This window comes from Strix uralensis, chromosome 18 (genome assembly GCF_047716275.1).
Source record: "Strix uralensis isolate ZFMK-TIS-50842 chromosome 18, bStrUra1, whole genome shotgun sequence".
Classification (NCBI taxonomy): domain Eukaryota; kingdom Metazoa; phylum Chordata; class Aves; order Strigiformes; family Strigidae; genus Strix; species Strix uralensis.
Genome location: NC_133989.1, coordinates 13,075,004 through 13,199,447, shown reverse-complemented (window position 1 = coordinate 13,199,447; position 124,444 = coordinate 13,075,004). Strand labels below are relative to the sequence as shown.

At 44.7% G+C, this 124,444-nt stretch overlaps 4 protein-coding genes across 7 annotated transcripts; all 4 read left to right on the top strand.

Moving 5' to 3' along the window:
* Nucleotides 1-10,698: 10,698 nt before the first annotated feature.
* On the top strand, nt 10,699-75,214 carry PPP1R16B (protein phosphatase 1 regulatory subunit 16B). 3 transcript variants are annotated; one of them, XM_074888197.1, is made up of 11 exons: nt 10,699-10,840; nt 29,397-29,799; nt 58,922-58,992; nt 61,062-61,207; nt 63,420-63,523; nt 63,846-63,970; nt 65,978-66,103; nt 66,455-66,530; nt 67,582-67,711; nt 68,457-68,625; nt 69,237-75,214. In XM_074888197.1, the coding sequence occupies exons 2-11, from the start codon at nt 29,553-29,555 to the stop codon at nt 69,753-69,755; spliced, it is 1,713 nt and encodes a 570-aa protein (XP_074744298.1). In that variant the 5' UTR covers nt 10,699-10,840; nt 29,397-29,552; the 3' UTR covers nt 69,756-75,214. The 3 variants fall into 3 exon arrangements, with proteins under 3 accessions (XP_074744298.1, XP_074744299.1, XP_074744300.1); XM_074888198.1 differs by lacking the exon at nt 10,699-10,840 and adding an exon at nt 21,085-21,570; XM_074888199.1 differs by lacking the exon at nt 10,699-10,840 and adding an exon at nt 23,296-23,317.
* Nucleotides 75,215-76,099: 885 nt separating this feature from the next.
* LOC141951574 (protein FAM83D-like) lies at nt 76,100-82,041 on the top strand. The gene is made up of 4 exons (XM_074888024.1): nt 76,100-76,552; nt 79,370-79,537; nt 80,423-80,547; nt 80,903-82,041. The coding sequence occupies exons 1-4, from the start codon at nt 76,100-76,102 to the stop codon at nt 81,855-81,857; spliced, it is 1,701 nt and encodes a 566-aa protein (XP_074744125.1). The 3' UTR covers nt 81,858-82,041.
* Nucleotides 82,042-82,164: 123 nt separating this feature from the next.
* On the top strand, nt 82,165-89,886 carry LOC141951575 (protein FAM83D-B-like). Its single transcript, XM_074888025.1, has 4 exons — nt 82,165-84,908; nt 86,664-86,831; nt 87,432-87,556; nt 87,804-89,886. The coding sequence occupies exons 1-4, from the start codon at nt 84,456-84,458 to the stop codon at nt 88,192-88,194; spliced, it is 1,137 nt and encodes a 378-aa protein (XP_074744126.1). The 5' UTR covers nt 82,165-84,455; the 3' UTR covers nt 88,195-89,886.
* Nucleotides 89,887-90,907: 1,021 nt separating this feature from the next.
* On the top strand, nt 90,908-123,419 carry DHX35 (DEAH-box helicase 35). Of its 2 annotated transcripts, none has more exons than XM_074888023.1 (22): nt 90,908-90,966; nt 93,209-93,342; nt 93,704-93,796; nt 94,640-94,717; nt 96,953-97,057; nt 98,277-98,338; nt 98,975-99,044; nt 99,613-99,672; nt 101,716-101,828; nt 102,166-102,262; nt 103,348-103,506; nt 104,763-104,973; nt 106,713-106,837; nt 107,628-107,682; nt 112,623-112,718; nt 113,069-113,163; nt 113,759-113,836; nt 114,994-115,123; nt 115,844-115,925; nt 116,484-116,555; nt 118,945-119,056; nt 121,665-123,419. In XM_074888023.1, exons 1-22 carry the CDS (start codon nt 90,927-90,929, stop codon nt 121,707-121,709), a joined length of 2,112 nt encoding a protein of 703 aa, XP_074744124.1. In that variant the 5' UTR covers nt 90,908-90,926; the 3' UTR covers nt 121,710-123,419. The 2 variants fall into 2 exon arrangements, with proteins under 2 accessions (XP_074744124.1, XP_074744123.1); XM_074888022.1 differs by having other exon boundaries at nt 118,945-119,083.
* The last annotated feature ends 1,025 nt before the right edge of the window (nt 123,420-124,444 follow it).

The following is a 124,444-nucleotide window of genomic DNA, read 5'->3' as shown; positions in this document are numbered from 1 at the left end:
GGAAGGCATCGGTTGGTTGGACTTTAAGGAGGGGAACTGGATGATTCACCCAGTGGAGAAGAGGTGGAAGGGTGTTGGCTGAGCTCTCAAGGGTTAAAGCTGCTGAGGCTTCATTATGTTGTGTGCAATGTTAGAGCACTTAGAGCCTTGAATAGGAGTCTTTTTGGTTATTTTTAAATTCACAGTAAAAAGAGGATTCCTGTAGCACTTAGTTGAGATGATCAGAGGACAAATAAGGCTGTGACCCAAGGCAAGCCTGGAGCCAAGGAGGTACACATCTCCAGTGTATCTTCCTCGGGGATTTCAGCAGATTCAGCTGTGTTCCTGCAGCCCCTCCAGGCAGGGGCAGCTCTCATGCCTCTCCAGTGTTATTTCAAGAGCTCTTGGTTATCTCTAACTTGGGTGTCCCCTCGCCATAGGTGTGTGAGAGCCAAAAGAAACCACACTGACTTTTCCAAAACTGCTACATGCCTGTGTCGAGCAGAGACAGCGACAGCATCAGCTTTCCAGTAACAAGAAATTTATAGCAACCCATTAACTCCAGTTCTTGTCTTAAGAAATGAAACGAGAGCTGCATGCTTGAACTAGTAAAAAGAAGCAGAAGAGGATTTTTCTATATCCCTCCCTACACCTTATAACTGAGAACAGCACACCTGAAGGCTGCAGCCCTTGCACTCCCAGGGGAGCACGGCAACCTCTCCCCAGCTTCAGGCTGGGCTCTGTGAGGCGGCTTCCAGGGCTTTGTCCACGTGAGCCTTGATATCTGTGCCTTCAGGAGAGCTGCAAACTGTGACTTTCTTTAAAAAAAGGGAAGTCAAACCTGAAACTTCTGTTATGTTCTGTGGGTATATGTATGTTTGTTTATATATATATATATATACACACACCTGACTGAGGACTTAAAACCTACCACATATGGCAAAAAGCAAGACTTTGACCCTTGACTCATCAGAGTTGATACTTCAGGACTGGGCATTACTAGTAAGTGATGGGTCTGATAATGAGACAAGGCTACTGTTGATGTCTGTGGGAGCAGACTTAATATTAATTGCTTTTGGAAGCCTTACTTCTTACTTTGTTTCAGATTTAGATTTTTTTTTTTTACTGTTTCATGGTCAGGGATAGGAATATCTCCTTGATACAAGGTAACAATATTTTAACATCAGACTCCTGTAGTGTGGAACCACAATTATTTCTTGGGGTGTGATTTAAGGCACAGCCAAGAAAATAATTTTTACTGAGAATACTCACCACAGCTGTGAGACTTACTGGATATAAATCTGTATTTCTGGTGACTTCACTGATGCCTCCCCCTCTGTGTGCCTCTAACACACCATCACCAAGAAAATTTAAGACCTTACTGAAGAAGTTTAGCTATAGCATTTTGTGTTACATGTTATTTAGTGTCCTGAAATGCTGAGTAGGGGCTTCTGAGGAAGTGCTGGGTAGTTTAATCCACCACACCTGAAGGCTTCAGAGGCTGTTTTTTGAGAACCTTCATCCCAAGCCAGCAAACCTGGATGCAGAGGTCTGTTGGCACAAGGCAGACCAGAAGTCTCCCACTTTAACCACTGCAAGTACCCCTTGGGAATAACTTAACATGGATGCCAAAGCATCTTATCAAACCAAAGAAACACCTTGTCTACACTCCAGCCCGCTATAAGCCAGCCAGGGAGACAGCAGTCCCAAATTCTTCCTAAGCTTCAAGTAGAGAATCTGCAGAGTTGTATTTCTCTCGAGAGCGTGAAAATATTGTAACTTCTTAAGAAATTAAGACTACTCAGATTAAGCATCACAAATTCCCTCTTCTTTCCTTCCTCTCCAGAATAATCCTTCTCAAAAACCCTTAGAAAATGAGTGTTTTTAGAGTAGTTTAGTTAGGTTTGCAGAGCACTGGGGGCAACCAGGTACTGCTGCGAGCTGACCCCTTCCCTTCAGGGTGTGTTTAGTGCCACAGGTCCCCAGTTCAACTTCTACTGGTAGCCAGCACTGAGTCATTACACCATTAACTCTGCTGGGATTCTGTACTGAGCATTCAAGAGAGGACTTAATTCAAAAATCAGGGCTTTATGCTGTTGCCTGTGGGTGGAATAATAAAAAAAAAAAAAAAAAGAAATGCTAAGCAGTTATCAAAATTTAGAAGTGTCTTATGTGCTTTGTAATAACTTTACCCAATGTCCTTTTATATTTCTATAATGCCACCTTCCCTTCTACACTTCTATTTTCCTGGGAACTCCAGCAGTGTGGTAGCTCTGTTTATGTCCTTGCTAATGAGTCAACACCTCTGATGCTTTCAGAGTGAAACAGGCGTTTATGTTGCAGATGTTTATGTAATGCGAGTGGCAAAGGCTGGGTTTTGAGTTTTCATCCATACAGTCACCTTTACAGCAGCTGAATAACTGCATGGTTAAACCCTGTTATTGTTAAACAAGCAGCAGTAGTGCCCTGCAGGGAAGAGGGGATGTGGGATGTTGGTAAAAACTCGAAATGAAACCCTCTGCGATCTGCCTGATCAGAGAGCAAATCTTCTAATTGGAACCAGGAAGTAACAGTTTTATTTCTTAAGAATTGAGGAGTATGTGAACAAAAACTCATCCATGAAACAGCCATCATCTTGCTCTTTGTTCTTTTTTTTCTTAGTATTTCTTTTTCCTGTAAGTTCATCCTTGTGTCGGAACGTATTAGAAAGACAAACTCCATAAGAGAGTAATGTCTGTCATCAGACTAGCTGGTACAGCTGGGAACTGGACACTTAATAGGCACTCAAGGTCTCAGAGCAGGAAACTTCCAATTAATATGGATTAGAAACAATTTTTCTTATTGTAAATACTGTAGCACAGTGTCCATTGTCGTCAGCACTTTTCTTGTTACAGCTGTCATCTTGATTTTTGTTTACTCATCAGGATCTCAATGGAAAGATGGTCTTTCATTTATTCCATAACATTAACAAAGCCAGTTAACTGGAATACATATGAAAGCAATTAGAAAAATCTTGACCTTCAATAGATGCAGAGCCATGCCTGGACCGACTGCTGAATGCACTAAGAAAGGAGAAAACATTTATCTGCTTTGCTAAAAGCTTGGTAAAACTGGGAAAATTCTGAGATGCTGCAAAATAAAGCCCAAGTTTGTGGCTGGAGTGACTTGTGCATTCCTGTAACTGTTTACGCACAGGGTTTGTTCTGCATATGTTCTCCTGCTCTGTTAGGTTGTCTTGATATATCATTAAACCAGGTCTCAAGAGCCTCAGGGGAAAAAAGAAATCCTGGAGTTACTTTTCGTGCTGAGTTGTGTAATACTGAATATACAGTCAAGGCCAGATACCTTAACCTTGAGTCTGTATTTCTACTGTCAAGTAACTTTGTTAAAGGGCTGAACTTCTGGTGCCTCCGGATGTGTCTGTTGGTGTTGGTTAGTTCTCACTGTTCTTAACTGCTGATTATTTAAATGTTCATTTATGGATTTAAAGAGCAAAGGCATTGTACCCTCATTTGTAAATACTGTACATCTGTGACAGGCTGGACTCTGATACTGCTGAGAACAGAACCCTGGTTATCCGAGTGCTGCTGCAACAGTCTCTTGTGTCTGTGCAGTAACATCGCTATCAGGGCACCTGATTGGTAAAAGCCACCCTTCTTACGGAGGAGAAGGTCCTAAATGTGGAATAATGTGTTTAAATCCCTATAACCCAGTCCTTGACTCTCTCACAGCTGTATATCCCAGCTGTAGCTTTCCTTGCATGTAGCTGCTCAGGCCCTGAGTGCAGCCCTGCTAAAACTAACAGGGGGACTTTCATCAACTGTAGAAATTAGATATGGCCCTGAAAGGTGGACAAAGGCTTCTAACACTCCAGCTCCTGGTGAGGCTTTTATGCCTTCAGCTATCAAATGTGTACTCTGCTGAGCAGCATCGTTAAAGATGCATGAACTCTCAGGATCTCGGTTTCCGTGTGCTGCCCAGGGCTCTGAGCAGCAGCTCTAGCATTAAAAGTCTCCTTGTGCTCTTTTGCTTCACAGATGGTCAAGATCTGATGAACTCAGAGCACCTCTGAAGTCCGAGCAGCCAGGTACAGCTCTGGTGCACTGATGGAAGGACTTGCTCGGCGTCGAGGCAGGTGGTGCTGGCTGTTCATGGGCTGCTCGTTGGGGTGCTGGTCCAGGAAACCAACAGTGTGTAGTCGCTCTCAGGAGAGGAGCAGGACCTGAGTGAAATCACCAGAGCCGTGGGAACGGATGGAGAGAAACTCCCCATGAATAAACTCATCTGGAAAGCAGAAGATGAAGCTCCTCAGGCAGTAGAACTGGGGTACTGAGCAGGCTTCAAGACATAGCATGGCCGGTTCATCTCAAGGGTTACGTGATGCAAGTGCCTGCCCAAACCAAAGGCTTGGGGTTATGATTCAGGAAACTGTTTGCAGTTTCTCTGCCCCAAAGTGCTCTGAGGCCAAGTTTCTCGCTGAGCTTGGATTCAAAAATACGTTAAACAGTTGTATATCTAAAGAGAAATGCCAGGCACACCCTTAAACACTTCAGCTTGTCAAATACCTGAATGCCACAGAGGATTTTATGGCTAAATGTTCTGTGCACTTTGTGTAAATCAGATTATTGTACGATATTTGCTTAAACTGGGGAGAAAGTTCACAGCTGATGACAAAGCACTGATGAGTTTCAAGTACAGTGCACAGGAGATATTCAGTGTCCAACATAAGGTGAAAGCCCATTTAATGGGACCTGTATGTGATAGTTAGGTAGAAAATGTCATGTTTCTCCTCTGGTAGTGCTCTGATCTTCCTTCTAACCACCACAGTCCTCTGCAAAATGGCTGTTTGCTTTCAAAATCAATGTTGCTCTCTGTATTTATCACCAGACTTAATAATGCTGTTATGTTTCTGTGTTGTTTTTGAGTCTGGATTATCTCCATGCATATACTTTTTTTTAATGGATGAAAGAAGCCAGAGGTTGGAGAAATGTGTAATGTTGCAGGTGTTTCTTAGAATGGTATAGACCCCATTTTGCTGATGTACCAAACTTGCTAGCACGGCTCTGCTCTGGGTTTCTGTGCAAGTCTCTGCTTTCTCTAGGTGTAGCCTGTGTGCTGGAGAATGGGAGCATGGCAATTATTTTCCAAATTTCTACCAGCTTTGTGAAATACAGGTGAAGGATCACCCCCGTTCCACGAGTGAATTATAGGCTGGATGACTTCTTCAAGGCCAAAAACTGAGAAATTCAAGGACACTATCAGGAGTGATGGCTTATTTCAGTCAAGGGAAGGGAGTGCACATGGCTGCAAATAAAATAGCATTGTTTTATCTAAAAGCTAAACCATCCTTCAGTAAAGTGCAGTGCTAAGACGTTTTAGGAGCATCCTGCTTTGCCTAATGTGATCTTTTCTTCCTAAAAGCCTTCAGCACTCCAGAAATGCCTGTTTTCAGGTAGCCAGAGGGTTTGCTTCTGATTTGAAGTCCTTTTGGAGGGTGTTTTTTGACGTTCCCCTCCTCATGTCACTTTTAAACTCCCTAAGACAGCATACATCGCTAATATGTTAGTCCAAGGAGCTTGTGCAGGACCAGAAGTGTGCCCTGCTTTTATGTCTTGACTGTAAGTTTTATCTAGCCCTTAAAACATCTTCCCCTCAAAGCTTCTCAGAGGCACAGAGATACTGGGTTAAACCACCTTATTTCTGACCTCCAAAATTTCCAGCCAGATGCAAAGTTTGCACCTTGAGACAATCTTTCTAATTAATCTTCCCAACCTGCTGTGAAGAAGGTAAGTAACAGGCACTAACTGCCATCTGAGGATTGGAGCAAAGAAACAAGATGCAGAGCTGTGGTAACTTAAAAGGTTTTCAGCCCCCAAACCATAGGCAGAAAGAAATGCTGTGCTGTCCAGCTGGTCTTCCCCCAGAAACTGCTGGACATGGCACCTACCCCATGTTTCTCTGTTCTGCTGCAGCAGGAGGGGGGCAACAGCAGGGGATTTTATGCATTAGGGAAGATGTAGGGATTCATTGTGAGATTAAAGCCACTGTTAGCAAAGGTCTGCTGCTGCTCCGGTGGGCTCTGCTCCGCTGCAGAGTAATTCTGGCTTGTCGCCACAGCATCTGTGTGGAGCTGGGAGGAGGAAACCACCAAAGCAATCCTCCCCTTCCTTCACCCTGTCTCCAAAAGCAAGCCCCATGGGATTTCATGCCAAGCACTCCAGTGACCCTATGGGCATGCTCACCTGACACAAGGGCACTGGCAGTGCCTCTAACAAAAGCTCTTGGTACAGGTATCGGTGACGAGGTGGGGCGAGAGGTGCCCATTCCTTCAGCCAAAGGTGGAGGATGAGGAGGAGCACGCTGTTAATAACGGGAATACAGTTTCACACTCGGCGCTGGGCAGGCGGCCAGCTCCTAACCACAGGGATTTTAACTCATAAACTTGCAAGCCGTGGATCTTTGCCCACCAGTCTGTAACATTTCTTTCCTGTCAAGGCATGAAATCTTTCATAGGTCAACCTGGTCCTGGCTCTTTATGCATTTGGAGAGGTTTACTCTCCAAACCTGCTCCTGGCTTTTTTGTTTGCAAATGGGTCTTCTTCTGGGAAAGTCCTGGATGTTAACACTGCAGCACGGCTTTGGGTCAGTGCTGCTGCTGGAGCTGGTACTGAACGTTTTGAGGATGTTGGCCTTTGTGCCTGCAGGAAAGAGGAGGAATGAGTGGCAGCCTTTGATAAGGGTGAGTTGTACAAATATTGAGGGTTGATCAATTAATCTTTTTCCTTCATTTGGTATATTTACATGGTACAAAATGCTCTTGGCACCATCTTAATTTTTCTGTAGTGGTGAGGATACACTTGGATAACTGGACTGTTGGGAAGTCATTGTGCCAGTTTACTGGCTCATGCCCAGTTTGGCATAGGCTTTCCTAGTGTGGATGGAGTAACGGTCCTCAAGGTCAAGGCCCCTCCTGCCAGCCTTTGCAAAGTTGTTTTTTTGCTGATTTGATGGTCAGGAATGAAAGTTGAGTTACTTTTGACTTCTCTTGCTACAGCACTTTTTTGTTCTGCTGTACCACATTGGAGCCAGATCTGTGCACCTTCTCCTTTTGCCTCCTGGTCTATTCTTCATCTAATCTTTGATTTCCTCTCATGGCCTCCTATTGAAATCAGCATGAATATTCCAGATCTACCCCTCTATTTCTTTCAGTTCCACATTTCTGCAGCTACTTTCAGCTTTCCCTTGGTGTTCTCCTGTGTCCTCTCTTCTCTTACTGATTTCAGCACTTTCCAAGCCCTTCAATCTGTTGTTTGTTTTTCACAGAGAATAACCAATGTCAGTGGTTTTGCTCATGTGTTCTTTCTCTAAGATAGTTTCACCACTGGCAGCTCCCTGGTTTGAGCATCGTTTCCTTTTCCTGTCCCTCATTGCTTCCTTCGAGACAGTGCACACCCCACAGCTGAATCACTCCTCCCCTGTCACCACCCCATGATTCCTCTTGCTCTGCACCACCGATTTCCTCCCACTATCTCTGTTTGAAACCTCTTGTCCTCACCATTAAGTCTGCAAGATTGCCCATTTCCTTCTGTTTCCTCATCTCCATCTCTCCCACCCTCATCTCCCTCACCCTCTGCTTTCTGTGCCTCCCCTGCCCAGCTGGCTTTGCCTCCTGCGCTGGGCAAGCCCCAGTGCTCAAAGCAGCCCCTGTTCACCAACTGCGACCAACTTCTGTCTTCGCTTCTTGTCTCATGGCTTGTTTCTTCTCCCCAGCCCTTACTGTGCCGCCAGATGTTGCCCATGAGCATTGCCCAGCAGTGCTGGGACACCGGAGTGTCGGTTGCTCCTCTGCTTTGCAGAGACTCGTGCTCATTCACAGTAGGTTTAAATACAGACATTCTCTGCTTGCTTGCCCCAAGCCTTGCTTCTTAGTGGCAGCAACTCTTGGCTGGAATAAAGCACATCAGGAGACCTTGAAAGATCATGAAAAGAAAACTTTGCCAGGGAATTAAAACTGTAGAGATGGAAGTGTAAATTGAAGAGGGGAAAAATGGGGCAGCACCTTCAGGTGGTGCATGGGGCCGCTGGCACAGCTCCTCCCACGGCACTCGGCTCCCGCTGCAGCCTACCTACGCTCAGCCGGTTTCTGCTTTGACAAGCTGTCACCACGAGAGTGTACGATGAAGCAGCAATCACAAGCACACGTACTCTGGATGCCTGCAGAATGAGGATGTGATTTTTACTGTCCCCTCACTTCTACATTTTCAAACTCCCAGCACAGCCCAAGACCGGCAGCTCCTTCTGTGCGTCCGAGTTACGGGGTCTGCTCAGTGTCCTTTAATCACTGCAGCTTTCTACCTGTTTTTTTTAATCCAGAAGACTCAGTTGGTTGACAGCATCTAGTCTGACCACTGAGTAACTTATGTATTACAAAAGCACAAGAGAAAAATCCTATTCTTAAACCTGGGTGAAATCTTTCCAGCAAATAGTGAACTTGCCAAAGGAAGGAATTCAAGGGACCAAAACTACCTGTGAAATTGAATTGAACACTGGATGAGGAAGGAGACACTAGGAACTGGGTCTTTGAAAATGCTGGATGTTTTAGTCATGCTTTTGATGAATCTTTACTTTTGAAATATCTTTTTTCTTAACCTAGATCTTTGTAATCTTTTTAATTTGTACTCCCCCCCCAAATAAAAAAAAAAGAAAACTTGATGCAGTGAATTCTGACTGTATCAGGAAACAAACAAATTGTATTTCTGTTCTAGCTCCAAATCTTTGTATTGGCAACCAAGGCAAGAGCTTTGATTAGCCAGCAAAAATGAGGATGACATGGATGCCTGCGGGCTCTCCCCTATGCTCTCACCCCTCCCTCTGCCCTGAAGATCTACACCTTCTCCATTCCTGGGCTCTGGGCACCGCAAGAGCCTGCTGACGTGGTAGCTGTCCTTATCTTCCCAATCTCAATGCTCATACCCAAATTTGAACAGAAAATGAGTCTTTTTTTTTTTTTTTTTTTTTGATCCTCTAACTGTTAAGATGCATTTCAGGTCTTTACGCTGACTCACTGGTCTGGCACGGAGCCAGTTTATTTATGTGACTCCCCCCATCATTACCATACGTGCCTCAGAAAGCAGCTGTGCTTACAACACATTTTAAATAAACAGACAACTGAATTATGGACTTCAGAGACTGATCCAAAGTTGCTCGGCTCTGCAGTGCTCTGGGCTAAGGCTCCAGCTGCCAGACTCATGCTCCTCCACCCTGTGCAGCCCAGGGCTGCCAAGGTCTCTGGCTGGTGAGGATCTAAGTCTAGTCTCAGATCCATAACTAACCTTTAGCTTGGCTAAAAATTTTCCCATTCCTCCCATCCCGCACCTACATCTCTCTGGATCCAGTGAGAAGGAGGACAAGGATGTACTTTCTTCTCACCATCTTTGTTTTCCAGATTTTTGCATGTACAAATGCAGCAAAAAGACAAGTTTGTACAGTTAAGGCACATCTCCATGTGTCACTTGGTGACTCTTAAAACATGGTTCTGCCGTGTTGCAGCAGTAATACGTGAAATCTGGACAGAGCTCCCGGACATTCATCAGAGGGAATCTCCCAACTTAATCAGACCTTCACACTCGGGACGCTCTCTCACACTCATGTACAACTGCAAAGATCTGGGTTTATTACCTGTAAACACTTATCCACGTATTGTCCTGTTCAAAGGAGCAAGTCACATTTCAAACCAGAAGGCATTAGTTGAGCTAGAACGTTTCAGTGAAACCCCACAGCTCGATGGTCAGCGCTGTCTCCCCATTGATCTGTTAGGTCTGGGCGGGGGCCCTTTCCCAAGGAGAAATAAGGCCGATGGTGATTAATCCTCCAAACCTTCCGGAACCTATTTCACCCCAGAAAAGGCAACCGATCCCAGACACAATATCTGACAGCGGCATGAGGAATCCTCTGTGCTCCGCTCCTGGCCCATGCAGGATGAGTGTTGCTTTCTGGCCCAGGAGGCTTCTTGGCTTCGCTCCCAGCCCCGGTGACTGGCTTTGACTCCTGGCAAAGACTCTTATCTGCCTCTCTTTGTCTGTCTATAAAATGGGCATGAGGCATTCTTCAGGAATGGTATTTGTTTTCGGCATCAGTCACTGTACTTTAAATCCTGATGTGAATGTTACATTGTGTTGGGGGAGGGCTTTGAGTTTCTCCTAAAAAATGCTCTGGGACCCCGTCCCTAGCACTGCTCTGTGGCAAACAGGAACCTGCTGCTGGGCTTGGCTATTTGTGCTGAAAAAAGGGCCAAACAGTTTCTAACCCGGATTTCCTCCCCAGGCCTTCCAACTTCAGCGCAGGCAGCAGCATCCCCCATCCTGCGCCCAGCCAGAAGTCAGGGCAAATCCCCTCCCCAGCACCCTCGGCAGCCTCAGGAAGGCCGAGGCGTGGCTGCAACCTTCCACCAAAACTTGAAGACCTTTTTTTTTGAATATTTTATATTCCTTTTAATTACCCCACCACCACCACCACCCAGCCGGCCCCACCCGCCCAAAGGCGGACAAGCCCTGGTTTCCCAAAGGAATGGAGGGAGGAGGGACGCTCGGCACAGGCTCTCGCGGCACCCCCGAGGATGCTCCGCCGCTCCGCGCCTTCCACCTGCCGGGCCGGGCTGCGGCGCGACGGCTCCGCGCCCCCTCCGCGGCCGCGCCCCCTCCGCGGCCCCACCCCGGGGCGGAGCTGCGGCCGCAGCCGGAGCCGGAGGCGGGCGGGGGCCGGGGCTGTGCGGCGCCGCTGCCTGCCCTCCCTCCTGCCTGCCTGCCCGCCTGCCTGCCTGCCGGGGCGGCCGGGCCCGCTGCGCCGTGCGGAGCTGCCGCGGGTGAGTGCGGAGCCGGGGCCGGGGCGGGGGGCAGCGGCCGGGCGGGTGATGCTGCGGACGCGGCGCCGGGGCTCCCCGCTCGCCTCCCCCCGGGAGCGGGGTGTGTCCCCGGGCGCAGCCAGGGCCGCGGAGCGCTCCGCGGGTGCGGAGCGGGGTCCCCGCCGCGGCCGGGGCAGCGACTGCAATCACGCCGCGGAGTTTCGGTAACTCCAGCCCTGTGCAATCTTAGACCGGGCTGGCGAGAGTGGCTTAAATCAGGTAGTCCGCTGCCTTCCCCGGGTGGCACCGGGCACCCGGCTAACCCCTCGGGAAATTCGGTTGCCCTTATCTTGGACGCGTCTCCTGATGAGGACGCAATTACCCCTCTCGAGGCAGTTTTTACTCCACTGAGCGATCGGCGTTAGTGTTTAAGTGCGCGCTTGCACCGTGGGTCATCATGCGAAACCCACGGCGCTGAAGATGCGTGTTTCTTGCGTTTGTTCGTGGATGGGTTTTGCTTATTGTGTTAAGAAATCCTCTTCCTTTTGGCATGATTTGGGTGTGGAAGAAATATACTGGAGGTAGCATAAACACAAGCAACCGTAATCCCTGAAATGGCATCAAGGATTGGAAGTGCTGGTCTCTGTGTGAGGTGAAGGTCTTTCTCAGAGTCTCCTTCAGACACTGGCAGACCAGGTGAACTTCAGCCTAAACTTCACCCCCTTCTCCAGCTCCAGTGTCTGAGGTGTCAGTGGCGGTAGAGATGCTGTCAGTTGACTCTGTTGACAGGCCGACAAGTTCATGTTTGTATCTTTGCCGACTTATCGTGAAAAGATCTTTTCTGCACTGTGATAACTGCTTGAGGAGGAGGAGGATGCTTCAAGCTACGATGGAGGAGTAGAGAAAGTGGCTTCTCACAAATTGTCAAGGAAAGCAGAGGGCTCACAAACCTAGGGGAAAAAAAAAAGCTCAAACCTCTTGATTTGAGCCCTCCTGTGTTCCCTAACAAATGCTCGGGGAGCCTCGGGGGAGGCGGCTGCCTGGGCTGCCCTAGCGTTCACCTTGACCCAGCCTTCCTTGACCCGGGTGCCCTCAGCCCTGCCGTTACTGCTAAGTGCTTTTTCACAGATGGAAGGGCCAAGTGCTGTTACAGCAGAAAGCAGAAGGGCTTTTTCTGACTGGAACTGAATTTAATTTATCAGGGGATCATGTTCGTTGTGAAAGACATAATGTATTAAATCCTGAATATGAAGAATACTTTTTCATTTATGTTTTTCCCTTCCTTGTTTAATCTCTACACTATGGCTTGGGCCAAAAACTGGTGGATGATACTGAAAATATTCTTATGACATTATTTTTATGGGTTTTGCTTCATGTCCTGAGATCTCTCATGAGGTTTTTTTAAAAAAAAAAAAGTGCTTATTTTCCTTCTCAATGGAAAACATAAGTGACTATTTCATAAGAAAAATATGTTTAAAGTGTTGAACTTCAGATATCTGTGGTGGATGTGATGAAATGCTGAGATATCACGTCGTCTTTTTGCCATCAAGACCACGTGTCCAGGCTGCCCGTTTCTAACAATGTCTTGTTGTTGAGTCCGTCGTTCTAGGAAAAATGACTCTGTGTGAGTGTGCTGGTACCAATTGTACCGGCTCCTTGGTGCTTCTGCAGCCACTTTGTTGGAACCTTATTTTCCCTTGGTTTAATAATTTATAAAATGCCTGTTGCCTCTAGGCACATTTCATCCAGTAAGAAGAAAAACATCAACCAGTGTTTACTGGTTACGGAGCCTGAGGTTGACAAATAATAAAGCTTTTGTGGATGAGGGGATGTCTCGTTTTTATCTTATATAAACTCATGAAAATGCAGGGTTTGTGCTAAAAGTCTTCTGGGGATGTTGTTCCTTTCTTATCCGCATCCTTAAAAAGTTCTCTTGCCTGCTGGTGACAAAGTGGGTTTTAACTGTGACCTTCCTTAACCTGTTTTTGGGTCTGCTTCTCCTTTTTGCTTTTACCGATGTCGGACTCAAGTTTGGCAGCTCTTGGCTATTTAATGGTTGTGAATTAAGATAGCAAAATCAGGTCTTACATCTTCACAGGCTTTGTTTCTTCGGCATGAAAGAGGTCAATCTCTTTTTGGGCAATAAATTACCCTCTCAAATCCTCTGCCAGATACTTATGAACCACTATCATTAACTGCATTTTGAATCACTCATTGAGCTGGTGGGGGAAAATTGGCCTGCAGTTCATCTTGTCTCCTTTGAAACTGCTAAATGATGATTCAGTGACCTTAGTGGGCAAATTATATCACCAGCTAATTGGCCTAAGAAGAAAAACTTGCCTGATATCAAACAAACTGACTGCTACTGTTCTTCACTCTGAAACCCTCTGCTGCCCCAGGTGATACCTCCAGTTTCAAATACTTGTGGGGTTTTGTTGAGGCACTGGAAAGGGGACATAGTCAATTCTTTCTGTTAGCCATAGCTATGCATGGTCCATTCCACTTCCAGCAGGTTTTGAAGGTATCGTCCCTTAAAGTATAAATATCTTAACATTTCAAGCTTGCCTTCCCCTGTGGATAGCCCTCTCCTCTTCCTCCTCAGAGGGTGAAACTGCTCACTAGGGTGTAATGTTTTTGGAGGACTTGGCTCTGCCGGGGATCCCAGCAGAGCTGAATTTAGGAAGGAGGTGAAAACATGACACAGGGATCCTGCTCGTCACCTTGCTGTCCCCATCTCTGCTTTGGCAAAGACCTTTTCAGGAGTGATGTGCCTTGCCCCCCCCAGATGTGCCTCCCCCCCCTCCAGGTGTGCCTGGCAGCTGCATGGCCCAGTGTGGGTCAGGATTAGCCCCGGCATAGGCAACAAAATGTGCTGTACAGCTGGTCAGGGCTGGGGAGAGGGGGATGGTGAGCTCTGCTGACGCTAACGGTCAGCCCGACCTCGCTGCTTGTTTGCTTGTTGAAACTAATTCAGGGCTGGTGGCTTCTCTGCAAGGAGGGCTGTAATTGCAGGTGAGTGCCGGTGTAGAAGCATTCACGCTCCACACGTTCAGCCTTCCTTGCTTAAAGAGCTGCAGGAGTGAGCCGGGATGTGTGAAAGGGGTCAGCTGTTGGCTTTTTGCAAGGCTGTTAGTCGAGTTACACCACCTCCTAGGATGGCCTTGCCAGCTGGCTCATCCTTTAGGGAAGTTTAAAGAGGCTTATCACAATCTTACTAGAAATCTGTCGTCTTCTATTAATCTACTTGTCTCTCCATCTCCTTTCCATGTGCTCCCTTGCTCATTCATCTCAATGGCACTGTTCTGCCTGCTCTGCTGCTGGTTGACACCAGCTGTGCCACTTGCCAAAGCCTTGTTTAGGGCGTGTTCATTTGGAGATTGTCACTTTGCTGTCCAGCATGTTTTTTCTTTATATATGTATACATACACCATATTTAAAAAAATTTTTTTTGAAGATGACACTCTTGAAAGGACAGCAGAGCCTGGGTGCTTTGCTGGCTGGGGTGGGGGTGCAGGAGAATCACGGTACCCAAGAGCAGTCAGACTCCAGCTCTGAGTAAGCCAAAGCCCCCTCCTACGCCAGGTCCTGCCCGGCAGTGGGCTCAGCATGGAGCACAGCTTGCCTTGCTGCTGGCAGCAGCATAAGGGACTGGTAATTGTGGATGTGAATCACTGTCTGCGCCTTCCCCTCTGAAATCAAGATAGTTCCCACTTCGGGGGGTAATGCTGCACTTGGCGTGAGAAAAGAGCACAGATGAAGGGCAGCAGGAAAAACTGCCAAACTTTGAGAGGTGAGAGGAATGAATGCTACAGGCCAAGTCTCATGGCAAAGCGGGCAAGGGCTCATCAGTGAGAACTGGTGATACTGGACTGAGTCTGAACTCAGTGGTGCTCCTGGGCACCTCCGCTAGCTGGGACAAATGTTACTTTCAGAGTAATGGGGTTCTTAATGGACCTTTTCCTTGCAGGTCTCACAGAAGCGTGTCAATACTGGGGTTAACAGCCACGTAGGCACCAAGGAAAAAAAAAGAATAGCTTGAGGAAGGCTAAGCCTTAATACCCATACAAAGCAAACAAATGGTATATCATTTGACATGGATTAGGTGAGCTGTGAGATGCCTGGCTCTAGAGGCCTGGGTAGGGAATGCAAAGCCTTTGACAAAGGTGGCTTGGCCATCCCTGCTTCCAGAGACAGATCCACCTGCTGATGCAGGTACTGGTGCTGCCAGGAGCCGTGTATCTCCTCGACTTTCACAGGGATGCGCTTTCTCCTGTACAGCACGTTGTTTGCTATCCTTGAGTGTTGCTGGCTGGCAGGGAAAGTGATCAGTGTGTTTTTTTCCAGAATAGTCAGCTGATTTCATCCCATGGGAAGTGGTTGAAAAGCAGGAGACAGGTGGGTTGGCATTCCTGCTTTGTAGCCTTCCGTAATTCCAGCAGGAGAAGGATAAACGGAGAAGTGCAGTTGCTGGGTACTTTTCTATGTTTGCATTTGAAAGAGCTTGATAGGCTGTGATTAATGAGGCTAAATGGAAGCTTGATAAATGGTAAATTCAAATGAACCTCAAACAAAAATGGCTTTATAAGGCTTTTGGTTGTGTGCAAAGTGCAGATTGTGGGTTTCATCTAGTGCTGTTTGGTTTGTGGTTGGCAGAGCGCGGTCGTCGCATGGACTGTGCCGGTGCCAAGGTGTGTCCCCGTGTGCCTGCTGCAGGGGTAGCTGCCGTGCAGCGGGTCCTGCCCAAGCCCTGTCTGTGCAGACCCTCCGGCAGGCGGTTGTTTCTTTCCTGGTTTAGGTTAATATAATGTTTCCAAATTTGGACTATGACATCTGCATCCCGGAGCCCCTCATGTCCCCATATCCAGGCTCTAATTAAGGATGCTCTAAAAGCAGCAGGCCAGCTACCATGGCCTTGCAGATCAGAACCATTGGCCTAATCTATTTTTAAAGTGAATTAAACTAGAAAAAGGTACTGCCACTCTAGAATAAGAAGGCACCTGGGGAGTTAACCCAGAATAGTTGTTCTGCTTTGAATTCACACCCTATCTCACTTCAAGATAACTTTCCTTTCCAGATATGCAAGCTCTGTAAGCACAGAATACGGGGCATCACTTAAGCAAGATCACCCAACAGAGCTAGGAAAATTTTCCAGAGGTCTTCTCTGCATCATCTCCCAGTGATCTGCACACACTCCTTAAGTTAAGCATCGTTTTCTGTAATAGATTGGCCCTGTTTCTTGCTCTATCTTCTGCAGAGATTTGCACTCTTTTCCCACCCCCACCTCTGTGGTTTGCTGTAGCACCCTGACTGCCAGCTCCCTGCAACCTCTGCTCTCCTCCCCTGTCCTCTGTCCGGCTTTTGTGTTGGTCGAAGGTGGTGAAATGAGCATCCTGAGTGCTCATCTCCCCAGAGGTCCACGGCAAGATTGTGCAAAGATCTTTTCTTAGGCTGGATGGGACCTTATCACCTTTCTCAGTGAGTCAGTGTGAGCACTAGGTAAGAGGCAGCATCAGGTGCCTTTTTCTGAGCTGGGGCTGATAACCCGAGCTGGGCAGAGGTGGCAGGCGTAAATTATTTGCAACAGCTGACCTAGGCGCTGCTCTCGTGCTGCTCTCGTCTTGCGTTGGCTGGGAGGAGGAGGAGGAGTGGGGATATTTGCATGATGTTTTCAGTTGTGCTGAGACACTCTGCTGTTACATTGCTCCTTCAGATTTGTCAAGCTCAAGTTAAATGTATATAATTTTAACATCTCATGATTCTTTGGGGGCTGACTCATGTTTTTTTGGCCTGAATGAATCATAGCTCTTGAACTCCATTGCTAAATTCATTATGCAACAATTACAGGGTTGGAAATGCCACCCTAAGTGCACACAAACAAGCTGGCAGCAATTTTCCCCTCCTTTCCTCTCACCCTGTGTTGCCAAGAGACCTCCCTTGTGAATTTGCTCATTAGCTCTGGCCTCCGCTCTGTAGGTAAGGGACTGGTCGGCACGCTACGGTCTTGATGCTTTGCCCTTGAGCTGGAAGGGGCAGGAGTTGCAGGTTGGGTTTTTCTGGAAGAGAAGAGAGGCAACAGCCTAGGAGGGAAGGCTGGAGATGTGCAGCTTTGCTCATTGGTGCCAGTTGCCTTAATTTTGTCCCAACTGCTCCACGTGACGTTATGGCATAGTCATGGCATCTCTTATGATCCGAATGGGAAAACCCCAAGTATGAGGCATTGCTCTACAGTGACTCCATGTGGCAATAGTGGATGTTGGCAGCATTTCACAGGCACAAATTCTTCTTGGTTACCTGCTCAGCAGCTCAAAGGTCAAATACACATCTGAGGAGAAAGACTAAGGAAGGCATGAGCCCCATGCTGGCTGTGAAGTAATACCCACCATCATTTTCTCTACTTTGTGGTGCTAAGCTGAGATTTGGGGATTTGTGTAGGACTTGGTTTTTTTATTACTGAGGTCTTGAGCAGGAGTTCATCTGGTATGTGAAATTAAGAGGGGCTTTGTACTGGGTGGGCTTTGCTTGCTGACTTGCTTAACCCACCAAAGCAGCTGGTGGGAGCTGTGCTGTAGATCTGTCAGCGGGATGCGGAAGGGCCATCTCTGCCATCTGCAGGATCAGATCAGATTTCTGGCTTTAAGATGCCCATGCTACCGGAATTTGACTTTCACTACCAGAACACTGATTCTTCTGGCCATCCAAATAAAGCTGCTTCTCAGAACAAGTATTCAGCTGAGGTACATACCGAATGGCAGGGTGGGTATCTGTGCCCAGGAAGACTTTCAGAAAGTCTGCCTTAAGAGCAGCTATTCTTCCCAGCTGAGTTCTGGCCCTTAAATCTCAATATCTTTGGGAAGAGTCTCTCCCCTGGGCAGGTCTGGCTATTTGCACATCCAGGCACGGCTGCACATTGAGGCCGCAGGGAAGGATGTCTAAACCTTGTGATTATGGGTGGATGAGGTTCTCCTTGGCCTGTGGCAGCAGAGCCTTAGTACTTGTCCCAGAAATGGCAGAAGCAAAGTAAGAACTAGGTTGATGAGGAGGAGAACAGTACCAGCAATTCTGGTACCATGTTCATAGTCAAGTTAACCTAAAGTATCCAAAATCATATTTTCAAACTAAGAAGTGGTAAATATTTGATGAAACTGAATGTCAGAGCAACTGTGTTGTCAGAGCAGCAAGTCAAGCCAATGTACCATCTCTGAGTGTGGCCAAGAGTAGATGCAGAAAACATAGAAAGTAGGGCATGTATGGTGACGTGCGGGTTGATAACTGCGCCTAAAAATAAGGTACTTTAGAAACATAAAATCTGCCTCGCAAGCAAGGCAGTGGCAAGCTGCTCTGAGTGTCTGATTTAAGACCGAAACTGGTGATGTTGGCACTGCAGAAAGCTGTGCTAACGTTTTGTTAGCATTTTGCTAGCAAAACATTTTGTTTCAGTCTGATGGTTTGCATCTAAGATAAGGCAAGTTATTCTGGAGCTGTGCTTGGGCAGAGGTGGAAGGGGGAGGCAGTGGTGGGGCTGTTGGCGGAGATGCTTTTCCTCAGCCAAGGCCCGCCGGCAGCAGCTTGCCTCGCGTGCAGGGTTTCTGCTGATCTGCGTTTTAAGGAGCCTTTGTCCCCTCGAAGTATTATGGTTTAAACTTTCTAGAAGATGCACTTATAATATTCCTGCAGGCTTCAAGGGAAAACAGTCTTGATTGCTGTGTGGAAACAGTACCTGGTGGTGCTGATCTTTGCTGCTGCTGTGAATGGGCTGATACCGGAACCCTATAGCACCCATACGGTGCTACCTGTCAGCATGCTGCAGGGAGGCCTGGCTGTTAGTGTTGGACCAGCAGCCTCAGGGCCCCCTTCTTGCATCCTGATGGCTGACCTTGACCTGCAGAGGCTAGGTGGACAGGAGGATGAATTTTTTGTGAGTGGTGGAATGTGTGCGGTTTAGCTTTGAAATAAGTAAGTCATTGTGGAGTTCACCAAGGTATGAGGGCCGTGCCTTAGACAACAAATCCAGATGTTTGAGCCGTGTGGAGCAAAGCACCCCACACTGTAGCGTGGATAATTAATTTTTCCTGAAGTCTCACTTCTTTACTCTCCCAGCAGAGCCTGCAGGCACCCCACTGTTCCCTGCGCAGCAGAGGCAGGTGGACAATGCCACCTTGGGTAGCCGTACGGGCTCCCTGATGGATGCAGGATGGGTCAGAGGGCACCTTTTTGTGTTATTTGGTTAAGATCTTTCGAGGATTATTGGAATGGTTATAGATAGGCTCAATAGTGTCTGTAAACATTAGAGTTGAAAGCATTTTGTTAGCAATAATTAAATACAACAGCTATTTAAAAAGGATAAATCAGATTGTTGGGAAGAGCAACCTCTCTTAAATCTCCCACAAAATCAATATTCCTCCTGTCAGGTGTGTAGCAAACACTTTCAAATCTTGCCAGTCGTTTCCAAGCCCACCACATCATCCTGACAGCAGCGCTTCTTGCCAGTCTCTCAAAACCTCTCTCCATGCTGCAGCGGGCTGTTTGACGTGGTTGGCTCTGGCACCTGGGTGCTCTCAGCTGGGTGGTGGTTGTGCCCAGTGGGTGACATCTGTCCCATGGCTGGGGGGTGGAGAATGCCTGGTGCTAGTGGGCTGCATGGTATTTGCTCCTGTGGTCTGGTAGTCTGGGGACTCTCCTACCTTCTGCAGGAGCTGATGCATTCCTCTGGAGCTGACCTTGGATCACTGTGTGCTATGTCTAGGTGTCCAGCTTGGAAGTAGTTATTATCTATTGGTGTTAATGTTGGTATAGAAAACTCCAGTATGGATGAGCAGGGACAAGTCTTCTCTTGCACACCAGCATCATCTCACAGCATGAATCCAACATGTGATGTCCACTCCTCCTATCTGATTGTTGTTGTGGTGGCTTTGTTGGCCACTGACATTGTCACCACGGTGCCACAAAGCTGGCAGAATCAGGTCTTTGCCTCAGAGAAGAACGAGGCAGGACTGTCTTTTAGTGGCAAAGAAACCAGAAAAAAAATTTAAAATAGAGGAATGTAGTCCCATCGGATGGTAACTCCTTGGGGGGATACTGTGTCCCCCAGCCTGCTGTGGAAAGGCACAGCCACGGGGGCTGTGTAGCTGTGTGGGGGCAGGTGGGATGCCCGCTCTCGCTGTCACCTCTGGTGCATCGCACAGAGGTGACGATGAGAGCGGGTGTCCCCTGGGAAAGGCACATCCCTGTCAATAGCTGAGAGCCTGCAAAAGCCCTGCCGCTGAAACATCCCGTGTTGGCACGGCTTGAGCTGCTTAGGAGCTGTATATGGAAAATCCAGGCACTTATCTAGCTTGTTGCTGTGCCAGAATAGGGCTGTTCCCAGGATTATTTTTTTTTTTTTTTGTTCCATGGGCCAAAATGTGTGTAAGTGGCTTTAAACAATGGAAGGATTTCTGTTAAAAAGGTTGGGGTGCAGGCAAATAGGGCTTTAATTTGTATCTTAAGGGAAGGGTGTGGGCTCTTGCAATAGTGTTTTTGAGATTATGTTGGAAATTAGCTTTGGTTTTTTTCCCATTTTAAAGCCTTTTGGGGAAAAAATTGTTGTCATTTTTCAAATTACACATGTCTAAAATGTAGTTTAAAATGTCAGGAAGGGGGATGCAGTTTTGGAAGCCTCCATGCATCTGTCTGTTGCAGGGCTGATAAAAAATGGAAGCTTTAACCAGAAAAACAAATAAAAGGAGGTAATATCACTGTCACAGATGGATCGGGCTGCTTTCCCTGCAGGTGTCTGCATTGCAACACACTCTGACATGTAATGTGCTGTGGAAAAAATAAACGGAGAGCCGAATCGGAGACTTATGCCCTCAATTAATTTTTGTTCCACATAATCGGAGCTTCTGCATGCCTTTCCTTCAATATTTAACTGCCTAGCTCAGAAGATGGGGCTGCTCTTGTGTGAGGGAAGTTGGGATTCTGTTCATGTTTGCACAGAAATCCCATTCTGATCTTTCTTTTTTTGCCTAAGGGCAGGGATCCTGCTGCTCCTCTGATGCTAGAGATAAATTTTGTTAGCAGATACTTTTCTTTGGGAGAGCAAAGGGGAGAGGGAGTGGTGTGTAATGAATTCTTGAAGGAATAAAATTTCCTTGTCTTCAGCCATCGTCTTCTCTGGAGTCCTGTGTGCTGCCTCCAGCCTGTGTCTGCGCTGCCTTGGGTACAGTCCGTGGGGAGCAGAGGGGGGAGCTTTGCAGTCTCTTGTACAGTCCTCATCTGAGGAAAAAAAATGAATTGGTACAATTAGTGCGTGCTCTCTGTGGATTTACAGGCTGTTGAATAGTTTTCTCTTTTTGCACTAGGTTAAAAGGAGACAACTTGTTTTGGTGTGTAGTTTGAAATTGAGCCCCGAACTTAGTTTCTGATTTTTTTTAACTCCATTCAAAATCATGGTTAGATTTTCAAGTACAAACTAACTGAAATATCCCTCTCCCTTCTCTGCGTGGCACGCTGATGGCCAAGAGCCCAGAGCATCTGTTTTTACTGATTCACCAGTCGACCTGAAAGCAGGAGGCAAACCCAAGGTTTCACCTTAGAAAGCAAAAGGGATCTGAGTGGTTTCTGCAGCTCCAAGGTACCCTCGAAGGTGCACCCAGCACCTGGTCTGGAGCTACACCTCAACCCGGGGGCTGGAAGAGCCCACACTGCCCATGGATGTGGAGGGACGGCCAGCGAGAGCGGAGCTCGGCTGCCGCGCCTCGGGAGCCTGCTTGGTGAGTAGGATGCTAGGGAATTAAAACGGAGAGGGGAGGAAAAACCCCAGACTTCTGTGTGGATAATTTTTATGTTCGCTACAAGTTCTGGATTTGAAAATCTACCCAGGCAAGGACGGTTTAATGTAGAAAAGTTGGCAGCCTTGAGAGAGCTGTGTGGAGCAGACATAGAAAAGAGCATTTGCTCTACGGAGCTTCTAGATTAAAGTTTTCTAAAACGCCCCCAAGTCCTGCTGCCTTGCACTGGGAATTGGGCTTAAGGATCAGCTTTGCTCCTTGTGGAGGGAAGCACTGAGTCGGTCTAGCTTTAATGCTCTGGCTTGCTCCTACATCATGTGTGTAAGCTGTGCTTGGGCTTGTGTCGTACTAAAGCAAAGCCCTCCGTGGCTGTGGCCGCGTCCAGTGAACCCAAAGACGCAGCTCTCCAGCTCTTGATAAGAGCTTAATGGCCAGTGTGTATATGTCTGGGGACCACCACCAGGTTTCCTTTGCTTGTCACTGAGGTGCCACTAGAAAGAGCAGCGTGTTTCCAAGCATGCTGATGTGGGGGAGGACTGCTTGGCACAGAAGGTCCTTTTTTTAAGGAAGCCCACGTTGAAATATTGATAGGAAAAAGAATGTATATTGTGCTGTGTTGAGTGTTTACAGGAAATATATAGTGAAAATACTGAGGGGTTTTGCTCAAACAACTGCCAATATTGTTAGGAGTGGAACAGTTGGGAGGAGAAAAGAATGAATCACTTAAAATTTTCTATTACCAGCACTGGCTCCGAAGAGATCTTTTGACTTGCTGTTTTTGCTTTTTTCTTCTTGGTTGTATTTCATTCCCACTGCTAGGAAAGAGCTCGTTGAAGAGGGAGAGATTATCTGGAACTAGAGATTAAGCGGTCAAACCAAAACGTTTTTAATTCTCTGGGGAAGAATTTGGCTTTAAATTTTGAGCTTTCCATTAAGCTAGAAAAATAACTTACACTGATGCACCTTCACCACCCAACTTACCTTTGCATCAAGCAGCAATGAAACTTCCTTTGCTGCAGACGAGTAAAACAGTATCTTCACTTTAAGAAGGTAATTGGGGCACAGATTAAGTTACTTACTTTGCATACAAGAAACCTGCGGGAAAGCCAAGAATCTCTCCCGAAACTCCCAATTTCTGATGAGATCTCTCACCCAGAAGACTTCTGTACCTGTTCTTCCTCACCAGCAGTCCAGGGCAGACTGTAGGAGTTGTGTTCCCTAAGGGATCTTGGCTGAAAGAAATACCTTTTTTTTTTTTTTAAAGTGATGTTTCCTGCCACTTTCCTCTTCATTCCTTCAGGAGGAACCATTCGTCTGGTAGTGCTGAGCATTTGCTGCTTAAAATGCAGCAGAAGCCCCAAGTGAGGAAAGGAGCTGTTTGCTTCAGAGATACCAGCGAAATTAAATCATGCATCAACAATTCTCATAATTTTCACTCCTCTATGTGGTTAACCTGCGGGTGCTGTGGGGCTCACAGCACGGTACAGGGAGAATCACATGGTGCACGCAAGAAGAATTTGCTACCAGAAGCAATAGCCAGAGCTGTTGGAGTAGCACCGAGGGACGAGTAGGGTTTCACCAGTGCCTCACAGCTGGAGCACAGGACTAGAAATAACAATCCTGAGGTGTGGTGTAGCTCTTGCAGTGCGTTTGATGCCTGAAGTCAAGCAAGTGACCTTGTTCTGTATTCATCTGTTCATCAGTGGATGCTCTTGACCTCTGGAGAAGGGTTTGTTGCATATTATTTTGAAAGTACTGGCTTAGGTGTATGTCAAGCTGTTGTTTAATGTGCTGCCTTGGGCTGCGTTCAGGGTTTGTGTGTTACCAGGGCCAGGTTTCTGACTTCATCTTTGCTATCATCCCTGACGTGGTGGTCAGTGCCCACTTGCATCGCAGGTGTTGCACAGAGATCCAGACAAGGGAGATGGTACAACCTGTCTGGCAAGGTGTGATGATACTAGAGAAAAAAATATTTCAGTTTCAGAGAAGAAATGAAACCCTTCAGGAGGCTGGAAATGCTGCGTTTTGGATTGCTTACCACCGCAGCCTTTCACCTCGGGCATTCTCTCCTCCTCCACTGGGCTTTGTAGGAAACGTGTCTGTCTTGTAGCATTGCAGGCGAAAACAGGTGTTTTGGGGCTGTGGTTCCTCGGAGGGGCAGGCATGTCTCTTGTGATTTGAATTCCCCTTCCCATTTTGCTGTATGGTCGCTGTTGGTGTCTGACCCTCTGTCTGTCTTCATTTGGAAGACCCAGTGGCTGAGTCCCGTTATAGGTGTGTAAGGCTACAATGGTTTGGGTAGTTGGGTGGTAGGGATTGATGCAGTGTCCTTGTTGATGATGCTCTAATGAAATTTTTTTCCGAAAGGCAGGAGGCAAGAGGAGCAGTTATAATAAGGAAAGAAACCCTGGTTCTAGGCTATGCTTGTCTTAGCACAAAAGACCCTCTTGTCTTGATGCACCCTGTACTAATTTAAAAATAACCCAAAACTGTACAAACCCCAAGAGCTCTTGATCCAGAACAGGGCTTGCTGTTCCCATCAGCAAGCCAGAAGAGGGGTTTAGTTTCCCATCTTGCCGGAGGTATTGCAGATTGCTGCAGGGAGCAGCTTGCGTGACGGTGGTGGGGTGGGGAGCTCCTTGGCAGAGCCGGCACGGTTACGTGCTCGGGAGTGACACAGTTTAGGAAATGACTTGGAGCGAGTTCCTCTGGGGAGGGCGGGAGGGGGACGCTGCTGCCCTTCTCACCCCCGGTCTGGGCTGCGGGGAGGGAGGGAATGGACCTCGGCTCTCTGTGTATGGTCAGCCTCATGGTACATCCATGCTTTGGGCAGCCCCGCTGTGTCCCCCGCCTTATCGTCCCTTGGGGGCAGTTGTGCCTTTCTTTCCCTACTGCTTCTGCCTGTCCCGCCATCTGTCACCTCCTTCTCTCGGTGGCTTTCTGGCTGTCTCTGGATGGTGTTACTGCTGCTGGGCTGCCAGTGAGCTCTTCCCCTCATTGGCGAGGAAGTGATGAAGAGCTGCTTTGCTGCTTCCTCCAGACCTTGGGGAGATCCTGGCCAACAGCAGAAACAACAATACAGCACACACATCTTTGGCCGCTTTGTATCAGCAAGCAGTGACAATCCTGAAGGTGATGCCTGAAAGAGAAGCCTGTGAATTCTTCACTGGTGCTCATTGCCAGAGGACGGGCTCAGCAAAGGGGCTGCGATGGGCTGGTTATCTGGCATTTTGTGGGGCACGAATAGCACAGATTGGCCTTGGCCCTTGTATAAAGGCAGAAGGGGTAAATTTGGCAATTCCTCACCTTGCCATGGTGCAGGAGTTGACTCTTAGTGAAATAAATAAATCAGCCACCTCTTCTGCAGGCTGCCTATGTGCTTAGATCCCTGCTGTAGGCTTTCATGCTTAGCTTCCAATTCCAGCTGCGAGAAGATTAGCTTGGGGTGGGGAGGAGAGGGCTATTTCTGTCACTCTTCGTGCCACTGACTTGACTTTATGCTGCAAACGCAGACGCTTCGCCGAATCGGCTGGGCCCAATCCTGCAGGTGCCTCCTCACAAGCAATCCAGTGAATGAGAGTGATCTCCTTGACTTCAGAAGCAGCTGCTCATGTGCCTGGGTCTTGAGTTTTACCTTTGCTTGAAAGATGTACAGCTTAGTTCAGCAACTAGAGAATTCTTCTATTTCAAGGTGTCCCATTCAAGGGTTGCTCTTCCATGGTTTGTGTTTATTTTTTTTAAGTGCAATAAAACCGACGTCAGTTGATGACACTTAAGTGAAGGGCTCTTGTGTTTATGTTCTGCTTCAGTGCCGTGCTGTGCTTTAAGTAGTGCCTTGGGGAGATGTGATGGAGGTTTTGCAGGTCTTAGCTCCAGCTTCATTGTCTGGTGGGGAGAGGAGGAGGCTCTTCAGCATCACTCAGCAGTGTGGCTGTTTTAATGGATCCAGCTCCAACCTCAGCAGCATTATGGCAAAGTGTCTGCAAGTTGAATCCATTGTAGGAAGGTTGAGGGGGGCAGCTCTGAGAGTGTACTGGAACAAGAAAATAAGTGCACTCGGTTTTCTCCTTTGCAGGATGCGAGTGCCAACCTCTAAATGTGAAATGGGAAGAAGGGGAAGGACCCCTCCAGGCAGGGTTGGTGGTACGGGGTAGGCAGCTTGTTGCAGCCACTGACTCAGTAAACTCTCACTTCACAGAATCGCTGTCTCTTGTTGTATTGCAAGTGAGTAACCAGTGCCCTGAAAGTCCTTTTGAGCTTAGTGAGATGAGTATTGTACTGAGGTGAGACAAAATGTACAGGAAATGCAAACTTTTTAAAAAAAGGTTGTGTTTGCCAACACTCGCGTGCCCTTTGTAGGGACTGATCTTTGACACAGCTCAGCAGGTCTTTCTCTGCCACAGCACTGAGAGGACAGCGATGGCACAAGTGCAATACAATAGCGAGCGTCTCGTCTTCCTTTTGGCCCCTGAAATAGTCGACTGTTGTCCCTGTGGGGCTGTGGGCTGCGTGTGTCTGGCAGGATGTGCTCGGCACGGCAGCAGGCAGATCTGCTGAGCTCATGGAAACTCAGCTCGGTCGAACACAAGGAACGGCACTTTTTTTTCCTTCTTTAAATAAAACAGAAACCAAAATGTGATGCCTTGCAAACCACGGCGCCCACACAGCCAGCTTCTGTGTCGCTTTGCAGGTAAACAAATGCTGGGGCCTGAGACTGTGCTATAGTTAGACTGACCAGTTTGTGCAATGAGAAGTCAATGTGCCATTTTCTTGGTACAGGGAAGAAACTAGGTCATCAGAAAACAGGCAGCCAGAGTGATGGAACCAAAGTCTGAGGCTCTGGAGTCTGTGCAGGGTGCTAGGGGCCTTGTACCTAAGTCTGGGAGAAGTTGAGCTGTCACCCTTTCAGGAAGACCTCTCAGGGATTCCCCTCTGCTCCTTTAGAGGTTCATTTGCTGCTCAGTTTGAGGAGATGCTGGTGTCTGGTAGTTGTAGAAGATGTCTCTTGGTGTTTGTGGATCTCCCCTCTCTGTTTCATTCCTCTCTGTAGGCCACTCAATTCTCCCTTTTGTTCTATTGCGAGAGAAGCTGCTGGAGGTCAAGGTGCATGCAGGAAAGCTGAAACATGGGCAAGCAGAGCAAGCGATGTTTTTGCTCTCCGTATAAATCAAATGTCCTGTTGCTTTTTCCAAGGTGCAGTCCTAATACCACCAAGAGAGCTTCCATTTTTTTTTGGATAAACAGGGAAACACTGAAATAAGGTTTCTTTACACTGATAAACCTGCAGAGTTAGGTCCTCATTTCTACTTCAGGTGTGTTTTGGAAAAATATTTGTTCATCTTTCAGCGAACAATGGCAGAAGTGGCCTGGAAAAGGATCAGGGTGGGAGTGCCGCGTGTGGTATGCCGAGAGGCATTTCCTGCCCTTATCTCCCCTCCTTCGAGGTATTGTAAATGGGGCTTCAGATCTGCAGCCTGTGTTACTGGAGTGGAGATCGCCAAAAAAGATACCTTCCCGTGGATGCCTGCAAGGGGCAGGAGCCCTGCCGAGTTCACGAGAGGTGGTGAAGAGCTTTCCAGCTAAGTGCCTGTGCTTGGAAAATGTGTCTGCCCCAGAATAAAAGCTTTTTGGAAAGTGGGCTGCATTTACACTGCCGTGTTGTCAGCAGAGTTTCTGGGGGCCATGGTGAGTCCTGGCTCGTGGGGGCTGCAGGCAGGGGTCAGGGAGAGCTGTGCTGAGCTCTTATGCTGTGACACACTTCCCTTGCTTTCCAGTGGCATGCTAAAGTTATGAGTTGATATTTTCCATCTCAGGCAAGTGTTTGAATTTCTAGGTAGTATCTCTCATGAAAAACTTTGCAAGGATTTGGGTTTGCCCCTATGAGGAACTAAAGCTTTTTTTTTTTTTCCCCACTCTTAAGTTCTTATGGGATGGAACAGGGGTTTTTTGTTCAGGTCTATCCTGAAAGCCTCAAAATAAGGTTTGCAGGTGCTGCTGAAGCTGCCCTTGGCCTTCTGTTGGCCACTGGGTAAAGCAACTGCCCAGGACCCACCTGCGTGCTCTGGCTGAGTTTGTTTGCTTTCAGTTCTCAAACCAATTATCTTGCGGAGGAAATGGTGTGCCTCGCTGTCAGTCTGCTGAGATATTTATAGGTAAGGTCAAACCCCTGTGGAAGGTCTGTAGCAATGTTTGGAAGGAGTGGATGTATCAACCTTGCAAAATTCACTGGGGTGTGGAGGATGTGCTGCGTGGCATGGATGTTTCCCTGCAGCTCCTCAGAGTAATGCCTCCCCGATTGGGCTGCTTTGCCCTCTGAAGAGGGATGAATGGTTTCCTGGCTTGGCTGGATGGGTAAGGTTTGGTATCCTCACCACATCTTTCACCTGGGTCTAGCTACCTCTCTTCTGCTGCTATTTTTCCCATAGATGCTTTACATCCATTACTTACAAGACTGTTGCTTCCTCTCTTTTGGGCAGGAGAGTTGAGCAAGGAATGGTTTCAGCTGCCTTGCTGGGGCTTTCTCAGGTACTTGTGACTACGTAAGCTCTCCACAGTCTCCCTTCCCCATCAACTCTTTTTATTTCTTCCCCCCCCGGCTGTTTGAACCATAAAAGCTCTCGTTTCGTACGTGGTTATTTGCAGCTTACCTCGATTTGGCATGCTCACCTTGATGTGCTTGGCATGGATCTGTTTGGAAAAGACTCATTCAATTTGCTCGTGACATTGGCTTTATTTCAAATGCACTTTTCCCTGTTGGACTGCTCCTTAAATCTGGGACATATTTCCTCCTCCTGTGCAGCAGATGATTGGGTGGCTGCCCATGGGTCCTCCGGCTGATCGCTCTGTGGGTAGCGCTGCTCAGAGGTCTCTGGTGTCATGGTCACACCGAGAGTCTGGGGCTGTGATTTAACTGCTCTCGTCATTGTGCTTGTGGAACCTGTACAGCAAAACCGGGATGAGCTAGTGTGTGGTGAAGAAAAACCTGAAAAAACACAGAAATTAACACAACCCCCCATGTTTTTAAGTAGATGAGGCAGTTTAAGTGTTAGTAATACCTCTCTGGGAGCCACGTCCTATCTCTCTGCCCTCGGCTAGGACTGGGGTGAGAAGGGGCCAATGGATGAGGTAGAAGAGCACAGATGATGCTCCTGGTGGGTAGAGCTCCTCTGGGAAAACCTGCCTGGCCTTGGGGTGCCGGATGGGTAGCCCCATGCATCTCCAGCCTCTGGCTTCTGGGTTATTTGTGCTGGGATGGCCTCATCTGGTGTCTGTGGCTGCCCTGGGCCCTGCCACTGCAGTCTTGGTCCCCTCTGCCCTGTGTTTTTGCTACTCAGACTGAAATGCTTCAGGGAGGTGGCTGCTGGTGTGTATCAGTGCAGCACAGTCCTGGCTGCGGTGTTGAGGACACCTGTAACGAGGGGTGATAGTTATGCTGGAAGGAGCCAGCTGGAGGGAGGGATGTGTCAGTCCTTGAATCTCTCCTGAGTTGTCTGAGGAATGATATGAAATACTGTGAAAGATCTTTGCTCATTAAGACTTTCTTCTGCTCATGAGAGGGCTATCCTGAACCATAGACATGAATGGATTGCACACTAAAACTACTGCTTAATCAAGAGGGTTTTGCTTGGGTGTTTGGAGTGAGTGAAGGGCGAAATCACAAAGGCCAGTGAGAACAACCAAGCAATTAAAGTGAGCTGCCTTTTGAGATGGTAGGTGCTGTCTGTCATGTTTTCCAATGGGCTGGTCTTAGTTGCTTGTCTGCATGGGATGATGAGACTTGATCCCTGACACTTTCCTCCTCATTTCAGGTTTCTACCATATTCTCATCAGAAGCTGGAATGGGCCCTTCCCAGCTCGGCCTCAAGATGCTGGTATAGCAGCAGGCAGCTGTGAGCCAGAGGACCTGCGGTGGGACGTGGTTTCCCGCTGGGACATCCTTCACCCCCTCTCTCACGGCAGAAGCGATGGATGCCCACGTGGACCTCCTGACGGAGCTGCAGCTGCTGGATAAGGTGCCCACGCTGGAGAGGCTGCGGGCAGCCCAGAAGCGGAGGGCTCAGCAACTGAAGAAATGGGCACAGTATGAGAAGGAGATGCAGCACAAGAAGCGGAAACATGAAAAGAAGAGAAATGCTGTTAACCGAAAGAAAGTGTCTTTTGAAGCCAGTGTTGCTCTGCTGGAGGCTTCTCTGAGGAACGACTTAGAGGAAGGTACAGCGTTTTTATCTGGCAGTTTCTTTGGCTGGCTGCGTGTGAGGTCTATGTAGTGCTGTGGTGTGCAGAGGCATCTGTGTTGACATCCATGGACTGGACTACCCTTGATGTGGAGTTGGTCTCTAGAGTGTTGCCATCTCTGATATAGCTGTGGGGTTCTCCAAGCACTGTGTGACACCAGTGTTACCTAGATTGACATCAGGAGTGGGCACACGAATGCCAGGATAGGGCAGGAGTTATGACTGAGATTTAGGGAAAGGTAGGCGGCTGTCATCTCTTTCCTTTTCACACTTTCTACTTCCAGAAGGTGTGATACACTTCTTTGCCTTCTGGATGTGCCTCTTAGTGGTTTTACAGAAGTCTGTCGCAGGGATTTACATGTCAGTGTAAATCTCTTCAGTTTCCCTGCTTGGGGGGATGGATTGAGAGCTACATGGATGTATGAATTTTTTCCCTATTCAGAATACTGAAAAGCATGGCTTTGCTTAATGCTTCCTATAGAAGAGAACTGAAAATTGTTCAGAAATTGGTTTAATTGCACCATTTCAAAGTGGATCAAAGTGCTTTGCTTTTGCTTCAAAATCTGAAGGGAGGGAAGAAAAAAAAAAAGTCTAAAACTCAATCCCCATTAGCCTCAGCACAGCACGGGGGAAAACTGTAAACTCTGGAGAGCCAGAGCTTACTTCTCTGCAGAGAAGTAAAAACATTTCTTGGAGAAGACCTGGAGCAGCCTTTGAGGTTGCTGCTCTGCCAGGTAGCAAAATCGGTGTGATCCTTCTGATCCCTTGGCATGGCAGAGACAAGGGAGGTGCTTAGGAAAGCTGGCCAGTTGAGTTGCATCTCTGCTGGTTTCCAGCATCTTTTGCAAGAAGCAGTATATACTTCCCTGGTATGTGGGTGGAAGGCAAGGACCTCATCTTGTCTTGTGAGGAATCTCCCCAAGGTGGTTCCCTGTTTCTGAGAACACCTTTTGAGCGCTGTAACTTGTCCTCGTGCACGTGTTTTGAACCTGTTGGGAAACGGAGCACTTTGGTGGTGGACAGTGGTGCCTGCCTGGGCGGTGTGTTACAAGAGTTTGCCAAGCCCTGCTGTGAGTCTCTAGTTTTTGTGTGTATTTGTAGCCTCTCTCTGGGAGAGCAGACCTGTGATAATGCCCTGGAAACTGCAGGCTTTTATTTGTTTCTTCCTTGCTTTAAAGGTTTAACAGTTGCTTCCAGCTCTTTGCTTCAGTGAATGTGTTTCTCACTTAGAACCATTGTAGTGTTCTAGGAGAGCCCCAGCAGTGAAGCCAACTAGAGCCCTGCTGTGAAATTGTGTCTATTGGCATTGCCTGAGATGACAGATTTATGACTTGTATCACCTCTGCCTGTGCTGGCAGATACTTGGCAGGGCATGGCTTTGGGTTTTGTACCCAGCTGTCCACCTGTGACAGTGACAGCGCTGGGGTGGATAACGAGCGTTTCATTGTCCTCCTCTTCATGCGGCAGCAGCACCTCTGCTCAGTGCTTGGGCTGGAGGGTGCCATGGGGCTAACGGGTCTGCAAGAGGCCCAACCTTATAGTTTTGCTTTCTGCATTTCTGGCTTTGGATCTGGGCAGTTTGAAAGGAGGAAAGCTCCTTCACTGTCTGCCTTACAAATATTTTCTTATTTTGTGAGAGATGCCCAAATGACAGAGGCGTTTGCAGACGTGGCACTGGCAGAGGGTAGTTGTGCACCCTGACAGCGGTGAGCAGGCAGGGCTGGCGAGTGCTGGCTGCGGCACTGACACTCGTGTCAGAGGTCCTGTGGATGTCTTGTGCCGCATGTGGGCATGGATACTTTGCTGCTGGGGGTGCAGGAATTGAGCTTTCAGCTCACAGCTTCGCTCTTTTCCTGCTGTAAGGGAAAACCCATGGCTGCAGGTCTCTTTTGGTACTATAATCGTGTTGACCTGTTTCCATAGGCGAGCCCAGGTAGTGGGCTTTAACCATCGGTCGCTCTTTCCGATGAGATTTACACCAAACGTGATAAAGGCACTTCCCTGCTTGGTGGAAAATCCACCTCTCCACCCACCAGAGAGGGCAGGGGCAGTGTCCCTGATGCCACAGGTGCTTCCCCTCTGTATCTGGATTTTTCAGATGCCTCAAGTGTTTAAATTCCATTTGTTTTGTGGTCAATTAGTTTAAGTCCTAAAAATAGTGTGTGGGCACGTTCTGCCCTCTCTGTGCTGTGGGGGACCAGTATGAAGGGGAGGAGGGAACAGAGTCAAACCCAGATGCCAAACTGGGAAAATTCCTTATCAAGTTCCCTAGACCAAAGTGAGGGAATTCGTGGGCTTTTGGAGGTCCCAGGTGATTATTTTGGTGTGTGAATCATCTTTTGTTTCCATGTGGGAGGTGGAGGGGGAGGTGAAATATAAATGATTAAGAACTTGAGAAGTTAGCATGAGGGAGGTTAGAGAGCCGGGGGTGCAGCTGGCACGTGTCACCTCTAAGCTACCTCTGAGCAGGGTGCCATTTCCATTCTTTGTTACTTCTCTGTACTTTTGTATTTATTTTTAACATTATCACTCCTGAAGTGGAAGAGGGGATGGTAGTAGGCACTGTGCAATGAAATCTGGGAAAAGAAAGCAGAGTTGGATAGTGAGTTGGCTCTTTGTCCAGAAGGTGTCTTGTGCTGTGGCGTAACCTCCTGATCAAGGCAGTATGTCAAGCCCTGTAGGATGGAGTCAGTGGGTGAAAAACCCTGCCCTGCTCTTCAGGGAGCAGCCCCGTGTCCCTGAGGCCCTGGACATGCTGACTTCACTGTCTGCCTCCACCTTGCCCAGGTGTAATTGAAAGAGCAGCGCTCATTTTGCCGGGCTCCCGTGCGCCCACGGGTATCTGCAGCACCTTCCCTTGTCCCTGTTTCCTTCTGCCATCAACGTCACGGCCACTGGGCTGAGCCACCCCAGCTTCCCACCTAACCTGTGACCTCTCTGGCTCTGCAAATGTGACAGCCTTGGAGAAGAGGACTTCTTTCCCCTGTAAGAAATCCAGGTTTGTCTATGGCTGATGAGTCCACGGGTGACCGGGCGTGTTGCAGAATCGCTGTATCTCAGGGTGGTGGCGAAGCAGGACTGAAGGCAAGGGCTCCTAGGGATCCTCAGCCCTGGTGTGGGCAGGAGCTGCAAAGGGGTGACTGCTCTTGCCTGCTTGTTCCTTGCATCTTCTGTGACAGATCTGTCAAAGTATGCCAGGTTTATCAAACAAGCTGCTATTAAAAGCTCCTTTGGATCAGATCTCTGCTGACAGAACCAGGGTAGGGAGCGCACCACAAACATGCTGGTGGCAGATGTGAGTGGACAGTTGCACTGGGGAGAAGTAGGTGATGGGTAGCAACCCCAGACTGAGGGCAGCAGTCCCCCTGGGCTGCAGCATGCTGGCTGGGATTTTCGGTTTGGAAAGCTGAAGCATCTACAGACAGGTCATGGGTGAGCTCTGAGGTGACAGCAGAGCGCTCCCAGTTGCCACACTGGACCCACTTCGCTCTCCCCCGCGGAGGAGCTGGGGAGGGCATGATGTGGAAGGGCATCACACACAATCACCGTTTTAAGTGGAAATGTGTTCAAGCCCTCACCCAGCTCTAGGCATCATCTGAGCAGGTGACAGGGGGACGGTGCCATAGAGAGCTTACAGGGAGCAGCAGTGTGTATACCACCTCTGCGCTGTTGTAACGGCTGCGAAGGAGAGTTGCTTTATAATGCAGTAAAGCAATGCTTCATAAGCTACTGTACTAATTGCAAAGAAGTTGTGAGGGCTGCTGAAGGCTGTGGCCCTTCGAGGCCATCTGGCAAGGTGATGGACTAAAACCATGGGGAGGATGCTGGTCCTGCCATTCCCAGGCGTGGCACCTCATCCCCGAAAACAGCCCCAGATGCTGCAGGGCTGTCGTGTCCAGCTGAGTGATAGATGTGTCTTTGTGCATCACTGAGCTCCTATAAAAGCAGCCCCAGAGCACAGGGAGAGGAGCTCGTGTTCTGTAAAGCAAAAAAAGATCCCAGGGGTGGGTATATTGGCTGCCTGTACAGACGTGTGGCATTTGCTGCCTGGAAGTCCCTTTGCACACCCAGCCCTCGAATGACAGAAGCTGGAGGTGTTTGTGTTAGCGGGGGGGTGAACTGTGTTCCCTTCAGAGAACCAACGCAGAAATAAAGCCCCCGAAGGGCCGACTCACCTTCCAGCAGTGCTGGAGGTGCCCTGGTTTCTCCTGCTCTGGGGACAAGAGCTGCTCCCCCGCGGGTGCCCGCTGCCCCCCGGCCGTGGCTCAGGGAAGCTGCAAAGTCCTTCAGCTCCCACCTTCTGGCATCTCATCCTGCAAGCAAAACTTTGTCAGAGTCAGTGTGTTGCATAAACTAGCGTTTCTGCAGAAGTTTAACCATGCGGATCCTTACAGCTGGTGAGCCAGAAAGTGAATGAAAACTCGGGTTTGATGACCTTGGACTTGGCGTCCAGGAAGACAGTTCCAGTTAGCAGAGCAGTGGGCGCAAGCTTGGGGCTCACAGATCCTGCACCAGCATGGAGAAGATTTCCCTGGGGAGGGTAACAGTATTGTATGGCTGGCTTGTATAAATACATCCCCCATGTTTCCCTTAATGACGACCCTTAAATCTCCTGTAAATGTGTGGCAATGACAAGTGTGACAAACCCTTTCGGGAGCCATCCCCAGGCAGCTCCTACTGCGCTCCCTTTGCACCTTTCTGGAATAAAACCAACCTTGTCATTTGCAAAGACACTTTAAAAAGAGGCCCTAATTAGTGTCTATAAATTGCTTTCTTTAACCTTTCCAAGTTGATGTGAACTGTTCCCTTGTTACTAAAAACCTTTTATGAGGTGCCTTAATTTTCCACCCACATTATTAGTCTCCTAAAGCTTTTTACATGGGGTTCCTGTGTCCATATCTATGAGCAAGTGCATTTATCTGTCTGAGAAGATTTTTCTCCTGGGTTTCATGCCCTTTGAAGGGCTCTGAAAAAAAAAAGATCTCTTTTATCGCCAGCAGTGAGTGTATATCTGGGTATTTGGGGAATGACTCAAGTCAGAAATGAAAAGTTTCTGTTCAATAACAAAGGTGCTTCTTGAGTTTTAAACTCCATGGGTCTGGAAATGAAAGCTGTCCTCTTTGGGAAGCTGCACGTAGGAGACCTTGGCAATGACGGATTTTGTTAATTTTGTTAATGGTGGTTGGTATGTCTTCCAAAAGCAGATTCACGTATTTGCCCACATTTAACTTGGCTTTTTCATTCAATCTGGATGTGATGCCAATGCAGGGTGGCTTGCATATGGCAGCTAACTAGATGGCATCTGGGAGCACAAGCAATATTGAATATACAACTTTCTCTGTTGTCATAACAAGTAAATAATCTTTTTCTTTCTGACTTCCTGGAATTTCAATCAAGTGGAAAAATTATTTCCATTTTCATAAGAGCTTGAAATGCCAACTTTTCTGTTTGGAAATTAATGCTGAAAGTCCATCTCAGGTTTTCCCGGGATGAGGCCCTCTTCCCTACCCAAATCTGGAGTCAACTTGAACATTTTGTTTCAAGCCCTTTCTTTAAACAAAAAAGTTTGCTCAGAAATACTTTTTAAATTTTTTTAAATAACAAAATGAGATATTTCCTTAACTTCAGAATGTGTTTTCTAAAATGTGACACCAGCTGTTGTAGAAGAGCTTTGGTTTCAGTGGGTCAAGCCTCCTCTTAATCCCTTTCAGAAGGATTGGGGTGTCTGTTCTTGGGGCGCTGGCAGTTGCATGCACTGAGCATTGCTGCTTGCTGCTGCAAGATGTGCGAGTTGGGAAACAGATTCTTTCCATACCAAGAGACCAGAAATTCTGCATCGACTGTGTTTCTTGATTCACAGCAAGGCTCATAGCACAAGCAGTCTCCCTCCTGCACCCCACACAGTGAGCAATTGTGTTTCTTGACTAAAACAAGAACTGGAAACCTGCACGCAAATGTGCTCTGACTGTCCTTGCTAAGAAAAAGTGATGTAGGGATCCCAGCTGGAATTTTTTTCTTTCAAAATTTAAACATACCCCCCACCCCCCCCAATCTCTTGCAGGCCTGGCTGCCCACCCCCCCTTCCGTGGGCACATCTTTCCACTTACACCACATTTCAGCAGAGCGCATGTTCTCGGCTTGCGTGATGGGCGGGTTGGTTTCACGTCGCTTCAGTTTCTGGCTTTTACATGTGTGCCAGCTTCCACCATTTCTGATACCACTGAACGTATTTCTTATGTATCTTGCAACAGTATTACAAGATAATAAACACTGGATTCAAACTACTTGTCCCTCCAGTAAGGACGGTCTGTTTAGATTCAAGGTGTTTTAAGTCGAACAGGGATTGGCCAATGACTGTTGCCCATCCCAGATTTTGTTTCTTACTAGAAGTGGCTTAATTCACTTAATTGGCTTCTAAAATTTGGCTGCAGTGTGTTTTGGAGGAGAAACTTGGAACCAGTGTCTCCTTGGTTGAGTGTAGCACTAAATGCAAATTGGGCGTTTCTTTATTAGTATTGTCGATGGTTTCTTCTTAATGCAACCATGAGTAAGGAGTATTCCCTTTCGAAAGGGGATCTGGGCAGTGGGGAGTAAAGACTGAAACTCTTTGGGTTGTGCATGCAAGGTGCAGTAGGTAGGATATGTAAGGTCACCATCTGCTCTGCAAACCCTGCTTGGCCAAATCACAGCAGGGAGAGCTCAGGATGCAACGGCCGCCTTCACGGGGAACGTCAGGAGTCCTGTCAGCTGAAGGCAGATTATTGATGGGACCTTAATTCAACCAGGTGCCTGGGGATGTTCATGCATACAACCAAGTGCTAAATCCCTGGCGTTTAACCTTTCCCTTCCCTGTTCTGGCTGCTCTGCTTCCAGTGACGTGGAAACAAGCATCGAAGCCTGAACTTCCCAATATCTGCTGATAGATCAGTGACTTTTTCTAGCCAGTAGCTTCCCAGCTTGGTTGTCCTTGTGATTTTCCCGGGGATATCAGTGGCTGCTGCCCACAGGAGGGGAACCAGGCATGCGAAGTGCAGCAATGGCTCTGGATTTGGGTCGGATCAAGCACTGAAAGCAGCATGCCTGGCTGCCTGCTCAGTGGGATAACGGTGTGGAAGGGCTGACGCTACAGCCCAGCCAGCTCCTTGCTCCAGGGGCTTCTTGCAGGCAACGTGTTTCTTACTTGCCTGGCTGCCTTCCAGGTGTGTGCTGTTTCCTATGCTCCGATTAACTGTGTGTTTTGTCCCACTCCAATAATGAGAAACCAGAGAGCATAAATAGCAGCTCAGTGGGGGACCTGTGGTATCTTCTGCGTAATAAGCTGCAGCAACCCGGAGTGAACTATCGTCTGTCTTCCCACCTTGGCCATGACCTCTGAGAGCCAAGGCTCTGTCTCACTGTGGTGCTGTGTTGTGATATCTAATCCAATTCTGACAAAAGGACGTAAGACACTAGCCTGATCATCCTGAGAGCTCGCTGGTACCTGGCATTTTGCAGCATCATTCTGTTTTCAAGTGTATTTTGTAAAAAAAAAAACAAAACAAACAAACCAACAAACCCACAGCTCTGCAGCCAAGTTACTAACTCTTCTTTGCAAATGAATACTGATGGAGAAAGTAATATTTTTGGAGGTGAAGCCTTCTTGCAGGGCTAAACCTCACGTGGCTGCTTTACCCTAATGCAGTTGAAAACGCAGTACTTGGATATAGTTTCTAGACAGGAAGAACCTGGCTGTAAGCTGTGGCTGCGGGGTCTGCTTTCTGCCCCTTCTCCTGGTCAAGGAGAACATTAAAAGTGGATTAAATCTATTTTTTTTTTCCAGATTTAAATTCCTGCCTTTCTGGATTCAGACCAGCTCAGCTCCGCTGGTGTAGATTTCTTCCTCCTAGAATCATGGAAAATAGAGGTTGAGAGGCCCTCAGGAGGTCATGTAATCCACCTCCTGCCCCAAGGCAGGATCAACTATATCTAAAATGCTTGCTAATGAGGTTGGAGTTAGGTGTCTTAGTGTATTTATAGGCATCTCCACAACACAAGAGCATATATACCTGTGCAAGTGGCACTGCTTCTCATTCAGTTCTGCATGTTTTTCCTAATTGCTTATATTTATCCTCCTTTATTTTGCTTTGCATCCCATCCTCATGCTTATTGACTGCGAGTTTTCCTACTTCCGTGAAGAATGCTCTAATTCTTTCTTTAATAGCAGTTGCTATGGCAGCTGGTTCAGGCAGTGCCTTATAACCTAATGCAGAGCTGCTTTTACATACACTTTCACTGCTTGTTTTTTCCTCTGGAGCCTGGCCAGATCTTTGGGAAACCTTATCACCTGCTGCAAATGTCTTGACAAAAAATTAAAGAAAAAAAAAAAGTCAGATTCTGGCACAACTGTTAAAAATGTCTCATAAGCCTTGCCTACCCTCTAACCCATCACCCAGAGGATGCTAAATAGGCCAGGAAGTGAACTGTTTAATTCTGTGTGCTGATGCCTTTGTAATCAAGAGCCAAGATGCAATCAAGCACCCTGCACTCCTTTTAATTCGGGGAACAAGAGCCCATGTGCAGCTACTAGCAAGCGGATGCAGTTTCCACTGAGGTCCCTGCAATTTGCAACTGCTTATTGCAGAATTTGGCCTCTGAATTCCCTAGATAGCATGAGGTAAACTGACTGGAAATGTTACTCATGTAGGAAACTGGCTTTAGTTGCTCTGTGTTTCTCATGCTCCATATACATTTTATAACAGTTTGCAGCATCTGTCAGTTTGGCCAAGGATTTCAAGCTCGATCTCAATTCCCTTTTTCCTGGTGGTCTCGTCTTCTCTGCCTGGCTTTGCTTTCAAAGTGGCACAGGGGAGTGGTCCCTGCCTTGAGTATAAGACCACCAAGCTCTGAATATCAACAGGAAACTTCTAAAGTCTCATTTATTTTTTTGTGCCTTTGCCTGGGCTGACAAGAGAAATCCTATTAGTTAAAAAAAGAAACCAAACAACCAACACCACCACTACCCACTCATTTCCCCCCTCAACAAAAAAACCCCACTTTTTTTTCTCCTAAGGGCTACTGCTATAGTGTTCACCTCGAAAAAGCAGAGACTAGACCAGGAATTAACCTGAAAGTCACTCTCACACCGTTCTCATTGGTTGCACCAGCCCTGTTTTAACTCGGTTGGCAGCTCATGGTTTCCGCAGTAGGGAAGAGTTGTCTGCACACAGCTTGTATTTTACCCTGTGTTACACCTACATCTGACTGGAAACATCCATGTTTTGAGTGGGTGGGGGAGATTCTGGCACCTTCAAAGTATTTCCGCTCTGGTCTGATTCAGAGCAGCAAAGGTTGGAGATCAAGTGCTGATACTTGCACGATTCCAGTTGAAATGACTGTAGTGAGACACAATGGCTTGATGTATTCAAAGTCTCTCAAATTATCCAATCTGAAGGATTCTCTGTGTCAAAACCATCTATTTCAATAAAAGCAAAATTTTACCAGCAGAATATTATTGAATGAAAACCATGAAGTCCTCGCACAGGAATGGAGCAGCTCTGCTGCATCAAGATTTCATTGGTGCAGGACATCTATGGTCTGCCCAACAGCCTGGGACAAGGAAGTCACCTGGAAATCCATGTGAGTTCTCAGCCTCTTGGAGTTGGAAAGAAGCAATGAATCTGCAGTAAAGAACAGCCATTTCACTCGTGTTAAGGACATGGAGAGAAGAGCACTTTCAGCATCTGTCTGACAGCATTGGGTTCAATTCTCATGTGTTGTCAGAGGAGACAGGCGAGATCCAAACTGGGGTGCCGTGATTATCCCTTTGGAGAGTCCATCAGCTCTACCGAGACCAGGACCTAACTGAGAAACATGGGGCTGGACGACACACGGTGCTCCCATGGAGAGTGAGTTTCAACCTACTTAGGAGCTCAGACTTTTCGTGACTCTCAAACTTTTCAGACCTGGTTTATTTTTTCACTTCAGATCCTGCCGGTTTGTCTTTAATTAGCAAGGCTAGAGCAGGGCTCCTCGGGAACTTAAATGGGACTATTCTTTTAATTAAAATTTTGGTTTGGTAGCCTGAAATAGCAGGCATCAGAAAGAGCGAGAGCTCCAGCAAAGGAGGACAGTCCCTGTGGATCTGCAGTGACATCCTCCTGATTGTCAGGCAGTTGATCACAGGGTTTTCTTTCCTCCTAAAGCTGATGCTGTCAAAACAATGATGGAAGTCCTGAATGTGATATGAAGCTCCAGTCCAGGCTGTAACTAGTCAACTTCCAACCTGCTGTTGGATGCTGTGCCAAAAACACTACGTATCTGGATTGGTAGCTGACAGTGGGATGTGGAGGGATGCTGGAAGTCCATTTTCTTTTATTAGAAGGGCCAGTGAGTTTAAAATTTCATCTTAAAGAGCATCTAAGCAGGATTTCTTGTGTGCTTTCATAGTAAATTTATTCTTCCATAACTTCAATCATGCAGTTGTGAAATAGCTGTGAGCAAGCTGCTATTCTGCCCCCTGACCCAAATTATTCTCATCTGTGGCAATCTTCCATCGCTCTTCAGAGCAAAGAAAATTGTCATTTGAGTACTGATCACCACTGAATCTGTAGCGTGGATTCAAGATTTGGGTTATCATTGCATTGTATCACTCAGTGCTCTGAGATTTCCCATGTGTTTAGCAGCAGGAATGTTTGCAGCATTGATCTGTCCAGTTATCCTAAGGGGAATAAGAGAACAGGAAATATTTCTTGCTTCACTTAGATTCAAAGACTTGCCTTCTAGCTGAGGGACAATATTTGTTGACTGATTTCCTCCTGTGAAGTGGGATTGACAGCTTGAATTGCAGCTAGAGGTGGAAGGATCTGTGCCCAGAGCAGTGCAAGGGTGATGAGACAGAGGTCTGGCCATCTGGCTTTGCTTGATCATTCTCTTGGGTTTAAAAGCTTCCAGAAACATGTTGCTTATTTATCCTTCCTGGACCAAGCTCTGATAGGAACACATTCAGCTAGCACTAACTGTGGGGGCTTCTGGTGGATCCCTGGGCATTTTGGCACAGATCTCTAAAGGTATTTGGATATTGTAACTTTTGCTGAAGTCAGTTTGGTTTGGTCACATAATGCATTTGTGGTCCTTAAGAAAACAGAGTCCATCTGAAAAATGCTCAGCTCTTTTCTGTTGGGTGCTGGTGTAAAGACCACCCAGTTGAGCACTCGAGCCCCATAGTATTAAAATATACTGACATGACATTTTGTCCCCCTTGGGGACTGCCATGATCAGCACCAGGAGTTCCCAGCAGCAGTGGTAACATCTCGCCTCTTTGCTGTGGGCAGGAGTGGTTCCCTGGGGCACCCATTACCACGTTCTGGAAACCGACCCCCGGTTCTGTGGGCTCCCCACCCTCCTCCTTCCCTTCCCACAGGAAGGGGCTGTGGGTTTTCCAGCCATGGAACAGGGAAGATACTGGGGATCCTGTTTACCTACCCACTGAGCTGCTCACATCTGTTTAAAACTCTTCCTCACAACATGCAGCTTATCGCTGTGGCACCTGGTTTGCCAGCTGTCCTGTCTCTGCTGTGCCCTCTGGAAGGAGCTCCTCCATGGAGCATCGTGTGTGGAGGTCCTGAGATGCCACGGATGGGACGCTGGTGAGGGCTTCAAAACCCAGCAGGCTGATTCGAGGGGGTAAGACACCAGCGCTGGCTGCTGTGTAACTGGGAGATGAAAATAACAGCTTGGTCACCCCCAGACCATGCAGTCTTGGGACTGGGGAGCAAGAGGATATTTATTCACACTGCAGTGGGCCAAGTTGCTCTTGCAGTTTTGCACTGTCTCAAAGCACTTTCTGTGTTAGACCCTAATAACATCCCACTCAATATCAGCTCCTTGGGAGGTGTCAGATAGTGTCTGACCTGAGCATGAGCACGGAGGTTTGGTGAGACTCATGCAAAGCCTTGGCCACATTTATCATCTCTCACTAAAATATGAGAGAACACAGGGCACTGGCTGTTTTGTTGTGGACATCCCTTTGCTCTTGTTGGGAAGTCTCTGAGCTCTCCACAGCTGCAGCAGAAGCCTGCAGCGTGGCAGACCTGCTGCGTGGGAGGCCGCCTTCCCGCAGTGGAGAGGAGATGGCTTCAAAGTAGGAGAACCAGGCATTCCTCCGAGGGCTGTGCTTCTGCTTGGGAGCCGTTTGCCTCATCGTTACAGCTCTGGGGGCTGTTAGCAAAGGCAAGCAGGGAGACTGAGCTGTGACTGGAGAGGGTTTGCTGGTGGAAATGCTTGTGGGGTAGGTGAAGGCTGGAGGTCTCCCTGCCAGAGCAGGATGGACACAATGCAGGAGCAGGGCGAGCGGTGCAGCTCTGGAACAGCCTCCTGGAGCGAGGGAAACCTCATTAGATTTGGCACAACTTGTAGTGTACAGAGTGATCATGTAGAATGCTGACTTGTGGGCTTGGGCATTTAGCCTGAGCAAAAGGGTCATGGGCTGGGAGGGGGTCTGCTGCGGAAAGAAAATGTGTACTTGTGCTTGTGCATCCCCTGGGATGTGCACAACTCCAGAAAGCAGCGGGACTGGCAGGAGCGCGCAGGGACATGGCCAGGGCAGCCCTCCCCGAGCCTGCTGGTCCGGAAGCCTTTGGCACTGTCGTCACCCCGCGGGAGTGAGTCGTTCCCGTGGGGTTTGGGGAGAGCAGGTGCGTGAGGGGCTCCGTGGGGCTTTTTCCCCTGCCAGCCTGGCTGCATCCCGCTGCAGAGGTGATTGCACCAGCCGGCCCTGGTGTTAATGAGAAGCCTGGTAGCTGTGCTGTGCGTGCCAGAAGGTTTTCAGGTAGCGGTTAACGAGTGACTGGTGGAGCAGGAGCCCAGGCACCCAGCAAGTCACTGAGTGGCCCCATTTAACTAAAATTAGCCCCTTGTAAGCAGTGGTGGTGGCTGTGCATAACAGTGAGCTAATCTCCACGGGGAGAGGATTTGCTGGAGGAAGCGATGGCTCCCAGGTGCCCAGGTCCAGGTACCGGGATCCTGGATCTCTGTTGGGCTTCCTTTTGGAAGCCAGGCAGGATGCTCCTGGGGGGTGTGTTCAAGATTCAGCACTGCGAGCATCCCTGGAGGGCACTGACATGCCCTGGCTTAGTCCGAATGCTGGCTTGTATTGGGGAATACATAACCACTTCGGCGTGCATCCTCGGGGTGGGATGCCTGGGGACCCACGCATGGGCACAGCCAGTGCTTGAATCAAGTTCATCCTGCGTGGCTCTTCCCGCTGGCTGAAATGGGCTGCACCAAGAGCCTTGGTCTGACAACGCAGCACCAACCTGCCCGTAATCAGGATAAGCTGCCCAGTGCGGGGAGAATGGTACTGCCAACAGGCAACGAGCATCACTTACTCTATTTAATTAAATTGGGGGGGGCTTTTTTTAATGGTCTATTTCTTTTTGGACAGCTGCTTAACTGGGAAAGTAAGCTGGGGGAGGGAAGATGTCCTTATTTAAAAGGGTCTACCCTTAGCCCATAAATCTGGGCCAGATCCGCTGGTACATGCTGGCTGCTTTGTGCGACCCTGCTAAGGAAAGCAGCCATAAATGTCGCTTTAGAGCTGTTCTGTTTTGCTCAATGAATCTGGATCAGTGTCTCCCTCCTAATCAGGTTAGTTTTCTTTTGTCTACCCCTGTTAGGGGAAACCTAAACTGATTTAGCTATTCTCATCCATTTTCCATTTGCCTGATGGCTCTTTTTGCACAGGTTGGCTGTACCTTAATTACTGTTGAGTTGTTTGATGCTGTAGCAGGTGACGCTCTAGTGTATAACTTTGTAAATCTTAGCCAATATTCACTGGGAATTTTTTGCCAGATGTTTTGTTTCATTTTTGGACAGATTAGTTTTAAATTGGCAAATGCACTACATTTCAAGAGAAGACAATTGCTACTAGCTGTCAAAAAGAAAACACTAATTATCAATCATGTTTTATTGAGCCTCTGTTGAACTGATTTGCTGTAGAAAACATAATTTTCTCGGTACTCTATCTTCAGGAAATCTGATTTTTGTGAGTTCTGCTCTCTCGATAATGGTGATGTATGCTAGAACATAGAAGAGAGGAAAAATTAGCTCAAGATTAAAATCTGTGACACCCTGGAATTTAAATCACCTGTTTTTAGGAGCACAAAACCATTATCTGTGCTGGTGTGCCATAAAATCATTGCAGATGTGCGTTCCTTGTCGCTTCTGCATGTAAACCCTGTCCCTGCACATGATTTACAGTGCTTTCCCGGACGCAGCAGGGTTTAGTGAATGCGGTGGCTTGTTTGTTTGCTCTGAATAGGCCCCAGTTTTGAAAATGAGCCTTGAGTTGCTGTGAGACAAGATAAGAATAGTTGGGGGAAATTTCAGTGTTCCTGCCTCGCTCCGGGGCTTGGCTGCAGCGCTGCACTTCCCGTGACTCAGAGCAGCAGCAAGGCACCGGCTTCCTCTGAAATCACCCGTGTTTTGCAAAGCTGCTGGTACGGTCATTAAGTAAATCGGGTTTTAAGTGAGTTATTCTCCACTGCAGTTGCGTGTGATGTCTAAAATATATCTCTCTGTGCTCCTGTTTTCTTTAATGCACTCGAAGTGACTGCCTGGAAGGGTGGGTGGAGGCAGAGGGGCATCTTCCAAAGAGGCTCACGTAGCCCTTTCCTGACTCCAAACTGGTTTTATTTTTCTCTTGTGATAAGTCAAACGGGGGTCAGCAGTTTTCACCAAGCTATTTTTCTTGCGAAAGGGAAGTGTTATCTGTGAGGGGAGGTATGGTATACCCTGTGTGACATGGATATGTGGGAGCTGATCCATAAATGTGGCCAAATAGGACCTGTCAGTGGGTCAGCATAGCCTGGCCCCTGTCTCTCACTGCTGCTTTAGTCCTGGGGGATATGCTTCATCAACAGCAAACTTCTCCTTCGGGAATACCAGAAAGGAAGGGATTTCCAGCCAAGAAGTTGGGGAAGCCTTTAGTCCCTATTTGAAGGAACTCCTTGATTTAAATACTCTGGGGTGGAGGAAGGAGGGACCAGGTGGTTGCAAAGCATCACAAAACTGCTGACAATGTAAGGACCTCTTTATAAGAGCTCCTGCTTCTCCCACAGTTCCTTGAAGAACCTCTTTCTGAGGAGGGGTTGCATATCTTGCCCAGCTGCTCTGGGGCTCAGGTCTATGTGAATTCCCATCTGACCAGGGCTCTTGATGCTGATGGGCTGGTGCTGGTGGGCTGGTGCTGGGGTGGAGGAGATGGCTTTGCCTTACATCTTCTTCCCTTCCCTTGGTGACTCTGCAGATCACAGCTGCCGTGATTTGTTCCTCTCCACCTGCAGTGGGGATGGCCTTGCCTGAACCTCACCTGCGTGTGCTGAGTGTTCATCTCTGCTTTTATTTACTAGAAATCCCTGGTGCGTATGTTCTCCTTTTTAATCTCTTTGATGCTGTCGTGCATTACAGGCACAAAACACCTGAAACCAATTTGGTTTATTGGGTCTGTCTAGAGAAACAACCCTCTTGAGGTCAGCCCAGCTGGGGAGCAAGGCTTCAGCAGTGAAGAGGTTAATGTGATCTGTCCCGAAAGCTATCTGTGCCTCATGCCAAGCCTGATTGTCATCTTGCTCCTTTTAGCCCCTGCAGTTGTTCTGTCCCCAGAGCACTGTATGTGGCCATTTGATCTATGAGGGATGCATGTTTGTTGGGAAACTGTCCCTCGCTTCAGCGCTCCCAGCTCCCTGTTCGGTGGCAGAGGCAGCGCCAGGGCCTGCTGCTCCGTCTTGTGTCCTTCAGCTGAACGTATGTGGCGAGGCGTGGAGATCTCGGCCAGCAAAACGTGCTCCGTCCCCTCGTGATAGGTTGCACAGATGATGCAACTCATGCAACCAGGGCTCATTTTAACTCACATTGTGCTGGTGATCCCCTTCTTCCCAGGTGTGCCAGGTGGAGGAAGTGTAATGGTCCTGTCGGGGCATGGAGCCAAGCCAGAGGTTACAGCTGTAAGAGCTGGCAGCAGCCAGGGCAGAAGCATGCAGCCTTCACACGCTCCCTTTGCAACGGGGCATAGACAGAATTTAGTTCAAGGTTTGTAGGTCAGGTTTCCATTATACAACTGTACTTGTTGCAGCTGCTTGTGTGAGATCCAGACCTTGTTGAATGCTCCTGGTCTGGTGGGCTCCTTTGCCTAGGAATTATTCTTTATGATGAGATGTACAGAAAGAAACAGGATTTCTCTGTGGTAGCACTAACTGGGATGGTAATGGAGGCTTGGAGTTGGATTTGCTTCAGTCTGGGACATGTGGGAAACATCTCAAGAAGCATTTGTTACAAACAACTGCTTGGAAAGAAATCAATTTTTTTAAGACTATGTTTTTTGCAGGCAAAGGTAGGACCAAAAACAGTTAAGGAGAGATCTTATAATTCATCACAGATCAAGTGAAGAGGATCAGATCTCCTGCATTCCCCAAACAGGTACAAGTGCTCTTGGCACAAGTCACACTGAGCATGTGGATCTCTGCCCATAGTTGAAGGACAGGACTGATTGTGTGAGGAAGGTTATACCCCTGGTTTAGTGAGAGTACAACCCTCCTATTTCATCTCACAAGGAGAAAAATGGTCTGTGGTGTCTTCAGGAACCACAGCACCTTGATTCCTGTCCTCACAATGGTCTGTAAGGGCCCTGTCACCCTGGCTAGCCAGCCCCACTCCTGTTCTGGAAGGACTTGCTCTTGAGGATGTTGAGTAAGACACTACGGGCCTCTTCTGCTGGATGTTGGTCAGCAGAAAAATGCATGTTCTTTCACCAGAAGCTGCCAAAGTTGCTTGGTTATACTTAGTGCTGGAGATACTGAATTTTGGTTTTAGTAGCAGCAGAAAGTAGGGGAGTGCTGGATCCGGTCCGAGCGGTTGCACGGGACTGCATGTCCTCCCAGTACTGTGGATGAGCCTTGAACTGACTCCTGGTTCCCTGCGCTGTCACTGCGATCCACCTCTGCAACCTGTAATTAGTGCTGTCAGCAGAACAGTGTAAGCAGCCACTTAAGCATTAATTACTTTAATGAACTTACTAAGGTGGGTTTAGCTACTAAAGCATTTTGGTTTTGTTACAACTTTTTAAGTCAAAATATTAGACTGTGGAATCGATGGGAGATGACACAAAGCTCAAGCCTGGCTTTCCTGTTGTCTTAATGTTCAAAGTGTGGGGTTTTTTAGGTAATTTAATCATGCAGTCTTTTCTCCTCCACTGCACAGAAGCAGCTGTGGCCGGCAGCGTGGCAGGAAGGCGTAAGGAGGCTCTCTCCCCTTTGTTCACAGGCAGGTGTAAGGGATGCAGTGAGTGCAGGGCAATCTGCCATTCAAGCCCAGAAGATGGATGTCACCTTTCTTGCATTGTGACAGCTAAAAGGTGGCCCATGATGCTTGGGCTTTTGTAGTGTTAAATATGTAATGAAAAACTCCCTGATGTGAGGGATCTGCTGGTGAGGGAGCTCTCTTATAAGCAAACAGGATGGAATAAAATGGTTCATTAACAAAACTGGTTTAATACAGAAGTAGGCAGAGTTTTCACCACTGTGGAGGGGAGAATGGTCCTGCCATTGCTAATGGCAAAACTTAATGGGGAATTTTAATGACTGCTAATTATTTTGAAACCTGCAGTTTTCTTGGGAAATGTGATATACTTTGGCAAACAGAAACTTTTCGTCACTGTTGCGGAAGGGAAAACTGACTTCTCTGAGCTGACTCTTGCTGAAGGGGGTATGGGAGGCATTTGACTTGCACTACTAATGTGGAGAGTTGGACAGGGTCTTTCATCTGAGGACAGGAGGCCTCCTGAAGGGACAAAGAGGGAGAAGTGGGATATATTGCGCTCTGCTCCCTGCTGTTGCCTGCAATTCCTTGTTCCCAGCATCAGGGAGTCACGTCTTTAGTGTTCAGAGATACTGCTCTGATAAATGGGATGCTTTAAACCTGCATAAGAGCTGTAGGAATTATGTATTTTTTTAATTTGGTGGTTTAAACTATGTGTTTTGTTAGTACTAATAAGCTCAGATGGAAACACAAAGTGAAATAAATAAAATTTTAAAAATCACCATAGGCACTGAGAATGAAGCGCTCATCTCAGAAGCAGGATGAAATGTCAGTGACCTGGTCTGACGCACTAAGGCAAAGCACTTTCCGGAGGAGAATTTCAGCTTTTTTCCTCTTTACATTAAGTAAAAGACTCCTAGACTGACCCCGAAGGCTGTTAGAGCAGTCCCGTAGGTGTTGGGAGTCCTGAGCTCACCTCCCCGGTGTGTTGTGTCTGTGGGTTTGGACCCCAGACCTCCCCATCCTCGTTCCTCTGCCACCAGGTACACAACTCCCCAGCAGTTTGTGACAGCGAGCTGGTTTTCTCTCTCCACCCAGCTCTGATCTGAAGGGGTTTTCCAAATTCAAGCCGTGTTCTGCAGATTAAAGTTTTAAGCTGTCTGAGATGGCTTGTGAAAGTGAAGGAACCACTCACTAAAAACGAAAGTGCTCCTGACCCCGTGTGTGGTTTCTTTCTTTACTGCATCAAAGTGCAGGAAGCTTAGGAGAGGAGAGCTGGCAGCAAAAGCACTCTTGTTTTGAGTTCGCATGAGGCTGACACTTTGGTGTCTGCAGATACAGCAGGGATGGGTGAAGGCAACAAGTTGGACTTTTTTTATTTTTCATTCTGAAAAGTGCGAATGACCTGTCAAGCTCCCAGGCTGCTTTCCCCTGGGCTAACCTGGTCATGAAGCTATATTGCATCATCTGGCCTGGGAACACTCATCTGCTACTTCTTGAGGTGGTGGGAAGCAGAAATCACATAGAACTTGTGACAGAAGAAGTTTGAGAGAGTTTTCAACTTGTCTGATGGAGCACGTGAAATAACTATTAAAACAAGGTGGTCTGTAAGCAAAGCACTTGGCAGTCAGGTTATAGACCAACCCAGGTTGTATTGCTGCATTCCCGTTTGTTTTGACCTAATTTAAAGGTTCTTTGTGCAGTCTCTGAAGAGTCATGGAAGGTGATTTCAAACCTTCTTCAATGAAATTAGGAAATGTTAAGAAAACTAACCTTTTGTCCACTATTCTTTTTTTTTTAATTTATTTTTTTTAATGTGGATGCTCAAGATAATGGGTCTTAAATTTGGATGCATGACTAGCAACCTGCAGCAAGTTTATACTGTGATCTTTATTGAGCAGACCATCCTCAACTGGATCAGACCCAGGGCCCATGAAATGGATGGTGTCCAGCTTCGGCCCCTGCCTGAGGGGACTAGTGTCCTCTGTGCACAGCAGCCATCACACAGATTTCATTATATACCTTTTGTCAGGCCTGTCTCATTGATTATAATTATTACTGTAGCTGTGAAACCCTGCATTTCTGCCAAGCTCAGGTGCTAACTTGTAATTCAACTCTGAAGTGTATGAAGTGGTTTACATGCAGTGCTGAATACCTTTGATGATGATGTTCATGGATAAACTCTCTTTGACTTCTCTGACAAGGGTCTGTTGGTTGCTGAGGGCTGGGAGAACAGTCCCTGTGGCTCTCTAATCTATTTGGTTATGCTGAAAACAAATCTGCAATGGAGAGTTGGGGAGCACAGGTATTTCTTGGAAGTGCCCCTGCTTGGTATGCAGTGGTACAAGGAACACCCCACCTCCAGTCCAGGTCCCACTAAGGGGCATTCTGCCACTGGCTGTGGGACTTTGTGTGGTTGCCTGGTGGCCCGTGACAGTTGCCTGTGGCTCCTCTGCCCCGCACCGGTGTTGGGCTGTCATGGGCACTGGGAGGCAGCAGCTGCGTGGGGGTGACGCTCGACATTGGGGGTTGCTTTGGGATTGGAGGTGTTTGACCTGGAGAGCAAACTGAATGCGCTTTTTTGTTAATGCAGAAAAGTAGTTCTGGACTGATTTGTCTGTGTGTCGTAGGTGCTGAAATGAAGATTGAAAGACAAGTTCGAAACTCTGGGGGAATGCTGGGATTTGATCAGCCTCAAAAACTTGCAGACTTCTGGGACTTGGGCTTGTGAGAGGGGAGACAAAAAAGAGGTTTTTCTGGCTGGGTTGCTGGTGAAGATCAGGGATGGTTGTCAAATATAGGCTTGGTGACCAAACATGCTCCATTCTCCACCTCTGTGATGGCGTCATTCCTGATTTGTAATTAAATGAAGCGTGCTGCCATACTGCAAGCCCTCCAGATGAACTTGCTCCCCCACCTCTTGTGACTCGCTCTCCTGGCCCAGCCCAGGTCCTCGATGTGGTCATCAAAGAGGTGCGAGCTGAGTGGTGGAGACCTTCCCGAGGGAGAGATACCAGCTGAGAGCTGCTGCTGAGCCACAGCTTTGGTTTCTCTTTTTAAAATACCCATGGACACAGTTAACAAACTCTGTCAAATACAAGGTTCACCTTGGGGTCTGGGGCTGTCAAAGCTACTGAGACTTCAGCTGCTTTGCCCGGTTCCTCTTGGCTGAACAACCCAGAGGACAGGGGAGAGGAAAGGAGAGTTTTCTTGTGCTTAAAGGGTGGAGCTGGACCTGGGACTCAAGGGCACTGTCACAGCTGTGCCATGGACTGTCACTGTGACCTTGGCAAAGAAACCTGAGCCTTCAGAGTCTTGCTCTAACTCGGGCTGAGATGTCACATCTGTGAAATGAGGCAAATACTGATTGTAAAATCCCGGGAGACAGCCTGGAGCTCTTGGAGATCTCTGGATGAAAGGCTCTGTTGAAATTCAAATCTCTGAATCATGTAAAATTTGCTGCTGAATAATTACAGCTTGCAAAAACAGAAGGGCTGCTAAGGATCAGCCAGTGCTTCTCTGGTAAAGTTGAGGTAGCTGCTAAACTTACGTGAAAGTTTTCTTTCTGTAGTGTTTGCTTTGTAAAAGGAAACGACGATCTTTCTTTATTTGACAAAAAAAAAAAAAAAGGGGGGGGGGGGGAGGGGAGGACTTTCTGCTTTTGTAGACATTTCCCCTCCAGCACTGCATGGCAATGCAGCATTGCCCGTAAGAAATAGTGCTGTTGAGCAGGGGGTGGTGTTTTAACAGATTACACTTTTACTCCTGGCGTGCTCCCTGCGTTCTCCTGTGTGGGGTAATGATGTGAGACACATCTGGGCTGAGTGTGACCTGGGGGCTGGCATCAGCTCCTGCTGCTGCCATGTCACACAAAGCTGCTTTGGAGAGGGCTGCATTGTGGAGCGTGTCCCGGCACAGCACGCTTCTGCCTTGTGCAGGTGTTCAGACCTTGGCTACGTGGCACCCTGTTTGATGAATGCATGAATCCGTGTGATCCATGGGATGTGACTCGGTCCTGTATCTCTTAAAGATCTTCATCCCCAATACACTCATCCTAAACTAAAGGGAGACAAAGTTGAAAGGAAAAAAAGAAAAACCAAAATGTGCTAATTGAGGTCAGAGTGGGTGCTGCTGAAGGTGGAGAAGGTACTGAAACAGCGAGAGCAGCTGGAGCTTCTCTAAAGACCAGGACAAGGTTAGAGATGCACAACAGAGAAAAAGGGTCTCTGAAGTGGGGCAGGCTGAGGAGCAGAGAAGGGGGAGGGCCTGATCTGCTGGTGAGCTTCTGGACTGTGGGGAATCCTTTGGTATTAATTCAGGGCAGCTTGAAGAGCAGATACGTATTTCCCCACCCCACCACCAAAACCTCTTTTCCATTACTTTAAATAGAAAGTTTCCTGTTTTATAATTGAGACTCTTAAAAACATTCATGTGATTCAGGTCAACGTACAGCTGCTTAGCTGAGGCCATAGGATGCCTGAAATATGAGCTGGGGCAGAGGCTGTTGACTCTGGAACCTAATAACGCTTTCAAATGGCAATATGAACTATTTCCTGCTACACAGAGCATATTAGAGTATCCTCTTGCAAATACTGGCAGACTGGCTCTGCGTGGAGCTCGGGGAGGTATTGCCATTCTGCTCCTCAGATCACCTGTTATGTTATTGTGTTAATGTAACTGGGGAAGCTCTTCATGTACTCAGACAGCTGCAAAAGCTTACCTCCTGACACCATTGCTCCCTTTTATCTAAATACTTCTTAAGCTGTAATTTCTATTAAAACCAATTAATTTTTTTGCTGCATTTCCTTTTGGGTGCCCTGAAAGATTTATTTTTCTAATAACTTTAGTATAGACATCACAGGTGATGACTGCTGTGTGTCTCAGTAGATAGGTTTTGGTTCAATACATCAAAAGTAGTTTCTGACCAGGTATATAAGTGGGATCCTCTGTGCTACTCAGATAAAAGGCTTTGATGTTGCGTTGTCTGAATGGATTTGCACGTCATGACTTCCAAGAAGAGTTTTTTGTAGGAAGAAAGCTGGAAGTAGCCAGAGCAGTAGAACAGGAGCTGTTGGTCGAACATTTACTTACTCTGTAGGTGCCCTTTGTCTAACTCTGCCTGAAACACAAAGGGAAGTAAGATGTGTTGCTTGCCTGCTTGTACCCACTAAACCTGACATTTTAGGTGGGAACTCAAGAGATGGGGGATGCAGGTTCCTATCGAGCTGCTGCTGGAGGACATGGCTGTCCTTCATCCCTTACCTTCTGTTGGTGTTCCCTGCTCAGGCCACTGGCTCGTGTGGCTCTGACCACAGCGGAACAATTCCTTCTGTGCGCTGTCAGTGCCTTCCGCTGAGCACCACTGCACCCTAAAAGCCAGCATTGCTCTGCTCTTCACTGCAGCTTCTTGAGTCATCCTTGGGAAATTTGGCCTTGATCATCTTGATCCATACCTCCATAAGTCTGACTTAATTTTTTTTTTTTTTTAAATACTCTTTAAGTCGGCACCATTCAAATACGTACTCCAGAATGTCTCTCTTTAAGAGAGAAGAGGCTCTTTGGCAGCCCAGGTGTCACTGTTGCAGTGGCATTGGGGAACCTGCTTTTCTGGCTTCCTGCCCACAGAAATCCTGCTGGAAGGCACCTGAGCCCAGAGGTTATATAAAACACTCATCCCTTTAAAAGCCCATCATCTGTTTAAAAACCGTACCAAAATGATTTATTTATTTTTCCACTGACAGATGAGGAATGGGAAACTGAGAAATAATCTCTGACTTTAGTTTTGCTTTATGTATTTGGTATCTCCTGTGTGGACCAATTTCACTGTTAGTCTGAGCAAGAGGAGAGGATGAGGATGCTTTTGAACATGACTCTGCATCCTTAGAAAGCTTTGTCAGATGGCAGCACCCTCTGATTTTTATTTTCCCTGTTGAAATGAATTTCGCTTTGTTTCTGCTGTGTCCTTTGAGCATTGCTGGTTGCAGATGAGTAACTTGCACACTTATCTGAGTAATCCCAAGTGGATGGCAGCCATTAAAGAAAGATGCTTTAGCATCACTAGCACTAAGTGGATTATCAGAGCTTGAAGTCCTGTAGATGTAGAACAAGAAAAATATGGGATACAGTAGAGTTTGGGCTGTGGCCCATTTATCTGAGATGCAGCTGTAGCTGTCTGTCCCCTTACAGTATTCTTCTGAGTGCTCTAGTACTGCAATGATGGGTAGGGTTCAAAGCATAAAGCAAAGATTGATTGATGTAGACACAAAGATGGGGAGAAAGACTTGGACCCTACGCATTAAATAAATGTATGGGTTGTTGACAACTCTTACTTGCTGTCAGAATAAAACTTGCGTATGAACTGGGCCCCAAGCTCTGCAGGAAGAGCCTGCCACGTGAAGCAAGGCTCCTTGAGACTAAGGAAGGGTATGCCCTCTTAAGCAAGAAGCATCAAAATCAGAAATAGATTTTCCTTGAGACAAGCAGCACCTGGGCTGAGTGTAACCGCATGAAATGTCCCTGCCCGTGTGAATATGGCACGAAGCAGATGGGGCTCTGCTGGTCTCTTACCAAACTTCCCAGATTTTGTGGGTATATTAGAAAGAATGTGTGTGCCCAGCTATAAACTAGGTGGGAAGTGTCTTAACAGGCTTTGAACCTCCCTGAGAAAGCTTGCTGATCAATCATGACAGGATGTATCAGTTGCTAGCTCACCAGGCAAATGGGAGCGTATTTATTTTTAGGTGTACTAAATGTTTGAAGCGGTCTGAGTGTGGACTGTTGTTTTCTGTGGGGTTTTTTGTCTTTCAAAAAGCTTTAGGGAGCTGCAGAGTTTATCAGTGGACCAGGATGGGCTATCAGTTGTACGTTGCAGGGAATGGAGGATAAGGCTGAGTAAATTCATCCTGTTACTGCTCAGGGTTTAGATATGCTCTTAAATACGAGTATCATAGTATGCTGTGTTAGGAAGCTGGATGCTTTGCTGGCAGAGCGCTCATAGCTTCAATGCTGTTTTCCTGGCAATGTTTCTCCTGTGTAATAAATATCCCTGCAAAACCATAGCAGTAAAAATGCAGCTTTGAAGTAGCTGAGCCCACCCGTAGGAGCATGCCTGGCAGGCTGGGGATCAGTCTTTCTAGACCTTTGCCAACACACCTATGTGGCACAGACACCACCAGTATCTCACTACGGGTAATGCTGGCAAGAGTTTCTTCCGCTACGCTGAGTTTTTGACTAAAGCTACGTTTGGGTGGAAGTGACTGCTAGCAATGTGTAAAAGCGTGCATCTTAATCCAAGTGAAACTTCTCTTCATTTTATTCAGTGAAATCGGGTATAAACATACAAGACTTCTACTGCCATAAACACCTCAGTGCAATAATAACCTTTTAAAGGTGACCCGAGGACCAGAAAGTGAATTAGAAGAGTTTAAATATTTTCAAAAAGAAATCATTGGGTGCAAAGGATCAAGATAAACCTGGATTTTTAAAAATAATGTCCTGTGTGTATGTAAACTTGGAGCACACAGGTCAGCCTGTTTGCCAGTATGGGCAGTTTGCCACTATATATTTTTGGGAGGAATCAGGACCTCCTACCAGAAAGGTGTTTGGGTTTTTACCCACCCTGGTATTCATATCAGTTGCAGTTGGCTTTTTTTCTCTTATGAGTTATTAATACTTGAGGTATGCAAATGCTGGGTATAGATGGGAGTGTAACAGTATCCAGAATTTTATGGTGTAGCTTATTGACCTAGGGGGAAGTGCACTGACAAAGGCATTTTTTCTCCATGGACAAGTCTTCATCTTCATTTAGGAACTTTTCTGGAAAAGCTGTTTCTAGTATAAACTCAGTGGGATGTAACATCAGTGAAAAATGCTGGTGCTGTAGTATCTCTTCAGGTGAGAGAGCGGATTACTCCACACTGAATTTTCCTTAGGGCCTTTGCAGTGTTTGTTTTTTTGTCTTCCCCCTGATTTATAGGTTTTGGGGAGAATAAGCGAGGCTTTGACATGCTTGGGAGGAGAGGGAGCTCCTGAGAAGTGGGTTTGTTGTGTTTGGGGAGGAGAATCTGCCTGAGGCTGCCCCAGGACATGTGATGGAGAGTGACTTAAAACCTAGGATGTATTTTCACAGCTGTTAAGGGAGCTTTTTCCATTTAACACAGCACAGATGTGAATGATAAAATATAAATTGAAGATTAATGTACACCATCTTGGCGTGTGAGAGGTTCAATTATAGGCAGAGCAAGCAGAATAATGGAAAATACATTTGAGTGATTGTTCAGTTAATATAATTTCCAATGAATTATTCACAATTTGTTCACCCAGCTCTTATTGTAATCATTTTCGTTCCTTCATTTGCTATGCATTTGGAACTGCTTCCCACAACTTGTGCTTGACATGTAAGAAAGTATATCCACGCATCCAGTCCCTTCTCCCCACCTGCCCCCCGCCTACACAAAGGACAGATTTTAAAGAGCTCAGCGTTTGAGGCACTGAGCTCTAAGAAGTTAATCGTAAGTGTTAAAGTGGAGGCTGCTGCCTGCTGAACCCGCTGATGTGACCCATAAAAGCCCATTTTCTTGGGCTTGGAGTGACCTGAGCTCACAGAGGGGCTCGCAGAGCGCCCATTTCCACGCTATATCTTGTGCATATGGGGGGGATCTTCCTTCCATGAGTGGTGTGCTGAGGCTTGAGCTGGCAGAAGGCGATCAGCTGGCGTCGAGTGATTAGTCTGCGTCCTTGCAAGCTGAAGCGTATGCTTCCTACCTGTATGGCAGCATTCGTGCCTAGGGGTGGGAGGAGGTGTTGGGCTTTGCAGCGAGGCGTGTGGCACCAGCAGGCTTGAAGAGGAGCACTTTGCTTGCTCAGGTCCCTGTCCCTTATGTTGTGCATTAAGCAGCAGAGTGGGTTGGAGGCAGTGCCACAGCCCTGGAGCTGAGGGTCTGGCTTCCAGCACTGCAAAGCATCACAGTTGTGCCCTCCTTTCCTATTCTTAAGGCACTGGAAAACCCACAAATGCACATTTCTCCTGAAGTTTATCAGAAAGGAGGACTCGTTCTTCCCGGCTATGTGGGAGGGACTGTTCCTGGGTAGTGGGAATGGGGAAGATATCCATGTCCTCCCTCCACACCCTTCTGCAGGTCTGCCTGCAGGGAGCAGGGCATGATGAAGCTGCTCTTTGCCACCCCCTGCCCTGCTGCTGGGGATGGTGGGTAGGAATTGGGGCTGTGTTCTGCTACGAGCTTGGTGGGACAGTGGGTAAATCCCCTTACTTGTAAAAAGGGGCATATGTAATAGGAAATGGCAGTTGTCGAAGCCTTCTGCGTAGTTGTTGGGATGTGTTGTTTGGAGCATGGGGAATACTGGAGACAACATCCCTCTGGCTGTAGAGAAAAGATCCAGGACTCGTTGCTGCCCAGCCCTGTGCTTCCACTGCCAAACCCCGAGATTCAAACTTCAGCTTAGGACCAGTTGGAAAGGAGTTTGATCTCTCCTTCAAGCCATGTTTGCCTGGACTCATTGCTACCATATCCATACCTAACTTCCTTACCTGACTTTTCTGTGCTCTTTTCTGGTGTCTTGTCGTTGTCAGTCTTCAGTGTGTTGGGAGATACTGGGAAATGTTTTGAGGGCTGTGGTGAGCCGGGCTGAGGGCCGATGGGAGCCAAGGGGAGGTGCACTGCAAACATGAGGGCTGCTGCAGGGGTTAGTGGAGAATTCAAAGCTGCTTTAGGGTAAGATAAATCCTTCTCTGAACCTTAACCCTTCAAGGACTCTAACAAGCTCTGTCAAGCCATGATGGCAAAGCCTTCAACACAAAGCGTCATACTCCATAGCAAGCTGGGATTTATGCTGCTGCTTCTTGCCATGGAGGGACAGCACTTGTAAAGTTAATCTGCCAGCATCTACTTGTCCAAGTCTCCGTAATCAGGAAAACATGATTATGGAGATGCATGTCATTGTACACAATGGCTCTTAAATGACTGAGATTGAATTAAAACCCTAATGGCAGAGCATCCAAAGTAAATAAGATACAACCAGATCCACTCATGAATGACTCACGTATCACTCAGCTTGGATTAGGAGAGCAAGAGCTTGGGGCTGGCCAGAAACAGTAGAAGCATAGTCTTTAAATTGGATATATTGGCTGGGGTTCAGCGCTCTTATTACTGTCAAGCATGCAAGTGTTGGGGGGTGTGAGCTGAGTGTAGGCGTGGGCTTCCTGCACTGGCCTTTGAGCTGGAAAAAACTCAGACTCTTTGGACTCGCCGCGGTGGGGGATGAGTTTTATTCTTTGTTGTATTCTGCTTTTTTGTATCAGTTTCTTCAAGCAAGTGTCAATGCCTTGAAATTATTTCCAGCAAATGTAAATTCCAGCATTCGTTTTGAGTTGGGTGAAGCAATCCTGTGATATGAAGTGTTTGATTTCACTTCTGTCTGGTTTTGCCTTCCTTTCTGATAACGTCAGACCGGTGGCTTCCAAACAAAACTTCGCTTTGGTTTTGATTTGCCTTTCTTGCAAGTGCCTTTTCCAGATCTTTTAAACAAAGCTTCATAAATCAACATTGATGTCATTGTGGACATGTTTTCCATGTTCTGCTTTGGACGCCAGCAGTGCTCTGTCCCCAGGGGCAGCCCTGGGGCTGTGTTGGGGGAAGAGCTCCCTCTAACAGCAGGACAGCCACTGGGCAAAAGCAGCCGAAGCAGGGGCTGCGGGGTGCTTCGGGAGTGAGCAGCCTTGCAGTCATGTTGATTGCCAGCTCTGAAGATGGTTGTTGTCCTTTTAGCTTTGTTAGTGTTCCTTATTTTGCACTTAATGGTTGCATCCCTGACATCAAATAAGATGGGACTTGAATATCTGTTGCTACCCTGGCCCCAGGGAGATGATTATGAACTCGTGTCTGTGCCGTCAGTGACGTTTGAGGTGGGAAAAGCATTAGGTAGTGAAATCTCTGGAGAAAAAGTAGGGAATGAACAAGTAAACAACAGAAGATGGGTACAGATCATCAAGATCTGTCAGCAGTGTTGAATTTGAAGAATTCCTGGTGTTGCTATTAATTTACATCCTCTGCCAGGCTTATTGCTATTATCCTGTGCAAGATTTGTACCTCAGAGCAAACTTTATTTTCACCTAGGGGCTACCAACTTTCCATGTGTTTCAGAAATTTGCATTTTAATGGAATAAATCTTATCCTTTCCCCCCAAAGCAGCAATTAAAATAATAAAGCCTCTGGGAAGCTTTCTTCAAATACCCAACAGCTCATGTGAAGTGTCCAGAGCAACCCTGGTGTATTTAGATGTGGCAGGCCCCTGAACATATTAAGCTTCTCATCCCAGATTGACAACTTCTTGAGGCAAGACCTCATCCCTCCCACAGTGAGATCTCCCTTACGTTTGTAACTGAGGACCCAGAAATACTGATTGCCTTTGAGCTCTCCGAGGCTTTGAGCAGAGGCTGCACTCAGATGTCGCAAGGTGCAAGATAAAAATGTAGACTGTTCCAGCACAACCATATGAAAACGATAGCTGTAATAGCAGTCTCCTTTAGAAGGAAGTTGGGAGAAAATTGTATGCTGGTGCTCTCTGCTGGATAAAATCAAGAAAGCTTTTTTCCTCGCCGGCACTGCGGCGGCTGCGGGTTCACACCAGCGTTGGGCTCTTGGCCGCGAGGTCTCCTGCAGCTCTACCCACACTGGAACAGCCCAGTGGTGCGGGTTGCCTTTGTCTTGAACTGGCCAGGGCTAGCTGAGAGCAAGAGATGTGTTAGGATTGCTGATCTGACTCTCCTTTCCTCCTGTCTCCCTCCCTTACAGTGTGTTACTTGCTGAAGAGCAACATCAGCCCAGACCTGTGCAATGAAGATGGATTAACTGCACTGCATCAGGTGAGGCGTGGGAGGAGGTCACAGCTCTCTGCTGCTCCTCACTGTCGTGTCTTCCCACTGCCCTTGAGCAGACCTGTCAGGGTAAACAGAGAGAGTTCTTCTATTTCATTTTTTTGCTCAGCTAAAGCAGTGAAACTTTACCATGTTGTGCTAGCGATCCTGTTTCTTGGGGAGCAAACTGAGATCAAACCCTTCTCTTGTATCCCAGATTTTGCTCAGTGATAATAAGAGCTCAGGAATCAGGGCTGGATTTCAGACATGAACATCATTTCTCCCACACTTTAATCTTTGCAGGGCTGGGCTATAAACTCTTAAAGCAGATTAACTCAAACTTAGAGACTTTGGCAACCCAAGAGTTTTGAAACTGGTTTAAATAAATGATGCACAGGATGCTTGGAGAGCCTGCTGCTGCTCTCTGAGACTCAGGGATTTCTGAAAGTCTGTATGAGATGGCAACAGCTCATTGCCACTAAAATAGAGACTTGCTATAGTGGTGTGTAGGTCTGTGTCCTTCCACAGAGCCTCTGCACTGATCCCGTAAGGTTTTTTCTATTCTTCTTCCTAAGGGCCCCATCCCCACCCCTCCTCGCGAGTCCTGATTTTCAGTGCAGAAGCACCAGGAGAGTCAGCCTGCAGCAGGCCCGTGGGACTCGCCGTGCCTGGCAGCTGCCGCCTCCGCTGCCGTGAAAAACAGTGGTGCAGTTGTCACTCGTTCCGAGGGCGGAATGGGGACTCATGGTTTTCTTGCCATTAGTCCCTGCTATAAATGTTCCCACTGACGTGGGATTTTGGATTCTTCTGCAAGTTGCTTGCTCTCCTCAAAGCTGGATGGGTATTTGCTTAAATGCAAACTGGCTTCTAGAAGAATACAAGGTCCCCCCCACCACCACCTCTTCAAAGAGAGGTCATTCTGTGCACAGAGAAGTGCTGACAGCCTTGTTGCTTTCCCCACTAGGTACTGAAGCCGTGGAGAATCCCCCCTTGCCCACTGAAGGATCAGTTATTGTAAAGGTGCATTTGGGAGTTGCGGTGGGAACTTTGCATTCACTAGAATTAGTTGAATCCCTGAGCAGAGAGAAGCTCCTAAGTGAGTGCTGTTGCCCATTAGCAGTGGCTTCCAGTGAAGGATGCAGTTACGCTTTTGTGATAACTTGGCTGGTGACAGCCGTGATTTTAACCTCACTTCCATATACAAATAGTAAACAGAAATAGAAATACATAAACTGTCCTTGTCACTCAGCTGCTGAAATGCTGCTTGTGGGTTGTAATTCAGCCCCGTTACAAGCCCATACTGCCGTGCTGAGCTGTGAGTCTCCTCTGTGGGTCTGCAGTAATGTGTAGACCACGCATAGGCTTCTTGCACAAGAATGAATCTTATTTTAGTGTCTTTATGATACGCACATTCATGTCAAGAAGTGAGCACGAGGTGGATCAAAGACCAAATTCCACTTTCCCCAAAGGAAAGCAGTTGAGGCCCTTCTTGCAGTCTGCCTCTGGAACTGTGGGGTAAATGCATCGAGGCTGCTGATTTTTTTCAGGAAATGAAAGGTGCCCTGTGAAGTACCTCATAATTCTGGGAATCTAACTTGCATCTCTTCAGATAACTGTGGTAGGTAACGTGAGCTGCTGAGAAGACTTACGCTCATCACATGCCACTGTGTGGGATTTTCCCTAAGAAAAGGGAATGTCAGCTTGTCAGCTCATCCCTTGGTATGTGGTTATACTGGTTACATTGAATTTCTGCTATGTTTGCTCTTGAATATGGAAGACCACAGAACAGAAGCTGTGCACGTATTTGCTATTATTCCCTGCTGGTTCTGCCCCCAAACCATAACGCCCGGTAAAACACCAGTGACCTTCAGTCTTTCCAGCGTAGGTGTTCTGCATGGTGCCTTTTTGACCTGCTTGTGCTCAATTTGGTGTTTAACTCTGTTGGAGAAGCTTGTTGCCAAACACTGCAGGATAAAGTAGGTCTCCATGTCCAGGTACCCTGGTACAACTGAGCCAGGTATGAGCCCTAATCTTCCCCCAAAGTTTAAAACAATCTGTCTGCATCTCTTCCTCACTAGTGCTGCATAGACAACTATGAAGAGATAGTCAAGCTTCTCCTCAACCATGGGGCCAATGTCAACGCGAAGGACAATGAGCTGTGGACTCCGTTGCATGCAGCGGCTACGTGTGGTCATATCAACCTGGTGAAGATTCTCATCCAGCAGTAAGTGGCTTTTGTGTCTGTCCCCTTCTGCAGATCTGATTCTACCCACAGCTTCTGTGGATGGAAACCGAGACCGCTTAGTAACTTGTGAGATTGCAGTGGTGGTGATTATTCCCTGCTTTCAGGCTACTCATGGGACTCCTTCCTGCTTGGGGGAGAATGGGGTGGAGAAGGAAGAGCAGAAAGGCTGAGGAGATAACACTAGGTGACTTGACTCAGTTTCATGAAGCTGCTGGAGACTGGGCGAAAATTTGCCACTTTTTGCCTGTGCTCTGGTGTGTACGTGTCTGTGTGCTTGTTGAACCATGCTCGCTGGATAGGTAGAAATAGGAGCAGCCAGCAGGATCCACCCTCAAGCTCTTAAACATGACCAGGTCTTCCAGCCACAGAGAGACACTGATGGTAGGAGGACAGCAGCATGTCTGTGTAGCTCAAATACATAGGGGAACTTTGTGACCTGTCTTACTGGCTCCTAATTAGTAACCAGTTAGCTTCTTGTAATACATTTGTTCCCCAGTGGTGTGACACACGTTGCTTGCACTGGACCTCCCACTTGACTTTACCAAGACCCTAAAGCTCAAATCCTTTCTAGCAAGCAAGATGCCAGCAAGGAGGAGGAAGCCAGATGTGTTTTGAGCTGTACCATGTGCAGCATTTAGTGAGCACCTGCTGTGAATCCTGACTGGAGCAGATAGTCCTGACTCTGTAGAGCCCTCTCCTCCATTTCATGGGGTGATGGTGTAGGGAGCCGAGTGTGCTTTGTGAGCGTTAACATGCTGCCTGGCACAGCCGTGCCTACTGCTTCTCCCTCGAGGAGGGAGACTTCTCCCTGGGATGCTGTCATTTGGGAGACAAGCATTGAAAATTTGGCCCCCCTTCTTTGGCTGTGTAGTGAAGGGAGCGGAGCAGAGGACGCAAAGAACCCTTGGAGGACGGGGATTAGAAAATTTTTGGATGGGGGGCATAAAAATGGAGCTAACAAATGTGGAACAATATAGTGCATTCCTGACTCTTAATTGAAGATGGGATGGGTGGCAAGGTGAGGAACTGGAGTTTATGGCCCTAGTTGTCATAGACTGCCCTGTGTTGAGTAGCTGCCAGCAAATTTGGACTCTGATAGCCTAATGTCATGATCCCATGGTCAGAAACAGTTTTCCCCCAGACTTTTAAGGAATGGGGTGATTTAATTTGTTTGCTACAATCAAAGTTGTCCTTTACAGGAGGTGTCACATATCAAATTACTGGTTAAACACTGCCTTTGAGGGCAATGTTACTGGTGATAGGACCTGAACCCTTAGAGACCATCAAAGGGAGTAGCCCACAAAAGCTGTCCAGTTCCTTGCTTGTTTTATTTGCTGATTAAACTAATGCTGGTACTTTGCAAATGTGAATTTCAATGTAGTTTGCTCTGCTCAGGCAAAGGGGGAAAAAGTAAAGAAACAGGAATCTAAATGCAAGTGGACACTGTCTGCTGTCCTTCCGTGGCTGGTAACTGTCAAGGTAGATCAGAATTCAGCTGAAACTATTTCACAGGTAGCTAAAATGGCACAGTTCAAAAGGTGTCGGAAACTTTCTACTATGTGGGAATATGGGGACAGTGATCAATTTAGCTGGCAATTTTACTTCCAAATAGTGACCTCCAGGAGGTCACTTAAACACTTAGAGAAGTGCTTTTGAATAATCAGATGCAAAAATCCACCAGTTGACAGGATATTTTTTCATTACTATTTTTTGCAAACATGCCCTTGACTAGATGGGAGGCTCCCCCCACCATTCAGCCCCTATCTTTCCCAACTTTTCTAGTCCTTGCGAAGTTTTCATTTAAGGACAGCCGGGTGCCCAGATAACAAGCACCTGGTAATTGCTTGGCATTGTTATCCAGAAATTCAGCAAATAAATTGCTTCTATCACTGAGAAGCTGCTAGTCTGTCCAGTGCCAGGATTAGGAGAGAACAGCAACAGCTCAGTGGCTCATGTGCCCCACAGCCCAAAAGAAGGCATAGCGTGCTGCCTTTCATCTACTTCTGGAATTTATCTTCCTCGTTCATAGCTCCATGGCTTTGCTTCAAGTCTTCCTTCTCTCACAGAAATCTTGGTGACATTTGGGCAACTATTAAAACACAGTTAGTTTTTGCTGAGCATTTGTCCCAGCACTTGGCACTGCCCTAGGTGTCTAAGGCCCTTCTTGTGTAACACCACTCTCCCCTCACAGCGGAGCAGACTTGTTGGCAGTGAATGCAGATGGCAACATGCCGTATGACCTCTGTGAAGATGAGCCAACTCTGGATGTCATTGAGACTTGCATGGCCTATCAGGGTAAGGAGACTGAGTTTGTGTAAAATACAAAAATGGGTCAACGTAGTACTAAAAATTACCTTGTTTCTCAGCTCTTGATTTGCCTCTGGAGAAAAGCAGAGAGCTGCTGCCTAGCATCATTTCTTGGAACCTGACTCTGTCTAGTTTCTCTGATTCCTAAGTAATGATGAGGGTGAAGGACAGCTGTCAGTCCCCTCAGCCCCACAGCCTCTGAAAAGAATGTGAGGTTGGATCAACCGGGAATTATTAAGTCTAACTTTACTCAACCAGTGGAGACAAAGACACTTTCCAACTCTTCTCTCACTAACTGGAATTTTAACAGGAATTACACAGGAAAGGATCAATGAGATGCGGGCTGCTCCAGAGCAGGTCATGATCTGTGACATTCATGACATACTTGCGACTGGACAAGACCTGAACAGGACTGATGCCCAAGGTGCTACGCTGGTGAGTGAAACTGCGGCAGCTTCGGTTTTGCCTTCCTTCAGCCGTAGGTTACGAAACCTGCCCTGTGGCAGGAGTTATACAAAATCAACACACACAAGTTACTGAGAGGAGTGAGGAAGCTATTTTGATCTTTTTCCCTGTTTTAGTTTATTGTCACGTAGGAACAGGCTCTGTCCTTGAGTACAGCTGACATAACTTAGTGTCCTAACCCTGCACTTTGTGAAGCGAATCCCTTGTTCGTGTGAGCTCGGTTGGTTGTCCTGCAGCAAGGCTGCTGAGCTCCTGGGTCCTGTCTGACAGTGGCTGGTACCAGCAGCTTCCAAAGAAAGATGCAAGAAATCCCACAATGAGGAGCTGCAGAACATAGCACTTCTGCTGACCCCTGGGGAAATGGGACTGACAAGACTTCCCACTAACCTCTTGAGCTCGCTAGTCTCGTGGTCCGATCTGACTCCTACAGAGGAGACGTGAGAGTCCTCTGGTTTTCATGGGAGCAGGATCTGGTGTTGGGCACTCTGGAGACTTTCTGCCTTCTTTCTGCTTTGCATAGCATCTGGCTCACACAGAGTCAATGGAGTGCCGTGTTCATTCACATAGGATGGCATCTGCCCCTGGGCAGAGGAGAGCACCTAGGACAAGTGTACAGCACAAAGCAAGCTGGCGTCTGATTTGACTGGACAGGGACCAAGAAGGCTGAACAATCCTAGTCCCGTTCCCTTCTTTGTCACTGCAAACATGTCTCTTAAATCCTTGCTTACAGCAGTCCCCACTTAGGGAAAGGTCAGTAATGCTGTCATAAATGTTGGGACTTTCATACAACCGCGGTCATTTTGATGCTTGGGTGCAGACATAACTGATTACAGGCCACTTGGTGTCATTTGTTTGATGGCCAGACCATGGCAGTGTATTCAGGTTTCTTAATCTAAGTTGTTGCCTATAGCATATACCAGAAGCATAAGGGGAGGGCAGACTTCCTCCAAGATAAACTTGGATGACTGAAGCTTTTATTGCAGCTTATTTTTTTAACATGTTTTTCCCTATAACAAGGATTATATACATTTAAGCAGACCTCTTGATTTCCTTTTTTATATCATCCCCAAGTGATTCCTTGTTAATTCATATGGCCTCTAGAGGGTATGACCCAGTGTCATAACATTTATGTAAAAATTAATTGAATTGCCAGAAAGCCTCAGAATTTATTTCCAGATGAAGGTTTAACTTTATGTGGTGGAATCCAAGCTTTCATCCTTCTCTTCAGCACAGTTGAAATAGAATGAGCTCTGAGTGGAGTTCATACCTTCAGAGTAGTGCATAGGTCAGTGTTTTGCTCAGAGATGCAACAGCAGACTGCAATTATGAAAACCTTCAGAGACACAAAGTGGGGGACTAAAGGAGACTATTATTGATGTCTCCAAAGTGGTGGTTGTAGTGGAAGCCAATATCTGAAAAATCATATTACCTTAACTAAAAGTAGCCAAGGATTAAAACGTTTTTGATTTCCAAACGGTGAAAATAATTACAGTGTGAGTGGAAGTGCAATTGCACAAAGGGAGTCCTGACTAAAGCAGGCTGAAAATTTGATCAAAAAAATCATATCCACAGCACTTAAGTGGGAAAGATGAGACATTCTTTTGGCATGAGGAATGCAGCATTTAGTGGATGATGTTCTCCATTGCAGGCTTGTGTTTTGATGGTGCTGTTTCCCTACAGATTGGGAAGCACTTAAGAGCCCTTAATTTTAAAAGTAAAAACATTATTTTTCTTACCTATATATGTAAGTTATTTTAAGAACTGTTAAGCAGTTTCCTCTCCAAACAGAATTACATGCAGGTAATACTGAGTTTTAATAACAACCTGCTTTTGACCTGATGGCATCTGCCAAATGTGAAATGTGCTGCCTGTCCAGATCTAGCCTCAGATGTTATTCAAGAAAGTCCACTGAAACTTGGTGTATAAAACCATTCATAGCCCTTGCAGGTGGTTCATGCTCTGTTCCTTATCTCCTAGTTGCATATAGCTGCAGCCAATGGTTATCTGCATGCAGCTGAAGTCCTTCTTGACCAGGGGGCAAGCCTGGATGTTAAGGACTGGGATGGCTGGGAACCTCTTCATGCTGCTGCTTTCTGGGGACAGGTAATGATTTTGTTGCAAATGTCATGTATGAGGATGACATTTCTTTCTCCCTGGACAAATTGTGGAGTACTCTGCAAATGGAAGAAATCTGTACTAGGGCTAGACTCTCTGGACAGCACCAGATGGAGTCCCTGGGGCTCCAAAAAGAATCTGTTGCTGAAAGTTCAGGGAGAGTGTGTCTGTGCAGTTGAATGGTAGGAACAATGTTTAACATCACACACATACCAGAATAATTTGAGGTGAGCATGCACGCCATTGCTTTTTATCTTATTCCAACTTTTCAGCTTTGAGGAGGAAAGTGATTTTGCCTAAAATGCCTCTATCAACTCGGCTTTCTTTCCCTTTCTTTAGATGCAGATGGCTGAGTTGCTTGTGTCCCATGGCGCTAGTTTGAGTGCCAGGACATCTTTGGATGAGATGCCAATAGGTGAGTTTACTAAGCTTAAAAAAAAGGAATTGCTAAGAAAAGCTTTTCCCCCTAAGCATGCTGGACTCTTCACACGATGCTTTCAGAAGCATTAATGTAATTTTTCAGGTGCCTTTAGATTCAAAGTTGCAGTTACTTTAACTGGGACTGAAGTTTTAAAGTGCCTACTTTGTTACTTCTGAAAACACTTCCCCCTGCTCATAAAAACAAGGGAGAAGGAATTTCTCAAGCACCCAGTCTTTCTCCTGTGTGTTTCCATTGTTACCCCTCTGTACCTGTACCTGGGAGTCTCCCTGCTGTTATGTTGTAGTCTTGAACCTGAGCAGCTGTTAAATGCAGCCCTAAGACTTGGGTATCTAACTTTTGCTTTGATTCAATGAAGTAAGCTATAGGGGTCGGAGGGGAAAGGGAAAGCATACACAAGTCTTGGAACAGATTGGAAGTAAAAATGCTAGTATCTGACCATGTGTGTTATAACCTTATGCCACATTTTCTTTTGGCGAAAGGTTTCCTGAGCCTTAATTGAAAAATCATTGCATCCTCATTTTGAAGGTTGAAAGTTCTTGTCTTCTGATCTGGTCTGGTTTTGTCTGCACCTTTTTTCTTTTTTTTTTTTTTTTTTTTTTTTGGATGTGTAAGTAAGAATGCTGTCTTCAGGGTAGCTGCAGTCTGGTAATTACAGAAATTTCTTTTCCTTCCATCTTGAAGCATTGATATAGTGGTCAGTATATCTCTCACCCTTTCATGGGTAAAGGCACAGCATGCTGCAGAGATGGGACAAAACCGAGCTCGATAGCTGGGTCATGGCAAAGCTGAGTCCCCGTCACAATCAGCAGCTCTGGTTTTCTGCTCCTGTTTAGGCGTCCAAACTATTCTGCCTCCCCTAATTTGTTTAGAGATTAATGTGCCTAAGCATATTCTGCTTAAATTTCCCTTCTCTTCCTCGTAGCGTTTGTAGTTGTATATACAAGGAAGGCACAGTTAGTAAGATGGTGTTAATGGTACCACATTTGAACTGTCTGATTAATGGCTTGGTTTGTGTGTGCCATAGATCTGTGTGAAGAGGAGGAATTCAAAGTATTACTTCTGGAGTTGAAACACAAACATGATGTGATCATGAAGTCTCAGCTGAGGCATAAATCCTCCCTGAGTCGAAGGACCTCCAGCACTGGCAGCCGCGGGTAAGTGTGTTGTTCCCTGCAGGTCACCCGATGCCAGAGCTTGGCCACCCAGATGTAGTTGCAGAGCACCCTGTGGTCGGTGTGCAGAGAACAACCCGCCTGTCCTTTCCGAACGACCTCTGAAAGGCAGAAGCTGACTTTTGCTTGCTGAAAGCAGATCTCCGCTGAAGAGTGGTTCTTTCGCTAGAAAGACGCATTGTTTCTTGGGGAGAAAATGGCTTTGTGCTGTTGTGGTTTAAGAACTGCTCCGAGCAGAGGACCAAGTGGTGAGAGTTCACCCTGATAAACCACTGATACTGGTGTTGGAGAATCAGTGCTTCAAGTGGATTAACTTCAGCTTCTCAATAATGTGTCTCATGGCCAGGATACTGTCCTCAGACAGAGTTTGCACAGGTCTTTATAAGATGTTTATTAGGCTCCAAAGCAGACAACAAAACTCCCTAAGCAGCCCATGGGCCATTTCCCTCTATATTTACTCCACTGGTTGCAGAGTAGCTGCATTAGGTGAGCTGTATAAGATCTAACGCAGATTTGCAGCACTGCTTTAAGACTCCTTAAAATTCCTCCCACCTTTTAATATCCACACTAGTGCCTTTGCTTTGCGTGGGTGCCAGGAAGCTAAATTCACGTTCCATTCCAGTGGGAGAGGCTGTGAAACGCAAGGAGGAGGTGAGAATAGCTACAGGGTAAGAGGAAATGTCATGTCATGCTCACAGTGTCGATGCCCCTTCTCCCTGTCCCACAGGAAGGTGGTGAGGAGGGCCAGCCTTTCGGACCGAACAAACCTTTACAGGAAGGAGTGTGAGAAAGAGGCCATTGTCTGGCAGCAGCTGGGGGCGGCAGAAGAAGGAAGAAACTCAGGTCTCATTGGAGAAATTGGGGAGACTCGGTCTGACCAGGAGAATACAGACCCTGTAAGGCATTTTTTCTCTATTATGGGAGTCACCGAAGAGGGCTGGTAGCACAGGTTCAATAGCAGTGGGTGCCCTGGGATGGAAGGTGGCTGAAAAATTTGTAAACCTCCTCCATCAGATGTAAGCAACAGACCAAATTCTCATTTGGCATAAACTGGGATATCCCACTCAAGTGGAAAGACTGTTTTGGATTTACAGCTGCATAAATAGTTTTGAGATACGGCCCTAGTGAACCAGGAAGTTCAGAAAAAACAGGGTGTGCATTTCTCTTTACAGGTAACAGACTAGTAATCACAAAAGAAATGTAATCTTGCTTTGCAATTACCTGTTTTTAATTCAGTTATTGTCATGTTATATGCTTATCTATCTAATTATTTTTTTTGTAAGTGAGCTCTTCTAAGTTAACGTTCCACATTCCTGGTTGGGAACCAGCTCCTGGTTGGGGCTCACAGCATTATAGGGTCCTGTTAGTGGGTGAATTCAATGTTTGTGCTGCAGCACCTGTCTGGTGGAAAGGCCGAGTGTCAGCAGGCTTAGGAACTTGTCACAGGGATGAACTATGCTGTGGGGAACGGTGGAAGATGCTCTTCTTTCATGTCTTCTTGTTACAGAATTCAGTGTTGGAGAACTCTTCCCTCCTTCCGGAGTTAGCAAACAAAAGCACCCAGTGCGACTCTGAAATCCCGCTCCAGAATGGACTCATGGCATCTGCCAGCCCTTACCAGTACACCTTTTCCAACGGGGACATTTGGAGTATGCACGCTGAGCCTGACAGTAACCCAGGCCACATGGTGCCCTACGGCAACCCCGGCCTCCCTGACAGACAGGAGTTCTGGGGTGCCTACAAGGAGCATAACCATACACTCTCCGAACTTAAGCGGCAGCGGGCTGCAGCCAAACTCCTCAATCACCCTTTCCTCAGCACCCACTTTGGCAGTGGCATGGGAGGAGTTGCTGAGAATGGGGGTGAGGCCAAGTCGCACCTAATCGGATCCAGGACTTCTCCCTACAGCTCCAATGGGACCTCAGTGTATTACACAGTGTCCAGTGGTGATCCACCCCTCTTGAAATTCAAAGCTCCCATGGAGGAAATGGAAGAGAAAGTGCATGGGTGCTGCAGAATTTCCTAGTCTCATCTGCTTCTCACACCAGAAGAAACAAGACGTGGGTGGGCTGGTTGTATCTATCACAGCGGCCAGGTTGTCTGCATTCCAAAGGGAGAATTTGGTTATGGACATCCTGACTGTGGTGGCCTCATTCATCTTGAATTGTACTTTACCCTGCCAATTACTTCCACTGCAGTTGAATGAGTAAGGCAGGTGGAGCAAGGCTCTTATGAGAGGAAGGGATGTGCATCAATATAATGTAAAAAAGAGTTGCCCGAGTCTTGCTCCCTGGGGAAGAAGGAAGGTATGGTGCACTGCCTCCCTGTCCTTAGGAAGTCATGAGATGCCTTGGAACAAAGAAGGGATCTGAATTAAAACCTTTGCATCTGAGCCTCTTGCTGTAAGTCACCAAGCTTCTGGAAGGTGACAGTTTTTTTCACTCTTGGGTAATGCATATATCCTGGAGGGGAGACCAACCCCCACACAGGGTTTGCAAGAGTGGACGGAGCTGTTTTCCATACAGCTGGATCCAGCACTCACAGGGCCTGAGCAACAAGCAAGCGTAGATGCGGCGCTTGCTGTAGGAAGTTTGCAAGGTGTTATCTCCTTGCAGTGACAGCTCACCATCAAAAACTGTGCACTGGCTGGGTCCTGTTCTGCTCATGTAAACTCGTCACTGCAGACTGCCATCAGGTTTGAAGCAGAACTTTTTCTGGAACAGGCTTCACTCAATAGGCTTTAAAACTGATGTTGCAATAAGGGGCCCTGGCAATAGAATTTTACTGCAATAAAATACTGACAAAGGTCTATATTGGGATAAGTAATTTAAAAAACTTATTTGTACTATTTAGACTCTTAATTTGTTAAAACTGAAAAGACTTTTGCTGATCTCTTTCCTATTGATTCTGTTTGTTTACTCTCTATGCTCAACACAGATACTAAGGGCAGTATGCTTTGCATTCAGATTTTTTCTAGTTTTCCAGAACCACAGGGCTCAGGAGGGATGAGGAGGAAAGGCTTGCTGACACTAATCTAGAAATTCCATGAAAGCATTTCTCATCTCCCTAGATGTTACAACACCTGCATTAACCTGCAGTCTTTGGCTGATAAATAACTGTTAAATCATTGCTTTGGTACTTGAGCATTGCAGCAGGGCAGGAGAATTTTTTTGTCTGTTTTCCAGTTCCCATGCTGAAGTCGTCAGCAGTGGTTAGTAGCTGTCAGAGGAGGTCTTAAAATGCCTCTATGTACAAGGGAGCTGCCTAGCACTGTGCAGTACTTGGCAAAGCCGCTCTGCTGTAGGGCAGTTGGCACACCAACACCAGTGTTTGACTGTAGTTCATGTTAACTCTGACAGACTACCTGAGAAACACTAGCACAGTATAACCTGGGGCTTTGGCACTGGCTCTCAGCAAGTTAAGGCTTTGCATACCTGGGGGAGGTGAAAGGAGAGTGCCCCATGGGAGACAGCGCTGAGAAACTGGCCACGGTTGAGTTAACAGGTTGTATCTACAGAAGTAACTGTAAATCTTCAACCCTTTTCCTGCACAGAGGGGCTGTTGCACATGTAACTTGTTGCCTGCATGAATTTGTGTCGTCTTGGGCAGTTTAAATTCCAGACTCTGAAAACCTGTTTGGGTCTCTGTAAGCCATCAGTGGATTAAATCCACCGCACATAGTTGTTCTTCAGCCAAGCAACAGCAAATGCAGCTTCCACCCATCTTCCGTTTGGCTGGCGGCTGTTAGACATCGATATTACACTTCACATGTATGCTTCCCCTGTGGGAATCCTCACAGCCTTTTCTTTTTTCTGGGCTATAAAAAGTTGACTTAGGCTGCCAGTGACTGTTAAGTGCTCCCCATCAAATCTAGCCCAACACTGGGGTGATATATTATGATACAGGGCTCTGGGGTCTTCGTTCAGGGCTCCTCGAGGCAGCAGAGGTGGCTGTGTCACCACCACAACCACACTGTGCAGGAAACACTTTTGAACCTGTGAGGTTACTACCAGGCTGACAGTTTACTCTTTTGAACTCTTGAAGATACAATTCTCTTCCCTCACCAGTTTTAGGAACAAATTAGAAAATGGTAGCAGTTGATCTGATTTTTTTAAAACCTCACTTCAGTTAAAGGCAGGGGGTTTCTTTGTATGTTTGGAAACATTCAGAGAAGTTGCGCTTCCTCCATTATTGAAACGCATATGCTAAATATAAGACTAGGAAATACTTCTTGTGCTTGACTTAACTTTAAGGGATTTTAAAAGTCTTGCTCTAGTAGAAAGAAGATGATCTGGTAACTGTACAGACTTTACCCCATCTGTGTGTGATTAACAGTGGGTCTTCTGACTACCTGGAGAAAATTCTGGGATAACGCCACGTGTAGTCTGGCTGTTACTGAACAGGGGGAGATGATTTTTCAGGTGCGTCTTCTCCCACGGTGGTGACGATTGTCTCTCCACATCCATCCTAATGAGAATTCTGGACTCAGTGTAACAAATATTGGTGCCTCTATCCACTAGGTTGTAAGTGGTGTAAAATTTGGGCCCTGCTGATGCCTTCCCTCCCAGGGAAGGAGGAGTTGGGCCCTTTTCCTTCTCAGAGCAATTTTGTGCTATCGAGTGTATTGAATCCTACCTAACCAACAGGACACTGCTGAATGCAATAGCGTGAAGTAGTTTAAGGCTTGCTTTCACTGAAAGCTGTTCATGCATTAAAACTGTAGGAAGCCAGTCCGGTTTAGACAAACAGCTTTTAGTCCATTGGTATGTCACTCTGTTTATATGTAAAACTCCAGGAACTCATCACTCTAGCTGTGATCTTGAACAAGCCAACAATTAATTTGCTATCAGGCAAAAGATATTACAGGTTCTGGATTACAAAACATCCCCCTCATTGGAGTTGTATTGTAACTGTAAAATTGACTGTAATACAGCTCTTCTGGCTTTATCACTGTAAGGTAACATGCTCACTGAAGTCTAGTGGTGTCTGATCAAATGTAATCAATTCTTATTCAGACGGGAATCAGTAGTCGATAAATCTTCCAGGATATGTTTCACAGCCATGCCAAGTATTTATCTACCACTGGCTTTGGGTTGAAGTTGCATCAGTGTAGGACTTGCAAAGGCTGATGAAGAGTGACCTAGAATGGATTCATGCTTATGTGTTGGTGACATGTGGGATAGAATGGTCACTGCCTGTGGGGCGCTGGCAGATACGCTCAGGGAAGGAGCTGGCAGTTCTTGCTGCATGCAGAGCGGTTGGTTGTAGGTCTGGGATGAGCAGTTCTGTAAAGTGGATATTTAACCTGCTTCTGGTAAACTATTTTGCAGAGACAAACAGGCTTTTGGGGCAATAACAAACACATAGATACTCTTATATGTGCATTGTAGGAGCCAACCTCTAGGAATAGAGCTTTTTATTATAAAGTTTAGCAGTGTTACAACAATAGTGGTTTTTATATCTATGTGTTTTAAAGGCCATCCCAGTGGAAAGCTCTGAGGTACACAGCAGAGGGCACTTGGCTATTTCATTGGATCTTAAGATTCCTAAAAAGCTGTAGAAATTAGAAATCATATTGTGACTGGCATATCTAACACTTGGCTTATTAGAGGAAGATTTGGGGGTTTTTATGCTATACTCGGTGTTTTTAGGCTCAATAAACATCTAAGTACAGATTCAAGGTCTGATTAGAGTCCCACTTTTGTTAGCAGTAAGCCAAAGGTTGTGGTTGTTCATACAGACTACGCAAAGATTTGAGAACATGGATATATTGATGGGTCTATTGTAGGCACAGCCGCACATGAGAATTAACCTTTCTGCTTGCAAAATCTTCCTGTATGCTGAAGTCATACTGTTTCTAGCAAACTTAACTGATTCATAAGAGCAGCTTTACTTTCCATGTTGAAAGACTTTTTTCAGATGGAAAAAGAGTTGTCTCTCAAACAGCGTCTCCACTTTACTGAGCTCAACCAAGAAAGTCCCAGCACTGAAATGTTAGATAAGGGCTTAAGTCCCATTGCTGGGACCTGTTTGATGTCAGACCTGGATCTGTATTTCATGTACCAAGTGATGCGATTTTAGCCCACTTAGTCTCACTTCTGTGGCACTCCAGAACCTTAAAACCCTCCCAACTTTGGGAAGAACTGAGTCTAGCTGATGTGATTCTGTACCATCTTGGAGGTGTAGTTGAAAAACCACGTGGATGAGGAACCCCTGGTAGGGAAGGAGAAGAGCATGGCAGGGCAATAGCAATAATGAATTGGTGCAATACTCAGTGGAGGCAGTGAATTCTCTAGTTTATTGAACAGGGTCTTATTTCATGGGGTTGAAAGCACCTACAAGCTCCCAAATGGCATTGCAACGTCTATTTAGTGTCCTTTTGCTTTAGTCTTGGAGCTCTGTTTACCCAAATCATCTCTGCTGAAACTAAATCGGCAATACCATGAAATAGGAATATCTTAAACTGAGAAAGCAATAGCACTGGTCTCCAGTGAGCCACAGATGAACAGTTATCTGTCTGCTGGAAGGTGTTCTCCTTACGTCTGGATATTTCTGTGCCTTATCATACTTGCTAAAGGTAACTCAGTAACTAGTCTCTGGAAGGTTTGCAGTGACTATACAGTGCTGTTTTTTAACTTGGAGACTGTTTTGCAGATTTTTGAGTTTTTAATTTCTTTCAGTTTCTCTCATGAGCACCAGTTCTCTTCCTAAATACACAGAAAAGAAATGGACAGGGTCTTCATTCTGATTTTACAGATCACATTGACCTGCTTTGTTATATCAGTTCTCTACAGGCAGAGTCCAGAACACGCTTGTAGCCTCTTGCTACAGAACATGGCTAATATTTACATTTTTTGTTTTGTTTTGCCTGTGTCTGTACAACAGACTTTATTGTCTCCGATTGTTCTTCAGCTTTATTCTGCTGTTTTCATGTTGGCCAAACTGGTAATGGACTTCTCAATTCCCCCACACAATTTGAGTACCACTGGGTTTTGCAGGCAACACCTGCCATGGCACAATTACGACCTAGAATATTTTGCTGTATTTCAACTGCAGAAGCTGTAGTAGAGGAGATTCTGTTTGAGATAGCTGTTCCCAAACCTACACCAATGCAATATCTCCACCCCCAGCTGGAGGGAATATACGGATTTTTAAACAGTGCAGATGCAGCCTTAGTATTGCCACCTCTACATCTTTGCAGTGTGAGGATGGACTGTAGGATGTCGGTAACCCAGGTACAGCTCGGCGTGACTGCTGCATGTACAGGACATTAACAAATGATGGCAAGCCTTCTGCAATAACTCGTAATTCCATCCATCAGTAGTAAGCGATGTACAAATAAAACTTGATGAGATGTATTTTATGTGAAAAAAGTAATGTAAGAACTGTATATTGTATTAGCAGCTTTGTGTATAAAATGGCATTTTGGCAATCAGAGTCTAATATATTTAAAACTTTTTTTAATAAAGGATATTTGATATTGTATGGAATTGACTTTATTGCTACTGTAAGTATGAAAAGATGGTTTCTTAACATGTTGAAGCAATGCATCAAATCTTAAAATTGTATGTAAAACTCATGCCAAAAGGGTATGTCTGACAGTATTAGCACCTGACTCAGTGTCTTTAATAGAGAGATTGAATTTTTTAATTTAAAAATTATATTAAATTTCTTTTAATAATACAAAAATGCCCTTGAGTTTTATTTAATCGGTTTACATGTTGGGATTCAGCCCAAATGTCTCTGCCTCTGTCTCGGCCAGGAGAGGCCTAGGCAGAGGGTAGGTGGAACTTTCTGTAATTTGGGACGGGATGAGCAGGAAGGGCAAAGCCCGAACGGCCCTTCCCGGATTTCGCCACGTCCGAGGCAGTAGGAGCGCGTTTCTCCGAGGGGGTGGTTGGGCCGAAGGCGAAAGCCCCCTCGCCCTCCCAGCCCCGCCTGGCGGGACTGCGGGACACGGCGGGGGAGGGACGGGGCCTACGGCAGCCGGGACCGAGGCCTCGGGCGGGACCGGCCGCGGGGCCGCTCTGGGTCAGGCCCTGAGGCCGCACGAAGGGGCTCGGCCTGCAGCCCGGGCAGCGTGAAATGGCCGCCTCAGCCCGGGCACCTGCGGGGCCTGAGCCGGGCCGGGTCGGGCCGGGCCCGGGCACTAAAGGGGCTGTGCGGTGCGGTGCCGTACCGTGCCGTGCCCCGCCCCAGCAGGGCCGCGGTCGGCTCCGCCCGCCCCGCTTCTTCCCCGGGGCCGGGCGCTCCGCCGCAGCCAACCGGGGCGCGGGGCGGGACGCGGCTGCCCCACTGGCGGCGGGAGCGCGGCGCCGTTGGGATTCAAAGCCGCTATAAAGGCTCCGCCGGGGCCGGGCCGGGCGCGCCATGGCCAACCCGTCGCAGTGCCTGGAGGAGGGCGCCGGGCGCTGGCCGCCGCGGCCGCCCGGGCCGTACAGCGAGGCGCAGCGGCTGGCGCTGGAGGAGCTGGTGGCGGGCGGCCCCGAGGCGCTGCGGGCCTTCCTGCGGCGGGAGCAGCTGCCGCCGTTCCTGTCGGAGCCCGAGGTGCAGGCCATCGCGCGGGGCGCCCTGCCGCCCGCCGCGGCCCCGGAGCCGGCGGGCGAGCCCTCGGCCGGCGCCTCCCTCGACGCCTCCTCGCTCACCTACTTCCCCGAGCGCTCGGACCTGGAGCCGCCGGCGCTGGAGCTGGGCTGGCCGGGCTTCGCCAGCGGCGCCTTCCGCGGGCTGACGCGGGTGGAGGCTCACTTCCAGCCGGGCTGCGGGGACAGCATCTACGGCTGCAAGGAGGCGGTGCGGCGGCAGATCCGCTCCGCCCGGCAGGTCGGTGACTGCGCTCCGCGGCCGCGGGGGGGGCCGGGGGTGCGGGCTCTGCCGCGGCGCCCCCCGAAAGCAGCGCCCGGCCCGGGGCCCTTCTCCAGCGGGGCTGCGAACCGGAGCAGAAATCAGCGTCGGTATCGACGAGCATCTTCTTCACGGGGCGCTCGGCACGGCCGAGAGGCTTTAAACCCCCCCGCCGAGCCGAGAAAGGCCCGTCCGGAGGGCAAAGCTCGTGAGCGCGCAGCGGGCAGTGCTCGTCCTGACACCGCGCATCTCCCGCGCAGTCTCCGTTTCCCGGTTACGGCGCTCCAGGGGCGGTGGCCAAGAGTTCCCCGCCGCCGCATGCGGCCCCGCCGCCGCCGTCCCTGCCCAAACCACCCGCTGGTCTCGAGCCGATCTTGCTCTTACTCAAAGCAGAAGGATTTCTATTCCAGGTTCCCAACTGATGTGCTCAGCGAGCCAGATCTGCTCGCAGAAACCTCCTACTCTCCTTTAAAGGACGTGACACAAAAAAGGTGTCTCTTATAAAGCAAGGTTATCTACAGAGATGACCCTATGATTATGCATCCCTTCTTCACCTCATTAGTTGTCCCTAAGTGATGTGCAGACCTGCTCCTAGCAGGATTTCCCTCCTACAGGAGTGGGTGGTTTTGATCCGATACAGACAATGGCTTAAAAATCATGCGGCATCGTAACTTCTAACTGTTCTCTGTAATTCATTATGTTACCTGAGTTTATAGCCTCTGACTGTAATCCCCAGGAGGGAACCGCCCTTCTCGTTAGCAGCCATTCAATTGGCTTAGCTAAAATTTAAATGTATAGCTTCCTCTTCAGGTGGCCAGGTGAAGCAATCCCTGGCTCTGTGTAACATGTGCTCGCACATGGCACACCCTGAATCAGCCACTGAGCTTAGTCCCTGCCTGCTGGTGAGTGCAGGAGCTTAAGGTGTGTGTGAGGCTGACACGAACGGTGGGCTTCTGGCCAGAAACGGTCCCAGAGGAAGCTCTGTTCTCAAAGGATCCTTATCAGATAGATGACACCGGCCTGGTGATTTGAGTAAACTCCGTGAAAACATGTTTCTCTAAAACGCTACTTGTTTGTAATGTTCTTGCTTGTAGCATCTTGCCAAACGCTTTCCCTTGCAGCGAGCCAAGAGCCAGGCAAGCTGTTCGTGCCGAGTACATGCCTGATCCAGGGAGTGTTTTTGTGGACACGGAATGGAGAGAAATTTTGACCCCCTATAATTTACTGAATATCAGATGCTGTGCGATACCGCTCAATCATGTCTGAGTTCTTCGGGTTAATGTGAGGAATGGGAAAACTTCAGATGCTCTATAGTTTCTTCTCAGCTTGCTCAAATGGGGTTAGCTCAAGTGACTAACGGGGACACTGTTGCTATCTTGCCTCTGTTATCCCGAATGGATGAATGTAGAGAAAAGGGTTTTCTCTCTCTCCTCTAAACACAACTACATTTGCTCATTTTGAGTAGAAGTGTATTTTTCAGCTGCTAATTCTGGAATTAGAACTTAAAGTGCTGTTAATTGAGTAGTCATTTGAAGGCACCAGTGTTTCTAAGGGATTTAGTGTGAATTGTTCTGTTTTCAGGGGTTATTTTCTTACTCATCTGTCTTGTCAAAAGCATCTTATTTGGTGGGTGGACAAAAGCACAGGTGACACATAAGAAGCATAAGCATAAACTAACTTTATCTGGAAATATCAATGTGCCTGTGCGTGTTATACCTAAGAATTCATCTATACAGAGCCAATGCCTTAGGGAGCAGGGCACAGGTGGGAATGCAAAGCTTAGCCTGTTCTTGTGGGAAATGTTTCCCCTGAGTACAGGCAATGCCACACACAGAGCCGCTGTGTTGCATGCACATGCCCTGGGTGTGTTGCAGCAGTGAGCGGATGCCTTCTCTGTCAGGTAAGGACAGGTGCCAAGTACCTGCAGTGGCTGTATAATGGTTGTCCTTGATGCTGGTCTAATAGCGTAGAAAAGTAAATCATGAAGCCAAATCCTTTACGCCTTTGTGTTCCTGGTTTTGAAGGGTGAGAATTCTAGCACTGAAACAGTGTGCAGTGTGGTTCTGAATTAGCTGGAGAGATTGTTCATAAATTAACTGTCGCCTTGTCTTTGGCCCATTGAGACAAAATTTTCCCGTCTTAGGACTTGCCTTCTGTAAAGAACTGTTGAGTGTGTGGAAGGTTTTCTTGTCAAAGTATGGAATGGAAACTCAGAATATATCTAGTAAGAGTCTGGAAATTGTGTATTCAGTTTATATCTTGTCACAGAACTAGTTTATCTCTTGGTAACTTGTGTAGGGACAGCATTTCCTTCCTACCACACAAAGAACAATCAGTTGGGGTTTGTGAGATGTTCAGCTGTGACAGTGAAGAGGCCATTCAGGCTAATTCTCCTGAAGGCAGTGGCTATCTGTGGCAGGTATGCCAGCCTGGGAGAACAGGAGTGGAGATCCAGGTCTGGATTCCAGGTTCTGCTGTGATAGCTTCCCCAGTGTTATCAAAAGGGCAGATCATGGGAGATTATGTAGGAAAGCAGGCTGTGAAAAGTGTACAAAAGCAGCAGCAGACATGAGGAAAAACCTCTTCAGGCATATGCTTTCCACTCCAGGGCAGAATGAATTTACAGAAACATTGTGGGAACATAGAAATCTTGTACAACTTGCCAGAGCCTGCGCAGCAGGGCAAAGAAATGTGCGTTCTGGCCTTGATAGCAGCAGGAGAAAATGTCTGGGGAGGCAGTGATTAGACCTTGTGTAAAATAAAGACCCTGAACAAGTGTTGTCACTTTTCTTGTAGGTGATTGCCCTTGTGATGGATTCCTTCACGGATATTGATATCTTTGGTGACCTTCAGGATGCCTATAACAACCGCAACGTCCCTGTCTATATCCTTCTTGACCAGGACTTTCTACCCCATTTCTTGGAAATGTGCAAGAATTTGGGGGTTTGTCCTGAGCAGGAAAGTGTAAGTACTAAATGTGGTGGGTGTGGTTTGTTTTTATATCTTGTGGTACATTTTATGGTTATGGCTATCAAAGATACCCTTCTGTAAAACATCAGACTCCCTTGAAAGACTAAAGCATCCTGTAGTTTGATAACTGATATAAAAGGGGATTTTCTGAAATGTTTCTCAGCTCCTGAAGATCAAGGCTCAATATCACATGGTTTCAGTACAGTATCTAATCCAACATGTGAAACTGCTCACAAACTCAGCAAAAACCGTGCAGAAAAGGCACATCTACTACCCTACGCTACCCGTATGTAGGAGCTACAGCCATGCTATGCAACAGCCCGGTGTGCTGGGCAGAGTGTGCACTGTGAGACCCGTCCTGAGGAAGCAACAATTCTCAAGCATTTAATTTTGCGAGATCTAAGTAGCTTTATTCTTTGGCTCAAGGAACTGCTTGCTAAGGAGAACAGAAACACAGGAAGCTCAAGGGTGGTATAGCTCTGGTAACATCTAATTTCTTTCCTAATACATAGTTCCTCCCTTTTAAAAGGGTTTGGGTGATGTGACCCAGGCGATTTACTTAATTTCTCTGAACATAAGCTGACATGTCTTGGGCAGGCTTATGTTCACCCCAGTGAGAGTTTCTCTGGATGGGGAAACAATCCTAGCTTCATGGTCGTAATTAATTAGAACTGACTGTTCTCTCTACAGACTCTCCTAATCTAACAGAAGTTTAGCACTGTGTAACTAGTAACACTCAAACGCAGGCAATGTATGGAAGTTCATTTCATTCCTGTCTTCCATAGCGTGCGTAGCTTCTTTTCGGTAGAATTGCTAATCAAAACTTTTTGGAAGTTAATGCAAATCTAATGTTACTTTTTCCCTTCTTTTCTGAAACAGCTGATGAGAGTTCGAACTCTCACGGGGAACACATACTACATGAGGTCAGGTGCCAAAATTGTTGGGAAAGTCCATGAGAAGTTCATGTTAATTGATGGCATTAGAGTGACAACAGGCTCCTACAGGCAAGTATTGGGGTCTGCTGGTCCTGATGAAGCTAAGGGGGAGTTTCTGCAAGAAGGATGTATTAACTTTGCTGTTTGCCTGGTATTAATGAATGCCAATGGCACGGGGACTAGCTGAGTCTGAGTGGGACTAACGCAAAACTGGAAACAGCTTTGGAAAACTGGTTTGCCCAACTTGTTGCTAATAAAGCACTTGGCCATGGCTAAATAGAGCTATTCCTGAAGAAGAGTGAATTGTATATTGACTTTCTACCTTCCTTATGCACAGCACTTCTAAGGTGAGTCTTGCTCTCTGTAATGGTATGTGCTGAAATGCACTGAAGATTAACTGTGAATCTTGGTTTGTTTTCAATAGTTTCACATGGTCCGATGGGAAGCTGAACAGCAGTAACTTGCTGCTATTGTCAGGTCAAGTGGTTGAACACTTTGACCTCCAGTTCAGGATTCTTTATGCCCAGTCGATGCCCATCAGCCCTAAATGGCCGTCCAGCTGCAGGAACAGTGGGATATTTGATCATCTGACGAACAGAATAGAGTCCCCCAAAGAATATACTGTGGAAGGCAACTTGAGAGCAGAATTTGCCAGGTTGTCTAGTACTCCAAAGAAACCCTTGAAAGAACTAGATCTGGCTGAAGATACTCCTGGAGGCAAAGCTTGTAAGCTGGGGCATTCTTGCCTCTGTGAAGAGGAGTGGTTCAGTGATCAAGTGGCCATAGTGGAACGGAAAAGCACATCGACTCAGACTGGCCCATGGGAAGAGAAGCCTGTAGTGACGGTGTGTAATGCTGCCATGCAGGCCGCTGCTGTAACGGCAGAAGCTGGCACTCAGACGTCTGTCGCTGCTAGAATGACGGGCACCCAGACTGCAGTTTTGCTGAAGGCTGCAGTGACACAGACAAAGGAAGATGAGTACACAGAAACACCCCTGCTTCACAGAAAGCTGTCAAAAGAAGGATTTTCTCTGTCTGGAAAGGCTGTATCAAGTTCCAGTCTGCGATCACTGTCTTCGTCATCATCCCAGTGCTCTCTTGCAAGCTCTACCGGCTCACTGTCTTCTCTCCGGTCCTTTGAATATTCTAGCAGTTACAGGGCAGAATATTTCCAAAAACTGCATAAAGAGAGGCAATTCCACTATTCTACTATCAGGTCGAAGCTTAGCCACATGGTGGATATCCTATCCCGGAGGGGACGCGCGCCTGACAACTACATGACCCAATACACTGGAAGATGCAATCTAAAACAGAGGCGTGACATCAGTGCCAGCCTGCGCAGCCTCCGGGACGTTTCACTCTTTTCTTTGCGTAAATGATTGCTGCACTGAATGCAGAACACAAAAGCTCCAGTCTTGAATTGCAGTCACTTCATACCTGATGATTCTTCCACTTCCTTCCAGCACTTTTTCTTTTTGAATACGTGTGTACATCACTCTCCAGCACTTTGTTTTATACTATGCAATTTAAGCAATAAAAATAGAGGGGTTTGTTTATATTGTAGCTACTTGCATGTTCCTTTTATATTCATTAGCAGTGAAGGTTCATTTTAATTCTGGATGTTTAACATGAAAAGTAAGCTTGTTACTGCTTTCAAGGGTTGATGATGGTCTGGCTTTAACTTATGTAAACTTGGAAGAATCTGAGTCAGGCTGATCTTGCTCAGAGTGGTTTTGGAGATTTAGCTTACATCAAGGTATACTAAATTTTTTTCTTTCTTATTAATATTGGCTTTTATTTCTACTTTGGCATGAGGGAAAACAACTTTTATAAGGAGCCATAAAGCTAATTTTGTTCAAAGTCTGACTTCAGTGATATGTACATTACTCTTCCACTAAAGTTGTGAAGGGTCTGTTGGAGCAGTTGCAGGTTTTTATCTTCAACTGTATCCTTTTTTCATTAAGCCTTCTGAAATGGACTGAGCTAACTAGCCCTTCAGTTTGATCATCCTCTCATGCCTTTGTGTAGATACACATGTATAAAAAAGTGTGTGTATATATACACATCCTCAGAAAAGCATCTCTTTAAAAGCAAGACCTGGAAGTGGCAGCTTAGCACTCCAAGATAGCTGTACCCATTTTAGGTACAGCCCGGATGGAAATGTTTCTAGTATTCAGAACTAAAAGCTAGATACATCGAACCTGTAAGATCTGGGAATGTATTGCTGAAGTGTTGGGTTTTTGTGCTTGTGAGTGGGAGATGAGGTGATATCTGGCGTTCAGTGTCGTGCTGCAGCACATCTGTTGTACTTCTTTTGGGATGACTTCAAAGAGCTTTGTCTTTTGTGCAACTTGTTACACAGAATTAGGACTCTTAGTCTTAGCTCTGTGAAATGAGCTTCCAGTTCTGGTTGGGCCTAGGAATGTCTAAACCGTCTTGCTTCCATTAAGAGACCTGTAAACACGTTCCTTTTTGGAATGAACTTAGGTGAGACAGTCACTGAGGGCATGTGACAAAGCCCCTGTTCAAAAGTAAACTGACAAATGCACTACGAAATGTTATGGGTTATGTTTGTTAATATTATAGTACGAGAGTGAAAAAAAATATTTTTCTCCTTAGGCTGTCCTATCTGAAATAGTCTGTTTCCTGCTCTATTTATCCTTTATCTACTACTAACTTGGTTTGAGGAGCTGAAGTGCCACTCTTGCTTTTGAAAATACTCTACTTTCAATATTAAATGGATCTTAGGTTAAGTTGCTTTGCAGAGACGTTATCCGAATATTTGTTAGCAATATGCTGTGCAAGTGTGCTCATGTCTGTGCTTGCTGGATCGCTTATCTGAGCAGTGTGTGGATTCTCTCAGCTCTAACCTGTACTGTTTTTCTTTAGACCTGCATCCTAGGACTTTAGTGACCAACCAGGCTGAATTCTGCCCACTCGAATCAGTCTGGGCTACGTATTTTCTTATTTTTGGGCCCGTGTGTCCAGTAGATGGCACATTTCAGCTGTTGTCTTGAATATTCTCCTAAACAGTAATGAATGGGTGAATGAACAGAAAAATATCCAAACTCAAAAAGGCTGCAACTTCAGTGCAGAGAGCAACTAACTTTAGCAGGTCTATCTCTGGAATTTATCTGGACAAAAAGGCTTAGCTACTTTCATTGTTGGATTTCAAAGCAGCCGTGCCTTCCCTAAAGCTGTAAGGCAGATGTATGAAGAGGTGCAGGTGGGGAAAAAAAATTCTGCCTGCACTTGTTTAAAAAGATGGGATGCTTTTTTGCCCGATCCCTGGAGCTGGAACACCAGGAGTGAAGCAAGTTGTAGAGAGGGAGCCACGATGTGCCTTCAAAGCCATTCTCGAGTTGTATTTTTAAGAGCTCATGTTCAGCAGTGCTTGAATGTATGTAAGTACCCGATGAATACATACATGAATGTATGTAAAATCAACCTCTCTGCTCGATGTGCTTTTTAACTTTATTACACGGTGCAGCTGTTACGGTACTCTCTGAGCAACGAGAAGCAGTTTACAAATAAACTCCTTTTGCCGCGGGGGTTTTCACCCGATCCTGGCCGAGCTTTGTGTTCCCTTTGTTTGGCATTTCGAGCCTGGGTGACTAAGGCGGCGCTGCCCCTGTCGCCGGTGCCCTCCTGCCGCTCGGGGCGGGCTGAGCCCCGGGCCCTCCGACCCGCGGAGCCTTTTGATGCGGGCCGGGAGCCGGCCGAGGGCTGCGCGGCCTCTCGCTGCTTAATTCGAGGCTCGCGTCGGCTGGGGCTTCCCTGGGCGGGGGGAGGCACCCGGCGCTGCCGCCCCAGACCGCCCCGCGGGCGACGCTGCTCCGGCGCCGTTCCCGTCCCGCTGCCGGCTCCTCTCTCCCCCGCGGGGCTCCCGGCGGGAGGCGGGGACGGGCGCTCCCGCGCGTGGGGCCGGCCCCGCCGAGCCGCTATAAAGGCTCCGCCGGGGCCGGGCCGGGCGCGCCATGGCCAACCCGTCGCAGTGCCTGGAGGAGGGCGCCGGGCGCTGGCCGCCGCGGCCGCCCGGGCCGTACAGCGAGGCGCAGCGGCTGGCGCTGGAGGAGCTGGTGGCGGGCGGCCCCGAGGCGCTGCGGGCCTTCCTGCGGCGGGAGCAGCTGCCGCCGTTCCTGTCGGAGCCCGAGGTGCAGGCCATCGCGCGGGGCGCCCTGCCGCCCGCCGCGGCCCCGGAGCCGGCGGGCGAGCCCTCGGCCGGCGCCTCCCTCGACGCCTCCTCGCTCACCTACTTCCCCGAGCGCTCGGACCTGGAGCCGCCGGCGCTGGAGCTGGGCTGGCCGGGCTTCGCCAGCGGCGCCTTCCGCGGGCTGACGCGGGTGGAGGCTCACTTCCAGCCGGGCTGCGGGGACAGCATCTACGGCTGCAAGGAGGCGGTGCGGCGGCAGATCCGCTCCGCCCGGCAGGTCGGTGACTGCGCTCCGCGGCCAGACCCCGCGCCCCGCTCCCGCCTCGTCCTTCCCCCCGCACTGTCTTCTACAGAAGCCCCCGGGTTTACTCTGCTACTTTGTTACTGCTTTGGGGGTTTCCTGCCACCTTTGTATTTATTTTTTTAATAGGTTCGTTAATCGCAGCCGTTTTTGCCCCGCACTGATGCAAACCGAGCCCGCGCTGTCCCGGCCTCGCTCAGCTCGGCACCGGCGGGCGATGCGCCCGCAGCGCGCCCGTCCCCAGCCCCTCGAACTCGCCGTTGCTTCCCCGTGGTGCGGCGGGGACACCTCGGCTCGGCCCGCGGGACAGACCTGCGAGGGCAGGAGCTGGCTCCCGGGGGAGGTTTCACTCGAGGAGCTTGGGCGAGTACTCAGATCTTGGCATAAAATAGCGTGAGAATCTGAATAACTTGAAGACAAACTTCATTTGTATCTTAAGTGGGGAGGTGAGATACCAAGAACAGTCAGACACTGGTGAATTTTTTTACTGTTTCTTTTCATATTTGAGAATTTTGAAAGACTCTGGAAATAAGCTCACCTTTTTCTTCCGGCAATGCTTTTGAGGAAAACACATCTGTCCTCACAAAAACCCCCTCTTGCCTAGGAATCGGAGACCAAATTTGTCTAACACAGAACTAGACCCCTGTTTTGGCCGTATCTCAGGGCGAGGAGGAAATCTGAAGCGATACGTTTATTTTACCACTGTTCTGTTCTTCCCAGATATTTTCGGCACCACCAAACACCTCCACGATCAGCAAGGTGCTCCTGTTACACCAAAAGTTACTGATGTAGCTGCCGAGGCTGACAGCAATGTCTTTCTTTTCTGATGCAAAACACTTTTTTTACCATCTCGCTTCAGTTTTTGGAGAGGTGTCAAGTCTTCTGCTGCCTTATAGGTCTTGGCACTGCTCTAGAGGTGGAGGAAAGGAGAAAATGCTCAGATTTCCATAATTTCTTCTTGAAAGTGAAGTTATGTGGTTAAAAAGGGAAAACTTTTGTACAACCTTAATTAAAAACCATGAACAACATGCTACTGAACAGATGCAGGGGCTATCGATGCTGCTAACTAGTGATGAACTCTGATTTTTAAATAGAGGAAAGGTGTCTTTCTACAACAGGCTTTCAGGCTGGGTTGTTCATACCTATTGAACAAAAAAAAGATGCAGATCCTGGCAAAAGAAGCTTCAATGCCTGCTGCTGAAATTATAGTAAAAAGTGGAATTCTACAATGCAGTAATAAAAATCTTAAATGATGTTATCTGCTATAAATCAGTCAAGTGACCACAAATTGGGGCAAATAATCTTTAACAACAATTTCTGTCCATAAATTCCATACATATTTTTTTATATTTAACTACACAGGGACATGAGTAAGTGATCATAGTGAAGAGGCAATGTATGTTGTGTCTCCTGTACCTCAGTGTGCTGTACTCAGTAATCACCTTTACCAAAATACCATTGTCTTCACAGAACTTTATTCTAATTAGTTTTTTTTCCTTTCTCTTCTCTTTCCTATATGCCTGTTAAATGTTTCAGCAGTCCTGTGAACAACAGAAGAATACACCATATCACAGAAGACTGTACCATGTTCCATTACCACCAGGAAAAAAAAAACCAAACAAAAAGAGGGAGGGGTGGGAATATTTAATTTGGAAGTCAAATTCCTCATATGCCATCTCCCTTGGGATGCTGTGGAAACAGCCTAATGATCTCTTCTGAAACTTGTTGCAGATGATTGCCCTGGTTATGGATTCCTTCACTGATACCGATATCTTCAAAGACCTCTTGGAAGCTTGTAGCCAGCGGCAAGTAAAAGCATATATCCTTCTAGATCAGTCTTCATTTTCCCACTTTCTAAAAATGTGCAAGGATCTGGGAGTTGACCTCGAACAGGAAAAGGTGAGCCTTGTTGTATTTATAGGGATAGAGAGTCGATCCTCTTATGACTGTAGTCTTTGAGCTATCAGAAGAGGAAATTATTATGCCTGCTGCCATAAAATGGGGTTTATGTAGCTCTAGTTCTTTCTTGGAAGATTTAACAGTTCTTACATAAGAAGGCAATTAATAGAAAAACCAAAATCTTTACAAGTGGATGTTACAGGTGCTTTCTGAGCACAAATATTAATTGGCTATTCAAGGAAAGGCAGGAGGAATGTCCAGTTGCTAAAGCATGACTGGAGTTGCTCAGGCTCGCCGAGACCTTGAAGGCTGGTGGAGAAGCAGGTTCTGTCACAGAAGAGTCTGTGGAGTTTGGGTCCCTCCAACAGGAGTTTTTACAGTCACATTCTGCACAATCAGCGTATAGGTTTGCCCCTTAATGCCACCTCTTTGCCTACTGAAACAAGACAAAATTCTCATTTGGTTCCTAGAGGCTGAAGCTTATGGCACTGTGCAGCAACCTTTGCTAGTTCCTCAGTGATCGTTATTCTTGCGCGTTACTCCTTTACATGCAATCATTTAACTTTGAAATCCACGTCACGCTTGCCGTATCTTTAACAGCTGATGAGAATTCGAAATATCACTGGGAAAACATACTACACGAGGTCTGGTGCCAAAATTGTTGGTAAAGTCCGTGAAAAGTTCATGTTAATTGATGGCATTAGAGTGACAACGGGCTCCTACAGGCAAGTGCCAATTTCTTTCTGTTGCTTAACACGGTTTCTTTACATGGAAAGGAAAACCAGCCATGTTGCAAAACTGCTTTCCTTATCAGAGTGTTTGTGTAATGTTTGTCCTAAAAAGAGCACACTGCTCATCATTTGCATTGTAAGAACAATTTAACTAAATGTGATGAAAGAGAATTTTCAGTTAATACTTTGTTTACTATTTATTTTTAATTAACTCAGAGTTTTCTCATTCTTCCTTTGCTAGTTTCACGTGGATGGATGGGAAGCTGAACAGCAGTAACATTTTGATTCTGTCAGGCCCCGCGGTTGCACACTTTGACCTGGAATTTCGGATTCTTTATGCACGGTCAAAGCCTATCAACCTCAAAGAGTTATCCAGCTGCAAGAGGAACAGGGTGTTGGACCAGCTGGTCAGGATAACAGTGGCTTCCAGAGACTCGACCAGGGAAAACTTCCTAGGAATGGAGTTTTTGTATCTTAGAGCATTTGTAGGAAATCTAAAAAGGAAGCGAAGCTGGCTGCATGCCTCAAGGGAGGCAGTCTACATGTCAAATAATGCAATGCATGCCTCTCCGCCACTGACTAAGAGGAATGGCTCTCTAGTTATGAGGCCACACTGGATCGTAGAGAGATGAATTGCACATTCACTCGGTGCGAGAAGCAGAACCTCAGGAAGCACGTCCAGCCGTCCATGTCCAGTACTGTCTTACTGTATGTTTGTGAGAGCAGCTGGGAAACAAACCTCGAACTGAGAGAAAGCGATACTGGAATTGTGGTTTTGTTTGAAGACCACTGTAATGCAGAGCAACAGATACAGTTATAGCATTGTCTTAGGCTCAGATGTGTTTTAAAAAAAATACTCTAACACCTAGAAAGCAGTTACTGACTTCTAGTATTCTGTCAGATTTTCATTTTTCAACCTATTCTTTACATGTTTTAAGCTGATGGGTTAGCAGTGTCTTAGCTCAGTAGCTCAAACCTTTTTGTAAGGAATCCAGGTATAGCAAATAATACTACTTAAAACTCTTCCAAAGATGAATATCAGGACTGCTGTATGGCTCTGAAATCAGTCTAAGTTTAGTCTTGTGTTGCATGAACTCTCCACAAACTGTTTCATGACACAGAACCGGAGTAATCATAATCTAGAAACTAGTAGACCAGTACCATGCTGCTAGTCCTCAAATGTCACATTTTCTTTACATGAAGCTGTGCTGCTAGGCAGAATGAGCTAACATGTCAGGCAAACAAGGCTTTCACAATGATTGAACTTCAAATTACCTTTTCTTTACAATTATAAGAATACTTGGATTGTTGGACATCATGCAATAAATGTATGCAAGGGATAGTGTTCCTAAGAACTTACTATGTTTGTAGCAGAGCCAAATGAGACCATTTTCTTGGCATTACTATATATTACTATACATACTTTTTGTTTTCTTTATGGTTGCTACTGCTGTCTGATCTTATGGGAAAAGCTGAGTAGATCTGAAATCTGTGAAGCTGCTGCTACTGCTCGAAAGCCTTACTTTTACCAGCCATGAAATAACATGGAAGTCAGAAATAGAACCGTTTATTTTTAAGGTTTCATGCAAGCTAGATTTTTAAAAATAAAAATCCATCCATTTCTGGAGAAAAACAAAAAAACCCAAATGAATAAACTGTCCTCCCAAACAGTTGTAAAGAGGCACTGAAGTTCCAGCAGCCTGCCAGTGCAGAAACTCTCAGCCCAACCACGGCAGCTGTGGCCAAAGCAAAGGTTCACCATTTCTCGAGTTGTTCTCGAGGCTCTTGGTCGGATATATGCGTGTGTAAGTGTCTTGTGGGTTCTGGGCTTCAAGGGGGAAGGTTAAAACTTAGCTGGGGAATTTCATCTGGGTCCATGCTCAACATCTGCAGGACAGCATTAAATTGGACATGTGGAGCTTACAAACATGACCTTTATGGACAGTGCAATAATGTACTGATTAGGATAGAACTAATCTGCGCCCTTTTGCTTCTGCGCTTACAGTCATGGAAATGTAATAGTTTTGACTGTCCTAATCTGTAAATATTCAGTAGTTTAATCTTTTATCCAGATGTAAAGAAGTTTGAAATAGAAACTTTTATTCTCAACTATATTTTCCATACACATAAAACATACGGTGTTTTAGTCTATGCAAAATATTGTTTATGCAATCTTATTTTCACAATGATATCTGTATATGTTTTCTCAAATATAAGTTTTTAACTTTATTATTCATCTCATTACTTTAATAGGCAACTCTTTCCATGTGCCATCAATAGGGTTTTTTCTCAACAGTTGCTAATATACTGATGATACAAAATAATGTGATGAGTCGTGTTTATTTTGAGAGTGGACTTAATCTGAAAAGTACATTGAAATAAATAACCAGAACTTTAAGAATGTCTTTAATTATAACTGAATAACCTCTTTTTCAAGTGGTTACCTACTTAGCATACGAAATGACCGTGGAGGGACAGCGTTGTGAAGTGCAGTCTGTGTGAATCACCACAACAGCGCTGCCAGTGTATTGTTATTCATGGAGAATGATTAGTAAGAATATAAAGTGATTAGATTTTTTTTTTCATAAGCATGATTTTTTGACAGCATTGCTATAGTTATTAGAAGCTGGTTTTTTGTTTGGTTTTTTTTGTTTGTTTTTTTTTTTCATTCCAGACTATACTTAGTTACTCAAAGTCTACACTGGGTTTGATTCAATAATAACTTCCCTAGGCTGTAATGAGCCTGTGGTAGGGCACCGCTGCATCTATTAACTATTACTGTAATTGTTTTCTTTCTAGTCCTTCAGCTGCCCGAGTGCAACAGCTGTGGTGCACGTAGTGTGGAGGCATCCTCTGTGTGCGATTAGCTCTACTTATGAGACAAGGACTTTTTGGAGGCGATCTTTCAACCCCGTTAAATCCTAGGTTTTCCCCCAGGTTTTACACTTCATTTTAGTACCCGTAGTTCCTGGCAGGCTTGGCTCACGCGTTATCGGTATTTCACTCTCCTCCCCCGGCTCGGAGGTGAAGGCTGCGTCTGTCACACCCGGGTTTCCTCAGCAACACCGCTTCTGCGGGGCTGACTGACCGCACGGGGCTCCCACGGGCTGTCACCCACCGGCAGCCGCTCGTGCCGTTAAGATACGGAAACGCCGAAGCTGCAGCACTTCATGCTTAGCGCCGGTAACGGACGGGGCCCTGGGCCGCCCCTGGAGAAGCGGGGGCAGTGCTCGGCCGGGAGGCGCCTTCCCTCGGCGGGAGCAGCCGGCGAGGCCTCCTCAGGCCCGGCCCGGGCCCCCGCGGCTACGGACGGCGCGTCACGTGGGCCCCGCCCCGCCGCTTCCGGTTGCCCTCTCACCCCAAGATGGCGGCGCCCGTGGGACCGGTGAAGTTTTGGAAGCCGGGTGAGGGGGCGCGGGCGGTGCGGGAGTGGCGGTCCCGGGGCGGTGGGGGTGCGTGTCAGAGAGTGCCTTCCCGCGCTGTCTGTGGCGAGGGCCCCGGCAGCCGCCGGCTGTTGGGGGTCGCCCGGATTTTAGACGCCGAGGACAGAGGAGAAACGCGCTGTCCCTGCGCCGCCGGGGCCTGGCGGGCGGCGAGGTCGCTGCGACTCCAGCTGGGAGCTGCCCAGTGCTGGGGGCGGCAGGGGAGGGGACGGAGTCCGCCCTCAGTCCTCTGGGGTGGGGGTGGACGACTCGCCGGGTGGGTGTGCCCCCCCCTCGTGTGGGGCTCGGCTGGCTGGAGAAACGCGCTGGGGAACCTGAAGAAGTTTATTAAAGGGAGGTGCGAAGTCCTGCCCCTGAGGGGGAGTAACCCCAGGTGCCGCACAGCGGGGAGAGCAGCTCAGCAGAGCAGAGGGGACCTCGGGCTACAAGCTGAGCGTGAGCTGTTGGTGAGCCCTGGCAGCAAAGAAGGTCACCCACACCCCCGGCTGCGTGAGGAAGAGCGCTGCTCTTAGGCTGAGGGAGGTGATCCTTCCTCTCAGCGCCATATCGGGGTGCTCTGTGGGCTCCCCAGCACCAGAAAGATATGGGCTTACTGAAGTAGGTCCACAAAGTGACAGACCAAAAAGCCAGTTGAGAGATGGGAGCATGCAACATGCAAGGGGGGGCTGAGAGAGCTGGGACTGCGCAGCCTGGAGAAGAGGAGTCTCAGGAGGATCTTTTTGTTGTATATAAATACTTGATAGGGGGGTGTAAAGAAGAGGGAGTCAGACTCTTCTTGGTAGCGCCTACTGACAGTACAAGAGGCAATGGGCACAAGCTGAAACATGAGAAAGTCAGCTTAAACATGAGAAAAACCTTTTCTACTCTGTGGGTGACGAGGTTCTAGAACAAACAGTCAGGTGGGTTGTGGGGTCTCCAACCCATCTGAACGAGGACCTGTTGTAAGTGACCCTGTAGTAAGCAGGGTGATGGTCTAGAAGGTCTCCAGAGGTGCCTCCCAGCTCTGCTGTGGCTCTGTGATTGTTCCCTCGGGGTATGGGCAGTTGTATACCTTCTCATTCACTTATCCCAAAGGGGAGCTTAGTGGGACTGGGTTTGGTAAATTTTTAAAAATTGGTCACTGTGTTGTGGTATGCCATGGCTTGCAAAGCTATTCCACAGCCAAGATTAGTTTAGCAAACAGCTTCTTAATAATTTGAATATTATAATAATATGTGCATATATACAATATGTATATATGTAGTAATATGTTGACAGTTGTGTATTAAAAAAAGCACAGAAAATGCTGTGAAAGAAAATCTGTGGGTGGTGAGAAGCAATATCTGTTAACTTCATTGATTTGTCAAGATCCAGATATTCAAGTCCCTGGTTCTTAACTTCCCCATCTGTCCTGGGTACTGAATAGTTATTGGAATCATTGCTAATCACTCTTAAAATTGGATCAAATTGCCATAAAAGTTGCTTGGCAGCTTTGAATAGGGACTGTTTTTAAACAGTGGAGAAAGTGGAAAAAGCCCAAACAAGCAAATCCTCCAAACAGGGAAATCCTTCTCTTTGCTCTCAGACTTTTCCAGTTGAATCTGCATCTGGAGATGACACATTTTGTTACTGAGATGAGTTTTTGTTTCTAGTTCACTTGCATGATTCAGCATTTTCAGTTGTCAGTAGTTTTATAGTAACCTGCAGCAGGAATAAATGAAGTTTCAGTTACTGAGGTAAATTCAGATCTGAACCAAGTGGCATATCTCATGAGCAGGCGAGGTTGAATGTTTATACAGTTGAGGTTAGTCAGGGAAGTTCTGTTGCATGTCTGACTGGCTGGCTTAAAATCCATGGATGTACTTCTGAGAAGGATACTGAAGATATATCTGAACTGTTGCACGGAAAAAGAAGCTCCCAAGAGCTCGCTGTATATTTTTCACATGTTCTTTTTTTCCTCCTTTATCTTCTTTTAAGAATTCAAATACTTATTCACATTAGATTTGCTTTTTTTTTTAACCAGCAGGGGACACATATTTTATTTGAAAGAATTTCTGCGTGTTTACTGTTAGCTAATATTTTGATTATCGTCACAGAAAAGTTAGCTTTGATATATGCTGCTACTCATGATTCCTCCTTTTAAGGAACATGTTTATTTTGGTTGTATTGTGATACACTAGGCAGAAGTGTGCTCTTCTAGTTAAAATTCACTTTCCTCATCTAGGCACAGAAGGTCCTGGTGTCAGTGTCTCAGAGGAGAGGCAGAGTCCTGCTGAGAGTAGTGGCATAACCATCATCTATAATCCTTATGCTTCCCTTTCTATTGAACAACAAAGACAAAAGCTGCCTGTTTTTAAGGTACGGAAGTTCTTTTTGGTATATTAAATCTATTGTATGATGTTTGGCTCATGTCTTTTCTTAAAAGAGAAGGAGAGAACCGCTTTACAATATAAAGTAATAATTTTATGACCTTGCTCTCTTCATTTGTTGGAATTGATTGTCCTGTTTGACAACTGTTACTGACAGTTTTACAGGCTTTGACATTTATGTTATTTACTATATGTTGTACATATCATTTATAGATTTCAAAGAACTGTTTAGCTTTTGGCAGCAAACTCCATGTAAAATGGGTTTACTATGTCTGTTAGATATGTAAATTTAAATTATTTTCTTATTTTTGTACATGTTTTTGATACTTAAATGTCATCTTCTCTTTCAGCTAAGAAATCACATACTTTATCTAGTGGAGAACTATCAAACTCTAGTGATTGTTGGGGAAACAGGTTGTGGGAAATCAACACAGATTCCACAAGTAAGTGTCTGTTAAAGTTGGTGAAATCAGGTATTCCCTTGTGGGATTTTACATGAAACCTTAAACCTGCAACCCAGAACTGCAGTGTGAGAATGGAATTCACCTGTGCTCGTGTGTGTGACCAAAAGGAGAGAAATATAAGGAGAAAATAGCGGGAGCTGGTATATCTGTAATATAAAACCTCCTTCCACTACAGTAAAGGACCATATTCAACAAATAAGTTTATGCTGGTACAAATACTAGTCACTGTGCTATAGTGGGTGTTTATTACTCTATCAGAATCATGTTTAAAATTTTGTTGAGGATATGTTTTTAAGAAGGAAAAAAGGTACGATTTTCTTACAAACTTTCCTCTTGGAAATTTTTGGAATGTTGTATTTTTTCTGGTTTTGTAAAACATTCTCTTTTGTGACAGGAATGAAAAAAGTCTGATAATGTTTCAATGTTAGTTCTTGATTTTAACTCAAAAAATTGCAGACTAATGATGAATGCCACCTGCCTCACTGTGAGCACAGGACTTGTGCTGCTTAGCTTTTTTTCTTAAAGGGATTATAAAATAAAGGAAAGAAGAGAAGAAGATGAAGTAGTTAAAAAATACTTGAGACCCAAAGAACTGCTCTTAGATGCTTTCTGAAAGCACGTGTGCTTAGGAAGTAGGTATTGTACTGTATTACTTCCAATGGTGAGATTAATAATGCACAAAATCTCTAAGTGACTAATTTGCCTAAGGTCACGCATCAGTTGGTGTCAGAACCAGGAAAAAGCACATAGTGTGGAGAGCTAACACCTTGCTGTAATCACAGCACAACCAATTAATTTCTTATCCTCGATATTTGTTTGCAGTACCTAGCAGAAGCTGGCTGGACAGCTGAAGGAAGAGTTGTTGGAGTGACGCAGCCTCGTCGGGTTGCTGCTGTTTCAGTGAGTTTCTCCACTGTGTCCAAATTTTCCCAGTTTGTTGTCATAATAACCTCCAATTTATTAGCAGGCTTTGCTGAATAGCAGGAATCACAACTGTGTGAGCTCCTGAATGAATAGATGTTTCCGCTTATCTTCCTCACAGGATGGCTGGTACTATACACTGAATTCAACCTGATTAGTAGGTCTTGCCAGAGATTCTGAGTCCAGAATCGCAGATGTGGAAGCTTTGAATTAAAATTGAGTGGCATCAGCAGAACTGTGTATAGAAGTTAGGGCTGTGCAGGTTTGAGCTATGATTGACTGCACTAGAACTGTGCTTGTGTGACCCTTAACTTCTTTCACAGAGTAAAGTAGTGATATAAATCAGTGTACATTAACATAGCCAGTAGAAGGAGGAGGAGGGTGTGTACCCCTTTCTAGCAACTCATACGTAGTGTTTTTTTAATTTTTTTTTTTGTTCTTGTGGGATTTTTTTTTTTGTTTCTTCCTGTAAGAGTGTCAGGGAAAAGAGGAAACAATTTTATTGTGAGAAATCTTTTTATATACGTAATATGTCTAGGAGAGCATAATGTCAACTGCATGTACTAGGAGAGGAAGAAGACAAGATGCTGAGGGCAATAACCTGTAGTCTCTGTTAATACTCTGCACAGAAAGCATCCAGTGTTCCCTGACTTCATAACTGAAGCCAAACACTGACTTGGTGGGGTGAAGTTTCTGCTGCAGCATTCTTTTTGTACAGAAGACTGAGATGCCATTTTGTAACCCTCATTGTGCCTGTTCTTTATAATGTATTAAACTGTACCTGCAACAAATCAGCTTATGCCTCTGCTCAAAATGTCGTAGACTGAGCAGCTGTACAGCTTGCTGTTTCATCTCATCCAGTGGTCTTTGACCAGATCCAACGTGGTTAAGCAAACAGTCTCTAGCAGTGAATCTGCATCCTGTGCTTCGGGCAGTCTGCCTGCAGTGCCCTCCCTTTTCTCCTTCATAGGACATCCAGCTGACAGTGCGTGGTTCTACAGGAGATACTGTGTATACTGCAATGATTTCTCACGTGACAGACTTACTTCTCTTTTCTCTTTCATGTCTTAACGCATTTTTAAGCCTAAAATAAAAAGCTTACTCAGTTAGGGCTTAGTATATAGACGCAGTAGGATTTTTCTTCAAGAATGTCATTGCAAACTGTGTGGACTGTGTGGCTGTTGCAGGGACGTGAGAGATATGGTTGATGATTTACTGCTTTGTCTTGAACTGAAAGCAATCTTTTAAGAGGTGTGCTTATCTGCGTTCCCATCTAGAGTGTGGGGGTTGTCAGAAGTAAAGATAAGTAGTTTCAGAGGCATAAAGCACAGTTTAGAAATTCCTGAACTTCTGTTTGCATTACCCAGACTGACAATTATCCTGAATGCTTGGGCTGAAAGTGATTCAGTGATAAGATTCCATGTGAAATCATGAATTTGCTGCCTGCTGGTATAGTTTAGAATGTCACTCAAATGATTGAGAGTAGCTTGCTTTTGGAATTCTACTAGGACTAATGTATGTATTGTGGAGTTTTATTGTGTCTTTAATAAATGTCTTTCCAGCTTGCTGAAACCATGGCCTGATAATACCTAATATTCTGTAGAGTAAGTCCAAATAACTCGGGATTTTTAGCTAAAGGAGCTCTTGGCTTAAAACTGGTCCAGGTAGTACTGTTCCAAAAACTGTTGCTTATTTTAATTATTCTGCCAGTTCTCTGTCTGTTTTCTGCATAGAAGATTATGTATTTCAAAAAGTACAGTAGCATCTTTATTTAAAAAAAAAAAAAGGACAGATTAGGTTAACTGGTAACTTTTTTCTGCATGCCATATACCTGTACTCTTTCCCTTTTCACATGCCAACTGTGTTCTTAAATTGAATTCCTGCAATTGCTGGTAGGTGGTCCTTCCCCAACCTTGTGACTGGTTGAGTGGCTGCCTTTGTAGGTCTGTCAGAGGACTTATCACAGAAAGGTACCTCCGTAGCATTCCTGAGTAGAAGCAGTGTGAAACAGATTTATTAAGTTACACTAAAACACTTTAAAAGTATTTACCACTTGTATGTGCTGTTACATCAAACAGAATTTTGAATGAGAACAAATAATTCTTTGGAAGCATTAGCTCTGTTCCTGTTTTGATGCCAGTCCTCTATGGACAAAATGAATACAATGAAGTGTGTTGTGAGCTGTCTCTTGTTTATAAGAATCTCTTTCCTCAGGTTGCAGGACGAGTTGCTGATGAAAGAGGAGCAGTGTTGGGGCATGAAGTTGGATACTGTATTCGGTTTGATGACTGCACAGATCCACAGGCTACAAGAATTAAGGTGAAACATGAACAGTATGTGGTTACTCTGAAACTCTTCAAGTACTTTTGCAAAATTAATGAGAACCTTGTGATGCCCCGTAAAGAGTGCCCCAAAAGTGTGCTTGAAATGGCCGTGGCTATCCAAACCTTAATAAAACGAGTACGTGTTCAATTCTGCTAGTCTGGCAGCTACCATTTTAAACCTAAAGGAGGTTTTCAAGGTAGATATGGCCAGATGTTGGTACAGTGCTAGTGTGATCTGATAAGTCACTCAAAGTCAGTGAAAGACTGCAGTGAATCACAGCTAAAGATCCTCACCACCCTAAAAATAGATTTTGATTAAAAGCGCAGATAAAACATAAAATGAGTAGGCTAACTGGGAGTAATTTGATGTGGATTAAATAGCAAGCTTTGCAGCTGTTCTTTAGTGCTGTAAGCAATATTAGTGTTGCTTGTGTTGTGTACAGACGAGAATTTGCTTTAGTTATGCTGGAATAGCAATGATGATCAATGAGACAATTTACTCTGATTTTTTTTCTGAGGCTAGTAGCCCTTTTAAAGTGAAAGAAATGGAGATGTTTGTTCATTAAATGCAGCTGAAATAATCTTTTTTTTTTTTGAGTGTGATGATTAATCACTTGGGGTTGGAAATTTGAAGGTTTTTACCTTGCATACCAGTTATTGCCCAGTTCAAGGCCACCGTTGGAGTCCCAAACTACTGTTTTGATGGCTACACAAAGCTGGTGGGTTTCCACTAGTTAGTATGAAGAAAGTATTAAATTAAAATGTTGTGTTTTCTTGAAATGTTAAGGTTTGTGTTCTGGTCAGAATTGTGTAATAGATATTAAGTAGCCTACTTTGAGAGGGTCAAGTCTGGTTTGGCACACAGGATGTTATTGGTAGAGCAGATTTAGCCATGTTACAGACAAGAGTGAAGACACTTCTATTGCCATGCTCCAGTGCTGCCAATCTGTTATTTTATTTCAATACAAAAATAACTAATTTTTAAAAATTCAATACTGATTAAAAAGCAGTCACACTGCTTATCTCTGGATTAACACTCAAATATATATTTGGCTTCTGTAGCTGAAAATAGATCAATTTAATAGATCATTAGAAAATTAAAGGCAAGGAAAAATTTAAGCAAAAACCTAGAAAATCATCTTTAACAATCACATGAGTAATCAAGACTGCCTGTTAGGATATTTTTTTACATTTTTCCTTGCATTCACTTTTAGTTTCTAACTGATGGTATGCTGGTGAGGGAGATGATGGCTGATCCTTTATTAACAAGATACAGGTAAGGAAATATGGTATGAATACTTGCTGAAGTGTGATTTGCTAAAAAAACTGCATTTTTTTTAGACATGGTTATTATAAATTAAATACTAAAAGATGTGAAAATTATTTTAGCAGTTTGACTTCTTTATGTTGTAAAGACTGTTAGAAAATCAATTGATCATTGCAGCAACAAAGCCAGGAGGATTTGGTGCTGTGATTTTGTAACAAAAGTTAAATGGGCCTCATGGAGTCTGAATGTGTTCATTTACTAGTTTTAAATTCAATTTTTCTTTCTGGTGCTAATCAAATTAAAAAAAAAAAAAAACCACAACAAAAAACCCAACAACAAACACAGGCTATGCTGGTATCCAGAAAACCCATGCAATACAGTAAAGATAGACCTTTTTTCTCCTTCCCCTTTCCAAAAGCTAGCCTGAGTAAAGAACAGTATGTATGTGCCACATGATGTTATCTACATTTTCCTCCCTACTTTGTCACTGTGCTTTTTTTAACTTCCACAATTTTCTAAGCGGATGTAAACAGTAATAGTCCAGCAGCAGATTTCAAATAATGATATTTCTAGAAGACAGGAAGACACTGATTCTAGTGTCAATCAAACCACTTCTGAAATCTTGTCTTTCTGCTTTATTCACAGTGTGCTCATGCTGGATGAAGCCCATGAAAGAACTCTTTATACAGATATTGCCATTGGCTTACTAAAAAAGGTTTGGTTTTTTTTAATGTTCTCTGTAACTGTTTTCATTTTCATCCTTTTCATTAAACCTCTGATCCTGATGGCTGTAGTGAACCCATTTCAGAGAGGGTGGTTTCTAGTTCCTCATTCATCCTGCAGCTTATTGTACATACCCAGCTATTTACTTTAGACATCTGACACTCAGGATCCTCTATTTCCTTCCCTTGATTGTGAAATGTCTCCTTAGATTATATTAGCAAAAAGGTAGTCTTCATTCTGCTGCTGATGATCATGTGAAGTGATCTGATAGGGGGTTGTTGCTGACTTCAAGCTACTAAAGATCTGACTCCCACCAGAAATTAAGAGTAAACTATAATGATTACAGACTGAATGCCCTTAAAATGAATGTATAAAACTCCAAACAGTCATCAGGTTGTTAGATCTATGGGGTGACATGGGTGCTTCAGTTCATTGGCTGTCTTGTAGTTTTAAAGTATTTTTAAAGAAGTTATTGGTAATCTGGATGCTCTAAAACTTGGTTCTAGTCTTATATCTCAGAAAATAGTTTTTACTCTGGATGTTCTTGATCTCTGTCCTAGGTTCAAAAGAAGCGTGGGGATCTTCGACTGATTGTGGCTTCAGCCACCTTGGATGCAGAGGTATAGCTCACAGATTTGGTTTGAAACTAAGTGACCTTAAGTGACAGCTCCAGTTCTATTTATATACAGCTTATCCTCTGTGCTGTTTGCTTCTTGTGAAGCATTACTGCTGTTTGAGTGGTGGAGAAGAGAGGAAGGAGTGCAGGAAAAAAATCTGCTGTAGTTAAGTTGCTGTGTTTGGCTTTCATTTTTATTAGCAAACTTTTTCAGAAGTGAATTTAAATACGAATCTGCTTTTCATATATTGATGCCTTTTGTCCTTTTATTGGCATTGTTATATAAAAAGATGTTCTCTTGGCTTAATGTAGCCTGGTAAGAGACATTGGTTTAGCTCTGTTTTGCTGATAGCAATAATTTGAGACAACCACAGACCAGTAAAAATAAGTGATTAAAAAGTAGATTTAATTTCAGTGAGATTTTACTATTTCCCTGATTGACTTCGGCCTTGGAAACTTATGTAATGTGACTAAAAATGTTGTTAATTTAATTTTGAGTAGGAACAGAAGAAAAGCTCTCCTAGCCCAGAGCAGCGTTTCATCCAGCCTGGTGTTCTGTCTGTAGCAGCAGCAGCCATAGGAGATGCTGTTTAGGGAGAGCATATGAGCCTGTCCACCTGCTGTGGGTCTGTTCTCTGTGAGCTGCCTCAGCATCCGCAGTGGTTGTAATAAAAGATACTAGACAGTACTTCCTGCTGGTTCCTTCTTGTGTGTGTTTATGGACCTGCTGTTTGTTAATTTGTCTTTGAATCTGCTTGAGGAAGCTGTAAGTCTCCAGGACATCATGTGAGAGGCAATTTTCATAAGTTTGCCACCTACTATATAATGAAGTACTCTGTTTAATTTCTTTTAAACCTGCTAGTTTCATCAAGGACCTCCTAGTTCTAGTAGTGTAGGATTCTTTTTTTAAAACAAAACCAAAACAACAACCAAACCAAAAACTGCACCGGTTTTACATTTACTTTTTCTGGTACCTTTGATTCTGTAAACCTCAGCTGTGTGTCTTCTTAACCTTCTTCTCCCCAAGCAGAGCCCCAGCCTTTTCAGTGTCTCTTCATAAGGCAGCTACTCCATAGTCCATCACGTTCATTGCTTTTCTCTGTACTTTTTCTAACTCCAGTGTCCTTCATGAGATGTGGTGGTGAGAGCTTGCATGTAGCACTGAAGGTGGAGGTGTACTGAGATTTCCTTTAGTGGCAAATATATGCCATAAATCTTGATAGTGTGCTGAGCTTTGGTAGTACTTACACTACTGTGTATTCTGTATTATATTAGATAACACTTCAATACTTTGCCTTTGCAAAATTTTATCTGCCAGAAATAACACATTTCAAATAGCTTACAGTTAATGTGAAAATACGTTAATACAAGCCAAATGTTTAGTATGACTATGTATACATTTGTTTAAATACAGAAAATTTATGATATCGGTCATAAAAGTTAAGATTCATTATTTGGGTTCTTAATGTTTATTCTTTTGCTGTTATGTATTTAAAATACTTCATGGCAATAAATCTAAATTTCCAAAGATGTCTCGCAACACATAAATCAAAAACATACATCAGTCAGTCTGACCCTGCTTTTATAAAGTGAGATCTTGGTGTTCAGTGAGAGCTGTACAATTTATTTACTCATCCAAAAATGGATGAGAATATGGAAGCTGTACCCAAAACTTCTAGGACCAATTATTTCTATCTTCTTCTTAGGTTTGAGTTTGCTACTGTTATACACCCAATAAAAAGTTTATACATCTACTTTTTCCAGTTGTATCAGCTGATTTAATTAATTTTACTACCCCTTTTTGATCTTTGCTTCTGAAAGTAATAAAGATGCAATACAGTGTATTTGTGCTAAATGCCTGAATCCCAGACAGAATAGAAGGCAACAAAATCAAACTTTAAAATGTTTAAATTGGAACTTTATCAAAATACTGTCAAATTTATGACAAAAACATCCAAGCAGTAGTAATTGAACTTCGTGTCTTTAGGTTTCTCCCGCAATTCTTTGAAGTATCAAACTGAAAGTGTTTGTTTTTATTTTAATGTAGAAATTCAGGGATTTCTTTAATCAAAATGAGAGCGGTGACCCCAGCAAAGATACCAGTGTGATCCTTACTGTTGAGGGGAGGACGTTTCCAGTGGACATCTTTTACATCCAGAGGTGTGTTCCTGTTTGATCTGGTCAGTGGTGATTAGGAGAGTGTACAACTGGTGTTGTTTTGTCTAGGCTGGAGCTCAGAAATTCCAGACCAATGGTAAGGAGGTGTAACATTCAATTTGGGAAACATTTGGATATTGCTTACAGCAACAGAAGTGTTTTTAAGCTTACTGTAGTGTAAAGGAAACAAATTAATTGCTGAAGACTGATTCCCAAGGATGCATCGTGGACTAAATGTGGTATGGCTGATACAAAGCTAGCGCTCTATTTGTTCTGTATGGAAGTGAGGAGTCTGGACCTATTTTTCTGCTAATGTCTCTGCTATTTTCTCTCCCCGTAGTCCTGTTCCAGACTATATAAAATCAACTGTGGAAACTGCAATGAAAATTCACCAGATGGAGAATGATGGTGATATATTGGCATTTTTAACTGGCCAGGTATAGACATAAGATTTTTTTTTTTTTTTTTGCTTTACAGTGCTGTATGTGGGGACTTTGTGAAGCCACCTCAGTCCCTTGCTTTCCTTAGCTGTGCTTACTTTAATCTCATTAAAGATGACAAATATTTCTGCATTGGTGGGAGCAGAATTAGGCCAGTCCGAAAGACTTTTAGAAAAAGTAATTGTGGTCTGGATTTATCAAAGCTAGTGATAGATGATAGTTTTTCTCATTTAATGCTGTATGCTTTTGGCCTTGTTAATAACTGGAACAGTATGTGGGTTTTTTGGTGCTAGTCACACCTATGAAGCTGACAGTGAGTCATCATTATTAGCTAAGGCAAATGGAATTTACATTTATTATGCTTAACATCTGAAGTCTTTGACAGAAAAGCAAATTGCTGTGGGATAAAAATTTACTTGTCCCTTGTGCTGTATTTATGCCTGTCAGCTCACTTTGCAGCCAAGAAGAGTAAATGGGAAGTAACTTACAATTTTTCCACTGAGGAGTTACCTTGAAAAGCTTCAATAACATCTTGCATATTTTCAGAATAAATTCTTCATCCCCGTTATTGATTTGACTTTGAAGGAGTGAATTGTGTATCTGCATCTGAACATTTTGTTGCCTGTGTTTTTTAAGAGTGAGATGCCACAGCTGATATCTGAGATTAAATGTGAAGTTGAGCAATAGATGTTAATACTGTGTCAATCCTGATCAAGACCTACAGCATTCTACAGTCAAAATAGATTGGCCTCCCATTTTGCACTCACAAGTTGAGATACACAGGAAGGTACACCTGCTTCCTCCTGAACTTTGTTCAGTCCTTCCCTTGTGATTTTTCTCATCTATTTGTGACATTGTCTTAAGTAACAATGAATATAAATATTTACATATATATTTAGTATGAATAGTGATTTCTGTAAGAATATTACAGAACTGAGGGAGCTAGTCAAAAGATCCCGGAGTTTGAACAACTAAAATTATATGTGGGTTAATTTGATGCATTTTTTTGTATATAAGTAACAGCTATGTGATATTGAAGTGAAACCTCTCTCACTCGATCCTTTCTCTTGCTCTGGCTCTAGGAAGAAGTCGAGACTGTTGTTTCTATGCTCATAGAACAGGCTCGGGCCCTGTCTCGCACTGGAATGAAAAAGCACCTCCGTGTTCTCCCCATGTATGCTGGGCTGCCTTCTCCTGAGCAAATGAAAGTGTTTGAGAGAGTTTCTCGCAGCGTCAGGAAGGTAAGGCAACATGTTGCCTATGTCTCAATTTCTACCACCCAGAAGGGTGTCTGCATTACACAGATTGTATGTATTGAGTTCACATCACGAGACTATTGCAGACACTTACCACCTCCTAACGCTGCCTGTCAGTTTTCAGACTGTGAACCAAGAACATGTTTTCTGGCTTCCCTTTTCATCTTTGATCAGTCCTAGACATGTCAGTTCTAACTCTCCTGTTTACCTCATCGACTTCTCAATTTTTAAGTCTTCATACAGCCTTGTATTTGTCTATGTGCAGTTATAGTTCCTTACACTCCGAAGTGCTCTACTTTTACCTGGTTTTATTTTTCTTTTTGTGGTCTAAAGGTCTATGGCTGGTTTCCACCAATAATGGAAAAATTAGTGACAGACTGGGAAAGTGCTGTATCTTCACCTAAGAAAGAAGTTAAAGCTTGCTTGATTTTAGTAGAAAAAAAAAATCTTTGTTTTGACTTCTGCAAGTCTTGTTCTGTGACATTAAATAGCTGAACTATATAATTGGTCATGATTAGCGCTTTCTGTGTAGGCAGAGCCTGTGTTGGAGCTGAGATAAGCTGACAGAATTATGCAGGGATGACTTGTTATAATTCTTGTGCCTGCTAGAGTCTTAACAAGTAAAATCGTTCATCTGGTGTTGGAGAATGCTGAGTGTAAATACTTCTTTTCTCTCCAGGATATGACATTAGTCAATTAACTTCCAAGATTTACTTTTTTAATTTCAGGTGAAATAAGGATTAAATTTCCCTCTGTAGTCTAGGAACAATTATTTTTTAACATTTTAGGACACACATATATCTCTGCAGGAATAGTGAATGAAGAACACCTAATCAACTCTGCTTCTCTGCTATCCCCTGCCCCATTCCAGTGTTACAAGTAACAGTTCAGTATAACTGAGAAGCAGAAAGAAAATATTTTCACTTCACTACGTAAGAACATTTGATTTACAGTCAGTTAATGTTTTTCTCTGCCGAGTTCTACTTTTATGAAGAGAGAATAAATTTGAATAAGAAAATGACTGTGAAACTGTAAAAACTGGGCTTGTTTTAAGCTGACAAGCTCTTTCTGCTGCATGTACTGCATCCTTTTGTACTCTAGTAGAGTGTGTTTACTGGAACTGTCATATCTGAGATCTTTCAAGTGGCTTGTGTTGGAGTCCTGGTGCACTGATGCTAGGGTTTGATAGTGTAACTGAGATGGAAGAGTTCACAGTATCCTCACTGTGTCTGTATCTATAGGTGATAGTAGCCACCAACATTGCTGAGACCTCCATCACAATTCACGGAATTGCATTCGTAATCGATTGTGGTTTTGTGAAGCTTCGGGCCTATAACCCCAAAACAGCCATCGAATGCCTTGTGGTGGTACCAGTATCTAAAGCTTCGGCTAATCAGAGAGCAGGGCGTGCAGGACGGAACCGCTCTGGAAAATGTTACAGACTTTATACAGGTCAGTAATTTGATGTGTAGGGAAGGTGAACTTGCTGGGGTGACTTGCATTTTGTTTTACAGTGGTTTTAGTATTAGATAAAGAACAAAAGACCTGTATATTTTTCCTCTCAGTGAGAGAGAGAAATTTCCCTTCATTATTCCTCTGGCTTATTTTATTTACATTGTTCATATGTGCTAAGCATTGGACACTGCAGCCTTTTATGAAACAGAAACACAAACTGAGCAGGGTAGGTGCTACAAGATTGTCAGCAATTGCAAACCTGTAATGTTAATGCAGTTCTGGTGAGTCTACTACGAAGTTTTATGATCTTGGTTTCTGAGCAGTTGCTTCAATTTAATACTTACCTATGATGATCTCTTCTGTGACAAGTCTCCTTTAGACCGTGCATCTAACAAAGGACTCTGGAAATCCTTTAGATAACTGAGGGAAAACTTCTTTGTGTCCCCTTTTTCAGAGGAATAGATGCCAACCCCAAATGCTTCTCTTGAATCAATGACCTTGGCACTGTACAAAAATTACTGTTACAAATAAATCTGATGGCCACCTAGCAGTGTTCAGAAAGCCACAATCCAACTGTCTCTGCTCTCATCTATTTAATGAGGAAAGGCATTGCAGTTGAGCACTGCCATTCCTGATGTGTCTCAGGTTCCCACTAGTTTTACTGGAGCTTTGAGACTTGGAGAGATGAAGCATATTCTTTTAAAATGTGTGTGTGCTTGCCAGCAGTTGCCATGTTAAACAAAGACATGATTTATTATCTAAATTTCTGTGTTCAGTAAGAATCAGGAGTGAATGTCTCCTGCTTAATATATCAAGCTTACATTGCTTTTTAAGTATTTTACTGGAGAAACCATGACTACACTGAGGTATTTTTGTACGCTCAGGAGCTGGCCTAATGAGTTCTTTAAGAAACATTTTAAAGGAGAAAAAAAAGAGAAGAAAAAAGTGTACTGAGTGGACAAAAGTAGAGAAAATGTACGCTATCTTTGTCTTGGGGAAGGTCTGAGATAGACCAGAGATAGAAGAGGGTTCTGTCTAGAAATGAAAATAATTCAGGTGAAAATAATGTATTTCTTGTCTTGATTTGGAGTTTTAGACCAACATAGGGATGTGTGTGCCTTTTTCTTTACTACAGAAGTGTTGGTTAATGGAAGGTGCAGGAATTTTGTCCTTATATGAAGTATTTTTCCAGACTTAGACTTTATAGCGAGCATGCTTTTAAAAAGGCATTGTTAAATAAATTGTTTATCAGTCCTTAGTGTTTATTTTAAATGCACTTTTTAAACTTCCTTTTGTTTGAGTAGCTACTAAAAATAGTGTTCTTAAACTGAAAGCATGATGGTTTTGAACTTTTCCATGTCCCTTCTTTAAAAAAATGGCTTTTTTTGTAGTGTTGCATCCTGCCTTTTATTTTCTGATTAAAAATATTAAAGAGAAGAGAAATAAAGCATTTCCAGATTTCTGTGAATAATTTATAACATTTCAAATTGAAATGTGGGTGGGTCAACTACAGAATCAGCAGTGTAGCTACAAACATTGAATCTTCTATTTAAATGAAAGTATCTTAAAATACAGTAGTTGGAGAAAGATCGTCTTTGACTTAGAGTTCTTTTAACACCTGTTAAGTATTCATACTTGATCATTTTAAGTTGAAATGGGTGTGATTCTATAATGTTGACTGCGTAGAGTGGGAGTTGAAACTCAGTCCCAAATTGCTTTGTTTTCTCCTACAACAGAGGAGGACTTTGAGAAGTTGCCGAAGTCCACTGTTCCCGAGATGCAGCGCAGTAACCTTGCCCCTGTCATCTTGCAGCTGAAGGCTTTGGGAATTGACAATGTGCTTAGGTTCCCCTTTCTTTCGGTGAGTCCTAGGCTGTAAAGTCTGTTATCTTTCCTTAGTGTGAAGAAAGGTCAGTAGATGACATGTTGATAACCCACAGAACCATTAACCAGTAACCATCGCCCTGTTAATTTGGAAAGCTCCTTGTCCACTGTCAGGCAGCAAAGTATGTTTTTGGGAATCAACTAGTGCAAGTAGTGTGTGACACCTTAGAAACAATGACTTTCTAATAACAGCATTCTAGAGTTTGCTGTTAGAAGTGTTGAGAATTCAAGAAAGGCCTAGAAAGACAAACTCTGAAATTCTGCAAAACTGTAACTGTAGTCCCTTTGTATTGAATTTTTGAAGAAAAAAGGAAAAAAAAAATTGATATCTACAGAACTAAACCTGTGCTTGTCTGTCTTGTTAAAAAGAGCAGTGCCAATTTTTAGATTTTGCTTTCTGTAAGGTTTCTACCTACTCTTGTATTGATGTGAAAAACTAATGGTGGCGTTAGAAGAGGAAGTTAAGTAATTGTTCTGATCACCGCTGGCATCACTGTTGGACAAAGCAAGTGCGTCTGTTCTAGCTCGAATCTTGAGAGCATCTAGTGATGATGCTGAGCCCGTTGAGATGGTTTTGACTTGCAGTCCTGGTGGTCAGTGGAAGGGTGATAGGAAGAGTCTGAGAGCTTTTTCTTCATTTTGCATTAATAGAAAGGTAGGTAGTTAGAGTTTAAGGATTTTGCAAAAGAGGAACATCTATGAATTTTTATAAAAACTTGTGTGTTTTATGATGATAACTTTAAACAATGCACATTTTTTCTTCACAGCCACCTCCTGCACAGTCAATGGTGCAAGCTTTAGAATTGCTGTATGCTTTAGGAGGTGAGAATATTATGCTTTGCTTTATTTATAGCTACGTTACGGGAGTTATGAAAAAAAATGTTAATTTGGATTTGCTGATTGGATGGATGTTAATCAAACTTGCATTTGAGAACTGTGCTTTGAGAAGGAGAAAATGCAGCCTTGACTGGTAGAAGCTTTTTGTTGGTGTGTTTTTAAGGTGTAACTCGGTCTCCTCTGAATTTACTTCCTTTTCCTCTGGTTATTTTAGACAGGTAAGCAAGCAAAAGGCAGCAATAGCTTTCTGGGAGGAACTAGAAATCTATTGCATAGAGTATAAAGTAGAATTTAACTGTATAGATTGGGCAAATGTGTATTCTATAGCTGTCTGCTGTGTATTTCCTTGCACCTTCATGGGAGGAACAAGCTGTTTGTCCTTGCTAGGAACAGGGCTCTGAGCTGATGAGGGTGTTGGCTTGATTCTCTCAGGCAGATCCTCTGTTTGTGTTTCTTCAGTCCTTACAGAGTGGTATGACAGTACAAATGAAGTTCAGATGCTAATTAGACCAGTACATGAGTTAGACACTAAATTTACCAGCATCTAATTAGATAAGTTGTTAGATACCCAAGCTTTTAGTGTGGTGATCTTTCATTTTGTGTTACTGTGCCAGTTGCTGGAATCATGTAAAATTGAAAGTAAAGGCTTGACATCTCTTTCACAATCAGACTGATTGTAATAACCTAGAATTTAGCAACCTTAATATAATTGCTGCTTCATTTATTCCTTGGTCAGACTTTAAAGAGCATAGTGTATGTATTTTAAATTTTTCTGTTAGCGTGTTACATTCATTATCTGATCTTGACGTGTGTGCAGGAACTCTGCCTAAACACTGTGAGTAAAATCTGATGCTTGAATCTGGGAGAGGCCAGTCACTGGATGCTAGAATTAAACCCAACAGAGAGCGTCCTTCCCGATGGCTTAGCAAAGCAAGTGTCACACATTAGTTTTCACATTGATAAGATTTTGAAGGTATGACTGACAAAAGTTATTAAGAGCTAATCTACATATAATTTTAAAAATGAGATCTGGTCTGTGTCTCTGCTCTGAATGTAGTATGGCCTATGAGTAAAAGACTGCACCTTAAGTAGTGCAGTGCTGTTAAAGTAGTGTTGGGCCAGCAGTTGGGACAAAGTTCAAACCTGTAGCAAGTCAAATTGTTCTGATTCTGTTAGCTGTGAATACATGATGCAACCACTAAAAAAACCACCCCTGATCATTCCTAAAGGCAGCACATTTCCTCCTGGATGAATTGGAACTATGTTTCTCACACTCGGTGTCTGTGTTTCAGTGCACAGCCTGCTGGCTTTTCATGCTTTTAAATGCATAGGAGCTCATTTGCATGCAGCTCGCAAAGAGAGTCTGCTCTAGTTTCAGTCTTGAACTTTTTGATTATGGACAAAGGAACAGAAACACACAAACTTCTAATGAAAAGAAGAAAAAGCTAGTCTAACAGACCCTGAGAAAAAGCTAGTCTAACAGATCACATCATTCAAAGTACTTTTCTACTACTTAGCTACTTAATAGAATATCTTTTTCTATTATGTTCTCTGAATTACTAATCACAGCTTGTTCTCAAATTCAGTAGAGAGTCTGACCAACACTCAGTCATATGGTTCAGTTTTAGGTAGTCCTGCAAGGAGCAGGGAGTTGGACCCACTGATCCTTATGGGTGGGTCCCTTCTAACTTGAGATATTCGATGATTATAGGATTCTAAATGTGTTCGTTTTGGCTTTATTCGTTAGCCGCTGTTGGATACCTTTAACACTCAAATCACACTGTAGTAATGTTTTTATACATAGTTTTCAATTTCTTTTTATTGTGGTGAGTGGAATGTATGCTGTCTAATTTTGTTTATAGGAAGAACTGTTATATTGTTGGTCTTTTTGACAGCTATTTAATCCTTTTGAATGCAGCAAACTTAAACAAAGCAGAAACTTGACACAAGAACATGTAATCAAAAATCTTCTTATTCTCATGGAGCTGTAAGTCTGGCCACAATTTTGCTCTGTGCTGATTCTGTTCCATCTTGTAAAGGAGGGTTTCACTTGAGGCACTTGGTTCTTGGCAAGCTTTTCAAGCTTGGAACAAGGACCTTCACAGTGGCTCAGAAGCATGTTGCAAGGATGAATTCACAGCCAAAACCACCTTAGGGAAATGGAGAGGAAAGGTCAATAAACTCACTGATTAGCTGTTTGATGTTTTGGCAAAAGTGTTATGCTCGTGGTAGATTCACAGAAAAGTACAGAGCTGTTACTCTCTTGGCTGCCCAGCTTTTGTAGCAAAGCAGAGAAGTGCTGACGTTGGTGTTTAAGGTAGAAAGAAATGTGTGCATGTGTGTGATATACGGATTCGCTCTTCAATTTTTGCTGGTTTAAGGTTTTAGGTGTTTTTTTTAATGGAGATTTCATATAAGTTGCAGAGGTGAAGCTGCCCAAGCATTTGCAAGTGCAGTAAGGATTAAATTTTTCTCATGCAAGTATGAACATGTATTTCATCATTTGCATTGTAATAGCATGCAAATGTGCAGTTTAGGGTCAGGACCCTATTGTGCCAGTGCGGTGCCAACAGAGAAACTTGTGCAGAGCAGACACTCTTAAGGTTGAGATAGTTCTGTTGAATAAACACATCACTGGTTTTAGACTGATTATTTTTACAGTGACGCAAACTGATTACATCAGGAGTATCCCTTCTCAGCCTTCTCTTTCAATGCCCCTTTGGAAGTCTGAGTTGTCAGTTCGAGTTTATTGTTCTTAAGCATAATTTAGGAGGTAAATAAGCAGGTAAAAAGTGGCTTTATTTTTAGCTTTATTTCAGATCCAGATTTTGTTGAAGATTTGTTGGTTGTCACCTATCAGAAACCACTGCTCTACCTAAATTTGAAATAGTCTTTTAATCCCTCAGCCCATCACATACAAGTGGTTGTTACTTGAAACTTTTTAGTGCCAACAGTACTTGAATAAACTCTCGTGAGCATGTTTAATAAAAATCTTTGTAATATCTTTTTCTAAGATCTCCAATTTCCTATAAGTATATATAGATACAGTGATTGCTTCCAAGATTATTTCAAGGAAATTTTTACCTATTCCAAATTAGTATCCATTGCAGGCCTTTTGGGATATATTCAGGCTTACTGCTACAAAGACATCTGTGAACAAGCTGTGTGTGTATATATATATATATGTGTGCAAAATTGCATTAAGATTTCTAGGATTCAGCAGAAGCTAAAGGATTTTTGGCTTGATGCACCTGTAGAAAGTTAAAAAGGTGGTAATTTCCCCTTTTTCCTACTTAGGAATGCAGTTATCTTTCTAGAGATGAAAGTGTATTCTAAGCTATTAATTGTGGTGGCACTTAAACTTTTCAAATTGCACTGGTCAAATGAAAGCTATCATACCTTAATTTTGCAGTTTCTGTGACTTTATGTTTAAATATATTCTTTCATTTTTTCACATAAGCTGCCTTTTTTACGCATTTCTGAGGAAAATATTGTGACATTCCGTGAAATGCCTGTTAAGTTTTGTTGAACGGTGTAGGGGTGTGGTGAGTATTCACTCACCATTGTCGTAGTAAGTGAGATCATAACAAATCATAAAGGAAAGTAAACACTTGATAGAGGTATCTGTGGTTTTAGATATGCTGACATGAGTTATAGGAGATCTCATTCCTTGCCTTGATTTGCGGTTTTGCTTTTCTCTGTGAAATATGGATGAAATACAACTGTGGTTTTTGGCCACCACACAGTTTGACAAATAATATGTTTATATAATGCGTGGGCTGCAGTTGTATTTCCTCAGTCCACTCTGCTGTGGTTATTCATGCAATCTACAGCTCCCCAAAGTCCTATTATTGGGCTCTTGTTAGTCCCTTGTTGTGTAGCTTGTCTCTTGTGCTCTGCCTCCTTGTCGTACCTCATACAACTTGGCTCACTTGCAGTTTTCTCTTTCAATTCTCACTCTTTGCTGCTTTTCTTAGCAAGCTCTTTTCTTCTTATTGTTTCCTGTGTCTGTATTCTTTTTTTTATTATTATTATTATACTTCCTATGTCCTCTTGCAAAGGAAATGCTTTTCCATTTAAATCGTTCCCTGAAATTTCCGCGTAGTGCTCTGGATTAGAATATGGCCTGGTGGTTTGCATGGGTAAACCTTACTGCAGGTGTTTGACTGTAGGCAGCCATACAACTAAACTGGTAAATGTGCAGGGTTGCTCAGTGATAACTGGGAATTGAAAAGCAAGCTGTCGTGCCTACCTCCTGTACAATCTCCAGTAAAAACGTTACCGCTGGAACGTGGCTGACAGTTCAGTTATTGATGCATGAGGCAGACTAAACCGTAAAGAATCATCAGCTGTACATCTCTAGTTTAGATTATATTAAAGTTAAATTATTTTTCTCTGTGACCTAAGGAGATGTGACTCAGAATAATTACACCCTAGCCCCCCCCACCCAGCAGTGCTTCCTGTTTCTACAGTTATGCCTGTTCCATAATTATGCCCTTTTTAATTCTCATCGGGACTCCTTCTGCTTCCGGCCCCCATGAACAAAGATGTTGCTAAATATTTAAAAAGGAGATTCATAAGTCTAACAGCTAATAGACACTCTGGCCATTGCATTGACACTGACTGCAGGTTTTCTAAATCGTTGGCACTAGCAATGAAACTTGGTCAAAATGAAGAAACTTGTGTGTTCAAGTATGTTTGGGGGAAAAAAAACCCAACAAACCGGTGACTGGTGGGAGAGTAAATGGATATTAAGGAGTGCCTTTAAGCTTAGTTTCATATACATTCAGCAACTCTCTTTAGCAACTATAGCATTTGCTATATTTTAGCTCATAATTCTGCTCTTTAGTACACATTAAATTCTTAATGAAGACTTGCTGTGCTATTTTTCCTGTATCACAGCTACATTTATTAATATGCTGCAGGTTTGGATATGCACTGCCGTTTAACAGAGCCTCTTGGAATGAGAATAGCAGAGTTTCCTTTGAATCCTATGTTTGCAAAGATGCTTCTGGAATCAGGTAGGAGAAAAAAAAAAAATCAGATTTTCTGTATAGTCTTGTGATGAGGACACTGCCTCTTGTAGTGTAGTATAAAATATTTGCTAAACTTGAAACCAATTGTATGCTTCATCTTGGTATGGTGTTTAGTGAAAAGAATTGGTTAAACTCATGGACCTCTCTAAGTCTAATGCATTTGTCTTAAGTTTTCTAGTAAAAACATTTACTGTTATACTAAAAAAATTCAGGAGTTTCAGTATTTTGGTTTTATATACTATAAAAATATATTCTGCTTCTTTCCCTTTTTATTCTATATGGTGATAAGTTGAATGGAAGATTTCCTTTACTGAATTTCTCTATTTACTCCTCAGGAAATTTTGGCTGCTCCCAGGAGATTTTGACAATTGCTGCCATGATGCAGATTCAAAACATTTTTGTGATCCCTCCAAATCAAAAAGCTCAGGCTGTAAGTTCAATCGTGTCTCATTTTCTTTTTGTTAGTTCCACATTTCTGGATTTCTGCCAACTTTTTTAGAGATACCCACTACAGACTGCAAGTTTGTATGAAAATGGAGCAAGGTATTGAACTGTACTTATTGGTTATAGGTAAAAGAAGAAACAGTAACGGTGGGAATCTTAGAGTCCTTTACTAGTGTTAAAAGCCTCCTTCTGAGGACCAGAAACATGGAAGGTTATAAACCAAGAGTAAGAGTTTGCCAGATAAACCAAACCTCCCCGAACACCACTTCCTTTCAAGAGGAACAAAAAAGAAAGTATTGGGATGTAGCAAATTCTTAATAGGTAGCAGGAGCCTAATTTTAATACATCCCATTCTTGGATTTGGGGGGTTCATTTTAAGTTCATTTTTCTGATTTCAGTTTTAGAAGTGGTCCTGAATATAGTTGGGCTAGTAAAATATTGCTGTTGCCTAGAGGAACTACCCTGTATGGTAAGAACTTTGATAGTCACCAGGAAATATGGAGATGATGGGAACTGAGTGTATTGGACATGATTTTTGCAAAAATCAGTCTGCCTATAAAAATATATTTCTTCTTCTCCAGGCCAGGCAACACAGAAAGTTTGCTGTGGAAGAAGGTGATCATCTTACTATGCTTAATGTTTATGAAGCCTTTGTCAAAGTAAGTCAGTTCAAGTGTATGTGGATTTGCAGGAATGGGAAACACTGAGGTCCTCAGTTCTGACTTTGGAAGTTCTGGATATAGCATCCTCAAAGCTGAGGACTTACCAAGTCTATTAAGTGATAGATCTGCTTTAAAATATTTTCTGGTCATATTTTGCCACAGACCTTCTGTAGTTTTTCTGAACAGGGAATAGAAAGAATTTGGTTTGGGCACAGCATGGAAGTCTTACGGGTGGACAGCTGTATTTTCAAGGAGACTGGGATTTTTGAAAGGGCCTAGGAAAAATAGGAATCTGAAATTAATATTCTCTCATCTTTTCTATAGATGTATCAGTTTCACTGTTTATAAACTGCATCTAAATCTAGCAGTCTTTTTTAAAAATTGCCTCATTGATCATCATATCCTCTTTTTCAGTGACCTTACATATTTACCCTAAGGTTTAACACCGATCTTAATACTCTGTAAGCTGAGGTTTTACTTAATTGTTTTGAAGTGCTGTACCTATTTGGGAGAAGTATATTTTGCTGGTATAAAGCACTTCTGTAATAATATATTTGCAGCAGTGTTGAGTTGAAGCAGTATAACCACTCCAGTGTTTAAAAGACGACTTCCCTCTCCCCAACACCAAAGCAATCAGTCAGGTACCAACTGAAATTTTGCTGTTTAAATTTTATATCCACCTAATTCTTATAGAAAGAGCCAAATGCAGAGGCTCTTGGAGTAAGTGCTGGCTTCTGGTGGAATAGTTCTTTGCATAGAGAAGACGAGTGAAAACAGTGTACAGAAAAAGTTGTTTACATTTTGAGATTGAAAACAGACTAGTTTATGATATGGTGCTCTTGTGTGTGAAAATGGAACGACTGATGCTATTCTCTTTCACCACATATGAAGAAATGAAGCACATATCTATGAAAATATCCCATGGCATTTGTTCTACTGCTATTTAAATGTTGTTTGAAACATGTCTTGTAGTTGCTGGTGTTACATACCCTTGTTAGTTGCTATGTAAATAGGTAATTTTCAGGGAAAACCACAATAAATATGTTGTAGGAGACAGAAGAAAAACAGAACAAGGCTATGTGATCCAAGAGACTGGGTTTTGTTTTGCTGATGGTATTTCATTGTAATTTTTTTCTATTCTTCTCACTGTACAGCACAGCAAGAGCTCTCAGTGGTGTCAGGAACACTTTCTGAACTACAAAGGGCTTGTCAGAGCTTCTGTTGTAAGAGAGCAGCTGAAAAAGCTTCTCGTCCGCTTTAAAGTGCCAAAGAAGTCCAGTGAAGGTGAAATTATATTTTTTTTTAATGTGTTTTCCAATACATATTAAAGGTAGTCTCCAAATTGTCAGTCTGCTTCCTGCATTTCTTGAAGCCTTTGAAGTATTTTCTCCCTGGCCTAAAAATAATGTTAATTAAAACCATTTTTTTCTTTTTCCTAAAAATGACTGTGGAAGAGCATTTTAGCCCGTTTTTGAAATTAACATTTAGTCCAGTCTTCATTAGTTAAGTTTTCTAGTACGAGATTATCACCACTGATTTTATATATTTAATGGACAGACTTACAAAGAAAGTCATAAATAGGTCACCTTGTTCCTCTTTTGATTCTTCAAAAAGCTGTTTTTCTAGTATGTTCAAAATGATGTACAGTCATTGGGATCTGATTTCCGGCTGTGCTGTGTGTGCATGGATGCCGTGACTGCTTCTCAGCACTTGTCTCTAACTGCTCTGAAAAATCAGACTTCCGTGCTTAGCTGTCACACAAGGTTGCTTTAAGGACTGTGAAACTATCTTCATGGAGACACCAGTGGCAACAGTAGTTTCTTACACGGTAATTTTGATTTGCTGTGAAATTGAAGTCAAAATAGATTGCAGGGTTTGTCTGCCTTCAAGCCTTTGCTATCAAAGCCTGATGCAGTGTGAAAAGTTGTCTGAAATGATTAAGTGGTATTTTAGGGATTTTTACCATTTCGTTGACTCATTTTACATAAAAATTATTTTCTTCAGGTGATCCGGATCCCGTTTTGAGATGCATAGTTTCTGGATTCTTTGCTAATGCAGCTAAATTCCACTCTACTGGAGCTTACAGGTAAATGTATATAGCTTCATTACAACCCTTGCTTAGTTTAAAAGCTCCTTTGACTGGATACGTCTATCTAAGTATAATCAACAAACAGATGCTTCTCTAGACACCTGCAATAAGAAACACATAATGTTTGATTTACTAAATATTTGAATTTTTGTATCTTCAGACTGCATCAATGTTCATCTCTTCTCTTTGGCAAATATAAATAATCAGAGTTATTGATAGTAGGAAGCTGTTACTAATAGCAATTACCTTGTGTTAATAGAAACAAGTACAGAGTCTGTGTTGTAGCACTCCCAGTGCGCTGAATAAAAGCCTGAAACACTACTTTTTCATTTAATGTAGATAGAACTCGTTTAGGACGTTAAATTATCATTTCTTCCTTTGGCCAAGATTTAAGTCTGGTTTCATCTGAAAGCCTGTTCATTAAATGCGAATTTTTTTAATTTGCTCCAGCTCTTTCATTGTTGCCTTTTATTAAATATTCTTACTGGGGATGGAAAGATCCAAATGTTAAGCAATAAATAGACGCATGGTCTGAAATAGTATCTTGCTTTCAAGGACTATCCGTGATGACCATGAACTTCATATCCACCCCACTTCAGTGTTGTATGCAGAGAAACCTCCACGCTGGTAAGTTAAAGCTGCTTTCACTTGCTTTGTGATTTTACAAGACATCCTCAGTATCCAGACATTTTCATGAATGACTTTTCTCCATCCGTGGAGGAATAGATGTAAAAGGTCATGGTTCCCTCAGAATTCAATTGGTATTTCCTTTGCATCTCTTTGTAGGCAGTATCCAAATACATCAAGGAAATAGAGTGATGTTTAACTGTCAAAAATCCTGCAGAAGTTAGAAAGCAGAGTCAGGTGATCCTTTTTTAATAGGCACCATATTTTGCACTTCAAATTGCTCTTTGAGTGGTCTCTGTACCTAGATAGAACTAGGATTAATTTAATTTTATTACACCTATTAAATAAATGTCCTGTCAAATAGGTGCTGCAGTAATTGCAAATGGTTTGCTAGGAGAGGGCATACATGTCAAATCCATGATGCAGAAAGTTTGAGAGAAATTATGCCTGTCTAGCAGATAGAGGAAAGAAGTTGTTGTACTTTGGAATTAGCTGGGATATTACAATTCCCTTTGTGTGCCAAAGATGCTCAGATAACAATTAGAAATGTGTTTCTAATTACCAGGTCAGCATGATCAACCTGAAGTATTTGGACTCTTGTCCTTCTTTGCCTGTTGCTGCTGACACTTCAAAGGATAAAGTTGACTGGTGTCATCTGTTATATTTGAATTTGGGCTCCTACCCTGTTGTGTAGGGTCTGCAGGAGTGTAACTGATTGGAACTTGGCCATCAATTACATTGGCTCACAAAATAAAAATGAGTGCAGCATGCTTGCTCTAAACTGTACCAGTTCTTCAGGGCTGAGTTGAGCAGAGTGTAGCTAAAGTAATTTTAACCACTGAAACAAGTCTGATTTGCTGCTGTTTTGCCAGGTTTTTTAACCTTCTGTCACTGCTATTAAAAATAAAACACATTTTTTTTGAAATGGTAAAGGAATACTTTGCAGATATATTTCTGAAATTTTCTAGCTTACAGTAGGTAACATCCTGAAGGAGGTTGGGTTATGGGAGAGTGACAGACAGTAAGAAGAATAAATTGAGAAGAAATTAATCCAGAAAGAAAGTCTAGTGCTTGGAGAGTACTGGAAGAATTCTTTACTCCAGGACTCACCTCCTCCAGGGCTCAACTTTTAGATGACGAGTCCTCAGCGTGGAACTTAGATCCCAGGCTTGGGCACTTCCAGACATACAGAAAAGCAGACCTGTAGAGGCTAGCTGGAAGTCTTAACTGGCAAAGCCTTAAGACTGTGCCTTGCTTCACAGCCTGTTTTGCTGTTGGTGGCAGCATTATTGCTCGAGTTTTTAGGAATACTGATTCTGGGCTTAAATCTCTTTTTGGACCCCTGTGTGGCAGAACAGGCACAGAGCTGTCTTCCAAGGCCACGTGGTATTGTCACCGCCAGCCTAAAGATGCTGCTGACTCATGGCATCCTGTAAGACAGGCGTTAAGAACTTACTCAGCAACCCTAGTTTCAGTGCTACTGCTGCATGGGCACCCATCCTATATTGTGAGCTTCAATTCTCTGTTACAGGTGTATATAAAATGTGTTCTCATTCTTTTCCTCAGATTTCTCTTTAGGGGTATTAGTTGATATGTCTTGGGCTGCATTTGGCAGAGGAGAGAATTTTGGACTCTTCCCTCTTTAATTGGTATTTTGCTCTCAAAAGCAATGAGAGACCACAAACCTTGTGGGTTTGCAACTCTACTGTGTATAGAAGGCAGATAATGACTTATGGTTTTGGTGACTAACCCTTCAGCGCGTGGGTTTGCGCTGCTTTGGTAAAAATTACTTTCCATACTGAAGGGTGACTTCAGAAATAGGTTACCCATGCTGGCAACCTGTTCATGCTGGCAGCAGGGATTGAGTCCACATGGCCGGCTGTTTCTAAAGCTCTTAGCAGGAGATGTTCTGGCAGTAGTTAGAGCTGATTTCTTCCTCTAATCTTTACCTTGCTTGTCTGCAGACAGGCACCAGGGATAGTCAATGCTGTGATTTGTGCCCTACTTGTTATGGGTCCGGGGTTTCGGTGCTTTTGACATGCTTCCTCATGATACCACGGAGTAACTAATATTCTGTCTTCCAAAGCATCTGTTATGAGTCCCCCTTGGCCCTATTATAAGAAATATTCTTTCTTTTATACCTTGCATCCATATGTCCTGGTAGTATGTGAAGGTGTTTTTAATGGCAGTCTAAAGGCTGTCTTAATGCAGCGTGCTCTGAACAACCATCAGGAAAGAGGTAAGAGACTATTGTAACTTAAAGACTCTCTTGTCACTCAGTAAATACTACCTCTGGCAGCATGTATGGGAAACTGTCTAAATGTGCTGTTAATCATCTCTCTCCCTGATTGCTTGATAGCAAACACTTTTATTTTTTTCCTTCTCCTAGGGTAGTCTACAATGAAGTCATACAGACCACTAAATACTACATGAGAGATGTGACTGCTGTTGAATCTGCATGGCTCTTGGAACTGGCACCTCATTTTTACCAGCAAGGAACGGTACGGAATCGGCATAAAGCCCAAACGGTACCATTGCTGTATTAGCAGCTCTTGTATCTGAACTTTTTAAGTGTTTATGTTTTGGTGTTGTTTACTTAATGGTACAAAATTGAATTTGGTTTTGTTAATTCTCTGCCTTTTTTTCTAACGCATTTGGCAAAGGCAGTAACGACCCCTGCAGAGTAGATCCCTGAGTCTTTAGTGGTTTTAATATAAAGAAAGAGGATAATAAATTGATGCATGAAAGCTTTTTCCCTGTTATCCAGCCAACAGACATGATCTCAAAGTTACTAAATAGTGTACCACTCTGGTAAATGAAGCCTTCAACCATTTTACACTTGAATATAGGCACTTGGTAGCACTTCTCTGAGCAACAGTATGGCTAGGCAGTGGTCATACTTTGCACAATAATTTTAGAGGAGTCTTTGCATGCTTTGCAAATGCTTGTGCAAGTCCTGAGCCTTTTTTAGAGCATTAATTATGTTTACTGAAAAAAAATCAGCTCTGATCTGTTCAAACTTGAAATGGCAAAGAACAGCTGCTATTTGTTCAAACCTTTATTGCAAGTGCTGTTGTGTGTGATACACACACCTTTTCTTTACAAGTGTCTTTTAATAGTTGTCACAATCCTTTATCAACCATGTCCCATGTGAATCTGTCAATCTAGACCTATTCACTGGTCATTCTGAGAACTGGATTGGTATTAAATATTATCTAAATGTTAGTTATGCTGGAGCTGTTGATACCACGTTGCATGTAAATACTGTACAGGCAAGATTGCCAAATTGATCTTGCATGTGAATTTCCCATGGGAGATTAATAACTACTGAGCTTTATATTCTAAATTTGTGAAGTATTTCCAAAATACTGAGTGAAAAAATGCACTTGCATATCAGACCTATGCAAAACAGGAGATATGTTCACGTGTATGAGCAGCCGTGTTGCAAAAATGGCTGTTTCCAATTCACGCATCTGTTATGTTATTTGACTTTTCTGAAAATCTGATGTTTGTTTTCTTTCACTTCCTGGGGCTTTTGGAAAAAAGAAAAACACTGAGGTGCATGGAGCACCTTAGAACATACCTCTGTGGTTACAGTGTACAGCAGCATTGGCATCTGTCCATGTCATTGATTTGAAAGGGTTGGGTTTTTTAATGTTGAGCTTGGATAATTCATCTCAGTTATCCAGACACTTACCATCTATAAATACACTTACTAAGTAACTGAATATTTTCTGCCTTTTTGTCTATAACACATTTGACAAAGGCAGTAATGACCCCTGCAGGGTAGACCCCTGAGTCTTTAGCTGCTGTTAGACATTCTGCAGGTATGATGTAAAAAGGAGATGAGCCAATATTCCAGTTGTATCAAAGCTGCTCCTGGAATAATTTGCCCTTGTGACTCACATATGTACATGCTGTAACATCCCATACACAACACAACATCCCATTAGGATATGACCTCTCCATGGGCTTAGTTTTGGGGCGAGGTAGGTGGGGAACGTGTCTTAATGATTTGTTCAGGCAAACTTGCTTTTTGTAAGTGAAGAAGGCTTGTCTTGAATACTACCACCTACCCGACTGAGCGAACTTGTTTTTCAAGGTGGTACTACTACTGTTGTAGATATTCTATGAAATTACATCAGAACCCAATTTTTACCATTGCCATCCTTTTAATTTTATAGAGATGAACTCATTTTGCTGCATGACCTAAGCATTGCTTTCATCCTAAAATAAATGGAAGCTCTGGAGGATAGTGCTGGTTTTGAGGAAAATTATCTTTTCCAGCTTGGTCAGTTATCCTTATCAGCCAGAAGGCTTGGGTGTCTTTATAAAATGTTTAAAAATTAGAAATATTCCTGTTGTTTAAAGCTTTGAATTATACATGCAAATTTTGAATAAGCAAGTCATTGCAAGACACACAAATTTATGCTAATTTGTAGACATTCAGACCCTTTTTCTACTGAAGGATACATCTTTGTGCTAATAAGAGATTCCTGAAATATGAGAATTTTTATTCCTGTATCAAGTTAAAAACGAATTTCAACTGAATAGGATTCTGTATGAAAATATTTTCTTCCACAGCTTGATCATGGTCTCGGTCAGTTATGTCTCATTCCAAATTTTGCAGGACTTCCTTCATGTTTTCATTCCACATTTTTGTAGGCCTTTTTCTTTAAGAGCATAGAGGTTCAAAGGTCCAGTGCAACTAGTGCTGCTGTGTTAATACATTAGTTAAAATCTTGTCCTTCATGTACTTACTCCTAGCATTTATGCATATGTTGTTGGGAACACATGTCATTTTGGGTGCATTTTTACAAGCTGGCAGCTTGCTTCCAGGGGGAAATTGTTCCTATGCTTGCAGTTAGGACAGAAGTACTAGAAGATGGTATTTTGCACCAAGTCAGCATATCGCTTTGGGATGCATGTGGTTTTTTGATTTCATAGATTTATTTTAGCTATATCAGTAACAAGCAGCGCTTCGGAAGGGTGGTCTTTGATATCTGTCTAAGAATTTAATTAATTTAGAATTAAAGACTGAAAGCATTCTAGTTGAACATTTTTCTAATTGTGTATATGCTAAGCAATTTTTGTTTTCTTTTCTTGCAGCATCTTTCCTTGAAAGCAAAAAGGGTTAAAGTAGATGACCACTGATTTGACATGACTTAAGTCTTGTGACATCAGACGCAGAACCTACCAGTGATTTCAAGCTGGCTACAGTCCATTCAGCAGTCAGTTCATTAGCAATTTGATCTTACATCAACTTAAATGTTTAAATGCCTGCCAGGATCTGTAGGGGTTTATGCATGACCAGCACATTGTAAACCTATGTAGAGCTTGCATTGTGGACATTTTATTCTTTGCCTACTTGACCACTGTTGTTAATCTGGGCATGTTGCTCCTTTTAAATAGGTAGAAAAACAATTTAAAAAGTAAGAGGACATACAGGACCACAAAAAACTGAAACCTTCAAGAAGAAAACTGATTTCCTGGAGTGGTACGGCTGCCTTATGAGAGTGGGGAATAGGGTACCCTGCCTTCTATTACCTAGAGCACTGTGACTACTACCGGCCAAACTGAGACTGACTCCTGACAGTGGGAGCTCAGGGCAATCAACTAGCCCTTGAAATGCAAGGGGCTGCCATGGAAACATTGATTTCATGTTGGACCATCCCAGACTGGTGCAGCTTGTGCTCCCAAGCAGTAAAAGTCTCCTGCCTGAGGCCGAGCTGCCCTGGCTCCCTGTGCTGTACCAGTCCTTCTGTAGGCAGCATTGTGTTCAAATGTCTTGTTTCCGTACATAGGAGTTGCTGTTTGGGGAGGGGGAGGAAGAGTAGCTCAGTATTTTTAAGAAGGATTAATTTTTTGCTCAATCAGGGGACTATACACACATGTTCATAAACAATCAAATTCACAGATGGGACTTTTTTTTTCCTAACGACAGAAAAGATGTTAGCCTCTCACTGCTTGGAAATACCAGAAAATTTCAGCAGGGGTATATCATGGAACACCGTTTTTTAGCCTCTGTCATTCAGCAAAGATGAAAATGCTCTATACTTTCCTGTAAGGAACACAGTCCCATATATTTCTTCTGTTAAGAATCTGAAGATGCTTAGGACGCGTCTTCATGTGTTACTGTAAGAGAAGTGCTTTAATCGGGACTCCATGGCTACTTTTCAGTAAGGAACTGTACCTTTTTGTGTTTTAACAAGATAGCTTGGATACATGTATTTATTTTTTCCAACCCTATTGGTATTTATTTTAGAAATACATTGTTTGAAAATTTTATTTTTGTAAGGTAACTGATTTGATGAATAAGTTTTTGGCATGTTAACTATGATTTTATTTTCTTTTTTAAAAAAAAAAAAGAAAGTATGTAAATAGGCAAAAATTTCTATATAGAACAAATGCCTTCCTTGTCACAGGACTGCCTTGAAAACTTTCTTGAGAGCTTCTTCTTTACCTTCTCCCTTCCAAACACCTGCAGAGAGAACATGTTGTGTCATGTGCAATGTGTGGTCTATTCAGCGTCTACGTACTGACTGCCAGCACAAAAGGATGTACCAGACTCCATGTATGGCACCAGCAGCATGACAAACTGTGTCACCTTCCTTGTTGTTTTCCCTGTTAACTCACCTTTGTATTACTCCCTCCCTTAGTGTGGAAGCTCTTTGGGGCAGGGACTATCTCCTACCCAGACCCGAGAGCAGTGTTGGCACTTACTAAAAAGATTCAACGTGCAGGTTGGTTTTTTTTCTCTTAAAGGATCGGAGAAAGAACTGAATATGAAGACTTGTAAAATGTCTGTGTCTCTCTGTCCTCTGGAAGTATTCTTAAGAAAAATAAAACCATTGAATCAAGGAAGCTTGCGAATGCGTCCCTTCAGCCTGAGTAGCAGGTGATTTCCCAGCGCGCTGGGCAGTCGTACTGTGCCGGTCTGAGTTGTGGTGGGCTGTCAGTGGATGGCCACTTCATTTGCCAGTTCTGAGAATTTCGGATGGTTTTGGAGAACTCTCTTCCCCAGATGTTCTTTTACCTGGCAAAATTTTCACTTGGAATGGTTGTGACTCCTGCTGAGTTCAGAACCCAGGGATGTACAAGCTTTTTAACATGATGCAAGCAACTGTGCTTTTATACAAATGAGTGCAATAGGTCTTTGTAAACAAAAACAGAAATTGAGGCTTGTCTTTTTAGCAGTTTTACAAACTGTTGAGGTATTGCTGGAGGTGCAGAGGAACAGGCAGACTTTATACTAGAGGTGCTGGCTAAGAATAAGTGGTTTTCATATCCAGATTGAGGTTACCTTTAGCAAAAAAGCACTGCTTGCATCAGAAATGTGGACCCTTTGAAGATGTTTGAAGACAGAGACCCAAAACTTAAAACACCTGAAAATCTCTTTACTTTGTAAAATTTTGGCCTACAGCTCTGTGCTAGATTTGTACATAACATTATGCTTTAAATAACTTTGATTATGGAGATGGGTAACAGTGCCTTGTTGTTGGCTGTTTGCTGCATAAACAATCTCAGTGCTGTTGTGGGGGAGGTTGGAGTCATTTGAAGATGGTTGTCAGGAGTTTATGAAACAGTTTAAGGATTTTAAACCTAGTTTTTAGAGAATGAGGTTAAAATATTAGGCTCTTGAATCGAAATGCTCCTTGAAATAGAAGTCATGCCACAGCTGGCAAGGAGACAGATTTTTTTTTTAAAAAAATAAATTTACAATCCATTAATGTCAAATTACTATGGGGAAAAAAAAGAAGCTATACTCCTCAAGTCGATCAGAAAGTGCTCTCAGTGTTTCTACTCGTGACTTCAGTATTGTCAGTTATAGAATAAAATGAAGCTAAATTGGAATAAAAATTCAGCCAAGACAATATTAATTGAAATAT

Coding starts and splice junctions, on each gene's coding strand:
- PPP1R16B (XM_074888197.1), top strand. CDS start 29,553: ATGGATGCCCACGTGGACCTCCTGACGGAGCTGCAGCTGCTGGATAAG. Junction 63,524..63,845: donor GACTTGCATGGCCTATCAGG/GTAAGGAGACTG, acceptor GAATTTTAACAG/GAATTACACAGGAAAGGATC. Junction 66,531..67,581: donor TTTGGATGAGATGCCAATAG/GTGAGTTTACTA, acceptor TGTGTGCCATAG/ATCTGTGTGAAGAGGAGGAA.
- LOC141951574 (XM_074888024.1), top strand. CDS start 76,100: ATGGCCAACCCGTCGCAGTGCCTGGAGGAGGGCGCCGGGCGCTGGCCG. Junction 79,538..80,422: donor TTTGTCCTGAGCAGGAAAGT/GTAAGTACTAAA, acceptor TTTCTGAAACAG/CTGATGAGAGTTCGAACTCT. Junction 80,548..80,902: donor GTGACAACAGGCTCCTACAG/GCAAGTATTGGG, acceptor TGTTTTCAATAG/TTTCACATGGTCCGATGGGA.
- LOC141951575 (XM_074888025.1), top strand. CDS start 84,456: ATGGCCAACCCGTCGCAGTGCCTGGAGGAGGGCGCCGGGCGCTGGCCG. Junction 86,832..87,431: donor TTGACCTCGAACAGGAAAAG/GTGAGCCTTGTT, acceptor TATCTTTAACAG/CTGATGAGAATTCGAAATAT. Junction 87,557..87,803: donor GTGACAACGGGCTCCTACAG/GCAAGTGCCAAT, acceptor TTCCTTTGCTAG/TTTCACGTGGATGGATGGGA.
- DHX35 (XM_074888022.1), top strand. CDS start 90,927: ATGGCGGCGCCCGTGGGACCGGTGAAGTTTTGGAAGCCGG. Junction 99,045..99,612: donor CCATTGGCTTACTAAAAAAG/GTTTGGTTTTTT, acceptor TCTCTGTCCTAG/GTTCAAAAGAAGCGTGGGGA. Junction 99,673..101,715: donor CAGCCACCTTGGATGCAGAG/GTATAGCTCACA, acceptor ATTTTAATGTAG/AAATTCAGGGATTTCTTTAA.